The following is a 143,401-nucleotide window of genomic DNA, read 5'->3' as shown; positions in this document are numbered from 1 at the left end:
CAGTTCTTCAGGACGTGTTCTCTGGTGTGTGGCCAGCCCAGCAAGGCCCAGGCCTCTGGAATACCCAGGGCCCCGAGGCAAGACGGATTGGGATTGGGTGGGGTGCCCTTTAATTAAAATCTCTTGATGTGAATGCACTATGAGGGGTCCCCAAGGGAGGGACCAGGGGCAGCCTCTGGAGACAGGGCAGCAAGTTGTAAACAGCTTAATGAGCTGTGCCAGGGCCAAGTGGTCCAGGGGAGTGGGGAGCTTGACCCCTGGGCCCTCAGCTAAACTGAGCTTCTGGCGATGGAGGAAGCAGCCACCCTGCAGAAGTGACACCCACACACTTCCTTCTGCTTCTCCTCTCTCGTGACCCTGGGGGATTCTGCCACAGTGGAGCCCAGCCCACCTTCCTTGTCCTCTTAGTCCAAAGGCCTCTGCAGCCTTCAGGCTCCAGCTCCGATGCCACCTCCCTCAGGAAGACTTCCCTGACCACACCAGCAGCACCGACCTGGCACCTCTTGAGTACCCATAACACTCAGATGTGGCACTTGTCATTCCACTGCCCTGGTCTCTCAAGTGGTTTAGTGGTTCAGCTGCTCCCACCCCTGCCCCCACTCTTTCTCCTCCTCATGGGGAGACGAGGCACGTAGTCAGTATTCAATAGTTGTATGTTAAGCACTCCGTTCAGACGCCCCAGCAGCAGCTCAACAGCAAAGCAGAGAGGGAGAGCTGAGGCTGAGATAACCAAATCTCTGACCCCTCCCCCCACCAGCCATCTGCCCCTGGGTTCAAAGCCCCCATTTCCTGTGCTCTCTGCCTTGGGAATCTCTATTTCAGGCTGTCCCCAGGGGCTAGGGCCCGCATTTCTCTCCCATATCCGGAAAGCCTGGCTTCTCTGTGTTTAATTCTCTGATCCTCCCAAGTTATCACCTCCACTAGAGAAAAAGAGTCTTCTCACTCAGAAAGCGTTGTATTTTAGGATATGGCAGGCTACTCGGGTTGCACAATGAACCTTAGGCAGTGCTCGTGCTATGTACCCCAGTGCCTGTGTTGCAGTCAAGGCCTTAGTTAGGCCTCTCCTGCTGCCTATTGGGACAGGAAGAGAGAATGTCTGGGCCTGGTTTCTCCACCTCTTTCTGGGAGATTCCCTTGGGCATATCTGTTCTCTCTCCACCCCAGACATAATCTGAACTAGGGTAACCTCAGCTGTCAGCTTTTGCTAGGCAGAGTTCTTGGCAAAACCACAAGTCAGACTCTGCTGGCCCTTCTGCGTTCCCTGTCTGTATCTTGATCCTTCTGTGCCTTCAGCATAGGCTAGGCCCCAGGAGTGGGCTGCCAAGCCTGGGGGCTGCTTTGGACAAAGGCTGAGTGCCCAGTGAGGCTGAAGAGCCGCGTCTCCTAAAGTGCCTTAGTGTGGGGTGTGCCCGTGGGTCTGAAATGTGTGTGTGTGTGGGCTGGCCTGGATTGGAGAAAGTGCCCCATTCCCTACTCCTCTGGTTCCAGGACAGATCCTCTCCTGCCTGCTGGCCCAAAGGGGTGTGTGTCTGCTTTGGAGGGAGGCCACGGAACTGCTGGGGAGTCCAGCCCTGGCTTTGCCCTTTCTCAGTGAGGGAATGGGGCGGGGTCCTCACTTCCTAAGCCTGCTTTTTTTTTTTTTTTTTTTTGAGATGGAGTCTGGCTTTGTCACCCAGGCTGGAGCACAGTGGCACTATCTCAGTTCACCACAACCTCCACCTCCCAGATTCAATCAACTCTCTGCCTCAGCCTCCCGAGTACTGGGATCACAGGCACCCGCCACCATGCCCAGCTAATTTTTTTTGTATTTTTAGTAGATACAAGGTTTCACCATCCTGGCCAGGCTGGTCTTGAACTCCTGACCTCGTGATCTACCCACCTTGGCCTCCCAAAGTGGTGGGACTACAGGCGTGAGCCATGGCGCCCGGCCACCTGCATTTTTTAAGTGAGGATTATGCCTCCTTCCAAGACTTGCTGTCAGGATTAATGAGAAAATGTTTCCCAAACCCAGGCTTGGCCCATCAGCTCTCCATCAGCGCAGGGGAGGTTTCTGTAGCTGTTACCAACAATGCTTGGTTTGTGCCCTCGTTTGCCCCTGAGCCTCTTCTCCCTCATCCTCCCACCCTATCTTTGGCAGGGTCATTTGGTTCTCCCTGGCTCTGAGCACATACCCACCTTCAGTCAGCCCCTGCCTGGGAGACCAAGGGACCCAAAGAGAGCTCCCTGGTCTGCTTCCATCCCCTTTTCCCTGGACATGCAATGAACAAAGGAAGTGAAGGGACACTGAAAAAGAGGCTGCAGTCACCTGAGCAAGCTTTTAGCTCAGGGGACGCCATGTCCCCTCGCCAGGTTCTGAAGTCAAACAGCCCAATGCAAACCCTGGCTTCACCACTTACTCCCACTGTGGCCTTAGTCCAATGCCTTGACCCCTCTGTGCCCAGTTTTTGCCCCTCTAAAGTGGGGTAATAAAAGTACTTGTGCAGGGTGCAGTTTCTCATGCCTATTATCTCAGCACTTTGAGAGGCTGAAATGGGAGGATCTCTTGAGCCCAGGAGTTCAAGACCAGCCTGGGCAACATGGCAAAAGCCCATCTCTACCAAAAATACAAAAATTATCTGGGCATGTTGGCACATGTCTGTAGTCCCAGCTACTCAGGAGACTGAGGTGGGAGGATTGCTTGAGCCCAAGAGGTCAAGGCTGCAGTGAGGCCGAGCATAGTGGCTCACGCTTGTAATCCTAGCACTTTGGGAGGCTAAGGTGGGCAGATCACTTGAGGCCAGGAGTTCGAGACCAGCCTGAGCCTCTCTACCAAAAATACAAAAATTAGCCAGGCATGGTGGTGCATGCCTGTAATCCCAGCTACTCGGGAGGCTAAGACAGGAAAATCACTTGAACCCAGGGGGGCAGAGGTTACAGTGAGCTGAGATCATGCCACTGCACTGCAGCCTGGACAACAGAGGGAGACTCTGTCTCTAAATAAATAAATTAATTTTTTTTTAGAAAAGGCTGCAGTGAGCCTTGGTCACATCAGTGCACTCCAGCCTGGTTGACAAAGGAGACCCTGTCTCAAAAAAAAAAAAGCTTGTTCTACAGGATTTTTGTGAGCATTAACTGGGACGATCTTGGTGCCATTGACTGGCACTTAGCAAGGTGCCTGACACAGAGGAAGCTCTCAGAAACTGTTACCTAGTGTTCCCACTACATCCCATAGTCAGTGTTCCCCATGCTGTGACTCGGTGGGATAGTGTTCGTCACCTAAGACCGGTTCCCCAGCTCTGAGGATGCAGGGAGGGGGTCAGGATGCCTCTGACTCCCCACAGCTCACACCTCCCACTGCCCTTCTGGTTTTGCAGCTGAGCTGTTCATGGAGCAGAAGCACCTCAAGGAAGCAGGTTTCTGCATCCAGGAGGCAGCAGGCCTCTTCCCCACTTCTCACTCAGTACTATATATGCGGGGCCGGCTGGCCGAGGTGAAGGGCAGCCTGGAGGAGGCCAAGCAGCTGTACAAGGAGGCGCTCACGGTGAACCCAGATGGCGTGCGCATCATGCACAGCCTGGTGAGTCAGACCCCGCCCCCCTCCATCCACACTCCCGCCACCTCCTCCCACAGCCTCAGGGCCCTTATCCCCCTTTGTCCCTCCTTGTCCCCATACTCCACTGCCTGCCTGTGCCTTGCTACTGCTGTTCCCTGGTGTCTGGAGGAGGGGACTTCCCTCCTGCTGTGTTGGAAGAGACAGTTCTTGGGATACTGGTAGCCTTCTCTGGTAGACACAGGCCATTTCCCTTCAATCAGGGTCTGTGTTGATGACATAATCTAGAAGGTTTGGTTGATACTCTTTGTGACTTCCTTTTGCTGTAAGTTTCTACAAAGGGATCTAGCCCCAAAAGGCTGTCATTGTTACTCACCAGACCCTTGCCCTGAAGGCTAATCCAGAATCTAGGGGCGGTTACCAAAATGCTTTTCTTTCTGGGAGTCCCCAGACCCTCCCTGCCTTCTCCATTTCCAAGGAGTTCCACATATCTTTGGTGGGATTCAGGGGGTTTTCTGGGGTGGGTTGTCATGTCAGACCTGACTCAAGCACACATTGAGAATGGTCCCTGGGGTGCTAAGAGGATCCAGTAGTCCCTGGTCCTCGTTCATAGGCTCAGGACTTGGGTGTCCAGGGCACAGTGGCCTCCCTGTGGGAAGCAAAGAGGCTGGGGAGCAGGATGCTGATACTCTTGTCCTCTACCTGGTGATCATGGGTAAGTCAGCCACCTTCTCTGACCCTTAGTTTTAATCATCTGTTTGGTGGGTATCCTCTGGTCCAGGCAACATTTATTGAGCACCAGCTCTGACAGGTGATATTCCAGACCCTATAGATTATCATTTTTTCCCTGCTTTCCTTTGCTGCTTCCAGAGAACAGGTGTCCAGATAAATGTAGTGATCTGGAAGCTTGCAAGCCTGCATCTGTACAAGTGATTTTTGAAGGATAATCTAGGAGCCCACAGTTAGCAACAATCTTTCCCTCTTAGGGTCTGGGTTCCACCTTAGATATCTCCATGTGAGAGCGCGCTGAGGGGAACAGCCATTAGGGTATCCCTGACGTCGGGCACAGAGAGAGCGCAGAGGCATCAGGAGCATGGCTCCAGATGGCTGAAGGGTTGGCATTGCCAAAAGGGGGCTGATTTGTCTGTGAGTAGAAGCTACAGGCAGGGAGTTAGATTTCAGCCATGTCAGGGAAAACATTATAACTCTTAGCATAGTCTAGGCACATACTCAGTAATCATCTGGTGAGAGTGTTGCCAAGAGAATGCAGCATCACATGGGGGGGAGCCAGACCAGGCCATCTTCATAAGGTCCTTTCCAACCTGACAGTCCTTGAAAAGGAAATAGAACAGGAATTCCCAGCTCAGCTATTATTCCCGCTGCCTGATTTCTGTAGATTTCTAACTTAGGTCTGTGTGAATGTTCAGCCTCGGATGAAGAAAGCTCGTGCAGTCACCATACACCCTTGTCCATGTTCCCTCCCACATGGCTGCATTGCCTTCCAGTCAACTCAACAAATGTTTGCCTTCTGCAAGAGGCTTCCTCCTTCCTCCCTCAATTTAGACATCAGCTTCTCTGATAAATGCCTCGCCAGAGGTCACATCCAGAAACTTGATTAGGGCAGTGGGAGGGAGGGTGTGGGCTATATCATTAGGCCTGCAGCCAGGCAGCGATGTCTGCCTTCCACTGTGTTCACGGATATGAGCCTGCAGGCTCAGCCCTGAAAACCCAACAAAATCCAATAACAAGTACAATTTTGAAGTAACAGTGTACCATTTTTCATTTATGCTTATTATTGTTTGTAGCTATTTTCCTGAAATTGAAGCAGTTTCCAAGGGTAGGTTTCCATGGTAACTGAATAGCCATCCAGAGTGGCTCCCTGCAGATGTTTCTGAAGTGGTCCCTTTTTCCTTCCTGGGGTGCCTTGCTGATTTGATGAAATTGGAGCAAGTTGGAGCCAGGCCTGCCCTCTTTTAAAGTTACAAGCAACCAGAGGGGCATTCGGCTTCTGCGTGGGCAGCCCATCCCGTCTACAGGCTCTGTTCCTGCCAGCATCCCACACATACGCATAAAGAATAGCAAATGTTCAGCCTGGGGAAGATTTGCTAAGCACTCATTTTCTAAAGACATTTGAACGCTTTAGTGAGTCGATCTCAAGTGTTCCCAGATCTAAGTGTCTTCCCTGTGCTGGCCTGAGACTCAGGACATCTGGGGTCTAATCCTGGCTCTGGCCCTGATCCACTTGGGGGACTTAGGAAAAGACACGCTTAACTTGCATGCTCCTGGTGTCCCCTTTTGTAGATAACGATCCTCGTTGTTCCTGGGCCATAGTGTTGTTCTAATCATAATGAGGTGATGCATGTGAAAGTGTAAACGTCTGCAGTGCAATCCCAGAGACAGCAAAGCATAGCGCGGAAGATCCCACTCCCCTTCAGTCCCTCACCAGTGTCAGATATTGCTAAGCAATCACAGCACCTTTTTCCCACCGAGCAAAGATGTGATCTTGGAATCTTTTTCAATGTGATACAACATGATAGGAACGACTAGCTGTCATTCTAAGTCAGTTTCACATTTTTGTAAGGGATTCATTGTAAAAATAGTAGAGGAAAGAGACACATCAGTCATCTGAGCCTTTGTGAACTCTGGAGGTTGGTACAGCCTTGGAGAATTACCAAGAGAGGAATGTGGAAGGGAGGTGGTATCCCTGCTGTGGAGTCAGACCAGGCTTCCAGGGAGGACGCTCTGGCCTTACCATGCCACTGTGACTTTATGAGGACGTTGGCCTCTGATCAGTACAAGGAGGAGAGCCTCCCCTCCCCTAAGGGCACAGCCACCCACAGGCCTGGGCTAGAGGAGCTTAGGGCCCCCAGCGAGCCCTCTGAGGTCGTGGTGGGTCCTGCTCCCTGAGGTCTGGAAAGTGGTCGGTGAAGATATTCTTACTGTGCTGTGTGGGTGCTGGGTTTGGCCCTCTAGTCCTTAGAATGGGGTTGGCAAGTGCCAAGAGGCTAAAGAAAGCCCAGTGGGAGTTGAAGACTTTGCTCTTAGGGGCCAGGGGCCCCATGTCTCTAAGAATATAGGCTTTGGCCAAGAGTGGATTCTCTACTCTCCCTGTCCCCCTGTCCCTGCCCTAGATGCAATAAGAGATGTTTCTGTGGTTCTAGCCCTGCTCTGGGTTCAGCTCAGGGTTTTCTACCCAGACCAGGCAGGAAGGAGATGCCACCTTGGCAGTTCTCTGCTGGGCAAGAGAACCAGCACAGTTTGTCCCGAGTTTGTCCATCAGGCTCTGGTCCTGCTGGCTGCTGTCTGCACCGGGCTCAAGGATGGCCAGGGCCCTCCGGGAAACTGGCAAGTATAGAAAGAAAAAGAAGTGTGCTCTCTGCAGTGGAAATCAAATCACAGGAGCAGGTCCTGACAGTCTGCCAGCGTGGTCCCAGACTTCTCTCCAGGTAGCTGGAAATCCCACTCGGCTGGGGTATTCAGAACCGAATTCACTGGCAGAAAATTCTAGCCAAGAAGGGGAAGGCTGAACTTTGCCTGCCTGCCTGAAACGTGAGAAGGCAGGCAGAGGCCTCCCAGGATTACTGCTCTTCAGAGAGAGCTTCAAGGCTTGGCCAGGAAGGGACCCCCAGCAGCCTGCACTTCTCTTGGAGCTTATCTCTGCCCTGCCACCTCCCCGGATCCCCTCTGCACCAGGCACTTCCAAGGGCAGAATAGGTACCTGAGGAAACCAGGGAGCTCCAACAGTGACTGGTAGACTGGTTGGGTCATTAAGAGCCCTCCCAGGAGGGGGTTCCTTTGAGGTCACCTGACTTTCGTGATGGGAGGGTCATTGGTTGGTCATGAAGCTGAGATTAGAGCACCTCATAGAATGAGTGGCTTGACTTGGTTTCCCAGTGTAGGGAAGGAAAAAACCATTTTCTCTCTACCTTTCTGAGTTCTTAGCTCGGACCCTGGTAACAGAAGACAGATTAACAAGGAAAAACAAACAGAATTTTATTAACATGTATAAAATGTTCTCATGGGAGATCCTCAGGAAAAATGAGAAAAGCTTAAAGAGGTAGCTTAGAGGTCTGGCACGGTGGCTCACACCTGTAATCCCAGCACTTTGGGAGGCTGATCACAAGGTCAGGAGATCTAGACCATCCTGTGAAACCCTATCTCTACTAAAAATACAAACAATTAGCCAGGTGAGGTAGCGGGCACCTGTAGTCCCAGCTACTTAGGAGGCTAAGGCAGGAGAATGACGTGAACCCGGGAGGCAGAGCTTGCAGTGAGCCGAGATCACGCCACTGCACTCCAGCCTGGGCGACAGAGCGAGAGTCTGTCTCAAAAACAAACAAACAAACAAAAGAGGTAGCTTAGAACTCTGGCTTACATAGCATTTTCAACCAAGAGCATACAATTTAAAAGAAGCAAGAGACAAAGAAAAAGGACTTGGAGTCTCTGGGGATGGAAAATTGTGGGAAGACAAATCAATGGGAAACTAATGGTAGATAAAGGCTAGTTAGCAGAGCTTGTTATGTAGATTCCTTTGTGCCGTCTCCAGGCTGATAAGGTTTTAACACTGTCTTCTGTGATCAGCCTTTGTCCTTCCTGGTTGAGGGGAGGAGGGACACGCTTATAAATGTATATATCCAGCTTTTAGGCAAATAGGGGGAGGGCAGAGAGCTTTTCTTGTCTCTGCTTCTTCTCAGTTGCCTTCAGCTCAAAACAGTCCTTATGCCCAAGTGACATATTTTGGGGTGGCGTGTTCTGCTACCCTTCAGCAGCCCCTGAAGAAGGTCCTAGCCCTAGCCACAGAGCCACCAACTCTCCCTGCCCTCAGCTTGGCTAAGGAGAGTGTGGACACTTTGGTGCAGTTTGTCTGCACTGCAAGAGACAACTTGACACCCGCAGGCATGAGTGGGCAGGCAAGGTGTCTGCGTGGCACTCTGCCCTCTTCTCCCAGGGGCAGACTCTGGAGAGGAGGAGCTTCCTGGTCCCTCCCGTACCCCAGCCCCTCCCCTCCTCGTGCTTTCTTCTTGGTGAGGGAGTTCCAGGCTCTCCAGAACCTCTCCCTGTCAGGCACCCCTGCAGGAGTGGGGAGATGGCTCTGCATGAGCTTTGGCTCTAGTAATGTAATTCCTGGGATGCAGTTTCTGAAGCATTCCTGGCATGTGACCCAGCTTCTTCTCTCTCCAAATGCCCCTGGAGAGACAGGAAGACAGCGTTGTTATCTGCAGTCCTCTTGATGACAGAGTGACGATGAATGATTTTCCTTAATTGGTTCCCTCTTGCTGCCAGTGTATAGCAGGCCACCTCATTCTTTAAGTGGGTTTGCGGGATCAAGAGCGTGGGGATGGCCTCAGAGCCTCTCATCTCCCACCCCAGGCTGTGGCATGAGGGGGCACATCTTTTTTTTTTTTTTTTTTTTTTTTTTTTGAGACGGAGTCTTGCTCTGTAGCCCGGGCTGGAGTGCAGTGGCCAGATCTCAGTTCACTGCAAGCTCCGCCTCCCGGGTTTAGGCCATTCTCCTGCCTCAGCCTCCAGAGTAGCTGGGACTACAGGCGCCCGCCACCTCGCCCGGCTAGTTTTTTCTATTTTTTTAGTAGAGACGGGGTTTCACGGTGTTAGCCAGGATGGTCTCGATCTCCTGACCTCGTGATCCGCCCGTCTCGGCCTCCCAAAGTGCTGGGATTACAGGCTTGAGCCACCGCGCCCGGCCGAGGGGGCACATCTTAAGTCCCCAGAAGCCCCCTACCACTACCCCTGGTACCTCCCAAGGGGGAACCTGAGTCACTGAGGTTCAGAGCTCTGCCTATCCAAGCCCTGAGGCTCTGGGCTGGGCCTTTTTAGGTGCTCTGGGACTCCATCAAGAAGGCTCTGGTCTCTAAGGCCAAAAGGATGAACTGTGGCCGCACAGAGCTTCATCCGTCACTCCCTCCCGCTGCTGGCTGGCCCCTCCCCCATCATGGAGGGTTGGACCAGACACGAGAGGTGACAAACCTAAGACAACCCGCCCTGCGTTATGGGGGTGCCTGAGGGTTACTTTCCTCGCCAGGTGTCTCAGTCCATTTTGTGTTGCTGTAACAGAATACCTGAGACTGGGTAATTTATTATTATTTTATTTTGTTTCTATTTTTTGTAGAGACAAGGTCTCACTATGTTGCCCAAGTTAGTCTTGAACTCCTGGGCTCAAGGAATCCTCCCACCTCAACCTCCAAAAGTTCTGGGATTATAGGCATGAGCCACCATGCGTGGCCTTTTTAAAAATATATTTTTTAATAGTAATTTACAATAAGCAGAAACTTATTTGCTCACAATTCCGGAGGCTGAGAAGTTGAAGATCGACGGCCACATCTGGTGAGGGCCTTCTTGCTGCCTCATCCCATGGCAGAAGGTGGAGGGGCAAGAGAGTGTGAGAGAAGGGGAAGCTGAACTCATCCTTTTGTCAGGAACCCGCTCCCGAGATAACAGCATCAGTCCATTCAGGAGGGCAAAGCCCGCCAGACCTCATCACTTCTGGAAGGTCTCACACTTCAATTCTGCTGATTGAGGCTTCAGTTTCTAACACATGAATTTTGGGGGACACATTTAAACCATAGCACTTGGTCAGTTTTTTCTCCTGTCAAATTGGGATGATAATTTAGACTCTCTTGTGACTTCAAGGAGTAGTTTTAGAGCTCAGGTGAACTGAAAGCTGTGAAAAGATAAGTCAACATTGGGCATTTTTATCACTATATTCACATAGATGACTTGGTGGCATGTGGCCGTGGCCTGAGCCCCCCCTTGGCTGGTTTCTGTGGGACCATACTTACTGTGGGATGAGGGTCTTTGGCCCAGATTTCCTTGTGATGCCAGCAGGGTGCTGAGAAGACAGGGAGGGAGTGCCTGGCAGGGACAGGGACCTCCAAGCTGCCTTTGAGGTTCTCCTAGGGTTGGTTGGCTGGGATGATTTTTAAAATGAGTATCAGAGCTGGCTCTGGAGGAGGCACCTGCAGGTTGGAGCAGGGCCTTCAAGTTCATCTGACCTGGACCTGAGTCCCACTTTGCCTTCACTCACTGACCAAGTTCCATAGCCTCTCAGAACTTCAGTATTCTCATCTGTAAAATGAGCCTTGCTATACCAAGCACCTAGGGAATTTAGAATTAGGCACCTTTAGAGTTAGGTTAAATAATTCCATAAGTTAATGGTCCAGTCATTAGGGTTATTTTTACATTTTTCACTTTGAAGCACAGCTGCCAGGCCATGTTCAGATGCTCTTGGTTCTCGGTGGGGAGCGGAAACCTGGTGCCAAGCCCCAGAGACTCATTGCAATAAAGCCACCCCATCCCCACTGAGTCCACAGGGGAGTCTGGCCAAGGTGACAGACCCTAGCTGCCCTGTGGATAGGACAAGAGTGCACACAGTGCAAGGCCCAGGCTGACCTTAGCTACGGGGAGGGCAGCCTGCTTTGTGGGGAAGAATGAGTTGAGGGACGAGGGAGAGACCTTGGGTAATCTGCACCCGTTGGGGCGGAGGCTTTGCCGTGGCAGGCTCAGGGAAGGCCCTGGCCTACCGTCACGCCAGTTCAGCATCTGGTTCAGCATCTGTTTTCTGAGTTGAAGGAGGAAGGATGTTCTGAGCAGCTGAGGAGTGACACTCAGTGCCTAGCATTTTGGAGGCGCCCTGACACTGGGTGGGGCTCAGTGCATAAACAGCAGGGTCCCGGGTTCCTGGGGACAGTGGCCTCTGCCGCCTATGCCCCATGTCTCAGGGTCCAGGACGCACCACCAGCTCTAGGCTTCTTTCTCCAAGTTCATTTCCTGAGCTGTGGCAGGCGGCTTAGAGGTGTCTAGGCCATGAAAGGACATGGAATCTTGCTTCTTCTGGGCAGGGAAGTTCAATAGGAGCATCTTGGCTGTGTGACCTCTGATGAGGTGATTTTATTGTGAGTGCTCTCTTCACCCCTCACCACTAGTGCCTGAGGTCACACTACCTGATGGGAAAGTGGAAGAGATGAAAGTAAAGGGTTCTGCAGGCCCACGGTGTAGGGGGTGCGAGGGTGTGTCTCCCAGCACCTGCTCAATGGGGATCAGAGGCCCCTCCATACCCACCTTATCCCTGGGCTGGCACAACCCCCCACACACACCCTGAGCCCTGGATCAGGACTTTGGGAAAACCTTAAGCTGATGTAGGCTCCTGAAGTCCATCACCAACCCTGATGAAGAGCCTGTCATAGATTCAGATCTGAATGATACTTGAGCACTGCTGGCTTCATTAAGCTCCAGAATCCATTTTTTCAGAAAGAGTTAGAAAGACTCACCCTACATGGAAAGAGAAGGTGACGTGGTCCTTTTTCCCTGTCCAGCAGCCCCTTCCCCAAACTGACCTTCACTGTGCCTTAGGCTGTACCTCCTGCCCAGAGAGGGGAGCTTCTGTGACTGGGCCCCTTCTCACTCCCCATCACGGGGACTCACTTCTAGAACCAGGGATCCAGAAGCCTAGCCACAGCCTCTTGACTGACCTGGAGGGCTGGGCCAGGCAGTGCTCCAGGATGGGCAAAGGCCCTTATAGACCTAGAACCTGATACCAGCCCAGGAAGGGGAGGAGAAAAGGCCCAGCCCCTGCCCAGAGGAGATGGCTGACAAGGAAGTCAATTTCCTGGTGGCTTGTCAGGCTCCAGAGTCCCCCAGGGTGTGACCCATCTGGCCTCTGGCCGCTGGCCCCTGCCCCTCTGAAAACAGACAACCCTTAGCCCCAGCTGAAGAGGCCTGCTGGTGTTCTTCAACATCTCACTTGTAAAGGACCCAAAAGAGAAAGGGACGGGCACCCCCTACCCCAGGAGACCCCACCTAGGTTGGGCTCCATGTGAGTCTGGGCTCTTCTCAGCAGGAGCCTCTTCCTTTGAGGCCCAGGGGGCTCTGGGGTGAACACATCCCACCCCAGCACTGGGTGGAGCTGGAAGGGTTTGCCCCCCTTCCCACATCAGGGAAGTGGGACCCTGTGGCTTTGGAGCTGCCCTGGCTCCAGGAAGGCGGTGGTGATGGGAGTGGGAGGTTCTCAGCCTGGAGAGGTGCCTCCCTCCTTCCCGTTCCAGGTCTGGTTGGACAGGTTGAGGCTGACACACCTGAGAGAACCCGGAACGCCAGAGAGCCCGGAGCTGGGCTGGAATGCGGGCCTCCCTGGAAGGGTGTGTCCATGTTCCAGGGTGGCGAGAGGGAGGGCCCTTCCTGTACAGCAGGCTCCTCCCAGCAGCCCTGGTGTCCCCAAAGGCAGGCTCCAGGGACCAGAAGGCTCCTGCAGCTTCCAGCTGATTCCTGGCTTCCCAGCTGGAAAGGCTGTTACAGAATCCCAGGAATGTGCCTTGAGCTCAGAGAGAAAATTCCCAAAATAACTTCTATAAATACTTGAGGGCAGGGGTGGGGAGGGAGGGCTCAGCCTGGCCCACAGCTGGCCTAGCGCCAAGGCTGCTTCCCAGGGCAGGCCCCCCTCAAAAGAAGAAGAGGCATGCGCACCCCTAGACCTCTGTACTGCTCCGCCCTTGGAGGGCATCATCAGGCACTGAACTTACGGGGTGGGATGGTGTGCGGTGGATTCTGAAAAGGCAAGGCCCTTTCCCTCATCCACTCCCAGGCCACAGCCCCTGGCCACACACTGCCTCTGCAAAGGACCTGGGTCCCACAGGGAGGCTCCCCGCTGAGTGTGAGCCCAGACCAGCGAGACCCTGGGCCCCTTAGGTTCTGCGCCTTCGTGGCCGTAAGAGGCAAGGCTTGCCAAGCTCCACGTGGGCAGCATCCCTGGTCGGAGGCCCACATCTGTAAGTGTGGGGTGCCTCTGGGTTCCCTGGCTCTGTGTTTGGGCTACATCCTGAGCTCTGAGCCCTGTTGAGCTGCTGTCCTTTGGGGAATAACAAAGCAGGCAGGAGGCTGGGGCTCTATCCCTCTCAGCCTCGGGAGGGGCAGGACAGGGATCGCATCCATGAGCTCCACAGTAACTAAGCATGACGTGGAGGCGGTTGTGTGGTCAGGAGGAACTCCGTCCTCAGGGAAGGCTTCCTGGGAGAGCAGGGTCTCGAGCACTTGAGATGTGGCCACACATCCCCACTCCCTGAGATCAGGAAGGGAGAGAAGGAGGAGGGTCCTGAGGTGGGAATTTCTGGGGACTTCCCCCAGAGCCCTGCACCTCCCTGGAACCATGTTTGTGGCTATAACCAGCCCAAAGCGCCCCCTTGGAGTTATGGTGTCTGATCACCATAAACAACTTTCAAATCCCTGTGGGCTGCCAGCACAGCTGTGGCATCTCCCAAGGGAAGGTCAAAACTGGGAGCCTCTCAGCAGATCTGATCTCCTCTCTCAGCGTGGGGCACCCCCTCACCAGGATGGGGGATGGGGGATTCACTTGGGACATTTGGATGCAATTGAGATGCCAGTTCTTGTTGCCACCATCTCTCTGGAGGCCTGTTCTCTGGGAGGGTCAGGGTGCCAGGAGGATTGTCTGCAGGCCCTAGATGCAGCGCTGGGCTCAGGGCAGAGTCGGTGAGACCTCGCATCTTCCTGGGGCTGTCTTGCCCAGTTGTCAGGCAGCAAACAGCGCTGAGTTGCTACCAAACATGAACTGGGCTGGTGTCAGGGGCAGGTGGCAGAAGATCCTGTTACAGGCCCTGGGCCTCTGGGCCCCAGCCTGACCCCAGCCCGGTGTCTCCTTTCAGGCTCTAAGGTCAACACCCCAGGGTGGGGGGACATGAGCCAACCCACCCTAGCCTACAGTCCTCCCCCACAGAGAGCCATGCCCTCTCCCAGCTTCTAGAGAGATCAGCCATCCACCTGCTCCCCGCCCAGAAGGACCCTCTGCTCATCTTGGAGGTGCTGCTGTTTGCTGTCTGCCCCTGCGGTGATTTTTCCAATTCATCATTGCAGACTCCTCACAAGAGCCCCACGAGGAGGGACAGTTCATTGCTTGGTTTACAGATGAGGAAACCACAACTCAGAGAAAGCTGGCCATTTGTCCACGGTCACAGCGCTTGTCAGTGGCAGAGCTGGGATTCCAACCTGGCCAGGGCTTCCGGCCACCAAGCCCTGGGCTTTAAACTCTCTACAGACACACAGAGGAAGTTACTGCAAACCTCCCAAACTGAGAATAAAATACACACACACACACCAGCCTGCAGACACATCTGGCCCCTTCCCAGACACCCACATACTTCTTGATATCAGGGGTTTTCAAACTTGTTTTTAGCAGTTGAGCCCTTTTTTCAAACAAAATCCCATGTGGAAGCTTAATACAGAAAACTTAACGTGTGGAAGCCACTCCGGGCCTGCCCCTCCCTGAGAGGCCTTGCCGGCCTTTCCCTTCTGTCCTGTGTTGCTCCCTCCTGGGCAGAACTCACAGGGCTCAAACCCTTCATTTTTGGTGCTCAATTTTGTGTCTGGCAGCCGTCGGCTGGCCTTCCTTCCCTCCTCCCTGTGGGCTCTGTTCCATTGTGAGCTGCTGGGGTCTGGCCCTTGGGCCGTGTGGGCAGAACAGCTAGGCCTCGTGCCCTGCTGGCCAGCCTGGCCACTACCCTTGGTCCCAGGCAGCCCTGAGTCAGCACCACTCCCATCTGGCGAGAGCGGAAGACCCTGCCTGAGGCTCCACCCCGCCCGCAGCCACCCTGTCCTCCCCTGGCCTCTGCACGCCTCATCCATGTGTGTGGTTCCTTGGTACAGCGTTGCCCGGGGCTAACAGAGGCTCTGTGAGGACAGCCTCTTCCTCCCCCGCCCCCTGGCCACAAGATCTCCAGCCAGCACCTATGGAGAGGGAGAGGCTTTTCCTAGGGCTTCCTGAGCGCCATCTTTCACTCCCGCCGAATTGGTTGTGTTCCAAGCTCTCTGAGGACTTGATGAAACCAGGCATGCGCATCTTCCCCAGCACGTCTCCATAGCAACAGAGGGCCTAACTCTGGGGAGCTCGCTGAGGAGGAAAATGTTCCAGCTAAAAATGTACATGGCCATCAGTGGGCGGGCACTGGAGAGGGGGCTCCAGGCACATAGAACGCAGCTCCCCACCCCGACTGCGGCCCCCGCCTGTCCAGGAAGTCAGTGGTGGGTTTTACCTCCCGTCTTTTAACAAGAGAAGGGTCCCCCCGAGGGACCATCTCATGCCACCCTCAGGGCTGAAACAGGGATCAGTGGGACGGCGCAGAGCAGCCTTTCTGCTGAAAGGGGGCCCTGCCCCTCTGCCTCTGCTCACTACCCTGTCCTCGCTACCCACTTCCCAGCGTGGGTAAAAGAGGATGTAGAGGGGACAGGGTGCCAGTTTCACTTCCCAGCCTCTTATGACGATTCCTGTTAGTTCCTCTATCTCTTTGGTAACAGGGTTGTTTGAGCCAAACAGCAGGGCCAAGCTTCCCTGCGCCTGACCCAGACCCCCAGGGCCTTTCATCTTTCAGCCAATCCAGCCTGTTCACCCAGCACCCCATTCACCCAGCACCCTGTCCCCTGCCATCTGACTCTCCTCCTGTGACCCTTTCCTGAGGAGCCACCGCACACGCACACATGCTTGAGCTTTTCCTCCCCGGTGACAGTGATGAAGCCTCGTAATGCGTCCTCCTCAGTCTTTCTGCATCCCTGGGGTGAAGGGCAGCTCCGGGCCGCAGGAAGGACTGAGAGGCATGGTCCCACTGAGTGACAACACACTCCTGCCAGACACTTCTCAGAGCTTTACACCTCCTGACTCCTTTCAGCCTCACCCCGCCCTCCAGAGAGATGCTGTGATTTTCCCATTTACAGATGAGGAAACTGAGGGCCAGAGAGCTGGGATTTGCCCAGGATCCCCCAAACAAGGTGACACAGCCAGGTCTGGTGACTTGAAAGCCAATTCCTCGGGACCGGCAGGAACAGAGCTCCTGCAGTGGGTTTCCCAGGAGGCTGGGGTTAAAGCACGGGTTGGGCAGGGACAGGTAGGATTTACATGGGGAAAGGCACAGTCACTTGACAGTGCCCAAGCCAGAGACGCAGGAGCCTCTCGAGCTGATGGCTGCTGCCACCCGTGCACCTGTACTTGGCCCAGTTGCCAAGATGCCTGTGCCATGCCAAGACCCCTACTCACCCTGCCCTGTGCTTGGTCCACAGGGTCTGATGCTGAGTCGGCTTGGCCACAAGAGCCTGGCCCAGAAGGTGCTTCGAGATGCCGTGGAGAGGCAGAGCACGTGCCACGAGGCGTGGCAGGGCCTGGGCGAGGTGCTGCAGGCCCAGGGCCAGAACGAGGCCGCCGTCGACTGCTTCCTCACTGCCCTGGAGCTGGAGGCCAGCAGCCCTGTGCTGCCCTTCTCCATCATCCCCAGAGAGCTGTGACGACACTGCAGCCACAGGGAGGGAGGGCCGGCCAGAGGGAGAGGCAGCGGTCAGTGTGGGGCGACAGTGGCATCAGGTGTGGGGCCTCAGGGAAATCCATCTTTAGTGAACGCCTCCGCAGCTGCAGCCCTCGTTCTCCTGGCTCGGCCAAGAGGGTCTTCCTGGATTTCTTTGTTGGTGCCTTGGGAAACAGTCTGACTTGAACCCTAAGTGCCTTTTTGCAGAGTTTTGTGGTGACCAGACTTGCACCCCAAGAGCTGGGCAGGGGGGAGCCTCACAATTGTCCTTCACCCTCACCCATGCCTCTGGTTGGGGGTCTGGGGATCTCACTCCCCACTCTCAGCACAGCACAGACTTCTGGATCCCTCTCAGGTCTTGCCCAGGGCAGTCACGACGTGAAGAAACTGGGCAAGTGGGAAGACGATGGGATTTCTGGGTTCCCTTCCCAGACTTGGAGTTAGCAGATGATGCCCACGTTGCCCCTCTTTGCCCCCTGAGGCCAGCTGGGCCCCACTGTGCTCTTTCCCTCTGCTACCAAGTGCCTTTGGGGCCTCTGGGGTCTAGCCAGGGGGTACTGAGCACTGGCCCTTATGCTTCTATTTCCACCCACCCCATCTCCCTGGAAATGTGTTCCAGCCCAAGCAGCCTCCGTCGGCTTTAGATCCTGTGGTTGCTAGATCCAGTCCTTTCTAATACCCTGAGTCAACACATTACTCCTGCAGGTCTTACGCTACAATGCAGGTCCCTCGAGGGCCAATAACATGGAGGTGGGCAATTTCTAGGACTGTCCCCAGTACATCTCACCACCCACAGCCCTTTTTTGCCTTGATTTGAGCCTCACCCTAGCCTTTTGGGTTGCCCTGCCTGAGGCAGACCTGAGGAGGGGACAGAGCCCAGCCTTTCTCCTGTGACTGAGCAGGCCTCTGTGTCCATGACACCTTTTTCCGGGCCTGGGGGCTGTGGGTGTATGTCCTCCCTGCTGGCTCCCCTGGCCCCTGCTGCATGACGCTCTTGGAACTCTTCCCCAAGGAGTCAGTCCCCCAGGCTTATCAGGGAATCCTTTTGTATCTGCACTTTGGGTTTTAGTTTCAAAACTCCATCAGGTACAGCTTACATTTCAGGATGTGTAGAAAGCTCAGGTGAGGGCTGCCCTGGTTTGTCATAGCTCCACCTTCCTCGGAGGGAGAGGGCTGTTGGAGACCCCCCATCCATGGCACACTAGCTCAGCACTGCATGTCCCGAGATGATTCCCAAGACAGCTGGTGCCTCCTGGCTTTCCTGCGGCAGGCCAAGGGGCACCCCAGAGGACGCTGGATCCTTCATGGTTGAAGGATCTCTATGTATGTGTGTATATAAATATAGTTTTTATATATATATATAAAAAATAGAGATCTATTTTTTTCTGGAATTATGTTAGAAAAGTAAAGAAAAAGCAAATGCTGTTGATTTATCTCAGGGTGCCCAAAGAGTTGTAGTCAATTTTTGGTACTAGGAAAGGCACCCAATGCATTTCCTGACTTAAGCAGTTCCTTGTTGGAAGCAGCAGAGGGCCAAGCCAAGTTGCTGACAGTGACTTTACAGGTTAAATAAAGAGACCCTCGGAGGGGAAGCAGGCTTGTCTGAAGCAGCATGTTTATTCACTGGGCATGTCGCTCCCGCACCAGCCTTGAGCCAGGCCCTGGAGAGGAGGGGCTGTTGCAGGAGGAGGGAGGCCAGAGAAGTCATCGAAGCCAAGACCTAGGCCCAGCTGAGGAGGGATGTGGGGAAGGAAGGACGAGAGGGAGGACCCTCTGGGAAAATGTGGGTTTGAGCTGGTGAGAATGTTGCCAGTTGAGGCTGGGCTAAAGCCTGGAGGGGGTAGGAGGAAGCAAGAGGGGTCCAGGCAGGGCTGATCCTGGCCTTTGACTTGTCCAGGGGGCCACCCCGGAAGCCCCTGCTGCCTCTGGGCATTGCTGGGAGAGGCCAAGGCAGTACTCGTATCTGAACAGAGAGCCCCTCAGGTATTGCTGATGGGCCACCTTCAGCTGCAGGGAAGAAGACTAGGAGAGGAGGCATGGGAGAGACCTGGGCCTTGTTCAGATTGGCCACCTCTGCTGAGAAGTCCATACCAGTACACCCCTAATAAGTTATGCCACATACCAATGTACTGTGGATGTTATAACCTGCATCAACATAATTCTAAACAATGCTGCTCATTTACACAGAAGCTCTGTTTCTTCATGTACTCCAGGGAACCACCATGGCACCCCCAAGGCTGCAGCCACCTCCTTTTGAAGACAGCTGTCCTGAAGCTTCCCCTTAAACCCAGGGCTGTTCTCGGCCATCTGGACTCCTCTCTTGCCACTCCTCCCTGTGGCCTGGCCTCCCCCAATGCCCACCCTCCACGCCACGCTCAGCCAGACATTGCTGTCCCCATAGGGAAGGGCTTTGCTTGCAGCCTTTGGGTGCCCAGCTTCTCTTGCCGTGGCCTTATTTTAAGGTAACACATTTACAGACTTGAGTGATTGAACACTTGGTATCAAATTACTTGTCATGTACCCTAACCCCCAGCTCATGGCCTCCTTGGGCGAGAAGTACAGGCCACCTTAGGTGGCAGGGGGTGTCTGCCAGCCTGGGGGAAGAGGCTTAGAAACTCATCCTGCAGGGAGGGGAATAGAGGGAATGTGGAAGGAGGGAAGGCTCTGTCATCCTCTTCTGATGGGAACAGGGTTTCCCAAGCTGACCTTAAATTGGTCGAATGTTGGAGAGTCACGCAGCGGTGGAGACCTGCTGAGGGCCGCAGGCACTGCCTTACCCCAGTTGCCCATCTGCAGACCCTGTGCTTGCACAGGAACCCTCACTGGAGAGAGAGGCACCTGGCTCCTGTGTCTAAACCCATCATGCTGGGACCAGGGTTAGAGTCTGGGGACAGACCTCAGACTGCCTGTCACCCCCTCGGACTTCCACCCACGTGCCACTTTCCAGGACACAGCTCCCACTTGTGTACTTTCATATTAATAGTGCTTCCTGCAGGCACAAATATGAATGGCATTTCAGCCGCCACCACCCAGACTCCTTTCTGGTACCAAAGTGCTCATTGTTGCATCCTATCCCCCACCCAGCACTCAGATGTCGTCACTGTGCAAATATTTCTTGGGCTTGGGAAGCCTCTGACTAAGCAAACCTCCCCATCCGCCTAGACTTTGATGATGACCCACGGGCAGGGAACCTCCTGCCTAAGTGACCTGTGAAACCGACCCATGAGGTACTGATCCAAAGGGTCCTGAGAGGTCAGGGAGGTCCTGATTTGAAAAGATCACGCCATCCCCTGCCAGAAACTGAATTTTCATCAAGCTCTTTCAGTTGCAAAGAACAGAGACACCCTGAAGGTAACTCCAGAGACAAAAGGGAGCTCGCTGGAACCCTAGGGCAGGAACTGCAGTGCCCAGGCCTGGGGCCAAAGCAGCCACACACCGTGAAGGAGGCAGCAGGGTGACACTGCAGTCACCAGTCTGAGCTTCAAGGGGCAGCTCTACCACTACAAGCTGTGTGGCCTTCAGCAAGTTTCTTCATCTCTCTATAGCCGTTCCTTCATCTGTACAATAAGAATGGTGGAATAGTGCCTGCTCTGTGGATTACGATTAAGTGATCCTAGAATAGTGCCTGGCCCATAGTAATCAATACACGCGAGCAATTATCATCATCTCTGCCTTTGCCTGCTCCGCCCTCCTCTCCCCGCTACTGACAGTTCACGGAGAGGTGCTGCTCCCCTAGAACTATATTCAGCACTGCCCTGGCCCTCCAGCCCCACCCCTGACTGACCACCTGCAGCACTGTGACCACTCCCCTCCTAATGGCTGAATCTTGAACGAGAGGATCTAATTAGTCCCACTCATTTTTCCATGGGTCAGTAGGCAGCCCGTAGACTGATTTTCCCTGGATAGGCGCCTTCTCTTGATCCAATCGGCTATGACCAGGAGGCATGGGCCTCAGGACACATACAGCTGCTTTTGCAGCTGGAGTGCTAAGTGGGCAATGCCCTGGGCCCTTCCGGTCCCCTGTGTCAGCCCATCACGCCATGCCGTGTCCTTTCTGGGAACGGGTACAATGCAGGTCCCTCTAGAGAGGGCAGACAACAGAACACACCCGCTTAAACACCCTCCTTTCTTCTTTGCATCATCATCACCTGAGGGTCCATCCATGGAGGGGCTCCTGTCCTGGTTGTGGTCTTGGAATGAAGATGACAATGGGAATACTGACGTGCCTCCTGCACTGTACTGCTAATACGATGCTTCACTTATCAGTGAACTCTCTCCCAGTCACTCCTTTGATTGGGAACCTCTCCAATCAACAACCTTGGGAGGTGGGTTTTGTTCCCAAGAAAGGTGAAGAGATCACGGGGCCTCCACTCTCAGTGACTTGGCACAGGGCGGGGCCTGGGAGCGCAAGGCCTTGCCCTCGGAAGACACTGCGTAGTGCCGGCTCGCCCATTCTGGGCAGAGGCAGGAGCCTCCCCGAATCGCCGCAGCAGCAGGACCCTCTGGATCCATGGAAACTCGCATGACCAGGAGTCCTCTACAGGAGTGCCCAGGGGCGGAAGATACATGGGTCGAGGGGCCTCTTGGGTGCCCAGAACCCCCATTTGCCAGCCTCGCCCCACCACCAGCTTCGCCCCACTGGCTGCAGAGGAATGCCAGTGCTCTGTGATGCCTGCCACCCCAGCTCCTCTGCAGCAAGAGTAGAGGCCCCTTAAGCAGCGGTCACAAGAGGCCGGACATTGCCCCAGATAGAGTGTTCAGAAGATGCCCGAAAGCATGGGCAGCCACGGGAACTGCGTTGGGTCGTGGGACTCCACAATCCTGACCACTCACTGACGGCATCGTGGCTGGGTTCCAGAGCCAGTGTGTTCCCCATGGGCTGGCCCACAGCTCAGAGATGCCGACACACCAATGTAGTGGTCCCCAACACAGGTGGGGGCTGTCATTGTTCTCTTGTTCTTGTTCCCGCTCACCCTCAGTCTCTCACTCTCTTAACTGTCTCTGGAATTTGGCAAGAAGTCCTTGTGGACTTCTTTAAAAACATGTATCATTGTTTCTTGAACCATTTGATAACAGGTTGCATAAATGGTGCCCCATTCCCCTTAATACTTAAGTATGTGTTTACCAAGAACAAAGGTCATCCCTGTATCTAACCACAGCGGAGTTAACAAATAGGACATTCAACACTGCCGCTGTGCTCTTATCTAATCCACCGCCCCATTTCAGGTTAGGCACTAGTTTTCCTTAGAGTATTCTTCTCCAGCCCAGGATCACACCCTCCACTTTACAGCCAGCTCCTTCGCTCCTCTAATCTGGAAGAGCTCCTCCTCTCCCTTTGCCTTTTGTGATGCTGGCATTGCTGAAGGCTGTAGCGGCCTGGCCTCTGCAGGTAGGCAGAAGAAAGCAGGAGGCAGGGCGGGGGTGGCCAGGGGGAGCAGAGGCTAGAAAGCAGCCGAAGCCAAGGGGCTGAGAGAATGGAGAACCGTTGATTGGTAGAAGCTGGAAGATAAAAGCAAAACTGAAGGGCAGGTGAATCTCTGTGCAGGCAGAGCTTTGGAAACAAAAGAAATGGCCACCTACTTGCAAGGCGCATGGAGATGATGGAAGCACTGGAGCTCCATTCCGTCCTGAATGAGCTTTCCAACACCTGCAGCCTAACTGCAGGCAAGAGTCCCACCTGCCTCCTGTCCTTACACCGTGGCCCCCATGAAGACTTGAGGGACCCTGAGTGTGTGTGTGTTCCTGGCAGCCCTGCACATCCCCCGAGAGAGGCTCACTCTGCTTCCCTGCACCATCAGACAAGCAGAAGCAGGACATGTTCCAGAACTTCACCCATTGCTTTTGTCTGTGGCACCCACGCCCACTCAGAGAGCACATGTGCCAAGCTGGGGATGGCGCAAGCATGGAAGACTTCCTGAAGAGCAGCAGCTCTGACCCCTGAGGTGGGGCCCATCCCCACATAAAGGTCAGGAGCACAGACGGTCTCCCCCAGGGTGCACACAGCTGGGCAGTCTCCCGCCACCCTGACTGATCTCTCATTTCAGCCTGGGCCCAGAAGGAAGAGGCCACTGCAAGCTTCCTCTCTCCTGTCTGGGCCCGGCCTGAGCCATCTCAGGAGCCCTCAGCTCACTCCCCAGCCCCCACGCAAGGCCCAGGGCTCAGTGGCTACGGTGGTGGCATCCTGCCCAGCACACACTCTGCACCCCTGAGAACACCCACGCCAAGGGTATGGGGCCCTTACACAGCCTGGCCTGGTGCAATCTGGGCTGAGGCCACAGAGGCCCGTGTCCTGGGGAAAGTAGGGGAAGCTGGGTGCTCTCCCCCATGCAGAGAACTTTCTGAGCTGGGAGCCCCACCCTCCTAAGTGCTTGTCTTCTTTCCTTTCTCCTCTTCCTTCTTTTCTTTCCTTTTTCTTTCCTTCTCTTTCTTTCTTTCTTTCTTTCTTTCTTTCTTTCTTTCTTTCTTTCTTTCTTTCTTTCTTTTCTTCCTTCCTTCCTTCTTTCTTTTCTTTCCTTCTTTTTTCTTTTCTCTATCTCTCTCTCTTTTTCTTTCTTTTTTTTTTTTTTTTTTTGAGACAGAGCCCAGGCTGGAGTGCAGTGGCGCGATCTCGGCTCACTGCAACCTCCACCTCCCAGGTTCAAGTGATTCTCCTGCCTCCGACTCCCAAGTAGCTGGGAGCCACCAGCCACCATGCCTGGCTAATTTTTTATATTTTTAGTAGAGACAGGGTTTCGCTGTATTGACCAGGCTGGTCTTGAACTCCTGACCTCAAGTGACCCGCCCACCTCGGCCTCCCAAAGTGCTGAGATTACAGGCATGAGCCATCACGCCCAGCCTCTCCTCTTTTCTTTTCCGGTCCATCAGGCCTCCTGTGGCCTCAAAGAGCCATGCCTCCCATGCCCACCCCACACCCTGCAAAATGCCTTTCCAGAATGCCCACGGAGACTCACTCCTTGTTTGTGCCTTGTCCTTTAAGATCCTTCCCACGCCTTCTAGAAGTCCCGTGCCAACTACCTCCCACCTTACAGGGCCCTTGTGCTTTGGCAGAACACCCAGGCTAGACAGTCCTGTGGGTTCTGCTTCTTGAGTCGGACCCCCACATTCCACATACCCGGGCTCAGCCACACCTGTGGGTGCCCCCATGAATGGAACACCAAGTTGGGTCCAGGGAGGTGCCCCTGCGGCTGGAAGGCTTGCGGTACAAATGTGGAGTGAGGCCGCCATGTCCCCACCCACAGGCTAACCTTGGCCTTCTCTCTCTGGGCAGATGGACTTGCCCAAGCCATGCACCATCCCAGCTCTGTGCCCTGGTGGTGACTTTGCACAGGCACAGCCCTCCTGAGTCTATTGTGGCTGCTCAAAGCCCTGTAATTGGTCCCAAAGCCGTTACATTTTCTTAATGAAGTTACACATATGTTTAATCCTATTCTATAAATTAAATTACTTTAGAAATATGTATCTTTACATTAGGATCTTCTGGGACACACGGGCCATTGAACACAATTTTCAGAACCTTCATATTCATGTCTATGAAGGTATTTCAGATAAAGCACTTTACAAATCCTTGAATAATGTGGCCACCAGAGATTTGATCTGGAGCCATAAATACCATTTGTAAAACATTAGGAGAGTTCTTCCCATCTCTGACCCCATTCTCCATAATGCAACTTTTAACTAGATTGCTTTTTAAGTGATCTACAGAGAGCTTGTTGATAACATCTATCACGAGCAACCATAAAATCAAAACTCTGGGGATGATTTCTAAATCAGTTCTAAATTTCTTTACTACTTTTTTTAAAAAAATTATTTCATCAGATGATTTCCATCAGCATCCAACACCAGCAATGACTGAGGTTATTCAGGCCAAGAGATCTTCCCTAAATTGTATTTTGTGACTCAAAATAATCCAAGGAGGCTCCCCACACTTCAAGGTGACTTTCTACAAGGCTTCTATTTCCTGATAGATCATTGTGAGGGGGGACGCCCTCACTTTATCTTGGAGCATATATAGTATTCATTGAGCATATACTATATGCTGGTGTGTTAAGCACTGGGAAACTTACAAATGCCCCAGTAGGTCCCAACTCGATGATCAGGGAACCTACAATCCATCACTGGCCTCAGGCAAGTCTGTGAGCTGGAGCACTTAGGCACCAACCAGCCTGGGAAGACACGAAGGATGCTTGGAGGGAGCACACGAAGGGCCAGGGATGCAGGTGAGTATTTCAGGCAAAGGGTACCTCGATCCCCAGCCCAGAGAAAGGTTAGAAAGGTGGTGTGGTAGGCTGAAATGTCCCCCAAAAAGTGTCCATGTTCTAATCCCCAGAACCTGTTAACTATGTTACCTTACAGGGTAAAAGAGATTTGAAAATGTGATTGAATTAAGAATCTTGAGATGAGGCCGGGCACGGTGGCTCATGCCTGTAATCCCAGCACTTTGGAAGGCCGAGGTGGGCGGATCACTTGAGGTCAGGCGTTCAAGACCAGCCTGGCCAACATGGTGAAACCCCGTCTCTACTAAAAATACAAAAAATCAGCTGGGCGTGGTGGTGCCCACCTGTAATCCCAGCTATTCAGGAAGCTGAGGCAGGAGAATCACTTGAACCTGGGAGGCAGAGGTTGCAGTGAGCCGAGATCATGCCACTGCACTCCAGCCTGGGTGACAAGAGCGAGACTCCATCTCCTAAATAAACAAATAAATAAGAATCTTGAGATGAAGAGGTTATCCTGGATTATCCAGTGGGCCCAATATAAGTACAACAGTCCTTATATAAGGCAGGCAGGAGAGTCAGAGTCAACAGGAGGAGATGTGATGATGGAAACCAGAGTGGAGTGATCGGAGGAAGGGCTGCGAGGAGAGAAACGCAAGTGATCTGTAGAAGCAGAAGAAGACAAGGAAGCCAACTCTCAGAGCTTCCAGAAGGAACTAGCCCTGTCAAAACCCTCGCTTTGGCCAAATAAGAATGATTTTGGATTTCTGACCTCTAGACCTGTAAGGTAATAAAATTGTGTTGTTTTGAGCAACAAAGTCTGTGGTCATTTGTTACAGCAGTCACAAGAAATTCATACAGAGAGTTGAGTGAATGAGCTACCCCAGCACAGATGGGCACAAGGGCTCAGGGAGGCTTTTGTGAACCTGCACTTTGGGGTATTCTGCAGTCCAGCTCCCACGCGCACAGCCCAGGAGGGGCTGAGGATTAGAAGCCTGAATAGGCGTGATCCTGCTTGGTATATTTCCAAGTGTCTACTCTGATGCTGTTGAATTGGGAAAGCTCTAGCAACTTCCCTCCTTCTTGATGGCCCTCAGCGACCAAGCAGGGCCTTGGAGCCCTGGAACTTCAGAGCAGGGATGAGGGGCCAGTGGCCAGCCTTCATCAAGCCCTGCACTCCACCTGTGACCGGCACGGCTCCCAGCACATTGCCTTGCTGTCCCCCACTGCCTTCTCCCAGGCTGCTAGGCTGCAGTGGGGTGAGGTGAATAGAATGCTTGTCAGTGCCTGCCTCTGCCCCAACCCAGCCCACTCTGGTGACCAAAGATGCAGTGTCATAGCCTGAGCTACCTTCCTGCAGTCACCCTGTCTGCCTACAGTTTTCAGGAACTAAAGCACACTCCCACCAAAGCAGTCACGACGCTACCTTGCTCCCATGCTAGTTAGACCCCTTGGAGCCCCTACAACTGTCTAGAAGGATGGCACCTTTTTCTGGGCTCAAATATGGGCAAGAGTGTTGTTAACAAGACAATGAGGGGCATGTGCTGGGAGGCCTCCCCCTACACGTCCACCCCCAGGAGCCCCTTCTCTTGCCACTCCGTCCTTCCTCCTCCGGTCACCCATCTCCTGCTCCTTCCTTACTCACGCCCCCACCACCTCTCAGCCTCCCATGGTTCCAGCCGTGGCCCCTCCTGCTCTCCAGAGTTGCCTTTTCTCTGAGGAGGCTGCAAATAAGCCCAGCCAGGGTCTGGGGCTTGGGCACTGGCCCCCAAAGCTCACCCAGCCCTGCTAAGAGGGTGGGATGGGCAGGCCATGAGGCCCTGAATCTAGAGCCCAACCCCTTCCCTTTGAGTGTGGCAGTTCTACGTGCCTGCAGCCCTGCCCTTGGCCAAAACCAAGGGGTCTGTAGGGACCCCAGCCAAGAATCAGGCCAGCAAAAGTGCATGGGTTCAGGCCCTTCCTTGTCCTTCTCCCCAGAACAACTGTGGCTTGGTCATGGTCAGGCATTAGCTTTCCCCAGAAAATCACATAGGAGTGCAGCATGGCCAGCACCCCAGGGATCAGGAGGCTGAGATCAGCAGAGGAGAAGGAGGAAGGTCAGGGACAAGGAACCCTATCTGGGCAAAGCCCAGAGCAGGAAGAAACATCTGCTGGGGGAAACAGAGGCAGCCCAGACAGATGGCCCTGCAGAATCTTCTCCATTGGTTCTACCTCCAGGGGAAGTCTCTGCAGGCCCCCACCCCCTTCCTGCAAGCTTGTGTAAATGCTCTCCCCTTACGATTCCGACAGGGTACTCATACTCTCCTGGGATGCCAGGGAGCTGCCCTCCACCCCAATTACACGCACCTCACATGGGCCCCCACAGCCATGCCTGCAGCAAAGGTCTGGGCCCTTCTGACCACAGCTTGTGGCCCAGGCGCAGACCCCTGACCCAAGGTGGCCAACTGGATTCTCTCTCCTAGGAATTGGAGACTTAAACCAAAGAGGTGCCTGTTCTATTCTTTTAGAATGTTGACTCAGAAAATGATATGAGGTTGCCACATTCGATCCTCTACACATAAAGAGGCAGTGAAAGCCAGCCTCCAAAGGGAGAAAAAAGCAGGCCCAAGAGAGGCAGAGGGGAGACCATGAGGCCTGAGAGAGGCGGAGGGGAGACCATGAGGCCTGAGAGAGGTGAGGGGAGACCATGAGGCCTGAGAGAGGTGAGGGGAGACCATGAGGCCTGAGAGAGAGGTGGAGGGGAGACCATGAGGCCTGAGAGAGGCAGAGGGGAGACCATGAGGCCTGAGAGAGGTGAGGGGAGACCATGAGGCCTGAGAGAGAGGTAGAGGGGAGGCCATGAGGCCTGAGAGAGAGGTGGAGGGGAGACCATGAGGCCTGAGAGAGGTGAGGGGAGACCATGAGGCCTGAGAGAGAGGTGGAGGGGAGACCATGAGGCCTGAGAGAGGCAGAGGGGAGGCCATGAGGCCTGAGAGAGAGGCAGCGGGGAGGCCATGAGGCCTGAGAGAGGTGAGGGAAGACCATGAGGCCTAAGAGAGGTGAGAGGAGAACATGAGGCCTGAAAGAGAGGTAAGGGGAGAACATGAGGCCTGAGAGAGAGGTGGAGGGGAGACCATGAGGCCTGAGAGAGGAGGAGGGGAGACCATGAGGCCTGAGAGAGGTGGAGGGGAGACCATGAGGCCTGAGAGAGGTAGAGGGGAGACCATGAGGCCTGAGAGAGAGGCGAAGGGGAGACCATGAGGCCTGAGAGAGGCAGAGGGGAGGCCATGAGGCCTGAGAGAGGTACAGGGGAGACCATGAGGCCTGAGAGAGGCAGAGGGGAGACTATGAGGCCTGAGAGAGAGGCAGAGGGGAGGCCATGAGGCCTGAGAGAGGGAAGGGGAGACCATGAGGCCTAAGAGAGGTGAGGGGAGAACATGAGGCCTGAAAGAGAGGTAAGGGGAGAACATGAGGCCTGAGAGAGGAGGAGGGGAGACCATGAGGCCTGAGAGAGAGGCGGAGGGGAGACCATGAGGCCTGAGAGAGGCAGAGGGGAGGCCATGAGGCCTGAGAGAAAGGCAGAGGGGAGGCCATGAGGCCTGAGAGAGAGGCGGAGGGGAGACCATGAGGCCTGAGAGAGGCAGAGGGGAGGCCATGAGGCCTGAGAGAAAGGCAGAGGGGAGGCCATGAGGCCTGAGAGAGAGGCGAAGGGGAGACCATGAGGCCTGAGAGAGGCAGAGGGGAGGCCACGAGGCCTGAGAGAGGTAGAGGGGAGACCATGAGGCCTGAGAGAGAGGCGAAGGGGAGACCATGAGGCCTGAGAGAGGCAGAGGGGAGGCCATGAGGCCTGAGAGAGGTAGAGGGGAGACCATAGGCCTGAGAGAGAGGCGGAGGGGAGACCATGAGGCCTGAGAGAGGCGGAGGGCAGACCATGAGGCCTGAGAGAGAGGTGGAGGGCAGACCATGAGGCCTGAGAGGGTGAGTGAGAGCAAGAACACACACACACACACACACACAGAGAGAGAGAGAGAGAGAGAGAGAGAGAAAGAGAGAGACAGAGAGAGAGAGAGAGAGAGAGAGAGACCTGAGAGAGGCAGAGGGGAGACCATGAGGCCTGAGATATCAGAGGGAGACCATGAGGCCTGAGAGAGGTGGAGGAGGGACCATGAGGCCTGAGAAACATGGAGGGCAGATCATGAGGCCTGAGAGAGGCGGAGGAGGGACCACGAGGCCTGAGAAACATGGAGGGCAGATCATGAGGCCTGAGAGAGGCGGAGGAGGGACCACGAGGCCTGAGAGAGAGGAGGGTAGACCATGAGCCCTGAGAGAGGAGGGGAGACCATGAGGCCTGAAAGGGTGAGAAAGTGAGAGCAAGAACACACACACACACACAGAGACAGAAAGGGGGGTAGGTGGCCTGAGAGAGGTAGAGGGGAGACCATGATGCCTGAGAGAGAGGCAGAGGGGAGACCAAGAGGCCTGAGAGACAGGAGGGAGACCATGAGGCCTGAGAGAGTGAGAGCAAGACACACACACACACACACACACACACACACACAGTGAGAGTGAGAGAGAGATAAAGAGAGAGAGAGAAAGATGGCTCTTGCCAGACCCTGGTTTACACTTTTGTCGATGAGATGCCTCTAAGTCCTTACAATCTGACCCCCTTCTTCCCCTTGCTAGTTTGAGGGGTTTCTCTAACCTTTCCATCACTGAGCCTTGGCTAAGACACACACAGCCATCTCCCGCCTCTATCTCATTCTAGAACGGCATCTGAGTGCCAGATGCTGCCTGAGATGCTGCTTCGTAGAGAAAACACCCTCCATCAGAATGACCAGCCATTACTTTCTGATCATGCAGGGGACTTTAGCCCACTTGGAGAATAAAATTGGAAACTATCTTCCCTGCAGCCATCTTCTCATCAAAGTGGGACAAGAGACACTATCCTGAGACATCAGTCTGATCTTCCAAGTGTCTGTTTTCTGCTCCAAAGGAATGTAATGCAGGGCGTTTATTCCACAAATGTGAACACATTCCAGGAGATGATGGCCTCCCTTTTCGCCCCTCAACAACCATTTTACAAGGGTCTCTAAGTCTAGGGCTTTGCTGCAGCCAAGAAGAGACATTCCCTTTGGTTGGAGCCCAATTCAGAGGGCAGTTGTGGAAGGCAGGTAATGTGTGTGTGGGAGGAACAGAGGGATTCTCAGGGGAACCAAAGCAGGGATCTAGAGAAGCCAGCATCATAGCAGTTAATGGGGAGGGGCTGGGCTATTGACTAAACTATAACAAAATGTAAGCATTGTATTAGCTCCTCACTGTATTAGCTTTTTTAAAAGACCCTTGCAATTATTTATTAACCACTCTGGAATCTCCCTAGCCTTTGCTGAGACACCACTGTCATGCATAGGATCCGACTGGCTAGAGCCCCTTGGGCAGAAAGCATGTGGTCCCAGCCTCCTGAGGACCCTCCTCCCCTCCCACACCCTCACTTGCACCCTCCACTGTCATTGGTCCAGGCTGCCTCCGTTCCCCTCCTGCAAATGTTTATTCCTGCCCTGAGCCTTTGCCCAGATAGGCTTCCTCGCTCCTCACTCTTTCCTCTCCTGATCACAGCCTCCTGATCCCTGGGGTGCCAGCCAATCTATCCTCCGCCGTGCGGGCCACCCCTCACCTCCCAGGCTCAGGCCACACTGCCTTCTCCTTCCTCTGAATGCCTGCGGCCTTCCTTGTCACAATGGCTCCTCTGTGCACCTGGTGCAATGATTTGGCAGCGTCCTGAAACTACAGCTCGTCTTCCTGTTGGAATTGCCATCCGCATGAGGGCAGCCCCTGAGCTTCAAACACAGGGCAACTGGCAGGAAAGTCTTGGCACGACGTGTACGGCCCTCTTCCAACCGGCACTACCCCACACTCCATTTCCGGCACAACCCTCCCCGAACTCAGTCACATGCCTCATTCATCTTTGTTTCAAGACTCCACTCTCCAACCCCAGCTCAGCACCTTGCACATAGCAGATACTCAAAATGTTGTTGACTTGAAAACACAAATATTCATCAGGTGGAATCAATATTGTTCTTTTCAGGGGGTTCGAAGAGAGAAAGAACCAGCTTTTGGGATGCTGGGACGCTCAGCTTGGCCTCTGTTTAATACTGAACACCCACGGAAGTCTTCAAGGGGCCATGAGGCCTTATAACCGTGATGCAGTTGAGTTCCAGCTAGAGAGAACACGGCCACACAGAGCAGAGACCAGACATCTCAGGGCCTGTCCGAGAGCAGCTCGGGGCACAGTTTGTCCGAATCTGCTCTTTGGTAATAAGCACAGTGAACATATAATTTATCGCTCAGACCAGGACACTTTTGAGAGAGAACTGGTAATTATGCTGGGACTATCCCAGATAAGCAAGCAGGACGGTCACCTCAAGCAATCAATCATGTTCTGTGGCCAAACCCCTCCAAGGAAAAGACAAAATACAGTTTTCTAAACATAAGAATGTGCTAAACCTCAAAGTAGAGCTTGGTGCCAAGATTGCTTTATTTTAAAAGCCAATTGTGTTGTTGAAGAAAAGGCTATGTTCTCGGCCCATTTTGGCTATGGTCGGAGACTGCTTAGGGAATTGTCTTAAAGTTGTATATGCTCCCGGGCCTGGGGTTTTCTGAAAACAGAGCAGAAAACAGGGACTGATGAGACAGTGAAACCAAAACCCTGAGGCTCCTGTGCCTGGCTGCTGGCTTGGATGTGGTGGACAAATTCCCCAAGGATGAAGACCAGAGCCACACCAGCCTGGGCTGAAACCTGGCAGACCCTCTAATTGGAACATGTCCTTGGAGCAGAGGCTGCTCCTGTTAGGGGCTCACCATGAGGCTGGAGGGGGGCTGAGAGGCCAGGCCAAGCCAGGGGCCACCTAGAACCTGCTGGGAGAGGTGGGGTCACATGCCACCTGCACCTCAAGGCACACCTTCTCCCAAAGAGCACTTGGCCCAGGCAACTCCTATCCCAAAGAATGCCATCATCCTTCCCCCGGTGACCTCGGCCTGGCAAGAAGTGAGTGAAGAGAATGAGTTCTGAACCTGGTTAGTCTAACTCAAAAGCCCAAACTGCCTCTCAAACTCGGGTTGTGTCTTAGTTATTGACCCAGAGTTATTAAAGTAAGGTACTTCTCAACCAGGGTCCACGGACCCCAGGGTCAGAAGTATTCTCAAGGGATCCACAAGTTCTAATTTTTGAAAGTCATGTTTTTGGTTTTATAAAATGCTTGAACAAATATTATTATTTATTCATTATTATTATTTTTTTGAGAGAGTCTCGCTCTCACCAGGCTGGACTATAGTGGGCGTGATCTCAGCTTACTACAATCTCTGCCTCCCAGTTTCAAGCTATTCTCCTGCCTCAGCCTCCCAAGTAGCTGGGATTACAGGTGCCACCACCACCACACCCAGCTAATCTTTTTTGTATTTTTAGTAGAGACGGGGTTTCACCACGTTGTCCAGGTTGGTCTCAGTCTCCTCACCTTGTGATCCACCCACCTCCGCCTCCCAAAGTGTTGGGATTACAGGCATGAGCGACCACACCCGGCCGGGTTTTTGTTTGTTTGTTTGTTTGTTTGTTTGTTTGTTTGAGATAGGGTCTCACTCTGTCACCCAGTCTGCAGTGCAGTGGCACAATCTCAGCTCACTGCAACCTCCACCTCCTGGGCTTAAGCAATTCTCATGCCTCAGCCTCCCGAGCAGCTGGGATTACAGGGGTGTACCACCACACCTGGCCCTATTTTGCCAATTATTTAAACAAAGCTTCTCTTCTGTAGTGATAAAATACAAATAAATGCCATTTTCACAGACTAAGACTTCAATTTCTTTTTTTTTTTTTTTTTTTTTTTTTTGAGACAGAGTCTCGCTCAGTTGCCCAGGTTGGAGTGCAGTGGAACAATCTCAGCTCACTGAAAGCTCCGCCTCCTGGGTTCACGCCATTCTCCTGCCTCAGCCTCCCAAGTAGCTGGGACTACAGGCGCCCGCCACCACGCCCAGCTAATTTTTTGCATTTTTAGTAGAGACGGGGTTTCACCGCGTTAGCCAGGATGGTCTCAATCTCCTGATCTCGTGATCTGCCCACCTCGGCCTCCCAAAGTGCTGGGATTACAGGCATGAGCCACCGCGCCTGGCCTAAGACTTCAATTTCTTAGGTCGATGTCTCCCATGCTGGGGGCACATGCACATATTCTTGAAGGCATTTGAGACACCAGTGTAATGATTAAGATCAAGGGTTTTAGAGCCCAACAAGCCTGAGTTCCAGTCCTAGTCCCACCACCAACGGCTCAGTGGGACCCTGGGCATGGGCTTCCCACACCTTGCCCATCAAACGGCATAGAGTACCTGCCTCTAAGGGGCTATGAGGCTCACTGGCGCCTCTCTAAGACAAAGAGACTTGGACAGGCCAGCAGTTAGCTACCACCACTATTATTCTCTACTATTACCACCTACTTATCATTTCTACCCTGCCCTGCAGTTTCTTATCTCTTCAGGAGACAGTGAGAGTGGAGCAGAGCAGTCAGTCCAGAGCACATGAGATCAGCTGCCTGCAGAAACCGCTTTAAATGACAGGATGTTTCCCTTGCCAAAAGCAGAGGAGCAGCCTGGAAATCTAATCAAGTCCTGGCCAAACGTCAAAGGAAGCTGAAGCCTTTATTAGTGCTATTAATGAGGGTGCAACGTGCACGTGGAGCCCTGGGAGGCCAGGGCAGAGAACAGAAGGTTCAGGGGGCCTGCACCCCCACAAGGCCACCTCTTGGGAGGCTGTTGGTTGGGGTTCAGCCACCTTGAGAACATCAAGCTCAGTTCCCCTCCCCTGATTTCACTGCCACCAACAACCTTCTGGTTGTCTTCAGCTTCCATGAAAATTTTCTATAAGGGAGAGACTCCACCAATCAGTGCTCTAGTCACCAGGCCCGTATGGTGAATGCTTAGAAGTTAACACCACCTCTTCTGGCTTCTTGCTCAGTTGCCTGGGAGTTTGGTTAGCATGACTCAGTGTTCCTGAGAATGCCCGATCCCGTGGGCTCTGACAAACATGTTTCTGGATCATGGTGATGCCACTAAGGTGTGTGGATCCCCCAGCCTCCTGCTGTCGGTCTGTCTACAATTTCACTGGCAGGGCCTCCCCATTATCAATCTAGATAAAGGCTGTGCTACCTTACTCTGCTGCCCAGCAGCTCTGGGGCAGAGATTCTGAAGGCCATGGCCTGGGACATGGGCTAGGTAGGGCTAGAGGAGGTGATTTGCAGCCCAGGCAGTGGCAGCACTAGTCCTCTCCTACCCACCACTCCAACTTCTCCTCCTAGTCCCTTGATTCCCCCTGGGTGGGCCCGTTTTCTTACAGGCAGAATTTGTATTTCTGTCTCCCCAGCCACCTCAAATGAGTCTATATACCAGCAAGTCTTGGGGACTTTCAGACTGAGTTGCAGACTGAAAGCAACAAAGCTATGGGAATTAAAACTCTTTTGACATTTAAAAAAAAAAAATCCACTGTTGGTAAACTTCACATTACGCTTTTATAATCTTTCCTGGTCTTCTCTAGGTTTGGAGTCGTCCTGCATGCTCCCAGGATCCACGTTCTTTGTATCTCTCCATGGACCTGAGCCTCTTCCCTGTCTGTCCTGAGTCTCTGGGGATTGGGTGATCACTAATGCCTTAATGGTCCCATTCGGTTCAATAAAAATGTTTCTGCTTCAAATTTTGCTTCCTTGGGCTCCCAGAAGCCACACACACACAGAATAGCCATTCTGGCTGGCAGGAGGCAGCCACTGCAGGCACCCCCAACAAAGTATCTAGTTGGTAACATTGATGGCTGATTAATGTGCTGCTTCCAAGTGGCCCCATAATTCAGCCACAGATTTGGGGCCTGGAGTCACTCTGAATCTGAAGTTGGTTGAAAATGTCCAGGTATTTGAGCATTTCACTTCTGATTGCCTTGACAGGCAACTGTATGTACCAGAACTGTATACACATGATCATTCCCTCATCTCACCACCAGCCCACACCTCCCACACACACAGGAACAGAAAACCTACCACCATAACCATGCCCCTGGGGGCAGGGGGTGGTCTGTCTTTCCGAATACTTACTGAACGGCTGGGCAAGAATCGAGGGACTCTGGATTGAAAACAAGAAGTGATAGAGCTTGTTGGAGGTATTTTCACATTATAATCACCTGGACCAGGGCCTTCATGCTATTGAACATTTAAAAAATTGCTTCATTATTATTATACTAATATTTGATATATTTTAATGCTTTATTTGCCTTCTACAAATAAACATATGAATCAATATGATATAGTAGAAAAATCCCATGTTTGGTCTCAAGAGATCTCATTCAGGGTATGAGCTGGGACAAGTCGCTGTGAAGCGGGAGTAACTCCTGCCTCACCTCCCTTGTGTACGACGGTGAGGAGTGAAGGAGGGTTAGGTGAGCAGCACCTGCCTCCCTTGTCCCTGCCAGCATCCCTGATGCCCCTGGGCTCCCAGCCCACACTCAGGTCCCCCCGTCCCCTCACAGCAGCATGCATGCCTCATGCCCTACTTGTCCCTCTGACTGTTAAAGGTGACTTGCTGCTCTAAGCTGTTAGCTTTATAACAATGCTCATTCTTTCATATAAATGTCATATATGTTATCTTAGTCCAAAAAAGATTCATAGCAATTCACTGATATAAGCACAATGCTCTGAGATTAACATAAATAGGTGAACACAATTTTAAAAAGACAATCACTCCAGTAGCAAAGTTAGCAACAGCCAATTCATACAGAGGATATACAAACATTTAATGAGCAAACTTCGAGGAAGGAGGGCTTTCACCTCATTTATAACCACATACATTCTAATTTAAAAAACAAACTTCCTTTTTTTTCCCCCACAGAGTGAGGAGAAGGGGTTCTAAAAATTAAAAAAAGGTTAACAAAGAAGAGAGAGAGAGGAAGGAAGAAAGGGAGAAAGAAAAGGAAGGGAAGAAGGAAGGGAAGGGAGGGAGGGAGGAAGGAAGGCGAGAGGGAAAGAAGGAAGCCAGAGCTTTAACAACCAGCACGAGCACTCCTTATATGATGCTGGCAGAAGCATGAATTCGCTCAGCCTTTCCAGAGTGCAATCTGGGAAGATATGAAACAGCTTAAAAACATATACGCCTATCTAGAGAGAGAGAAAGAAGACAGGAGAATGGTTATTGGTTGTTGCAGGAAACCAGGGAGACAAATGATGAGTCTTGAGTCTAGAATGTGGCAGGGAGGTTCCGGTTGCAGAGTTGAGTGTCCTGAGAGGTCAGATTGAATTCAGACATGGCCCATGGACATGGACATGAACATGGACACCATAAAATGGAACTTCCAGATTATAGACAATGGAAGATAGAAGGGACACCATTAGAAGATATCCAGAAGAAGCTGGCTGCAAAAGGGCTAAGGGATCCATGGGGCCGCAATGAAGCTTGGAGATACATGGGCGGCTTTGCAAAGAGTGTTTCCTTTTTTGATGTATTCTTTAAAGGATTCAAATGGGGATTTGCTGCATTTGTGGTAGCTGTAGGAGCTGAATATTACCTGAATTCCCTGAATAAAGATAAGAAGCATCACTGAAGATAATACCTGGAAGTATCATAGTGGTTTCTTAACTCTCCAAAATAAGATTTCTTCACTATAACCTACTCGTCTGGTTTGTCCCTTACAGAATATTAGTAAGATTTAATAAAGTAAAATAAAATATATATATGCCAAAAAAAAAAAAAAAAAAGAATGTGGCAGGGAAAATGGGAATAGCCCAAACACTACACTGGATAATGCTAACATGATGTTCATCTTTTTTTCCCCCTAGTAATTCACTTTTTTTCCCCCTCCATTTTCAAATAGCTAATGTTCCTTGCCTCCGGGGTGGGACAGGGCAAAAAAACAGAAATAAGTGTTTTTCTAGCATGATGTCTTGGATCTGTTTCTAAATAATGCAGGAGTTAGGGGAAGCAGGTGGGAGTAGTAGCCCAAAACACTGGCCTAAAGCTGAACATTGTGGAATTGTTGACTAGGTATATGAGGTTTCAATACAGTATTCTAAGTTATATATATTTTTCAAGTTTTCACAAAATGGAGTTTAAGACAACGTATATTTATTATTTTGACCCAGCAATTCCAGTTGTAGGCATTCACCCTAAGAAAACAATTGAGAATGCGTGCAAATATTTAGCCACAAAGACTGTAACATTGTTTCCAAAAGTGAAAACTGGGAAATAAACTAAATCATGGATGATATGTGCCTGGTTAAATAAATTACAATGCTTCCATCCAGCAGTCCAATGTTGATGAGTTTTTATAGACATAACAACTACTCCCAAATGTCATTAAGTCAAAAATGCAAGCTGAACAAATGTGCATAAAAATACTTGGAATGAAATTATCTCAGAATGTTCATAAACAGTAGCTTTCTTGGGGTAGTGGTGTGTTGAACAAAAAGGAAACAAAAATCTTTTTTTGCTTATATGCATTTTCTAATTTTTCTACAATGAACACAAGTACTCCTGAAACAAGAAAAAAAGACAACGTACAGATAAATGACTATGGAAATTAGGTAAAGAAAAAAAGAGGCCAGGCATGGTGGCTCATGCCTACAATCCCAGCACTTTGGGAGGCCAAGGCTGGTGGATCACTTGAGGTCAGGAGTTCAAGACCAGCCTGGGCAACATGGTGAGACTTTGTCTGTAAAAAATATAAAAATTAGCCAGTCGTGGTGGTGTGTTCCTGTGGTCCCAGCTACTTGGAAGGCTGAGGTGAGAGGGTCACCTGAGCCGCAGAGGTCAAGGCTGTAGTGAGCCATGATCACGCCACTGCACTCCAGCCTGGGAAACAGAATGAGGCCCAAGAAAAGAAAAAAGAAAAGAAAGAAAGAAAAGGGGAGGGGAAGGAGGAGGGGAGGGGATAGGGGAAGGGAAGGGAGGGGAGAGGAGAGGAGAGAGCCAGCAGTAAGGTCATAACAGGGACATGTATCTGTAAGATCCTTATAACAGGTAAGGTTGGCCACGAATGAGCGCCTCAGATTTTGCAGAATAAGCACGGCGCTGCAGACCCTCCACAGTTGGTTTTTTTTTTTTTTTTTTTTTTGAGACAGTCTCACTCTGTCACCCAGGCTGGAGTGCAGTCATGCCATCTCAGCTCACTGCAAGCTCCGCTTCCCGGGTTCAAGCGATTCTTCTGCATCAGCCTCTCAGGTAGCTGGGACTACAGGTGCGCGCCACCAAGCCTGGCTAATGTTTATATTTTTAGTAGAGACGGGGTTTCACCATATTGGCCAGGCTGGTCTCAAACTCCTGACCTCATGATCTGCCCACCTCAGCCTCTCAAAGTTCTGGGATTACAGGCGTGAGCCACTGCACCCGGCCCTTCCACAGGATTTAAAGCAAGACTTTCCCATTCTTTCTGGCAGGTGGCACAGCCATGTAATCAGGGCTGCCATTCTCAATTACTCCACCATGAACGGAGTCTGTTATTATCAGCCAAGCACACATCTGATCATCAAGGGATAGATGCACCTCATCATTTTACAACTCATGGCAGAGAGATGACAACAGTCGTATTTTCAAACTGATGTATATACGTGTGACAGAGGTTGCTGTCAGGGTGAGGCTCTCTGTTTGGTGTGAATTCTGCACTCACATTGAATAAATCTAAGCCGTAAGAAACACAAAGAAGCAAAATGCCAAGAATATCTGCACAGGAACAGTTTGTGCAGGAGCCTCTCAGTTTGGCTATAATAACACAGTGCTCTGAAGCCAGATGAGTAGCTGGGGCAAGAGATGATGCTGGGTGTGCTACCACTGATTCCACACCTATGGCGGCCATCTGCAGAATGGCTAAGAAAGGAGCGACCTGCCCGTTTTCCCCAGGCCTAATGCGGCTTTGCTTTCTAAAGCTTCCTAGTCTCAAGCTGCCTGGGAGTCCAGGCATGAATCCTGATGAAGCGTGATGCATTGCCATCCCATCCAGCAGTTTCCTTGCGTGGACTTGGCCATCTGAATCAAAGGGACTAAGATGTGTTGCAGAAAGAAGTTACTGAACGCTATTCCACATGTGGCAGATGGGATCTTTAAGAGGGAGCATTAGGGAAGTGGATCTAAGCCCAAGTTCATATTCCAAAGCCACAGGCATGTTGCGGCAAAGCCGTGACTATTCTGAGACTGCTCATGGCTGGGTCCTGCAATGGCCAGGAAACAACTCTAGCCGAGTCCCCACTGCTGCCCCATCTGAGGACAGCTTGAGTGGATAGATGGTTCGGGATGTGCCATTTCTGAACCCAGTTCAATGGGAGGGTGTTTAAAACAAGAGGGACATTTGAACCACATCCTCTTCCTTAAAGCTGAGCACTCTGCTGTCTCCTTTACTGGGGATCCTCAAGTGTGATCTAGACCTTGGGTCTCACATTGTGTATGATACGTGTGCAAAGGGGGGCCTCGGGTTCACCAAGCAGCACTAAGCACCTCTTCCACAAATCAAATGGGCCGTTTCTTAAACCTTGCTTTTGTCAGGGTCATGCTTTGGCAACTGTGGGTTTCCCAAAGCTAAACCTTTCGAATACCACTGACAAAAACTCTGTCTCCACGGGAGAGCAGAATAGTCACCTTCCTAGAGTCCTAGAACTCGATGTCAAAAGAAACAACAGGGAAGCTTTATAGTATCTATTCCTCAGCTCTGGTGCACGATTACATCTCAAGCCTCCTGATGAGAATATCATTCTCTTCCCTTAGAAAATGCCCTGTTTAATTGTGCTTTTACTTGAGGGCCACTTTAACCAATGGGAGCTGCAAGGATTATTACACAGATGAATAAAATACTCTCTTTGGCCTCAGAGGAGTTTGGAGTCCAGTGAGGGATACAGGCAGAACCAAACAGAAACACCACAAAAGAACAAATGGAGGTAGGAGGGGCTGGAGTGGTACTGAGCAAGAGCTGAGCTATCTGCCTGGCTTTCAGACACCAAACCAGGCTCTGGTGTAACGGGGCTGTCTTGTTAAGTGTGATCCCAGTGGGTTGCGAGATGTCGCCAAGGCCAGGAGCTTTCATCTCGCTGCAGAAGACTCAGACTTTCCTGGAGAGCTCTTGGGTCTCTGTCACACCACGAAGAAGCCTGGCTTATTCAGTTCCAACTTCTGATGGATCATCGTGCTGTGGAACATTCCAGGCCTTTGGTAAGCCTGACATGCCCTGCCTGCACACACTCCTCCCCAGGGCTGAGAGGCTGGGACTGGGAAATCTATATAATCACTACACTCCTCTGGAGTGAAGACATGTGTCACTCTGGGGCAGCCCAGAACAGCCAAATGCCAGATGCCTCCTAGAGAATGTGAGAGTAGATGAAACTGTCCCAAGTTGTTAGGTATTGAATTCTATACCCCCCAATCATAAGCCCTGTGAATTTCCATTGTGTTGATGTGGCTTCCATGCTGAATGCTGTCTCTCCCCAGTTTTTAAGGACTTATGAATTTGGAATTCCCAGTACCTCAGCATGTGACCTGATTTGGAAATAGGGTTGTTGCAGATGTAATTATTTAAGCTGAAGTCATTAGGGTGGGGCCTCATCCAGTATGGCTGGTGTCCTTTATTAAAAGGGGAAATTTGGATACAGAGACAGGCTCACAGGGAAAACACTATGTGAAAACAAAGGCATGGAACTCTAAACCCAGGAAGACCAAGGAATGCCAGGAAGCCACCACGAGCTGTGAATGAGGCATGAACAGATTGTCCCTCACAGCACTCACACTGCCAACACCTTGGGCTGGGACTTCCAGTCTCCAGAACTGTGAGACAACACATTTCTGTTGTACTGGGCACAACAAATACCCAGTTTGTGGCACTTTGTTACGGCAGCCCTAGCACATGAATACATCAGTGTTCAGCTCATGTCTTTATTCAGCCAATATACATTGCTCCAGGCCGTAGGCTGAAAGCTGGGAATACAGTGGTATGTGACTGTCTCCTAATAGCTGTTCTCTCCTTATTGCTTAGTGTTAGAACAATTTTTAACTGGGCTCGTGTCTACTCAGAATAAGGATTCACTTTCCCAGCCTCCCTGGCAGCTAGGTGTGGCCGCATGACCAATCTTGGGGATATAGGATGGAGGTGGAAAAGGTGCATGCAAATTCCAAGGGGAAGTCTTCAGGAGAGCGCATATTGTGTTTCTTCCCCACACTCCTTCCTGCCTGCTGGGCCCCTGTTCCCTACTCTCTGGGACCACGAGGATGGAAGCCATGCTCAGCAGAACAGCCCATAGGAGGAGTCTGATGCAGTGGAGTTGCCACACCAGCCCTAAACTGCCTACTGCAGAGACTGTATACAAGAGAGAAATCAATTCCTATCTTGCTCATAACATTGTTATTTAGGGTCTCTGTTACTGGCAGCAGAACTTAGTCCTTATCGACCAGGTAGGCGTGGATTTCCTATGCTCATGAGGCTCACAGTCGAGCAAGGAAGGCACACCTTACCAAAAATAAATAAACAAATCACAAACGTGGGGAGTATCACACAAAGGGATGTACAGGATGCTACGGAGAGTACACCAGAGAGTAAACCCATCTGGTTCAAGGGGTCCGAGGAACTCCTCAAGGAAGTACCTGTGAGGATGGTGGAAAGGTGTGTGGGAAGCTGGGTTGAGAAAGCTAGGTCAAAATGGGCAGGGCCTTGAGGACAAGCCTAGAGAGAAGGATGTTATTCATTTTAACCTTGCTGGGACAAATTCACTGCACTGCAAAAACAAAATAAAAAGTGTTAACTGGACTGTGCTGATTTAATTAGTAGAAAAGACCAAAGAACAGATGATTAGTGGTCGCCGGGATATCTTAATCCGTGTGCAAGTTAACAGTAGGAATTCTCTTCCGTTCAACTTTCTGAACCGTGAATGTCTCAGGCGGTTAGGGACTGCCGCTGGGTTGAATGTGGCAAACCTCATTAAAACAAAGCTTAAAAAGTCAAATCCACACATATTCACTGAAACCTGCTGTGTGCAAGGTATATTTAGGCCAGGGATTCTGGCAGATGTTAAAGACATTTTGTCTAGGATCATTGACTTCAGGGTGCCTGCAATCTAGTTGTGAAGACAAGGACAAAAATCTAGTGAAAATCACAATATACACATTAAGGAACCACCATTACCACAAAAAAAAAAAAAAGCAAACTGTCGCAGAATAGATTTAAATATGAAATGAGTGAGTATACTAACTTGGAGGGCTTATGATGAGGGGAGGCCACAGGGAGAGGCAAGTGGTATGAGGAAGCTCCAGGAACAGGGGTCTGGAGTAACACCTTGAAGATAGGGAGGACACAGGTGGACAGGGAGGGAGAGAGATGAGGGCAAGGGAACGGGGCAAGCAGGTAGAGACCGGTGGAGTGCACTCAGATTCATGTGCAAAAGGGATTTTTAATCATTAGTATGTTACAAAATTTGATCTTAACTTGTTAAGACAAAGGAGATCATGTAAACTCATGAGGAAAATAAACCATGGAGCAAATCCTTTAATATGAGATGTATGACTCAACCTGACTCCACAGTAACCAACTTGAATTTGCTAAACTTACTTTTAAAAAATCATCTTTCTCCAGAAAGCACACACATTCTGTTTGCCAGGTGAAGAATCTCTGAGCACTGCTATGGTCTGGATGTTGATGTCCCCCCAAAATTCATATGTTGGAACCTAATGGCGCCTGTGATAGTGTTAAGATGTGGGGCCTTTGCGAGGTGATTAGGTCATTAGGGCTTCTTCCTCATGAATGGGACTCCTGTGCTTATAAAAGAGGCCTGAGGAAGCTTGTCTGCCTTCCTCAGACAGGAAGGATGCTGCTTTCTAGCTGCGTCCTCTTACGGCGCAAGCTTCTGCCCTTCGCCACGTGTGGATGCAGCTAGAAGTGCCATCTATGAGGAAGGGGGCCCTCATCAGACACCAACCTTGATCTTGGACTTCCTGGCCTCCAGAACTGTGAACAATAAATTTCTATGGTCTATAAATTACCCAGTCTAAGGTATTTTGTTATAGCAGCAGGAATGGACTAAGTGGACCAAGAAACATGAGGTGTGTATTCATAGATGCCTGTATAGGTTCCTGTCAAAAAATGCACGGAGGGGCTGGATGCGGTGGCTCACGCCTGTAATGCCAACATTTTTGGTGGCCCAGGTGGGTAGATCTCTTGAGGCCAGGAGTTTGAGACCAGCCTGGCCAACATGGTGAAACCCCATTTCTAAAACAAACAAAAAAAATGCACCCAGGGACTTGAAATTCAACTTTCTCAAGTTAAACCTTTTTGCTTTTCACGTGTATGAACATGAGAATGGTTTTTACAGTTTGATGGCAGATGTAAACATCTAAATGTCACCATGTATTTCCAGTTTCTGCAAGCCTTCATTCTGAATTCTCGTTTACAGACCGGGGCAGGTTAAAGCCCTTTGGGTGCTGGTCTTCCAGGCCTCCTCTCTACCCTGACCCAAAATGGGTTCAGCAGGCAGGCTTCACTGCTGCTCAGTGACAGCTCCCCACAGACCAGAGAGCCAGAGGGCTGCCCCTCCCTGCGGCCATCTCTACTTCACAGCATTCTTTCACACACCTACTTTCATTTAATCCTCATGCCAGCCTGATGCAGGAGGTGCTAATATCTCTATTTAACAGTTGAGAAAGTGAGGCTCAGCGGGGTTAGAAACCAGTGATTTAGCGTTTCAGCTGTGGGAGCCAGAGCCGGTTACTGGCCTTGCTTCTCAGTGCTGGAAAGTATCAGTACTTAGTTCCAAGCTGTTTTTCTTTAAAATCTCAAAGCTAAAGGGAATCTAGAAAGAGCACATAATCCACTCCCATTTATCTTAGCACAAACAACTTTCAGTTGATATACTGAAAAGAGAACGGGTCAGAAAACAATGATGACCCTAAATATCTATATATATCCATGCATTAAAATACAACTAATAAGCAGCATAAACTGAAATTACTACATGGGGTGGTAAAAATGATCTCCCCAAATTTGGTGTGTGTGATAGGTGGGAATACACTGCTCAAAAAAGAAAAGAAAAAGCCCCTCAGCAAGGAGGACAGAAAATCCTGTGTCGAGGTAGGTACAGAGAAAAACTACAGCCACCTCTCTGAAGCACTCAAGAGGAGGTGTGTGGCAGGGCCTATGCAACTCAGGAAATTCTAGAATTCTGTAAACACTGGTCTACAGGTTCCCAAGAGAAGGGGGACATACACGCTGGTGGATGGGGTAGAAGCAAACCTGTTAGGGGCCAAAACTTATTCACATTTGCAAAATTAGTAATTGACGATACCTCTGAAGTCTACCTTGGTACTGTTTATTTCTGCAAAGAGAGAAAATGTGACGGTCTGGGTTTCTAGTTAGGCTGCCGCACGGGAGGGGTAACACCAAGTGATCACAAACCCGCCCCACCTCAAGGTGCAGCTTTCACAGAAACACACACGCCAAGGACGCCCAGGTAATTCAGACTGGCTGTAGGTGTTCACTGCCTCATCCTCTGTTTTCTTAGGAGGCCACAGGAGCAGAAGGCAACCCACAGTGGTTTGAAATCTGAGGCAGTTCTGACCTCAAACTTGGACAGGGCTGGCAACTGCCCTGAACCCTCTCCTCCCACTTCCCCAGGCTGCTGCCCCAGGTGTGAGAGCTGCCCCGACAACGCAAACGGCTAAAGCCTCAGCACCGGCAGGAGCAGGACTGGAAAGTTCTTCTCTTACATCTCCCAGGTGCTTTGCTAACAGTAGGAGAAGCAACTTCAGACAAGTGAAGCACCAAAGGAATGAAGAGCATTGAGAAGAATGGAAATCTGGAAGGCCACCTTTCTATTTTCATGCCTCTGGCTCCTGGAGATTCCTTTCACTCAAGATAGCAAGAGCACCCTCTTTTTGCAGTCCAGGTAGTAGGTAGGTGTTGCCCCGCTTCCTGACATTCTTTCTCTAGTCTCTGGATAACTAAGGTCACTCCCTCAGCGTGGGCAGGGCAGAGCACCTCACGCCACACATAGAGATGGGTAGGGGACCTAGACGTACCAGGGGATCCCCTGTTCTTGATCACAGTGATTGGCCCAGGGGCAGGCACATGACCCTAACTGGCCAATCAGAGGAGCCTGCCTTTTCACATTCCTTGCTAAACCGGCAGGGTGTGGCCCTGAGGCGGCCATCTTGCCTAGCTCAAGGGATAGCTTGTGCAAAAGTAGGAGAGAGATTAAGATAAAACAGTACCTAACGTGCCAAGGTTATAGGCACCAGTATATTCTACCCCACCTTTATGTTTTTATTTTTTGCTTAAGCTAATTTGTAAGGTTTCTGTCAATTACAACTGAAAAAATTCTAACCAATACATTCACCCTCCTGTTCCCAGTCAAGACATTGTTATAAGAAAGTGCAGGAAATTCTTCACTCTCACAACTGGACGGCGATATATGACTTGGCTGATGTTAACGCTGTTGGAAAAGCAGCACGGATTTTTTAAGAAGAAAAATTGCCAGGATAAACATCATTTTCTTAGAAATTCTAGCACAGGCCAGGCACGATGGCTCACGCTTGTAATCCCAGCACTTCGGGAGGCAGAGGTGAGCAGATCACCTGAACTCAGGAGTTCGAGACCAGACTGGCCAACATGGTGAAAACCCGTCTCTATTAAAAATACAAAAATTAGCTGGGCATGGTGGCGGGCACCTGTAATCCCAGCTACTGGGGAGGCTGAATCAGGAGAATCGCTTGAACCTGGGAAGGGGAGATTGCAGTGAGCCGAGATCCTGCCACTCAAATCCAGCCTGGGTGATAAGAGTGAGACTCTGTATCAAAAAAAAAAAAAAAAAAATCTAGCACATCTATAAGCTATATTTGAAATGTTATATTTTTCCCAAAATGTTACCCACAAGTAAAACTTTGAGGAAGTTGAGACTGGGACCTACTTTAATCATCTTGGCTTCCAAATTCCATTCAAGAAGAAATCAATTTTCTGGTTTACTCAACCAGACTGTGTTTATTAATTCTTTTTCTGCTCCCCTAGGAATTTCAAACTATCAGCTTAGTTTTTAATTGAACTAATTCCTTAAATGCTAAAACAGTTGGAATGATTCCAGTGTTTCACAATGCTGGTTTGAGGGCATAGTCTATGCCACAGGTCTGATACTTTCGAACTTTTAAAGGTGACTGAAACAGGCAGATCATGTAACAATCATTTGTATCTGTACAGACTCCTGTTTGTCTAATCCTTTCCTTATTCTTTATAGGCCTGTCAGGTTTTAAGAAATACAGAAACGACCGGGCGCAGTGGCTCACACCTGTAATCCCACCACTTGGAGAGGCCAAGGTGGGTGGATCACAAGGTCAGGAGATCGAGACCATCCTGCCTAACACGGTGAAACCCTGTCTCTACTAAAAATACAAAAAAATTAGCCGGGCATGGTGGTGGGCGCCTGTAGTCCCAGCTACTCAGGAGGCTGAGGCAGGAGAATGGTGTGAACCCAGGAGGCAGAGCTTGCAGTAAGCCAAGATGTCGCCACTGCATTCCAGCCTGGGCAACACAGTGAGACTCCATCTCAAAAAAAAAAAAAGAAGGAAATACATAAATACCCCAAAATATTTCTGATATCAAAGAAACCCACTTTTTTTGTTCCCACTATCAGGAAAGATATGTGTGTCTCATTTTTTCACTATATATACAACTAAGAGAAACAATAACTGCAAAGAATCTGCTTAGTAAATCACTACAGACCCCAAACATACGAATGACTGAGTCCCCAAACATCATACGAATGACTGAGTCCTAATTAAGTAGCAGAAAGTGGGACTATTTTTATTTAATAACAAAGTGTTTTCATCTTAACCATATTGATGGCTCTTTTCCTCAAACATTGCCTGTTTTCCGCTTTTAAAAATTATATATTGGGCTGGGCACGGTGGCTCATGCCTATAATCCCAGTACTTTGGGAGGCCAAGGCAGGCGGATCACTTGAGGTCAGGAGTTTGAGACCAGCCTGGCCAACATGGCAAAATCCTGTCTCCACTAAACATACAAAAATTAGCCAGGCCTGGTGGCGGGCAACTGTAATCCCAGCTACTTGGGAGGCTGAGGCAGAAGAATTGCTTGAACCCGGGATGCAGAGATTGCAGTGAGCCGAGATCACACCACTGCACTCTAGCCTGGGCAACACTGTGAGATTCCATCACAAACAAACAAAATTATATTTTGAAATACTGTGAAACCAATTGAAGAGAAAGAAATATAAGCAATCACCCTTAGTCACTGTGTCTCAGCATAGCTGTTAAAAGAATTTAATGCATTTCCTATTTTTCATACACATGATTTTTCTGACGTTAATCATAATACACATCGCAATTTGATCCTGCATTTTTCACTACACATTAGATCATAAAGATTTCTGGTGTATTTTAATAATTTTCACAATCATTGTTTAAATGGCTGCCAAATATTTTTTGAGTGGATACATAATATTCTTTTAAAATGATTTCCCCTCTGCTATTAAATTGTTGCTACTGTTATCTTGCTATTACAAATTATACCTTTTAAAAAATTAAAACTCATAACCACATTTGAACAAATTATCCCTTGATCATATTTTTGTATAGATGAATATTTCTGTATTTAAGATAATTAGTTTTGGAGGGTTTTCTCAAAGTAGAATTTGTGAGTGAAAAGGCAGTTTTTTATACCTTAATACGTACTACCAAACTCCTTTCAAAGAGTTGTATGAATGTATACTCCCACCAGCAATAGACAAGAAAAGCACTGAGTCTCTATAGTCTCAATGCCGAGTAGATGGTGGTGGTGGTGGGGAGGGATGGTCTTTAGAGAAATAAAATCTTCCTCACTCTTCTTTATTCTAATAGGATTAATAAGTAGTCATCAAAAAGTAGCCCCTGTATGTTCAAAGAAGTAGTGCAGAATATCTGATATCCTTAATGCCCACATTTTGAAACACATTCACGAGGAAATAAAATCATGCAGTTTTTGGTAGATCAAGAGACTTACTTAGGTCACTTACGAAAGCAGTAAAATCAATTAAAGGGGAGGAGTGAGGGGAGGAGAAACTACAAATGAAAGTTTTCTTTTGTCCAGTTCTCTTGGATGAAAATGATTAGGATTTGTTGCTCTTAAAACCATGCTGGTGTGAGTGAACCGCACATTTTGGTCTTGGGATTTGTGAGGCTTGGTCCTTACCAAGGAGCTAAAAGTGAATGGTGTCTGGTAGAAGTTTTCAACACAATGTTTTTCTGTTGGTAAAAAAGTGGCCCTAATTTTTACTTATGGTAGAACATGTCCTCTGGCATCTACCCCAAAAGGCACATGTAGATACTCTCCTCATAGACTTTCCCACGGACAGAAAAATGATGCTCATCCATCACCAATGATTCAGTTATTTCGAAAATAACTGAAATCACCAATAAGTATACAACTTTACACTGGTAATGTGAAGATTAAAAATCATTTTCCAACCAAATTCCTTACCAGTTGTTTCTCCTGATAGCCGCCTACACTTGGGGACAAAATGTAATTCACCTGAATCCCTGACACAAAGAAGGCTGCATGTTTTGTGTGGTTTTTTTTTTTTTTTTTTTTGAGACGGAGTCTCGCTCTGTCGCCCAGGCTGGAGTGCAATGGCCGGATCTCAGCTCACTGCAAGCTCCGCCTCCTGGGTTTACGCCATTCTCCTGCCTCAGCCTCCCAAGTAGCTGGGACTACAGGTGCCCGCCACTTCGCCCGGCTATTTTTTGTATTTTTTAGTAGAGACGGGGTTTCACTGTGTTCGCCAGGATGGTCTCGATCTCCTGACCTCGTGATCCACCCGTCTCGGCCTCCCAAAGTGCTGGGATTACAGGCTTGAGCCACCGCGCCCGGCATTTGTTTTGTTTTTAACAAGTGAGAATAGCTCCTCTATATCAAGTGGACTTTGGGCACATAAGATCCTAGAGCATTTTTAAATTCAAGCTTAATGTACTTTTGATAACTAAAAAACTAAGTAGTAATCTGCTATGCCTTCATATTGTCATTATTCATTTTTTCATAGGTTAACCTTTGAGATTTTGTTGTTGTTGTTTTGTGGTTTGATTTTGAGACGGAGTCTTGCTCTGTCACCCAGGCTGGAGTGCAGTGGCATGATCTCCGCTCACTGCAACCTCTGCCTCTCAATCAAGCTATTCTTGGGCTTCAGCCTCCCAAGTAGCTGGGATTATGGGTGTGTACCACCAAGTCCAGCTAATTTTTTTATTTTTAGTAGAGATGTGGTTTCACCACGTTGGCCAAGATGGTCTCAAACTCCTGACCTCAAGTTAGCTGCCCACCTCGGCCTCCCAAAGGGCTGGGATTACAGACATGAGCCACTGTGCCTGGCCTAACCTTTGAGATTGTAGGTATAACTGACGAAAATATTTCAGTGAGCTCATTTTCACTGATCATGTTAAAAAAGGAAAGATGGGTGCCTGTATGTATCTTTTATAACTAGCCTTATTCTCAAAAGCATTTGAAAAGACTAGGTAAATGTCTATAGGTCTCTACTATATTGCACCAGATCTACAGGTCAGATTTCTGGAGATTGTAGGTTTCATACATCTCAACGATGAGGCAGCCTATCCTAAGTCAACAGGGCTCAAATGACACCACAACCTTAGAATGCAAAACACATTTCAGAAGAATTAGAGAGTTAAAACTTTTTTGCAAATCAAAAGTACCAGCCTGGACAACATAGTGAGATCCTGTCTCTACCAAAAAAATTAGCCAGGCATGTTGACACACACCTGTTAGTTACTCAGGAGGCTGAGGAGGGAGGATTGCTTGAGCCCGGGAGGTGGAGCCTGCAGTGAGCCGAGATTGTGTCACTGCACTCCAGCCTGGGCCACAGAGCAAGACTATCTCAAAAAAAAAAAAAAAGAAAAAAAATCAATAGTAAAAATTAGAAGAAATTAAAGTGAATATGTCTCTGGAGGGAATTTTTTAAGTAGTGGAAGAAATAAATAAGGGAAAGATACATAGATCTCATTCATTAATTCAACACATTTTTTCAGCACTATATGAGGTAGTGGGCATTGATAAATAAGGCAGACACAGTCCCTTCTTTCATGGGACTTACATTCCAGAAGATGATGACAAACTACCTAATTTGATGACACAGACATTTTACATTTTAAACTTCTGTATAAATAAAATACAAGCAAAAGGAAAAATCCCTGAAAAACTTCAACAAATGTAAGTGCTAATATCTCTTAACTATATAGAGTTTATACAAATCAACAGAAACAAATACTAAAACTCTCCCCAATAGATAACTGGGCAAAGACCATAACCAGAGTATACAGGAAGGGCCACAAGTAGCTAGTTAATAAACACTAATTAGAATGCATAGCCATAAATCAATCAAACATATTAAATTAAAACAACTGGATACCATCTTAAACTATCAAATTAATGAATATTTTAAAAATAACAATAAACGAGACATACAAATTTGGTGAAATGAGTATGCTCTTGATTGCTGAAGGTCTGTCAAAATTTATCAACAACATGTATATAATCTCTAGTAAATCCCATTTGTGACAATCCATAGAAAGTAATGCCCAAATTTAGAAAAGTCTATGCATTGAGCTGAGTGTAGTGGCTCATGCCTGTAATCCTAGCACTTAGGGAGGCAGAGGCAGGAGGATAGCTTAAGTCCAGGAGTTCAAGACCTGTTTGGACAACATAGCAAGACCCCATTTTCAAAAATAAAAATAAAAATATGCCAGGTGTGGTGGCTCATACCTGTAATCCCAGCACTTTGGGAGGCTGAGGTGGGCAGATCACTTGAGGTCCGGAGTTCGAGACCAGCCTGGCCAGCATGGTGAAATCCCATCCCTACTGAAAATACAAAAAATTAGCCAGGCATGGTGGTAGGCACCTATAAAATCCCAGCTACTCGGGAGGTTGAGGCAAGAGAGTAACTTGAATGCAGGAGGCAGAGGTTGCAGTGAGCCGAGATCACATGACGGCACTCCAGCCTGGGTGACAGAGCAAGACTCTGTCTCAAAAATAAAATAAAATAAAATAAAATAAAATAATAAAAATAAAAGACTGTGCATCATCTTATTACAGCATTTGTTTTTTATCTGAGTATTGAGTACCAATGTTCTTGCATGACAAAGTTGTATATGTAATCAAAAGTTATCATAACACAAATTATCCAATGAACTGACCACTTATAAAATTACATGCTATTCAAATATCCCTCCCTGCAGACAGGTTCATGCCTTTGTGAGTCAGTATCACTCCCTCATTCTTTTTTTTTTTTTTTTGAGATGGATTCTTGCTGTGTCGCCCAGGCTGGAGTGCAGTGGCGCGATCTCGGTTCACTGCAAGCTCCGCCTCCCGGGTTGACGCCATTCTCCTGCCTCAGCCTCCTAGTAGCTGGGACTACAGGCGCCCGCCACCATGCCCGGCTAGTTTTTTGTATTTTTAGTAGAGATGGGGTTTCACCATGTTAGCCAGGATTGTCTCGATCTCCTGACCTCGTGATCCACCCGCCTCGGCCTCCCAAAGTGCTGGGATTACAGGCTTGAGCCACCGCGCCCGGCCACACTCCCTCATTCTTAAACAATCATCCAACAATACAAAATTTTTTTTTTTTTTTTTGACAGAGTCTTGCTTTGTCACCCAGGCTGGAGTGCAGTGGTACGATCTTGGCTCACTGAAACTTCCACCTTCTGGGTTCAAGCGATTCTCCTACCTCAGCATCCTAAGTAGTTGGGACTACAGGCATGCTCCACCATGCCCAGCTAATTTTGGCATTTTTAGTAGAGACAGGGTCTCTCCATGTTGCCCAGGCTGGTCTTGAACTCCTGACCTCAAGTGATCTGCCTGCCTTGGCCTCCCAAAGTGCTGGGATTACAAGCATAAGCCACCATGCCTGGCCTATTTCTTATCTTGTACAGCTTTTTGTTTTACCTGGAGTCAATTAGTGCCTCATTTTTTTTCACTTGCACATTTTGCTACATATATTTTCTTCATTTTTCCCTGTCATATCAGCTGTTCTTGTGCCACTTTTTCTTTTGAAACATTCTTTCTTGAGTTTCCTATTTTCTTTTCCTATTATATTGATTGGTTTCTCTCTCAGCTTGCTGTACAGTGGTCAACCTGGGACATTTCTTCACTACTCCTCTCCCAGATCATATCTATTTTCTCCTGGGTCCCATGCCTTCCTCTTTCTGGATCTGCTCCTTTGTTTTACTGTATTTATCACCAGCAACATCTTTTAAAATGGTATTTGGGAGGTAATTTTTATGAGTTTTTGCATGTTGAGTCTTTGTTTTCACAATTCATTGTTAGTTTGGCTAAATATAGAATCCCAAGTTGAAAATAATGTTCCTGTTCTCATCTTTCTGAGGATGCTAATTGTATTTTTTAAAAGTCTTCCCCTTCTATTCCCAGAGTTCTATTTTCAACCGGGTTTCCATCCTTCTGTCTATCTCCATCTCTTGTTCACATTAAAAGCTTTTCTTTTTTTTTTTTTTTTTTTTTTTTTTTGAGACGGAGTCTTGCTGTGTCGCCCAGGCTGGAGTACAATGATGCAATCTTGGCTCACTCAACCTCCGCCTCCTGGGTTCAAGCGATTCTCCTGTCTCAGCCTCCCTAGTTGCTCGGATTACAGGTGCACGCCGCCACACTGGACTAATTTTTTGTATTTTTAGTAGAGACGGGGTTTCACCGTGTTTCCCAGACTAGTCTCAAACTCCTGAGCTCAGGCAATCCACCTGCTTCGGGCTCCCAAATTGCTAGGATTACAGGCGTGAGCCACCACATCCGACCTAAAGGCTTTTCTTACTTGCATGGTGGAAACTCTGGGTATGTGGCTAGGATATGTTGAGATCAGACAAGTGAATGGCAAATCCAGTCTTTTTCCTAGGGTTCCCTAAGTGTTAGGATATAGTGTTCTTTCCTCTGGGTTCATTGAGTTTTTCCAGAGGATAAACTCCACCAATCTTTTGCCCAAGGGGCCCATGCCCAGGGGCTGGCCTATGCTATGGTTTGAATGTGTCCCCTCCAAAATTCAGGCATTGTCAACGTGATAGTATTCAGAGGTGTGGGCTGTAAGAGGTGATTAGGCCCCTAGGGCTCCCTGCAGATCTAAGGAATAGAAGGATATTCAAATTGCACAAAATAGGTTTATCCCACATAAGCAGGAACTCCACTTATTTAATATTCATTGTTGTAGAGCTTCTCTGAAACTATTCTATTTCACATTTATGTCAAAATTGCTCATCTTATAAGAATCAACAGACTTATGTATTTTACAAGTTAAACATCTGTGAAAATTTCCAACACAGCAACTCTAAATTTTATTTTATTTTGTAGAAGGTTTTACGGAATTATCTTAAGGCTACTGTCTAAAAGCATAGCACACATGTTCCATGCACTGAAAGAACAGTTAATAATGACATAAGTGGGACACTTTCTCACATTTCTCCCTCTTTTCGATTCCTTTTCTTTCTCTCAGATACCCTAATTCTTGTCTCATTTATGTTCCTGGGAGCATGGCGGAGAAGGGGAGAGAATCTGATAGGTCACTAATGCCTTAGTATGAACTTGATCAGTATTTTCCTCCTTTTGGGAGCTTTTGCATTTAGAAGAGGACATGTGAAAAGACAAATCCTCCACAAAACATTTCTCAACAGTTAAATCAAGGTTGATACCTGTCCGCTCTTGGGCTCTCATGCCAAAATCCTTACCTGTGGGGTTTCAGGCATTGCTGCAGTGAGTAAGATATAAATACAAATTTTCCTTCCTGGGCCCGTCAACTAATGAATACCTTATGGAAAGGCTCTTTGACCCAAAAGCTGAGAGGACACCTAGCACTTTGGTTTATTTGATTTTTGCTTAGGATATGGGCTCCAAGAAATGGGTATGGGTGTCCCTTGCCTTAACCAAGCTTTCTCTTCACCCATGCCCTCTTCTCCTTCCTCTGCCTAGGGTCGGGCACTTGCTGGGAAGCTTATCAAGCAAATGCATTGGAAAGTTTTGGAGGTGGCTGTTGGAAGAAAGAAGATGCATGTGCTTCTATTAACAGATAATGTTTTTTGTTTTGTTTTGTTTTGAAAAGGACTTTTGCTCTTGTTGCCCAGGCCGGAGTGCAATGGCATGATCTCAGCTCACTGCAGCCTCCTCCTCCTGGGTTCAAGCGATTCTCCTGCCTCAGTCTCCCAAGTAGCTGGGATTACAGGCATGCGCCACCATGCCCAGCTAATTTTGTATTTTTAGTAGAGACAGGGTTTCTCCATGTTGGTCAGGCTGGTCGTGAACTCCTGACCTCAGGTGATGTGCCTGCCTCGGCCTCCTAAAGTGCTGGGATAACAGGCGTGAGCCACCACGCCTGGCCCAACAGATAATGTTAAATTGAGTCATCAGTGTCTAATTTGGGGCGCCATGTTTCAAGTTCTGCATGTTAACCCATGTGTTCCCACATTAGCCAGACACACGCCTTGTGAATCACAGACTCTCATTTAATATGTGTAAGTTTGTGTGTGCTTGCATGTATACACATTGGTTGGATAACTGACTTTAGACTATCCCTGCCCTGTTGAAGCACAAAGACAGCATTGATAAAATGTCTCACTTGCCTTTGTATCAACAATGCCTACTTGGCATAGGGTGTCACACACATAAGCATCCAAAATGATTTCTGCAATAGATGAAAGAACTTGCATATGAACTCATTCTACTGCAAAGGGGTCCAGTGGGGGAACCTGGCCTCATGACCAAGCCTCTGTTATCAGGGGGAAGTTGTCACTTTAGAGATAGCACAACATATATATTTATTTATTTAAAATAGAGATGAGGTCTTGCTATGTTGCCCAGGCTGGTCTTGAACTCCTGGTCTCAAGGGGTCCTCCTGCCTTGGCCTCCCAGCATGTTGGGATTACAGGGTTGAGCCACTGCACCTGGTCTGACAGCACAATATTGACTACTTGGCTTTAGGTTTTAAGTGAGTTGCTTAAGTCAGGGGTCCCCAACCCCCAGGCTTCATAGCAGGAGGTGAGGGGTGGGCAAGCAAGGGAGTGAAGCTTCATCTGTATTTACAGCCACTCCCCATCACTCACATTACTGCCTGAGCTCTGGCTCCTATCAGATCAGCGGCAGCATTAGATTCTCGTTGGAGGGGGAACCCTATTATGAACTGCACATGCAAGGGATCTAGGTTGTGCCTTCCTTATGATTATCTAATGCCTGATGATCTGTCACTGTCTCCCATCACCCCCAAATGCGACTGTCTAGTTGCAGGAAAACAAGCTCAGGGCTCCCACTGATTCTACATTATGGTGAGTTGTATAATTATTTCATTATATATTACAATGTAATAATAATAGAAATAAGGTGCACAATAATGTAATGCGCTTGAATCATCCCGAAACCATTCCCCACCCCAACCCCGGTCCATGGAAAAATTGTCTTCTGTGAAACCAGTCCCTGGTGCCAAAAAGGTTGCAGACTGCTGCACTAAGTGGTAAGACAGCTCAAAACTCAGGTTTTGAGGTCACCAAAAAACCAACTCTTTCTCTAACCCTGACTCTATCTCTTAATAATTGTGTGACTTTGAGCAATTAATGGCCACTCTATCAAATAGAGATGATAAATTAATACCATCTCCCCAAGTTATGAGGATTACACGAGACAATCTATGTCAGTCACTGAACATTGCACCTGGCACCAGAAGACACTAAATGGACAGTAGTCAAGATCATTATCAAAGTTCACCCTAATAGATGCTGTAGTTGATTTATAAAGTTTCTTCCAGTTCTAACAATCCTTCACACTTCCATAACTATGATGTTAATTTTTAGAACAATTAAACTGAACGACAAAATCAACCAAATGAGTTTTCGTATAAAAGCTGAATGGCACATTATGATGGCCTAAGTATTGAAGCATTTATCACAAGAAGGTTTGAGACATTGTTCTCTTGGCAAACATTGCTTCTTTACCACACCCACGCTGCACGCCACCATCTCCCACTGCTGGGATCAAAAGAGTTTCCTCTCTGCAGTTCACAAGTTTATGGATCTAAACCAGATCCACAAGTCGGCTCTGGGAATGCATGTTTAAGACAGACATGAATCACAGTCCTGGGCTGTTTCTTTGCCTTGGAACATTTTCCATAAAAGTAGTCTTTTTACTTTTTCAAAGGACAGGATGTTCCAAATCAGTGAATCACTTTTATTTATAAGATGGAATGGATGAGGTGATATCAGTAAAAGTGGCAGAGTAAGCATCTCACAAAATCTCCTCCATAAAAGCAATAGAACATTTGGCAGAAATCGTCAGAATCGACTACCTTCTGCTATTTCACATACCAAGTAGATTGTCCTGCCTGAATTATTTTTCAGTTGCTCTGTACTAACAGTAAACAAATCATTATTAACTCTCAGTCTTCATTTAAAGCATGCATTTCAAAAGAAATACAATATCATGCAGTGGAGAAAAAACTTGGTGTCCTAACTGCTCGCTGCCAAAGCCAACTGAACACAAGCATTTATCTCCATTCTTTTCCCATCAAATAAAAAAGACATAACTATTGTTATAGAACAGACTGGGGGCTGCTCACCCAGTGTAGTAAGACCAGATACCTCAAGTGAGGTTTGTAGTGGTAGAAAGGAAGGCATTTTTTTGCAGGGTACCAAGCAAGGAGGACCAGGCAACTAATGTTTAAGTCCTGACCTCTGCAGTGGCTTGCAGGTAAGAAGTTTTAAGGGTAGGGCTAAATGTGAGGAAAGGGTAGGGCTAAATGTTACAGGCAAAATTATAAATTATATATGGAGGTTATACATTGGTTTTATTTAGCCTAAAAGGGTGAGATTGCTTGAAGCAAGGGCTTACAGGTCATAGGTACATTTAAATATTTTCTGATTTGCAGTTGGATAAAAAAGAGAGGCTTGATTTAAAAATTTGGGGCCAGGCCAGGGGCAGTGGCTCATGCCTGTAATCCCAGCACTTTGGGAAGTTAAGGTGGGTGGATCACTTGAGGTCAGGAGGTCAAGATCAGCTTGGGCAATATGGTGAAACCCCTTCTCTACTAAAAATACAAAAATTAGCTGGGCGTGGTGGCCTACACCTGTAATCACAGCTACTAGGGAGGGTGAGGCAGTAGAATCGCTTGAACCCGGGAGGTGGAGGTTGCAGTGAGCCGAGATCGTGCCACTGCACTCCAACCTGGGCAACAGAGAGACTCTGTCTCAAAACAAAAAACAAACAAAAAAACTGGGGGCCAGCAGAAAAGAATGTTAGCTCTGGCTTGTGGGTGTGACTTTTTCCAGGTCACACCTGGAAGAAATTTAGAATAAGAATGTGGTTAGAGTTTAGTCCCAGTTCCCCCTTATTTGACATCTATGGACCAGGCATATTCATTTGGTGGGGGTCCAGGTTTCAGTCATACGTTAAGATGTCATCTTTATTTCCTATAGGGGTAGTAAACATCCTGTGATTTTAGTGTTCTTGGCTATGGTTTTTAGCTACTGTTATCTTTTTGTTATTGTTTATTTACTTCTCAGAGCTAGTTATTAATAGGTATCTGAAATTTTTTTGAAGGAATTTAAAATATAAAAAACATTTATGTTTGGGGGGCATCCAGGTCCCTAAGAGGGGGTTCCTGTTCTATCTCACCCTACCCTGCAACACACACCTATACATACACATACACAGAGAGCAAAGAGAAGACACAACAGTCAACATGAGATGATGACATATTTTTGGAAGATGTGAAGCAATTTGGAGGAATAGTAGCTGACCTGGCAGGGTAGAGAAGGCAGAAGCCTAAATCCTTGCAGAGGACTTGCCAAGGAGAAGCAAGCTGATTTGCTCCACAGAACACAAGAAAAGCTGGGGAATTTAAGGCAACCGGCACCTGTGAGTTGGGGGTGGGGGTAGATCTGAAAGCAGAAGGTCTGGTTGAATATTTTTACTTCAGGGCCCTGTCTCCCCTCACCCCTAGCTGTCAGGCAACCCCCCTTCCCACATCCCTACAGGAGACAGGGAGTTTAGTTCTGAGGAGACTGCAGCAGAGATCTGAACTCAGGCCCCAAGCACTGTGAGGATGTGGGCCTTTACTGAAAACTGTAATTAAGTGAACTTCTACATACTGAATGATGAGACCACCAGCCCCTCCCTCCACTCAGCTCCCAGAACGCTGATAACTGGCTTAAACCCCAGGCAGGAAGCTGATGAGTCGTTTTGAATCAACTGATGTATCCTAGAAAAAAGACCTACAGATACGGATATTTATGGGCTATCAAAGGAAAAGCCAGGTCCTTATCCCACCCATCCAGTATGAAACCCACCTGGAGATAATCCCCACCTGTATTCATTCACTATGGCTGCTATAACAAATTACTACAAATTTGGTGTCTTAAACAAACAGAAATTTATTCTCTCATAGTTCTAGGGTCTGAAGTCTGAATTAGTTTCACTGGGCTAAAATTACGTGTCAGCAGGGCCATGCTCCCTCCAGAGGCTCTGAGGGAGAAGCTGTTCTTTGCCTCTTTTAGCTTCTAGTGGCTGCCAGCATTTCTTGACTTGTGGCTGCACCACTGTAATCTTTGCTTCTATACGTATTACCCTCTCCTTGTGTGTGTGTGTGTGTGTGTGTGTGTGTAATCTCATTCTGCCCCCACCCTGGAGTACAGGATAATCTCCCCATCCCAAAATCCTTAACCACATCTGTAAAATCTCTGCCATATGAGGTAACATCCATAGATTCCAGGCATTAGGACATAGACATATTTTTGGGGGCTATAATTTAGCCTTCTGTACCACCCACGTACAGAGAGCTTTCAATCAGCCTTTTAGTCTCTCACACTTAAATGTTAGTGAGATCAAAAGATTTTTCACCTTTACTGGATATCTGAATTTCTTATTTATGAATTGTCTATTTATGTCCTTTATCTGTTTTACTTTTCTGTTGTTTTTCCTATAGATTGTTATAATTTTATAGATAATGCTATTAATCCTTTATCTGCTAGGGATGTTGAAAATACTTTTCCTAGATTACATTTGCCTATTAACTTTGTTTGCAGTTTGTTTTCTGATACACAAAAAGTTTTTAATGTTATATAATCAAATCTAGTATTTCTTTTCCTTTGAAATTTCTTGGCCGGGCGCGGTGGCTCAAGCCTGTAATCCCAGCACTTTGGGAGGCCGAGGCGGGCGGATCACAAGGTCAGGAGATCGAGACCACAGTGAAACCCCGTCTCTACTAAAAATACAAAAAATTAGCCGGGCGCGGTGGTGGGCGCCTGTAGTCCCAGCTACTCAGGAGGCTGAGGCAGGAGAATGGCGGGAACCCGGGAGGCGGAGCTTGCAGTGAGCTGAGATCGCGCCACTGCACTCCAGCCTGGGCAACAGCGTGAGACTCCGTCTCAAAAAAAAAAAAAAAAAAGAAATTTCTTCCATTGCTATTATCTCAGAAAGTTTGCTTATCCTTAGATATATACTAATATATTTTTCTCCTGGTTTAATGTCTTCAAAAGTATCTAATTCTTTAATCAACATGAAATTTATTTTAATGTGTGCTATGAAGTGAGAATCTAACACCTTTTCCAAGTTATTTAATAATAAGTTATCTAACATATCTTTTCCTTTCCCTACTGACTTGTCATACCATCTTTATCAAATGTAAAAATCTTATATTAATATATTCTAGGATCTGTTTCTGACCTCTGTTCAGTTATCTCAATTTTTTTTTGCAGATGTTTGCTATGTGGTCTTTTTTGATCCTGAGTTTGTAACTACAAATAAATAAATAATTATAGTGCATCAAACTATCCCAAAACAATTTTATATTTTCTTTCTGTTTTTTTTTTTTTGAGTCTGAGTCTCACTCTATTGCCCAGGCTGGAGTGCAGTGGTGTGATCTTGGCTCACTGCAACCTCTGCCTCCTGGGTTCAAGTGATTCTCCTGCCTCAGCCTTCTGAGTAGCTGGGATTACAGGCGGAAGCCACCATGCCCAGCTAATTTTTGTATTTTTAGTAGAGACGGGGTTTCACCATGTTGGCCAGGCTGGTCTCGAACTCCTGATCTCAAATGATCCACCTGCCTCAGCCTTCCAAAGTGCTGGGATTACAGGCGTGAGTCACTGTGCCTGGCCAATTTTATATTTTCTTATTCTTTCAGATGATTTATATAATTATTTATTTTTTTGACATCCTACTGACGAGCTACTTATCTAAAAGAGTTCATTTTTTTTAAATCATAACTCATGGTCATGCATTTGGAGATATTTAGAAATAGAAAAGCATTTTCATATCTTTAAAAGGAAAGAAAGAGGCCGGGCGCGGTGGCTCAAGCCTGTAATCCCAGCACTTTGGGAGGCCGAGACGGGCGGATCACGAGGTCAGGAGATCGAGACCATCCTGGCTAACATGGTGAAACCCCATCTCTACTAAAAAAATACAAAAAACTAGCCGGGCGAGGTGGCGGGCGCCTGTAGTCCTAGCTACTCGGGAGGCTGAGGCAGGAGAATGGCGTGAACCCAGGAGGCGGAGCTTGCAGTGAGCTGAGATCCGGCCACTGCACTCCAGCCGGGGCGACAGAGCCAGCCAGACTCCGTCTCAAAAAAAAAAAAAAAAAAAAAAAAAGGAAAGAAAGAGATATGCTTCCTGTTTGTTAATACCATGATCTATTGAATATCTCTAGCAATTTAATTAATTGATTCACCAAATACTATGTGCCAGTCACTTGCCTAGGTGCTAGGTAGACAGGAAAGAAATCCCTGCCTTCATAAGCTTACATTCTAGTGAGGGGGAAAGATAAAAACAGGGTAGATACATTTTAAAAGGTATTGTGTCTTGACAGTGATGAATGCTATGAAGTAAACAATAAACCAAGGAAGGGGACAGCAAGTTTGAATAGGTGACTTGGGAAGACCTTCCTGAGAAAGTGGTATTTTAGTCAAGACCTAAAGAAAGTAAAGGAGCCGCACATTTTCTTCTACAACTTGCCGCAAATTGGTTACTAATTTCTCGTATATCTTCAGATATACTTAATGTATATATTAAATCAATAGCATTAATCATTCAGAGCTTATCTACTATGATGAGCAAAATGTGAATCTTACTATAGCAAAAGGATTCATAGTATATTTTATTTTGAAAAAATTTTATGGCTACATAGTAGGTATATATATTTATGGAGTACATGAGACATTTTGATATAAGCATACAATGTGTAATAATCACATCAAGATAAATGGGGTATCCATCACCTCAAGCATTTATCATTTCTTTATGTTACAAACATGCCAATTATACTCTTATTTTTAATTAATTAATTTATTTTTTGAGATGGAGTCTCACTCTGTTGCCCAAGCTGGAGTGCAGTGGCACGATCTCAGCTCACTGCAACCTCTGCCTCCCAGGTTCAAGCGATTCTCCTGCCTCAGCCTCCTGAGTAGCTGGGATTACAGGTGCATGCCACCACACCTGGCTGATTTTTGTATTTTTAGTAGAGATAGGGTTTCACCATGTTGGCCAGGCTGGTAGGCTGGTCTTGAACTCCTGGCCTCAAGTGATCCACCTGCTTTGGCCTCCCAAAGTGCTGGGATTACAGGTACGAACCACCGTGCCCAGCCAATTTTTAAATGTACAATAAATTATTGTTGACTGTAATCACCCTGTTGTGCTATCAAATACTAGATCTCATTCAATCTAACTATATCTTTGTACCCATTAACCATCTCCACTTCCCCTTTCCCCTTCCTCCACTACCCTTCTTAGTCTCTGGTATCCATCCTTCTACTCTCTATCTGCATGAGTTTGACTCTTTTATTAATAATTTTTAGCTCCTACAAATACATGAGAACATGCAAAGTTTGCCTTTCTGTGCATGGCTTATTTCACTTAACATAATAACCTCCAGTTCTGTCCATGTTATTGCAAATAGCAGGACCTCATTATTTTTTATGGCTGTGTAGTATTTTGTTGTGTATATGTACCACATTTTCTTTATCCATTCATCTGCTAATATACACTAAGGTTGCTTCCAAATCTTGGTTATTGTGAACAGTGTCCTGCAGAAAACATGGGAGCGCAGATACCTCTTCAATATACTGATTTCTTTCCTTTAGGTATACACCCAGCAGTGAGATTGCTGGATCATATGGTAGCTCTATGTTTACTCTCTTGATGGATCTTTGTACTGTTCTTCATGGTGGCTTTACTAATTTACATTCCCACCAATAGTGTACAAGGGTTCCCTTTTCTCCACATCCTCGCCAGCATTCACTATTGCCTGTAATTTGGATATAAGTCATTTAAACTGGGATGCAATGATATCTCATTGTAGTTTTGATTTGCATTTCTCTGATGATTAATGATGTTGAGCACCATTTTATACACCTGTTGGTCATTTGTATGTCTTCTTTTGAGAAATGTCTATTCAGATCTTTTGCCTATTTTTTAAAACAGATTATCAGATGTTTTCCTATTAAGGTTGGGCACAATGGCTTATGCCTGTAATTCCACCACTTTGGGAGGCCAAGGTGGGCAGATCGCTTGAGCTCAGGAGTTCAAGACCAGCCTGGGCAACATGGCAAGACCCCATTTCTACAAAAAATACAAAAATTTGCTGGGTGCAGTGGCATGCACCTGTAATCCCAGCTACTTGGGGGACTGAGGGGAAGGATTGCTTGCTCCAGGGAGGTCGAGGCTGCAGTGAGCTGTGTTTGCATCACCGCACTTCAGCCTGGGTGAAAAAGCAAGACCTTGTCTCAAATAAAAAGACCTTTTTCCTATTGAGTTTTTTGAGCTCTTTATATATTCTGGTTATTAATCCTTTGTCAGATGGATAGTTTGCAAATATTGTCCCCCATTATGTGGGTCATCTCTTCACTTTGTTGACTGTTTCCTTGGTTGTGCAGAAACTTTTTAACTTGATGTGATCCCATTTATCCATTTTTGCTTTGGTTGCCTGTGCTTGTGGGGTGTAACTCAAGAAATCTTTGCCCAGACCAATGTCCTGGAGTTTCCTCAATGTTTTGTTTTGATAGTTTCATAGTTTGAGGTCTTAGATTTATGTTTTGTTTTTGTTTTTTTAAACTAGAGACAGGGTCTCCTATGTTGCCCAGGCTGGTCTCGAATTCCTGGGCTCAAGGGATCCTCCTGCCTTTGCCTCCCAAAGTGCTAGGATTATATGCATGAGCCACCACACCCAGCCAGATTTAAGTCTTTAATCCATTTTGATTTGATTTTTGTAAAATGGCAAGAGATAGGGTTCTAGTTTCATTCTTCTTCATATGGACATCCACATTTCCCTGCACCATTTATTGAAGAGACTGTCCTTTCCCCAATGTGTATTCTTGGCACCTGTGTCAAAAATGAATTCACTGTAGATATATGGATTTATTTCTGCGTTCTCTATTCTGTTCCATTGGTCTATGTGTCTGTTTTTATGCTACCATACTGTTTTTGCTACAATAGCTCTGCAGTATAATTTGAAGTCAGGTAATATGATTCTTTCAGTTTTGTTCATTTTGCTCAGGATGACTTTGGCTATTCTGGGTCTTTCGTGGTTCCATGTAAAGTTTTAGGTTTCTTTCTTCTTTCTTTCCTTCCTCTTCTTCCTCCTCCTCTTCTTCTTCCTCTTCTTCTTCTTCTTTCTTCTTTCTCTCCTTCTCCTTTTTCTTCTTCAGACACGGTCTTGTTCTGCTGCCCAGGCTGGGCTGCAGTGGCACACACATGGCTCACTGCAGCCTCAACCTCCTGGGCTCAAGTGATCTTCCCACCTCAGCCTACCTGAGTAGCTGGGACCACAGATGCATGTCATCATGCCCAGCTAATTTTTAAAATTTTTTGTAGAGATGGAGTCTCTGTATGTTGCCTAGGCTGGTCTTGAACTCCTGGACTCAAGCAATCCTCCTGCCTCAGTCTCCCAAAGTGCTGATATTGCAGGCATGAGCCACTGCACCTGCCCTCAGATTATTTCTTGTTGCTCATTAATGTCCTTTCCTTTCAGAATTTGAAGAACTCCCTTTAGTGTTTCTTGTAGGACAGGTCTGGTGTTGAAATGCCTTAGCTTTGGTTGTCTGGGAAAGTATCCTTCACATTTTAAGGATTTTTTACTGACTATACTATTCCAGGATGTTTTTTTCTTTCAGCACTTTAAATATGTCATGTCACTCACTCCTGGGCTGTAAGGTTTCCACTGAGAAGTCCGCTGCCAGATGTATAGGTGCTCCATTCTATGTTATTTTCTTCTTTCCTCTTGTGCTTTAGGATTCTTTCTTTGTCCTTGACTTTTGGGAGTTTATTAAATGTCTTGAGGTGGTCTTATTTGGGTTAAATATGCTTAGTGTTCTATAACCTTCTTGTACTTCAATATTTCTATCTTTCTCTAGGTTTGGAATGGTCCCTGTTATTATCCCTTTGAATAAACTTTCTACTTCAATCTCTCTTTAAGGCCAGTAACTCTTAGATTTGCCCTTTTGAGGCTATTTTATAGATTCTGTAAGCATTCTTCATTCTTTTTTCTTTTGTCTCCTCTGACTGTGTTTTCAAATAGCTTGTCTTCAAGCTCACTAATTCTTTTTGTTTTGTTTTGTTTTGTTTTTTTGAGACAGAGTCTCACTCTGTCGCCCAGGCTGGAGTGCAGTGGCACAATCTTGGCTCACTGCAACCTCCACCTCCCAGGTTCAAGCGATTCTCATACCTCAGCCTCTCAAGTAGCTGGGATTACAGGTGTGCACCACCACACCCAGATAATTTTTGTATTTTTAGTAGAGACGAGCTTTTGCCATGTTAGCCAGACTGTTCTTGAAGTCCTGGCCTCAAGCCATCTGTCGCCTCAGCCTCCCAAAGTGCTGGAATTACAGACATGAGCCACTGTACCCCATCCAAGCTCACAAATTTTTTCTTCTGTGTGATCAGTTCTGCTATTGGGAGACTTTGATGTATTCTTCAGTATGTCAATTGAATTTTTCAGCTCCAGAGTATCTGCTTGATTTTTTAAAATTATTTTGATTTGTTTGCTAAATTTATCTGATAGAATTCTGAATTCTTTCTCTGTGTCATCTTAAATTTTGTTGCACTTTGTCAAAACAGCTATTTTGAGGTCTCTGTCTGAAAGGTCACATATCTCCGTCACTCTGGGATTGGTCACTGGTGCTTTATTTAGTTCAACTGGTGAGGTTGTGTTTCACTAGATGGTCTTGATACTTGTATGCTTGCCAATGTCTGGGTATTGTAGAGTTAGGTGTTTATTGTAGTCTTCGCAGCTGGTCTTGTTTGTACCTGTCCTTCTTGGGAAGGCTTTCCAAGTATTCAAAGGGAATTAAGCACTGTAATCTGTCTTTGGTCACTGTAGCTGCATCTGCATTAGAGGGCACCCCAAGCCTAGTAATTGCTGTGATTCTGGTAGACTTGTAGAGGTACTGCCTTGGTTGTCTTGGATAAGATCTGAGAGAGTTCTCTGGATTACCAGGCAGAGACTCTGGTTCTCTTCCCTTCCCTTCCCCCAAACAAACGAAGTCTCTCTTTGTACTGAGATGGCTAAAGCTGAGGGAGGGGTGACACAAGCACCTCTATGGCTAATATCCCTGGGACTATGCTGGGTCAGAGCCAAAGCCAGCATGGTACTGGGTCTCACCCAAGGCCTGCAGTAACTATTGCCTAGCTACTGCCCATGTTCACTCAAGGCCCAAACAAAAGCTCTTCCCTTCAAGGCAGCATGCTGCCCCCTGGGCCCAGTGCAGACCAGAAATGCCATCTGGGAGCCAGGCCCTGGAGTCAGGAAACTTAGGAATTTGTTTGGTACTCTATTCTACTGCAGCTGAGCTGGCACCCAAGCCAGAAGACAAAGTTCTTCCCACTCTTCCCTCCCCTCTCCTCAAGCAGGAGTCTCTCTATGGACACAACCACCCAGGCCTGTAGCAAGTACTGGCTGGATACCACTAATGTTCACTCAAGGCTCTTCAGTCAGCTTGTGGGGAATGCTGCCAGGCCTAGGTCTCTCCCTTCAGGGCAATGGGCTCCCCTCTGGCCCAGTGGGAGTCCAGAAATGCCATCCAGGAGCCAAGGCCTGGAATTGGGAACCCCAGGAGCCTGCTTGGTGCTCTACTTCACTGTCTGGCTAAGGCCTGCAGTGAGTGTTGTCTGGCCACTGCTGGTGTTTATTCAAAGCCCAAGGGCTCTTTAGTCAGTAAGTTATGAATCTTGCCAGAACTGGGTCCTTCTCTTTAAGGCAGTGGATTCTCTTCTGGCCAGAGATGTGTCTAGAAATGTCTGGGAGCTAGGGCCTGGAATGGGGACCTCGGGACTCTGCCTGAGGTGCCCTGTTCTGCTGTGGCTGAGCTGGTATCCAGATTGCAAGACAAGTCCTCTTTACTCTCCCCTCTCCTCCTCTCAAGCAAAAGGAAGGCCTCTCTCTTGAAGCTGCAAGCTGTGCTGCCTGGGGCTGGGGGATGGCTGCTACAAGCACTCCCTTGGCTGCCCCAGCTGGTGTCTCACTAGGTCTTATGTACCTGAAGTCCACTGCCTCTGAGCCCAGCACAGCACCAGAACTTGCCCAGGAATTGCAGTCCTTGTGGCCTAGACTGCCTTTCAAGCTTATTTAGGACCTCAGAGCACTTCAGCCCACAGTGGTAGAGAGAGCTGGAACTTAGTATCAAATGGCTGGGATGGGCTAGGGCTGGTCTAAATGCTCCCTCCATGGGCACCAACTGAATTCTGTCCTGTGTTGCTTTCCCTGTGACAGCCAGCACTGTGTTCCTGTGCAAAGTCCCACCATCACAGCATTCCCTCTTCCCCAAGGGCAGGTTCTCTCTTCATGCCACATGGCTGCTGCCAGGGGATGGGGGAGGGTGGTGTTGGCAATTCAAGACTGTCTTTTCTACCCTACCCTCTTCAGTGCCTCTTTCCTTGACACAAAGTTAAAACCTGGTATTGCGATCCCACACCTGCTGTTTGGTTCTTATAGAGGTGTTTTCTTGTGTGAATAATTGTTCAGTTTAGTGTTCCTGCTAGGGGAAACGCTCACAGGAGGGTTCTATTTGGCCATCTTGCTCCACTCCAGAAAGCACAGCATATTTTAAACATCAAATTCATCATGAGTTAACTGTCTACATTATACTTACAGGAATAAAATAAGTTGTTGGGAATCTTTGAACTGTTGAGCGAAATACACAGCTCCTATATTAAAAAAAAAAAAAAGAAAAATGATTTTCTAAATCTATTTTTTAAAGATCTTTGTTAACTTATTCCCTATCTTTCATTAAATATTTTAAAATGTTAATCTGCATATGAGGTGCATAAATGAGGTTTAAAAGCCATGAGGATTGGCATGTAGGTATGTAAACAGAAAGGTGGCTTATTTAGTAAGTATATAATTACCTGGAAGCATATTTGGGAACCGGTGCAGGAAGCACATTGTATTGTCCCGGAGAAAGCTGAAGTGACTGCACAGAATGGACAAGGACACCAATAGATTAATAGAGGTTGTAAACTCACTTCACTATCTGTCATTCATAATCTTTTATTTTATGACTATACAACATTGAATAATTCCTTCTTTACTTTAATAGTGGAAAAGGAAAAGGTACATTTCCAAAGGTGGAGCTTCAAAACATTTAACATATATTCGGTCTTCATGGTGAATTTTATAGACAACATGCCTGAGATGCTGCATAGGAAAATGTCAAATTGATCACATTTTTTTCTTTTTATTTTTTTGAGATAGAGTCTCACTCTGTCACCCAGGCTGGAGTGCAGTGGCATGATTTCGGCTCACTGCAGCCTCTGCCTTCCCGGTTCAAGCAATTCTCTGCCTCATCCTCCCGAGTAGCTGGGATTACAGGTACACACCACCACGCCCAGCTAATTTTTATATTTTTAGTAGAGATGGGCTTTCACCATGTTGGCCAGGCTGGTCTTGAACTCCTGGTCTTGAGTGATCCACCTGCCTCAGCCTCCCAAAGTGCTGGGATTACAGGCATGAACCATGGTGCCCAGCCACATTTTTTTTTTTTTCTTTTTTTGAGGTAGGTTCTCTGTTATACAGGCTGGAGTGCAATGGCATGAACATAATTCACTGCAGCCTCAAACTCCTGGACTCAAGTGATCCTCCCACCTCCACATCCCAAGTAGCTGAGACTACAGGTGTGTGTCACTGCACCCAGCTACTTCTTTATTTTTTATAGAGACAGGATCTCACTATGTTGCCCAGGCTGGTCTTGAACTCCTGGGCTCAAGCAATCCTCCTGCGTCAGCCTCCCAAAGTGCTGGGATTACAGATGTGAGCCACTGTACCTGGCCTGATCACATCTTATTTTTATTTATTTATTTAGAGACAAAGTCTCGCTCTGTTGCCCAGAGTGGAGTGCAATGGCGTGATCACAGCTCACTGAAGCCTCGACGTCCCAGGCTCAAGTGATCCCCCCACCTCAGCCTCCCAAATAGCTGGGACCACAGATACGTACCACCATACCTGGCTAATTTTCTTGGTTTTAATAGAGATAAAGTCTCGCTATGTTGCCCAGGCTGGTCTCAAACGCCTGAGCTCAAGCAATCCACCCACTTTGGCCTCCCAAAGTGCTGGGATTACAGATGTGAGCCACTATGTCCAGCAGTGATCACATTTTAAATATTCTAGATTCAACAAATCAATTCAGCCATTTAGTGAGCCTGCTCTGGGGTAAAGCGCAGCACTAGTAGTAGGGAATACAGTGGTTAAGAGAGCTACGGTCCCTGACCAGCAGGAGTGAGAGGCACCTACAGATACAATCCTAACATAAACCACTGTCATCAGTGCTAAAAGACAGATAGAAGATATGGGAGTAGAAAGAGATTAAATCCAACTAGGTGACCTCAAGATGACAAACATGATGAGATTTGAGGGAGGCTTTTAAGAAGGGCAGGACTGGCCGGGCGCGGTGGCTCACGCCTGTAATCCCAGCACTTTGGGAGGCCGAGGCGGGCGGATCACAAGGTCAGGAGATCGAGACCACGGTGAAACCCCGTCTCTACTAAAAATACAAAAAATTAGCCGGGCGCGGTTGTGGGCGCCTGTAGTCCCAGCTACTCGGGAGGCTGAGGCAGGAGAATGGCGTGAACCCGGGAGGCGGAGCTTGCAGTGAGCCGAGATCGCGCCACTGCACTCCAGCCTGGGCGACAGAGCCAGACTCCGTCTCAAAAAAAAAAAAAGAAGGGCAGGACTTCCTCAAGGAGCTCAAGCAAGGGTCTTCCAAGAAAAAGGGGCCTCACATCTAACACTATTTCCATCAGGAAATTGTTGCAAACAACCTGGGTGGCTCCATTGCCCCTGGGTCTAGGGACATTAGCCCAAAGGTATGATACAAGAATGTCAGGAACTGGTTAAAATAGACAGGAGAGGTCGGGTGCAGTGGCTTAATGCCTGTAATCCCAACACTTTGGGAGGCCGAGGCAGGTGGATTGCTTGAGGTCAGAAGTTCAAGACCAGCCTGACCAACATGGCAAAACCCTGTCTCTACTAAAAATACAACAATTAGCCAGGGGTGGTGGTGGGTGCCTGTAACCCCAGCTACTCAGGAAGCTGAGGCACGAGAATCACCTGAACCCAGGAGGCGGGGGTTGCAGTGAGCCAAGATCGTGTCACTGGACTCCAGCCTGGGCAACAGAGCAAGACTCAGTCTAAAAAAGAAAAAAAAAAAAAAAAAAAAAAAAAAGGAAGTATGTGAAGGAAGGGAGGGAGAGAAAGAAGGAGAATGAGAAGCCAGGAGGAGATCACCCAGACCTCCAGAGCTGGCAGGGAGGAGGGGAGGAGTTATATTATAAAATCCTAGGACCTGAAGTGAATAATCCCCTCCACCCCCTATTATTTTTACATCAGATTTTAAGAAACAATACAGCTTTTGTTGAAAAGGCATCTACCTCCTAGCACTACCTGGCACATGGAAGTTCACTACTATATTTCGCTCCGCAGGTGTCTTTCCCATATTAGTATACAACTTTGATTGCAGAAGCAGCTTTTTGTGGGTAGAGTGATGATAACAAGTAAATACAAATTTTATGGTGAAATATATGCATTTTCCTGATGCACCTGTGCTTGTTGAGTGCTCACTTGACATCACAAACACCAAGGAAACAAGGGCATTCTTGTGTCATTCTTGTGTCTTATAGAAGCACAGAAACACAACTTAAATGGGGCATTCTTGGGAGCCAGCAATGTCCTATTTCCTGATTTTGATGACAATTACATGGATGTTTGCTTTCTGTTTTTAAAATGTACATACTTGCTTTATGCTTCTCTCTCTCTCTCTCTCTCACATACACAGATATAAACAGGAGGCAAAAAAAAAAAAAAAAGAAAACTGAAAAGGGGAAAAAAACTCTTAAAGCAGTCATTTATTTATCTATACTCAGCAATCCATGTAAGATTTCCATAATGAAGTGCTCATGGAAAAACTCTTAGCATTATTCTGGAAAGGAATATTGGTTACCTGTAACATATATATTTGTCCTACTATACTTGGCATTTACCATTCTTTGCTACTTAACATAGTTGAAAGGGGGCTTTTTTTTCATAGTCTTGATTAGTCAGTTGCTTTATGTAGGAGACTTTTCCTGTGTATTACTAAACTTGGTTCCATTTTCCTTGGGTCTAATGGTATATATATATTTCTAATTCCAACATATGCTTCTCAGTTTTTGGGTTTTTTTGTTTTTTTTTTTTTGGAGACAGGGTCTTGCTTTGTCACCCAGGCTGGAATGCAGTGGTGCAACCATAGCTCACTGTACTTCAACCTCCCAGGCTCAAGCCATCTTCCTGCCTCAGCCTTCTGACTACTTGAGACTATAGGCATGTGCAACCACACCTAGCTATTTTTAAAAATTACTGTAGAGTTGAGATCTCACTATGTTGCCAGGGCTGGTCTCAAACTCTTGGGCTCAAGCGACCCTCCCACCACAGCTTCCCTAAGTGCTGAGATTATAGGTGTGAGCCAATATGCCTGTCCAGGTCTTCATTTTTAAGGCTTAGAGAATCTAGACAAGATGCTGGTAAAAATATCTGATTCTCACTAATTAATGTTTCAATCCATGCTGATTAAGCACTCAAACCTTTTTTTTTTTTTTTTTTTTTTTTTTTGAGACTGAGTTTGGCTCTTGTTGCCCAGGCTGGAGTGCAATGGCATGATCTTGGCTCACTGCAACCTACGCCTCCCAGGTTCAAGTGATTCTCCTGCCTCAGCCTCCCGAGTAGCTGGGATTACAGGCATGCGCCACCATGCCCGACTAATTTTGTATTTTTAGTAGAGATGGGGCTTCTCCATGTTGGTCAGGCTGGTCTCAAACTCCAGACCTCAAGTGATCCACCTGCCTTGGCCTCCCAAAGTGCTGAGATTATAGACGTGAGACACTGCACCCGGCCAGGCACTCAAATCTTATAAGAGCTTGAATGTGGCAGGATGATATTAGTGTGGATATATAATTCAGTTATGTTGCACCAAACACCATCAACGTCAGAAAACTGAAATAATGTGAAAAAAGCCAACCCTACTTACTAGGCTCTTGGTGTGACTACATATACATATATATCTACATGTACATATACATATACATGACTTTATTTAGAACAGATTTAGGGTCATAGCAAAATTGCAAGGAAAAAGATTTCCATATACCCTTTGCTCCCACACATGCATAACCTCCATTATCATCATCCCACACTAAAAATGTACAGTTGTTACAACTGATGAACCTACACTGACACATCATTATCACTCAAAGTCCATATGTTACATTAGACCTCACTCTTGGTGTTGTACATTCAAGGGTTTTGGCGAATGTGCAATGACATGTATCCATTATTCTAGTATCACAGAGTGGTTTCACTGCCCTAAAAATCCTGTGTTCTCCCTATTTATCCCTCCCTCCCCTCAAGCCCTGGCAACCACTGATCTTTTTATAGTCTCCATAGTTTTGCCTTTTCCAGAATGTCATATAGGTGGAATCACACCATATGTAGCCTTTTCAGATTGGCTTCTTTCACTTAGTGATATGCATTTATGTTTCCTCCATGTCTTGTTATGGCTTCATAGCTCATTTCTTTTTAGTGCTGAATAATATTCCATTGTCTGGATGTACCACAGTTTATTTATCCATTCATCTACTGAGCAACATCTTGGTTGCTTCCAAAGGTGGGCAATTATGAATAAAGCTGCTCTAAACATCCATGTGCAGGCTTTTGTGTGGGTGTAAGCTTTCAAGTCCTGTGGCTAAATACTATGGAGCACAACTGCTGGATCTTATGTAAGAGTATGTTTAGTTTTTAAAAAAACGGCCAAACTGTCTTCCAAAGTGGCTATACCATTTTGCATTCTCACTAGCTATGAATGAGAGTTCCTGTTGCTCCACATCCTTGCCAGCTTTGATGTTGTCAGTGTTGTGCATTGGAGCCATTTCATATTTGTGTAGTATCTCATTGTCTTAATTTGCACTTCCCTGATGACATATGATGTGAAACAATTTTTCATATGCTTTTTTGACATCTGTATGTCTTCTTTGTATATTAAGGAGTTTGGCCAATTTTTTAATTGAGTTATTTTCTTATTGCTGGGTTTTCAGAGTTCTTTGTATATTTTGTTCTTTATCAGATATATCTTTTGCAAATATTTTCTCAGTCAGTGGCTTGTCTTTTCATTCTCTTCAGGCTGGTCTCAAACTCCTGACCTCAGGTGATGCACCCGCCTCAGCCTCCCAAAGTGTTGGGATTACAGACATGAGCCACTGCGCCCGGCCAAGTTCTTTGATTTCTTTCATCAGTTTGTTTTCCTCATATAGATCTTGTACATATTTTGTTAGATTTATAACTAAGTATGTCATCTTTCAACATCCTAATGTGAAGGCATTATATATGTGTGTTTGACCTTACCAGTAATATTTTATTTCATAATGCAAATAATCCTTCTATCATCATGAGTTCTGACACACGTAGTTTGAGAAGGAAGAGAAGTAAATTCATTTCATCTAATCTTACAATTTCTAGCCAAATGTTTGGTCAATGGAAGAGAGAGAAAGGCATGCTTTTTGAAAGGTACTGTGTTTTAAAATTCAAATCCCAGCCGGGCGCGGTGGCTCAAGCCTGTAATCCCAGCACTTTGGGAGGCCGAGACGGGCGGATCATGAGGTCAGGAGATCGAGACCATCCTGGCTAATACAGTGAAACCCCGTCTCTACTAAAAAATACAAAAAAAAAAAAAAAAAAAAACTAGCCGGGCGAGGTGGCGGGCGCCTGTAGTCCCAGCTACTCGGGAGGCTGAGGCAGGAGAATGGCATAAACCTGGGAGGCGGAGCTTGCAGTGAGCTGAGATCCAGCCACTGCACTCCAGCCTGGGTGACAGAGCAAGACTCCATCTCAAAAAAAAAAAAAAAATTCAAATCCCCTTTTTCATTGCTGGTATATAGGAAAGTAATCGACTTTTGTGTATTAACCTTTATCCTGCAAACGTGCTATAATTTGTTATTAGTTTCAGGAATTTTTTGTTGATTCTTTTGGATTTTCTATATAGGCAATCATGTTATCTGTGAACAAGGGCAGTTTTATTTCTTCCTTCCCAATCAGTATACCTTTTATTTCCTTCTGTTGTCTTGTTTTATTAGCTAGAACTTCCACTACAATGTTAAAAAGCAATGGTGAGAGAGGACATTCTTGCCATTTTCCTGATCTTAGTGGGAAAGCTTCTAGTTTCTCACCATTAAGTATGATGCTAGCTTAGGTTTTTTGTAGATACTCTTTATCAAATTGAGGAAGTTCCTCTGTATTTCTAGTTTACTGAGAATTATTTTCATAAATGCATGTTAAATATTCTCAAATGTTTTTTCTGCATCTATTGACATGATTATGTGACTTTTCTTTTTTAGCTGTTGATGTGATCAATTATTTGATTTTTAAAATATTGAGCCAGCATTGCATACCTGGGATAAATCTCACTTGGTTGCAGTGTTATAATTTTTAATACATTGTTAGACTTAATTTACTATCATTTTGTTGAGGATTTTTACACCTATGTTCATGAGACATATTGGTCTGTAGTTTTCGTTTCTTGTAATGTCTTTGGTTTTAATATTATGGTGATGCTGGCCTAATAGAATGAGTTAGGAGGTGTATCCTCTGCCCTCTATCTTCTGAAAGGGATTAGTAAAGAATTGGCATAATTCTTTCCTTAAATGTTTGATAGAATTCACATGTGAATGCATCTGGGCCTGGCAATGTCTATTTTGAAAGGTTATAATTACTGATTCAATTTAATAGATATAGGCCTATTGAGAGTCTATTTCTTTTCATGTGAGTTTTGGAAAATTCTATCTTTTAAGTAATTGGTTCATTTTATCTAGGTAATCAAATTTGTGAAATATGGTTATTCAGAATATTCCTTTACTATCCTTTTTAATGTCCATAGGATCTGTAGTGATGCCTCTCTTTTGTGTCTGATATTAGTCATTTGTGTTTTCTCTCTTTTTTGTTAGTTAGCCTAGATAGAGGCTTATCAATTTCATTATCTTTTCAAAGAACCAGTTTTGAGTTCCTTGATTTTCTCTATTGATTTTCTGTTTTCAATTTCAACAACTTCTGCTCTAATTTTTATTATTTCTTTTCTTTCACTTACTTTGGATTTAATTTACTCTTCTTTTTCTGGCTTCCTAAGGTGCAGACTTAGATGATTAATTTTCAGTCTTTCTTCTTTTCTAATACATGCATTAAATACTACAAATTTTCTTCTAAGCATTGCTTTTGCTACATCCCACAAATTTTGTTTTCACTTCCATTTAGTTCAAAGTATTTTAACATTTCTCTTCAGACTTTTTTCTAATAACACGGATCCATGTGTTATTTAGAGGTGTGTTGTTTAATCTCCACATATTTTGGGGTTTTCTAGTTATCTCTGTGTTACTGATTTGTAGTTTAATCCTATTGTGGTCTGAGAGCAGACATTGTATAATTTCTACTCCTTTAAATTTGTTAAGGTTTTTTTTTTTTTTTGGATATGGAGTCTTACTCTGTCACCCAGGCTGGAGTGCAGTGGTGTGATCTCGGCTCACTGCAACCTCCGCCTCCTGGGTTCAAGTGAGTCTCCTGCCTCAACCTCCCAAGTAGCTGAGATTACAAGCACTCGCCACCATGCCTGGCTAATTTGTTTTTTTAGATGGAGTCTTGCTCTGTTACCAGGCTGGAGTGTAGTGGCACGATCTCAGCTCACTGCAACCTCCGACTCCCTGGTTCAAGAGATTCTCCTGTCTTGGCCTCCCCAGTAGCTGGGATTATAGGCACGTGCCACCACACCTAGCTAATTTTTGTATTTTTAGTAGAGACAGGGTTTCCCTATGTTGGCCAGGATGGTCTCGATCTCCTGACCTGTGATCTGCCTGCCTAGGCTTCCCAAAGTGCTGGGATTACAGGTGTGAGCCACTGCACCTGGCCAATTATTTTGTATTTTTAGTAGAGATGGGGCTTCACCATGTTGACCATGCTGGTCTTAAACTCCTGACCTCAAGTGATTCACCTGCCTTGGCCTCCCAACCTGCTGGGATTACAGGCGTGAGCCACCGCTGCTAGCCCTGTTAGGCTTTATGGCTCAGAATGTGATCTCTCTTGGTGAATGTTCCATGTGAGCTTGAAGAAATGTGTATTTTGCTGTTTTTGGATGAGGCAGTCTATAGATATAAATTATATCCTGTTGATTAAATGGTGCTGTTGAGTTCAACTATGTACTGACTGATTTTCTGCCTGCTGCATTTGTCCATTTCTGACAGAGGGGTATTTATATTGAAGTCATCTATTTCTCCTTGCAGTTCTATCAGTTATCGCCTCACATATTTTGACGCTCTGTTGTTAGGCACATACACATTGCCAAATATAATTATATCTTCTTGTAGAGTTGACCCCTTTATTATGTAATGCCCCTTTTCATCCCTGATAACACTTCTTGCTTTGATGTCTGCTCTGTTTGAAACTAATATAGCTACTCCTGCTTTATTTTTTTTTTTCGATTTGAGAGCAGGTACTGTTTGTTTATTAACTGACCAGATTAGAAAAATAATCATGGTAGACACTTTCGTTCGTTCTTCTAATAAGCCTGTTGATCTGGTCCCCCCGTTGCCAGCATCTCCACTTCTACAAAATGGGTGGTCTTTTTCTTCATTCCGTCTCATGGAGAGGATAATTTGAAGGGTCACAAGAAGTTATTTGCTTCTTTGAAGAATTTTCCAACAGTATAGATCTCATGAATCAGATCCTCCATGCAGATGATGCCATGTTTACCAAGAGATTGAGCAATCAAAGCATTATCTGTTAAAGCAATTTGCTTCTTACTGATTTTGCTATAACCATGCTTGTAGATTAATTCATTTACTGACTTCAGATTTGGGTACTCCTATGTGATATATGGTTATACAATCCTCAGCATGTTAACTGAAGCCTTGTTGAGCTCCACAAATGTTCCATTGAAGATTTGATGAAGGCAAAGAAGCTGCAACACCTTTTGGACCTTTGGGCTCACATCATGGATACCTCTGATCCTGATGACAAACGCCAATTTGGGTTCTGCAAGTACACAGGGGTTACCAGCTTTTCTTGCCATTCTAACCATTTGAATTTCAGCTCTGTCCATCTGCCTATATTCCTTGTGATAGTGCTTTGCTTTTTCATAGATAAGCTTTCTCCTTGCCTTTAAAAGCATCTTTTGGGCAAACTTCTTTCTCAGGTGCTTGACCTTCAGCTCTGTGAAATTCCTTCACTTTTTCTTAAGGGTTTCTGGCACAGCAGGAAAATTCTTCTCTTTGACACCCTCCATGGTTCCAGTCAGAAAAGAGGCTCCTGCTTCTTTTGATTAGCATTTGCGTAGTATATCTTTCTCCACCCATTTACTTCTAATCTATATGTGTCTTTACTTTTTTTTTTTTTTTTTTAAATAGTGAATCACTCTGTTGCCCAGGCTGGAGTGCAGTGGTGCAATAGTGGCTCATTGCAGCCTCAAACTCCTGGGATCTAGCTATCCTCCCAGCTAAGTCTCCCGGGTAGCTGAGATTACAGGTGTGCCACCATGCCTGGCTAATTTTTAAGTATTTTGTGGAGACTGCATCTTACTATGTTGCCCAGGCTGGTCTTGAATGCCTGGCCTCAAGGGATCCTCCTGCCTCAGCTTTCTGAAGTGCTAGGATTACAAGCATGAACTACCTCATCTGGTCGCTATGTGTCTTTACATTTAAAGTGGGTTTCTTGTAGACAGCATACAAGATTATGCTCTGACAATTTTGATTAACTCTGACAATCTGTCTTTTAATTGGTGGTTAGAACAATTAGCATTTGTGTAGTGTATCTTTCTCTACCCATTTACTTCTAAATCGCAGCCCACTGCGTGCTCCGCGTCCCGGGTTCAAGCAATTCTCCTGCCTCAGACTCCTGAGTAGCTGGGACTACAGGCGCCCACCATCAAGCTAGGCTAATTTTTGTATTTTTAGTAGAGATGGGGTTTCACTATGTTGGCCAAGCTGATCTCAAACTCCTGACCCTGTGATCCGCTCGCCTTGGCCTCCCAAAATGCTGGGATTACAAGCGTGAGCCACACCGCACCCCGCTGTGGTATCAGTCTTTTTCATGTCTGTACCTCTCTCTGGTATAGACTCATGAAAATCTGTGACCATCTGTACTGTGAATTTCACAAGTTTTTCTCAGCTACCTCCTCACCCTTAGGTGGCACAGGATGACAAAAGTTGGCTGGAGTTGGGTATTGCCCTTCCCTCAGGTCAGTTAGGTCCTGACTGAATGAATAGTTTTTCCTGAGGGCAGGCCTTGTTAATAAGAGAGTACCTGACATATTTCAAAATGGTTCCTTTTCCTCTCCTCTGCCAGCAGCAGGGGCAGGATTTTTCTCTATAAGAACCTGGGAGAGCTCCTGCAGGTAAAACTCAAAACATGTGAGGGTCCCCCTATGATTAGGTCCTCCTGGAGCTTTTAACTCTCAGATTTGCTAACACTTAGCCTCCAGCAATTCATCAGCTGTAGTTCAGGTGTTCCTACCCCAGCCATGGTTGCTGCAGAAGTTGGTATATTCTGCCCTGGTAAATTGTAATTCTCTGTATCCTCCTGGCCATATTTCCAATTTTGGGGATAGTGTGCCCTGTGACCTCACTTCTCTTACAAGTCTAAAAGAATTGTTGAGTTTTCAGTTTGTTTAGCTTTTAAATTGCTGTTAGGATGGAACTGCAACTTCCAAGCTATTTACATGGAGAACTGGAAACTGGAAGTCAGCGTGACACCATTTTGAGAACCCAGACCCATAAATAGGTGAGTCAGAAGGCAACAGATTTTCTACATCTTTAGAATCCCTATTAGAATAATCATAAGGTAAATGCAGCCAGAGGGCTGGCAGGTACAATATTTCCAGGTCCTTCTTTTTTTTTTTTTTTTTTTTAAGGCAGGGTCTTACTCTATCAGGGAGTGTGGTAGCGTGATCTCGGCTCAGAGATATCCTCATCACAGCTATAAACACAGCTAACAAAGATCAGTGAGTTAACTGCCAGATTTTTCAACCTATCTCTCAACTAATTCAAGGATGTATTTTGAACATATTCAAATGGATCCTTTGATTCATTCTCTAATTTAATGGGGTACCTTTCTAGCCTGGCTACCTCTTTTTGACCAAAAACAGATATAGGGGCAGGGAGGGAATAGAATCGCCAAATTTGTTTCATTTTACATGAGCTTCATCTTCCAAGGCAATGCTAAAGCTAACCTGGACAGAAACTTCAGACAATTTCAAATTTCATTTGCTTAATTGTGATTTTCATTGAAATATTCCCAACCTAGGAAGTAAATAAGAGAATTTTTTTAAAATGGAACATTTTAAGAAAGAAAACAAGAGAACAAAAATGTTAGTTGGAAAAAATTTTGAGTTACTTACAAATGGGCATGATTGAAAGAGTATCATTTACACACTGAAAACAATATCAACAGAAAGAAAAAAATTAATAGTCTCCTTGCTCCCTATCTAACCTCTACTTTCCAAATGGAAACCACTGTTGGTGATTGTGAAAGTATTTCTCAGGGGAAAAAAATATGCATTTAACATCACATATATGTATATTTGTTTTCATTTATACAAACAGGATTATACTCTAAATATTGACTTGTACCTTCGTTTTTTTTTCATGTAGTAACAACTTAGAGATGCTTCCATATGAACACATATAGATTTACCTCATCTTCTTTTTTTTTTTTCCTGAGACAGAGTTTTGCTCTTGTTGCCCAGGCTGGAGTGCAATAGCACGATCTTGGCTCACTGCAACCTCCGCCTCCTGGGTTCAAACGATCTCCTGCCTTAGCCTCCTGGGTAGCTGGGATTACAGGCGCCTGCCACCACATGTGGCTAATTTTTTTATATTTTTAGTAGAGATGGGATTTCACTATTTTGGCCAGGCTGGTCTTAGGTGATCTACCTGCCTCAGCCTCCCAAAGTGCTGGGATTACAGGCATGAGCCACCATACCTGGCCAACCTCAACATTTTTAATGGTTGCACAGTATGTCATTTTTATGGGTGTATCATTATTTAACTGGCATTGCTGAGTTTAAGGCTATGTGCATTTAGAATGTTGCTAGGTTGCCAAATTGTCCTCTAAAATATTTGCACCAGTTTGTATTCATATAAACAATATATGAGAGTATCTGTTTCTGTATCCCCTTTGCCAATATTGGGTATCAACGTACAGTACTTATATAGTTGATCACCTGATAGGCGAAAATTGTGCCTCACTATTATTCCTCTGTAATTATTAGTTGAAGCCAAGCATTACTTTCTTTTTTAGTAACTGGTGTATCTCTTTGTGAATTGCCAGCTCATGCCCTTTGCTCATTTTTTGTTTGTTTGTTTGAGACGGAATCTCACATTGTCACCCAGGCTGGAGTGCAGTGGCGCGATCTTGGCTCACTGCAAGCTCTGCCTCCTGGATTCACGCCATTCTCCTGCATCAGCCTCCCGAACAGCTGGGACTACAGGCATGCGCCACCACGCCTGGCTAACTTGTTTTTGGATTTTTAGTAGAGTTGAGTTTTCACCGTGTTAGCCAAGATGGTCTTGATCTCATGACCTCATGATCTGCCCGCCTCGGCCTCCCAAAGTGCTGGGATTACATGCGTGAGCCACCATGCCTGACCACCCTTTGCTCATTTTTAACCAGAATATTTATTTTAATTGGATTGTAAAAGACCATGACTCATTTTCACCATTTGATGCAAGTGATAAAGCCAGTTAGTGATCAGCATTTTCTGGAAACTCCCTTGCATCTTCACAGTGGTAGTACTCTACATTTTTTTGCATTGACCGACCTTGTTCAGTAATGATTCACTGGCTACAGGCTGAGACAGCATCACCATCTTCTCCCTGTCCCATTCATTGTAGATAGATTCTGGAACCATGCTCTGACTGGCACAGTTTAAACTGACTTCAGGTTGTCCTGAAGTAACCCTAGCATGTTGATTTCAAGTTTATACTTTAAACTCCTCCATGTAAGTCATTAGATCCATGTTTCTAGTTGAAAATATAAATGATGCATTTCAAATGGTAATGGACTTCTACTCTGCAAAGTAGAGTTGCAGAATAGGACAACCTGTCTCTAGGACTTTGGGCAATGCATCTGGAAAGATACAGACTTCCATACATCCTTTCCTTAACAATTCCACTCTATGACTAGCCATAGGGGATGGTCGAATATATTAGGATATGTCCATATACAAGAACACTATGCAGCTATTAAAAATGATGTATAGACTGGACATGGTGGCTTACACTTGTCATCCCAGCACTTGGGGAAGCTGAGGCAGGAGGACTGCTTGAGTCCAGGAGTTTAAAACCAGCCTGGGTAACACAGTAAGACCCTGACTCTATAAAATAAATAAACAAATGTATAAATACATAAAAATAAATGATGTGTAAAGAATACATGATGGTATGAAAAAAATTCGTAATATATTTCTAAAAAGAAGAAATTCTGGTTTCTGCAAATGACATGCTAGGTTATTTATTTGGGTGATTAACCTTCCCACTGCTGCCAACTAGAAATGAAAGGTAAAATATTAAAAACAAACAAACAAAAGAGGTTTTTTGTTTTTTTGAGAGAGAGTCTCTCTCTGTCGCCCAGGCTGGAGTGTAGTGTCGTGATCTCGGCTCACTGCAAGCTCTGCCTCCCGGGTTCAAGTGATTCTCCTGCCCAGCCTTGTAGCTGGGACTACAAGCACCCGCCAACATGCCCGGCTAATTTTTTGTATTTTTATTAGAGACGGGGTTTCACTGTGTTAGCCAGGAAGGTCTTGATCTCTTGACCTCGTGATCCACCCGCCTTGGCCTCCCAAAGTGCTGGGATTACAGGCATGAGCCACCGTGCCTGGCTACAGAAGAGTTTTTAAAAAGATACGGAATTGCCAACAATATAGTAGGAAACTATATGATCCTAAACCAAAAGGCAACAAGAAGCCAAGAAGGTAAGTGGCCCAATTTTGTCTAGAGGATGTTTGCTGGTCCAGACTAAATTCAACAGAATGCAGCAGAGTTTAAAAGAACTTCAGAGCCCTGGAAGAATCCAGGGGTCAAAGCCTGGGCCTATTCATGATAAACAGAGGAAGGAGTCTAATGGGAGATACCCACTGGAATTTGAGACCCTAGAAGGGTAATTCCTGAAAGTAAACTCTCCCACTTCACTCCATTGCCAAGGGGACTGCAGAGAGTTGCCTTGGTACTAAGCAAGAATTGGGAAGGAGAAGAAACCCATCCCTGAGAGAGTATAACCATGGGCTGTCCCTTTCATGAATTCCAGCCCAAATTCACAATGCTAGGGTGATCCAAGAGGACATAAACACTGGATTTTGAGTTGTACCAGACTAGTAGCCCCCCTAAATATTAACAGAAGCAAAAGCAAACCTTAGGCCTTGGGGAATTCACAAAAATACATTTTCAAGAGTAATGAGCAATACACAGTTAAAGACAATCACATACCCATAAGAAAACAAAATGAGTAAGGCCCAGTCAGATTTCAGGTATTTGAATAATCATTAATTCATTCACAGATTCAACTAATATTAATCATCAGACACTGTTCTAGACAGTATAATAATGAGCAAAACAGATAAATATTCATGTACTCATAAAACTTCATTCATGGGAGAAGGCAGGTTAACAAATAATCAATGTAAAGTGCAAGTAAATTATATAGTACACTTGACAGCTATAGATGCCAAGAAAAAAATATAAGAGCCACACAGGGAAGATCTGAAGCATTGAATAGTAAATTTAAATGAGGCTCGTTGAGAACATGACACTTGAACAAAGACTTGAAGAAGGACAGAGAGTAGGCCATCCAGATATCTTGGATAAGAGTATCCCAGAAAAAGGGTACAGTGAAAATACCTTGAGGTTGGAGCGTGAGTGGTAAGTTCAAGATACAGCCAGAAGGACAAGTGGGTCAGGAAGAGAGTGACAGGGAGTAGTAAGACAAAGTCAAGAATGAAGACAGGCCCGGCGCGGTGGCTCAAGCCTGTAATTCCAGCACTTTGGGAGGCCGAGACAGGCGGATCATGAGGTCAGGAGATCGAGACCATCCTGGCTAAAACGGCGAAACCCCGTCTCTACTAAAAAATACAAAAAACTAGCCGGGCGCGGTGGCGGGCGCCTGTAGTCCCAGCTACTCGGGAGGCTGAGGCAGGAGAATGGCATGAACCCGGGAGGCGGAGCTTGCAGTGAAGCTGAGATCCGGCCACTGCACTCCAGCCTGGGCGACAGAGCGAGACTCCGTCTCAAAAAAAAAAAAAAAAAAAAGAATGAAGACAGTTCACAATATCCCTGCTGGCCTTGAGAAAAACCACTCAGAGATCACACTCACTATCATATTGCTTTAACCTAGTGGTTCTGAACCAGGAGCATGGCAATGTCTAGAGACATTTTTGGTTGTTACAAGTGGAAGAGTAGATTGCTAATGATACTTAATGAGTAGAGGCCAGGTGCTACAATGCACAAAACAGCACCCCCCACCACCCAATCACAACAAAGATTTATCCTGCCTAAAATGTCAGCAGTGCCAAGCTTCACAAACCCAGGATTAAACATACCGATGGATAAATCAAAAAGGGAATTGACCACAGTGGCTCACTCCTGTCATCTCAGCACTTTGGGAGGCCAAGGCAGGAGGACTGCTTGAGCCCAGGAGTTTGAGACCAGCCTGGGCAACATAGTGGGACCCCATCTCTACAGGAAAAAAAAAAAAAAAGAATTGGATATACAAGTTTGAAATTCAAGAAAAAAATCTAGGTGGCAGATATAAATTTGGTAATCACCAACAAATAGATGGTGTTCATAACCTTGACTGAGACTGGATGAGATCACCATTCAGGGAATGAGCAGAGATGGAGCAGAGGTTTGAGTGCCTGGGGCACTCCAAGATGGAGATGAGGGAAGAGCAGAGATGGCAAAAAATGGCTGAGAAGAAAAACCAAAAATGAGGATGGGGGGAGGAAGCATAGGAGGTTTGAAAAGAGGGGAGAGTGGCTGGGTGCGTGACACATGCCTGTAATCCCAGCACTTTGCGGGGATGAGGCGGGAGGATCACTGGAGCTCAGGAGTTTGAGACCAGCCTGGGCAACAAAATGAGACCGCCTCTTCTAAAAATTTAAAAAATTATCCAGGCATGGTGGCTGGTGCGTGCCTGTAGTCCCAGCTATTCAGGAAGCTGAGGGGGAGGATAGCTTGAGCCTGGGGAATTGAGGCTGCAGTGAGCTATGATTGTGCCACTATACTGTAGCCTTGGTGACAGTGTTATAAATAAATAAATAAATAAATAGGATATACAAGATAAAACCACCCAAGAGAATGGAAAAGTAAACGGACTAGAGAAGTCCATTCAGTGCCCATTAGAGGTGAAGAATTTAGCATGAGACCAGTCATGCAGCTACATGGATGCAGGTACTAATACAAAGAGAGACGTAACCAGGGTTGTGGCTTTGCCAAACAAGTAAAAGATGAGCAGTTAGAGGCAAGGGAATTGACAGTGTATGCAGGGAATAACTATAATGATTAACTATGGGATTGGAGCTTTGCAAGGAAGAAGGGGGTTGAGACGTAGTGAAAAGGTGGGAGAATCAATAGATTAGGATTGTAGCCTGCGGGGAATGGAGAAATTGTTAGGATTGGTATATTAGAGAGTGGGATTCATGTACAGATTGTAGAGTTGAAATTCTTGGTCTTGAAAAACATCTAAGGAGTGAGTGGCTGAGGTAGCGGAAAGTTCAAGAAACTGAGAAGCCAGGTTGTTGAAAGATCATCTATGTGTGTGTTGAAATTATTATATGAGTAGTGAAAAGAGTGATAGCGAGGGAAGGGGGCTAGTATCAAGGAATAAGGGGAGTAACCCAGGGGTCAGTGGAGGACTACAACACTAGTGGGAAAAGCAGGTCATAAAACTGTACATATGGAGAAGGTGGTCCCGTTTGTGTACATATATTCTACAATGTGAATATATTATTTATCTGTTAAGATAAAGGTTATTAGAAAAATTACGGAGCCACCTCGAATCTTCTTTGAAAAGGGCCAAATATAGATAAGTATATGCATGTACACACACACATTCAAATACCTATATATTCCTTTTTTTTTTTTGAGACAGGGTCTTGCTCTGTTGCGCAGGCTGGAGGGCAGTGGCACAATCTCAATTCACTGTACCCTCCACCTCCCGGGTTCAAGCAATTCTCGTGCCTCGGCCTCCCAAGTAGCTAGGATTACAGGCCTGTGCCACACTGCCCAGCTAATTTTTAAATTTTTCTTATAGTAGAGATGGGGTTTCACCCTGCTGGCCAGGCTAGTCTCGAACTCCTGGCCTCAAGTGATCCACCTGTCTTGGCCTCCCAAAGTGCTGGGATTATAGGTGTGAGCCACTGCACATAGCCCATATATATATATATATATATATATGCTTAATAAGACTCTTTAGTAGGGGTGACAGGGTTGAAAAACTAACTATTTGGTACTAATAGTTAGCCACTCAGCACTTGGGTGATGGGATCAATCGTACCCCAAACCTCAACATCATGGAATACACACGGGTAACAAACCTGCACATTCAAACCTGAATCTCAAATAGATTCAAACCTGAATCTAAAATAAAAGTTGAAAAAAAAAATAGAAAGGGTCTTCAGTGTAGATTCTCGAGTTGAGTTACATGCCTCTGAATAAAGATACTAAAAATAGTGAAAACTTTATTGCAAATAAAAAGCAGCCACTGAAAGATATAAAATGAATATTCTGTGAAAAATCATAACATTTGAGAATGCTGTTCTAGCTTAATGAATAATAATATATACTATATCTACCCCAAATTCAAATTATTCTGAGTTCTGCTACTAAAATATTAGAATTTTGAATTTTACTGGTGAGTAAACAATGTTTATCTTTCTCCTTGTGAACATATATATCTTTGAAATAGAAAATTAGAAAAACACTGAATCTTTCCAGTTTCTAGAGTTTAAACCTTTGTAGAAGGTGGAGAGGAAAGAAGAAAGTAACAGAAAAACTATGTTTTCAGGGGGTTTTATCCATCCTCCTAAGTAAGCCAAATTCTTTTGGTCTTTTAAAATTTTTAGTTTTGAGTAACTCCAACCTTGTATGTTTTCTCCTTTCAACACTGGGCCTTTAGCTGATTTTCAGGGACTTGTAAAAGCGAGAAGAGAGGAAGCAGAAAAGAAAATGTCAGAAGAGAATAAGAAAGAAAGACTCTGCATTTGAGATAACCAGAACAATTTCACATGTAGCCTGGTTACCTGGTAGCAAGCCATAAAGGTGCTAGTATAATTTACAGTTTGTATGCAACCACTGAAGCAAACAGGATAAGATATACCCAATGAACACTTATCATTCTGTTCTGTTTCAAAGCTATAGTTTGCAAAGTAGTAGAAAGGTTTGATTTGACATGTGTTCATCCTGCTGAAAATTTCGTATCCACTTTAGTAATTACAACCCCTTGTACTTAATTCAACCTCTGGCTGTAATACATTTCTCTCAGGTTATCACAATAATATTCTGATGAAGTTACGAAGATTGATACTATTATTCGCTTCTTTATAAATGGGAAATATTAATGCACAGAGAACTGAGACAAGTACCCAAAGTCCCAAGTTAACGAAGTCCAAGTCACAACTCTATCCCTTGAACAGACCGTGTTCCTGACATTTCCATGCCTTCAACAATGCTATACTCCTCCCTTGAAATACCTCCTTTGGATTCCATCTACCCAAACCCTGCCCCTCATTCAAGGTGAGGGGCACATGGTAGACTGGAAAGAGGACTAAATTTTGTCCTAAAGAGGACTGCATAAATTTTGGTGCAGAAGCCCTCAGTAAAAAGTGCTGCTTCACCTACTTAAGTATTAGCAATGTGCCTTTGGACAAGTTACTTAGTCTCTACTCACCTTAGTTTTCTTGCATGTAAAATGAAGTTAATATCTGTTCTACCTATTTCAGAATGCTTAAGAAGGAAGCAATTAAGATAATATACATGGAAGCCCGTAGTAAACCATTAAGAGCCATGTATTATACATGGCTCTTCACTAATACATTAAAGACATATATTAGTGAAGGTCCAGTTAAGTTCTACTTAAGCCATGGAGCTTTCCAGCCTTTTAATCCAGCCTTCTTTGGCACTTGAACTCTCCTTTGGCATTTTCAGCTCCACTATTCATCTGCGCACTTGATAAACGATAAACTTTGTCCTGTATTGTTGCTTAAACACCTCCGGGTCAGGAACATCTTCCTTCCACAGAGCCTAGTGCAGGGCTGTGAGCTCAGTAGTGCTCTTTATTATCAATGCTACGAACAAACTGGTGGAGCTTAGAAGCTGACCCTCCTGGGACCACGTGCTCACTACTTTTCTTTTTTTTTTTTAATTAAAAAAAATATTTTTAGAGACAGCATGTCACTCTGTCACCCAGGCTGGGGTACAGTCGCATAATCATAGCTCACTGCAGCCTCAAACTCCCAGGCTCAAGGGATCCTCCTGCCCTGACTTCCCAAGTAGCTCAATTTTTTTTTTTTTTTAAAGAGTTGAGGTCTTGTTATATTGCCCAGGCTGATCTACAACTCCTGGGCTCAAGTGATCCTCCTAACTCAGCTTCCATAGTAGTTGGGACCACAGGCATGCGCTACTACACCTGGCTATTTTTCTTTATTTTTTGTAGAGATGGGTCATTTCTAAGTTTTTAAAAGCTTCCCTGTAGAGTGTAGTTATATTTATGCTCTAATAAGGATACGTCCAGAGGGGCAGGGTTTTCTCTTTAAAAGAAGAGGGTTCACCACATATACTGCTTGAAGAGATCAGAGCATAGCCCAGTGACAGATAAGATCCTAGGGGCTCTCCAGGCTAGGGGAATCCCACCAAGAGTTGCCCAAGAGGGAAACATTTCTCCCCATGTATTCCCCTTAGATTAAGAAGACATTACAGGGAAAAATCTTGCTGGAAACATTTGCAAATCAGGCAGTCCTTGTTTGATTTCTATAGGAAATAAGACATCTTAAAAGTTTTCCATTTCTCCTGGGGGAAGATATACTCTATGTATAAAAATACTTTCCTCAGGCCGGGCGCGGTGGCTCAAGCCTGTAATCCCAGCACTTTGGGAGGCCGAGATGGGCGGATCACGAGGTCAGGAGATCGAGACCATCCTGGCTGACACGGTGAAACCCCATCTCTACTAAAAAATACAAAAAACTAGCCGGGCGAGGTGGCGGGCGCCTGTAATCCCAGCTACTCGGGAGGCTGAGGCAGGAGAATGGCGTGAACCCGGGAGGCGGAGCTTGCAGTGAGCTGAGATCCGGCCACTGCACTCCAGCCTGGGCGGCAGAGCGAGACTCCGTCTCAAAAAAAAAAAAAAAAAAAAAAAAAAAAAAAAAAAAAAAATACTTTCCTCAGGGGCTCTTAGTAGCTTTCCCACACAAAGCAATCTGCTAGTAGTGCTTTACCTGATCTTTGTCAACTAGTGTGCTGGGGCTTGGCCGTGGTTTGTCTTTGAATGAGTAAGTAGCCGCTTGCTTCTTTAACAGGTCCAGGAAGCCAGGAGGCATATACTGCGGAAGATCATTTAGGACTGGATTGTTCCTTTGCACAAGAGGTGGTTTTTTCCTTCCTTCGTTTTTAAAATTGTAGGTTGCTATCACTGGATTTAACAGGGATTCTTCAATAAAAGTTTTCAAGTGGTAAGTGCCAGGTATAGGAGTATTCTGTGGAAAATTGACATCAGTTTTAAGATTGTATAAACACGTAACTTCTCCTAAAACACCATTCTTGGATGGGAAGCCCCCAAGTAACATTTCTCTTTGTTTTCAAGTTTAATGAAATTGTATCAAATACAGTAAACACTCTTGACAGAAGAGTATTTCAAAATCATGATTATTTCCTTTCTGAAATAATTGCTGAATTATAGCAAATGGGTTAGAGTTGAAATTTAACTTTTTTTTAAATATATATTTTTAGTAGAGACAGGGTTTCACCATGTTAGCTAGGATGGTCTAGATCTCCTGACCTCGTGATCTGCCCGCATTGGCCTCCCAAAGTGCTGGGATTACAAGCATGAGCCACCGTGCCCGGCCAAAATTTAACTTTTTAGAAGGCAACTTTGGTGATTCAACTTTGGGATTCAACCTTGACTATGAATCTCAGACCTCTAGTGAGACCACTCAGGATAGTTTCTTGGCTAACTAGAAACTATCCTACATCTGTTTAGCCAATACTGTGTTTCTCTCTAGCCCTCAAGTGGGAAGCTAAAGGATAATGACATGAGACCAGGATAAACTGGCAGAGCATATGGCCTAGTTAGTCCAATAAGAGGTTTGGTACTTTCAAATTACAACCAGTGTGGCTGAATGGCCAGAAATGAACGTTTAGTCACTGCTGCTTTTGTGGCCATCTTTCCACTAAGCACTCAGCTCAGTTCTGCCATTAAAATTACTGCAATTCCAAGAAGACTTTGACCCATGAAGTTCCTCTATTATTGAAGGGCATTGACAGAAAATATATCTGTAATATAGAAATTCTCTGGAGAGGGGGATCTTCTGGTCATTTTTCTTCCATATATTACCATTTTGCTTTCACATCATATTGACCATATTAAGGACCATTTGCATAAGGTCTATACCATATAAAATAAAAACTGAAACCAAAACACCTTTCCAGAATGCATGCTTTTTTTGTTTTGCAATCTCACCCAGATCATAAGATCATAGGTTAGCCTTATCTAGATGTTCTGTAAAGCACCTAGATTTCTAGAATTGTTTAACTTTTCCAAGCTTCTATTGCATTCAAAATTAAGTTAGTTTCTCATTCATATGCTGACACTAAAATTTTAAGTATGAAATGAGGTCCATGCAGAGCTGAACAATTACTGTTTTCTTCAATTAAGTGTTAGTCTTAAAAGGTATAACGGATTAAAATATTAATGGAATAGGAATAATGTGAATAGGAAAGACTGAACAATGTACATACTGTTAATGCTATTCTCCACCATCCTTCTCTTTCAAAAGAGGAAGTCTTTCGGGCTGGTTTCTATTAACAAACACAAAGTATGCTTATTCATTTGAGAGGTGATCCCTTGAAATTAAATATAAGTTATAAAACATTTGTTTGAAGAAATTCACACCCATACCCAACTGACAAGGCTTCATTAAAATAAAAGCTACATAATAATAAATTTGCCCATTTTCCTTAAATTGTTATTTTATGATCTTAAGTCCTTTCAAATAACTAAATTCTCTTTGATAAAATTAGAGTAATAAACATTCGCATCTCACAGAGATGTTGTACATATATTAAATGTGATGAAATGTGGTGTTCTTAGGAAGAAAAGAGGGGCTTGAAGCCAGACTTAGGTTGGAACTCAGCTCTGCCACTTACCGCTAGGTGCACTGGGTAAGTTACTCAACTCTCATGCTTCCTCACAGTAGTATAAAAATAAGGCACTACCAGAGTTGCCATGAGAATAAAGCATTGTATGCCAGACGTGGTGGCTCACACCTGTAATCCCAGCACTTTGGGAGGCCAACTTGGGTGGATCACTTGAGGCCAGGAGTTTAAGACCAGCCTGGCCAACATGGTAAAACCCTGTCTGTACTAAAAATACAAAAAAATTAGCTGGGCGTGCTGGCACATGCCTGTAATCCCTACTCAGGAGGCTGAGGCACGAGAATCACTTGAACTTGGGAGGCGGAGGTTGCAGTGGGCTGAGATCATGTCACTGCAACTCCAGCCTGGGCGACAAAGCGAGAAGCCACCTCAGGGGAAAAAAAAAAGAGTAAGGCATTGTACATATAAAGACTTGCATCTACAATCAGTGCTCAATAAATGTAGCTTTAATTTTTAACATCTCATCTGCCAAGTTAAGAAGCAGATTATTTTGGTATTCCTCAGTTTCCAAGGAAGCTGTTGTCTTCATATTTAGTACTCTATACCCATTCATCCATTATTATTTCATATTTATTTCAGCCCACTGTCCACAGAACACAACCGTTTAGTATATTCCTTTTGTGCTGTTTGTCCTAGGTAAAATCATTATGTTGAGTTCCCCTTTCATTTATAATGCCTTTATTACTATAAAATATAGGTCGTCAAGCAAGACTGCATTAAAAGTAATAATCTAATCAGTAAAACTGATATAATTCATTCTTCCTGTCTAGTAACTTAAATCTACTGTACTTATGAGTACCACTGGGTTTTATTTTATTATGATATATGTGAATTTCTCTAAAAAACATTGTCTCATGCACACTGCTAAAGCTGAGCTTCTTCCTTGATACTTCTTCGTGAGATTTATGTTGAATCTTCTCTGTGGCACTTTTATAGTCACAGAAATTAAACTTTCTCAGGCAGGTCAAGACAGGTCTCCCACCCCTACCCCAGAATAAGGAAAATGAGATGGGAAGGAGAGGGAAAAAAACATGATCAATCTAATGGAAGACAATTGGCAGCTGCTGTTTTGTTTTGCCCAAGACAGGTGATCTAAATTCCACTTATCTACCATTTTAAATTCACTCTAAGGGGAAAGATAAAAGATTAGGTTAAACAACCCTCACCCACATTTATTTAAAAACGTAACAAAGGCCAGGCATGGCGGTGCACGCCTGTAAGCCCAGCTACGCGGGAGGTTGAGGCAGGAGAATCCCTTGAACCCGGGAGGTGGAGGTTGCAGTCAGCCGAGATCACACCGCTGCACTCCTGCCTGGGTGACAGATCGAGACTCCAAAAGAAAAATGTAGCAAAGGTAGCTTCAAATATTTTTATACATACTAAAGTAGGAGGCGGAGCAAAACATGTCTAGTAAGACCACAGAAGGAAAAACCCAGTCTTCCAGCAGATGGAGCGGAGAGGGAAAGAAATCCAATCACCATACTAAACCAGTTGTCCAGTTTAATTAGTAGTGGGAAGAAGGGAAAAATACAGAAAACAAAGGGCGAAGAAGAAAAAAGGAAGAAGCAAGGCGAAAAGAAAGAAAACAAAGGAAATGTCCAATAAAGACCAGGAAGGAAGGTCCGCAGGTGGAGACGTACGTGAGGGCAGGGAGAGAAGGGTAGGAAGAGGGAACCAGAAGGGCACGAAGGCCTGGGATTAGAGAGCGGTGGGAAAAGGGCAGCGGGCCTGGTGAGGGGAGCAGGAGCCAGGCCGGCAAGGGGCAAACGATCTTACCGAGGCTGTGATGAACGATTCTCCACGCACCAGGTCCTCCCTTAGTGTGGTGGAGGCGGTGGCGACGGCTGGCTGGTCCATGGTGGCCTCCTCTCTCCTTAGGCTGAGCCTGGCGTCCGGTTGCTAGGAGGCGGGTGTGGCCCGCGGGCTCCGCGCGCGCGCACTGGGACCGCCAGATTTATCTTTAGTGCTGGGGGAAGGGAAGCGGGCACGCACTTTGAGGTCCCGCGCGAAGACCTGCGCAGAGGAAAACCCTAGAAAAGAGACGGTTAAGAACGCATGTGAGAAGAAAATCTAGAGGGCTCTGGAGTTGCCAGAGAGCCCTCGGGTAAGGATCTGCGAAAAGGGAGGCTTGTTAAGGGCTTGAGCGTACCCACAATCTTCATCAGTTCCGTTCCAGTCCACCCCCAATCACACACCCGACAGGGAGGCAGTGTGCTTGGTAGGCATACTTACAGAAATCTGCCTTAGCATCCACTTTCTAAGGTTGTTTCTAAGCTCCTCCAAATAGAAACTCTGGGGCTGACTTCTCTTGTCTCTGACTTGCAGAGTGGAGTGAGCACAAGACACAGCGGGTTTCAATAGCTGTGAAACCACAGACCACCCCATTCTTCTCAGTATAGACCCTTTTTATTGTCAGCCTCTCTAATCTGTACCTTCTTTTTAACCTAGGAACATTCTCACCTTTAAAAACACACCCTCCACAACCTTAATTTCATTTTATACAGTACCTACTGTATTCCCGGGACTTCACACACGTTATTTAATCTTCACACCAACCCTACAAAGTAGGTATTAGTCCCATTTTCTGGATGAGGAAACACAGGTTTCCTTGGACGTTTAGCACAGTTCACTCAGCATCACACACAAATGGCAGAACCAGAATTAAAATCCAAACCTGACTCTAGAGCTCCACTGCCCTATACCACGAAGTTTCTGCTTCCCTTTACAAACTTTCAAGACTAATATGGACTCTTTTCTCACTTCCCATACTTTCCTAAAAACATCTTAATCTGGCCTGCACACAACTTTTAATTAAAATTGCACTTCAACTCACCAGTGATCCAAGTGCCAAATCCAATGGGGATTTTCAGCTCTTATGAAACTTGGCCTTCAATTTTCATTGCTGCACTGATTATTCCCTCATTCTTGAATCACTCTCCTCCCTTGACTACCAGGACTTGGATGCTGGTTGCACATGCTGACTTATTCTGTGCTTGTTTCCTTGTCTATAGAGAAGGGGTTAATAAAATTGGTACCTATCCACATAGGTTATAAAGAAGATTAACTTGAAATGTTTACAGCCATGTCTGGCAAATGCAGTCAGTAAATGTGAGTTGTCATTACCTTTAGGACAAAAGCAACATTTACAATCCAATCTCTCACTTTTCTCTTTTCTTTTTTTTTTTTTTTTGAAACGAAGTCTCACTGTGTTGCCCAGGCTGGAGTGCAGTGGCACAATCTCAGCTCACTGCAACCTCGGCTTCCAGAGTAGCTGGGACTACAGGAGCCCGCCACCACACCCAGCAAATTTTTGTATTTTTAGTAGAGACAGGGTTTCACCATATTGGTCAGGCTGGTCTTGAACTCCTGACCTCGCGATCCACCCACCTCGGCCCCCCAAATTATTGAGATTACAGGCATCAGCCACCACGCCCGGCCACTTCTCTCCCTTATTAGGATGGCATGCTCTGCTGTATCATGCTTGCAAAAACCCCAAACATGCCATCTTCACATTTCTATTTGTCTCCACATATGCTAGCTCTTCTGCATGAAATGCTATTCCTTTCTTTGACCACCTGGAAAATCTCAAGAGTCAACTCCTCTGAGTAGACCTCTAAGCCTAATCCACCAAGTCCCAAAGGACCCCGTGACTATCATTGTTGGAAGATTCCTTTCATGACAAATCGTTTCTCCTCTAATTTTAAACACCCAAAACACGGGGTTGTTTTTTAATTGACCCCTTTGAACACAAGGACTAAAATATTTGTTGAATAAACCACTGACTGGTTTTCCCCTCTAAGTAAACCAAAGACTAGATTACAGCAATGCTTTTCAAAAATGGATATGCATACAAAATATCTGATGATCTTGTTTAAAAAGCAGATTGATTCCAATTCTGAGGCAGGACCTAAGATTCTGCTTTTCCAACAAGCTCCTGGGTGATTCTATGGGTGACTTTTTGAGGAGCAAGAGACTAGAGGACTTCTAGTTTCTTAAAATACTGGGATTCTAAATTCATTTAAGATAGCCTTAACAGGCACTAGGTTTAAAATGAACAACTGAAATTAGAAAGCGAAGAGGCAATACCAAAGTTCTCACAAATGTTAAGAGATTAATCAAGTCCATTCCCTGTGCCTCATTTCATTTTCTTATTTTGGCTGAGCCTGTAAAACTGGCTCAGCAGACTAGGGACTGGTACCCTCGAGACTAAAAGAATATGAAAGGTACAGAGAAGTCCAGAAACCCAAACAAGGTGTGACATTAGAGATGGGAACATCTAGATGAGAAAATAGTTTAAGTATCTCAAAAATAGAAACAGCATGGGTCAATGACTTCAAGGACTATCAAAAAGCAGATTAAGCACATAGGATAAACAAAATGTTCCTTTAAGAAAACATTGTCTTATATAGTATCACTAAGATTTATTTCCAGATTATCCTAAGTTTCAGAAAGGGGGAGAGACATTTCTCTTGAGAATACAAATCTGTAAGAGCTCAACAGTGCCTGTTATGTATCAGATCTTTAAAATTGTTGCCGTCTTCTAAAAATTTTAGGAAAATACGTTACACCAAGGGTCATATTTAACTGCAATAGTGATGGTTTATTGGGAGAATCATCTAAGAGCAAACATGCCAGACAGTATTATGGTTGGTACAATAGCACAATCCTATTAATATAACACTAATAGTATGGTTAAACTTGAAGGTGGAGCTGGGCGCAGTGGCTCACACCTGTAATCCCAGCACTTTGGGAGGCCAAGGTGGGCGGATCACAAGGTCAGGACTTCGAGACCAGCCTGGCTAACATAGTAAAACCCCGTCTCTTCTGAAAATACAAAAAATTAACCGGGTGTACTGGCAGGCGCCTGTAATCCCAGCTACTCGGGAGGCTGACGCAGAATTGCTTGAACCCGGGAGGAGGAAGCTGCAGTGGGCTGAGATTGTGCCACTGCACTCCAGCCCAGACAACAGTGCGGGAGTCCATCTCAAAAAAAAAAAAACTTGAAGGTGATATCACAGTCCTTGTCTATAGAGAAGGGGTTAATAAAATTGGATTACAATAGGATTATGTTGTAGGAAGCACTGGAACTGAGATTTGAACCCAGCTCATTATGACCACAGCTAAATTATACAATCATTCTACACTTGTTTCCTGTAAAATCAAGATGCCAAGACTTCATGACTTTTGTAAAGATTTCAACAATAGAAGTGACCAATTATGACATACAAGAGCCCAAAAAATGTTTCTCCTACATTTGTTGTCCTTGTTATATATACCTTGATATCAATTTATATAAACCTCATTGTTGATACTGGAAAAACACCAATTGACTGCCCAAGTCCCTCATTTTTCAGGGTCATAACTGGTTTAATAGCATACTTAATGGAACACTTAATGCAAATGCCAAGGACAATGCTAAGTGCCTTTCATTATTTCACTTAACTTTTTAAAAAGCCCCACTCATAATCCAAGCACTTTGGATGAGGTGGGAGGATCACTTGAGCCCAGGAGTTCAAGACCAACCTGGGCAACATAATGAGTCCCTGTCTCTACAAAAAAAAACCTTGTTTGGATTTCCTTTCGGCAAAACTTACTACATCCAATTAAGGGGAGTAGAGTACACATCTAAAATCTTCCTATTTAACTGATTACCTGAGTTTCATGTGATACTATCAGGACTATCAGTGCCTGTAACTTCCCTTGCTCTAAAACACACTAATAGTAGTATTAAAATAGTCAATGGGGCAGTAACCCGCCAAATAATGAATTACCCCTGGGAAATTAAAGACCTTATGGCTATAATAACCAGGTAACAATTACACTCAATGTTTTAATCTTGGCTCTGGTTTGCTATGGAATCTTTCATTAAGCATTTAAAAGGTAGTTTTAAAAAATAAAAACCCTGATAACCACCTTTGGAGTAGCTCAGATTATAGAGAAAGCAATGATAGAGGCCAGCAAAAACTAAAACAGGTATAGTCATTGCCAATTTACTCCTAAAGACATCTTTTTTGTAAAATGTTACAGATGGGCAAGCTGAAAATTCTCATCTTATAGAATTAAAAAGCATAATGAATAAAATATTAGCTAATAGAATAAAATATTAGCTAATAGAAGTAAAAACTATAAGGATGCTCACCCCAACTAGATTTGGTGTTTTGTTTTTTTTTTAACATGCAAACATTTAAAACATCATTGCACAGCTTAAGTCAACGTGGACAAATGCCAAAGTTGAAAAATATAAAGGTAGGAAGCAGTAAATACCTTCTTTATGCCAATTCCCATGCTAGGTACACTTAAGTTTTTGAGTCTTTCATTTGAGCCTTTTGAAGTTGTCAAATACAATCTGGATAAAGAAACAAAACAAAAAACTTGCCCCTCTTTTCCCGTGACTGCCACCATCTTAATCTGTGGGCACAGAGGGGACCCACAGGTGTTGTGGGCCTAACACAGTAGCACAATATGACAGGTATGGTGGTGGAGGAATGGGCATGCATGATGGCGGCCCCTAAAAAGTGACCACACTAAGCCAGCCCCACAGATCCCCATCTTTTCGGTCTTCCTCCTCGATCTCTCCTTAGTTACACACTCCTTATTTTGTTCCTCTTATTTTCTGTGCTACCCTCCCTCTTTTCTCACTTTTCCAATCCTTTTCTCCTTCCCTTCCCACCTTCACTATTTCTGCCACCCATCTCCATACACTTCCCCACACGAGAAAAAATTATCTAGATTATACCAAGGAGAAACCAATGCCATATTTTATTTTCAAAATTATTAGACTTTAACAGTTAAATGACTCAGATGTAGAGCAACCATTGGGTAAATTGTAATTTTTTTATTGGAAAACAAATATACAACTTGGAATGGATTTTGAGGCAAATTGTGCCATAAGCAGATTTTAAGTGGCTAAACAAAGTTTAAAAAGCAAGTAACAATAAAAGAAAATGTTTCTGGTACAGGACCAGCAGTACAAAAAAATAGTGTACGAGTACCTGGATAATACACCCGTTTTGCAATAGTGCAACTTTTAAGTACATATTGTTGACTGTCCATAGTCCACGCAGAGTTACAACTCCACACTTCAACAACAACATGCTGACAGTTCCTAAAGAAAACTACTTTAAAAAAAGGCATAACCCAGATGTTCCCTCATTTGACCAACTCCATCTAACTTCAGATGTGCAGAAGGGCTTAGATATATCCAGAGTAAGCCACATGCAACATGTTACTTGATCAATTTTCTAAAATAAGGTTTCAGGACAATGACAGTAAGATAAGGGAAGAAAACATGGAGGAATGAAGTCCTAATTACTATACATGCATATTTTTTTGACAGTAGGGAGAAACCTTTTACAGATAAGTTACAAACAAAGAAAAGGCAAATAAACAATTTTGTACAAGAAATTTAACACATTCTGTACAAGGTCTTCACTTTGCTGTCATCATTTGTACAAACTCTGAAAAAGAAGAAGTACACAAAAAAATTGAGTCAATAGCAAAAGACAAAAAAAAAAAAAAAAAATCACATTTACTCAATCACTGAGTACTCTTTCCATTCCTCTCTTTCCTCAGAATTACCATTAAGTACAGAGGGAAGCGAGTTTATTCCCCAGGTTGGAACTTCATTAACCGTAACTATTCAGGATTATTAGTAAGAGCCAAATTAATGCTTTAGATAAGCTAATATAAAAAGAGCATTCTTGGCTTTATCTTTAGACTTGAATTTTAAGTCTGCTGGAATACAAGACAATGTAAATTCAGTGCTATGAGCTAGGTTTAATTTTTATAACATTAAGTTTTATGCTCTTTTCTAAGCAGTTACATCATGAAAAAAATACAAAGTTTTACTGAAAATCCTTCAATTTCTATTTGCCTTGCTTCATGATATGGCCATCTCAAAGTTAATACATACGATACTTCTGAAGCACATGTAAACTTCAGTTTCAGACTAAAGCCAATTAAAGAAAAAAGATAATACAGTGCGGGGAAACCTAAGTCACATTAATTTCATTTTAGGAAACTCAGAGTAAGTTTGCTTTTCATTGTTCCACAATCCAACACAAACACTGTACAGTGTTTCTCAAACTTTACATATGAATCAACCAAGAATCTGGTTAAAATGCTGATTCCAGGTGTAGGAGTAGAACCTGATAGTAAATATTTGTAAATTAAGTTCTCAGGTCAGAGCAATGTTGTCTAGTCTGAAGACAACACTCTGAATTTTAAAAAGGTTAAATATAAGTAGCTGTTTTAGCATCCTAATTTGGGGGGAAGGGTCACTAACTTTGATAGTTACCTAACAAGCACCTCTTATCTTAAAAATCAAAGTAAAGAATGAGGTGGTGAGACTGAAAGATTTACCTTCATAGTTTACTTGACCATCACCATCAATATCTGCTTCCCTGATCATTTCATCAACTTCTTCATCTGTTAACTTCTCTCCAAGGTTTGTCATCACATGGCGAAGTTCTGCAGCACTAATATAGCCATTGCCATCCTAGCAAAAAATTTAGTATAGTTTCTGAGTAAAATTACAGACTTGAGAGTTGGAATGGAAATTTATTAAGTTTACTACTAAATTTTGCATTGGGGGAAAAACATATTTTAGAAATGCATACAAATCTACACACATAGTTGACCTACAAATGTCATTAAGAACCAAGCAAAATGTCCTATATTGAAATCACTATTTCCTAAGTCCCAAAGTCAAGTGACACCTCCTTTGACAAGATTAATGCAATACATGTTTTAGAAAATCTATACAGAATTCTTAAAAAGCTTTTGCTTGATAATTAAAATATATTGGTAAATCATCAAAACAAACAAACAAAAAGTCTTCATAATGAGTCTTGGTATCTTCATTTCATCCTCAAAATTTAACGTATCCAGTCCTTGACCTACCTTATCAAACACACGGAATGCTTCTCTAATTTCTTCTTCACTGTCTGTGTCTTTCATTTTTCTTGCCATCATTGTCAGAAATTCAGGGAAGTCAATTGTGCCATTACCTGAAATGGTTTAGTTGAAACATCAAATAGAATTATAAATATCATTTCTTCAACCCCTCCCACCCCCCAAAATTAAAGACTTACCATCAGCATCTACTTCATTAATCATGTCCTGTAACTCTGCTTCTGTGGGATTCTGCCCAAGAGACCTCATTACAGTTCCCAATTCCTTTGTTGTTATAGTTCCATCACCATCTTTGTCAAATAGTGAAAAAGCTTCTTTGAATTCTGTTTGAAAGAAAGACCACAATCCAAATACAGAGATTAGCAATAAAATGTAACCTAAATGAAAAGTATTAACTCTTAAAGCCTACTCAGTGGTGGGATTGTGCCAGTGAACAGCCACTGCACTTCAGCCTGGCCAAACTGTAAGACCCCATGTCTCAGAAAAACCCAAAAAACTTTTAAAGGAAAAATACCAATGGAGGTAGCATCTGAAATGTGACTTTGATTCCTAAAGATTACCTAATCTTTATGATACCTTATGATAATATTTCAAATATATCTTTGGCCAATCATACGACTGCACTTTTATGCTGATCTAAGTAAAATTATCCTAGGTTTACAGAGGAAAAGAACTAAATCCCCAAATGACTGGTTCCTCTATTTGTCATTGAAGCTGCTCTGCGGAACATAATTCAAAATTACAGACCTAACCTAACAAAACAAAAATAAGACTATTAGTACCCAAATATGTATTTCTACAGAGTAATTAGACTGTTTCTGTATACTATGTTTAGTTAGAGTCAGCCACTAAGTCTAAATCAATCACTTACTAAATTAAAACAGGCTACTTTCCCTTTCTAATAAGGCAGGAGAAGGGACTATATAAACAGTCTGTAACAATGGGCAATCAAGATATCAATGTCCAGTTTTAGCTAAATGTATGTCACTGAGAACAACGATCATTTTGAGCTTTCTCTGGAATATTAAAACCCCAACCTTATACAGTGAAACAGATTATTCCTTAAGATCTTGTTGTGATAGTCTGTTCCTTCTTGTTGTTTTTTGGTTTTTTTTTTGAGACGAAGTTTCGCTCTTGTTGCCCAAGCTGGAGTGCAATGGTGCAATCTCGGCCCACCGCAACCTCTTCCTCCCAGGATCAAGCAATTCTCCTGCCTCAGTCTCCCAAGTAGCTGGGATTACAGGCGTGCACCACCACGCCCAGCTAATTTTGTATTTTTAGCAGAGACTGGGTTTCTCCATGTTGGTCAGGCTGGTCTCAAACTCCTGACCTCAGGTGATCCACCCGCCGCCTCAGCCTCCCAAAGTGCTGGGATTACAGGGCATGAGCCACTGTGCCCAGCTATATGTTCCTTCTAGTACATCACTACATTACATGGTAACCTGCTGGTGCAACACTCCAGACTACCTGGCTTCATTCACCATTTACAGATTAACAGGCCAGGTGCAGGGGCTCACACCTGTAATCCTAGCACTTTGCGAGGCCGAGGTGGGTGGACTGCCTGTGCTCAGGAGAAGTTTGAGACCAGCCTGAGCCAACATGGTGAAACCCCATCTCTACTAAAACACACACACACACACACACACACAATTAGCTGGGTGTGGCGGCGTGCACCTGTAGTCCCAGCTACTTGGGAGGCTGCAGCAGAATTGCTTGAACCCAAGAGGTAGAAGCTGCAGTGAGCAGAGATCTTGCCACTGCACTCCAGGTTGAGCAACAAAGCGAGACTCATCTCAAAAAAAAAAAAAGGAAGAAACTAAAACAGACTAACTTTGATACTGCAAAGTTCTACCAATGAGTAAATAATACAGCTAGTATTTTCCAAGTAAGTCGTTTTCCAGAAGATATTAGACCCTATCAGCAAACGAATACAAACGAATACAAAAAGTTTCCAAGTTCATGGGGCTATTAAGCTTTCCCAACATAGCCATACATTTGAAAATGTGTATGTGACACATGTTTAAGAAATGGTGTACCTTCTTTTCAGTCTAAGGCCAATTTATTCCCTGCCTGTTTATCCCTACTCCAATTCGCATACACCTTCCAGTTTCATTCCATATTACCTCTTCTGTGGACTCAACTATTCTTCCACTCATTTGCCCATTACCACATAAATATCTTCACATCGCTTAGCGTAAAACTAAACTGAAACCTTAGTTAAAAAGTGTTTGCCCTTATCCCTAAATTTTGGAAGGCACTACTACTCATACCAATTTCCTCTCTCCTAACAATCCACTATTTTAAAATGACATTCAGCTCCAACTCATCACCTGAAAATGCTGAGTTTACCAATGACCACTAGTCCGTCACCCAATCCATCAAGTATGTTTCAGTGTGAAGCCATGCGGTATAAAAACTAAAATGAGACTTTGTAACTTGACTACTGGGTTAGAATTTCCTAGCTCTGTTCCTTCTTCTGGCAATGCAATCTGAACAAGTTACTAAACCTTTTCTGCCTCAGCTTCCTCATTTCTGTGAAATGGCATTAATGTGCCCAGTATGTGCAGCAACACAGTATACCACACCCACAAGGGGTGTTCACCTGGTCATCCCTCATAAAAAAATTAGTATGTGTGAAACACGTACAACTATGTCCAACAAACAAATACTTAATAAATGTCAAGATAAAGATGATCTCATTTCTTGCAGCATCCAAAACTGCATGGAAAACCTCTCAAAACTTCTCTTAGCCTTCGTAACAGTACTTTATGATTTTCCTCCTACCACATACTGCCAAAGGCTCTTACTCCTGTCTCTTATGTCTAGATATGACCAATTTTATCCTTTTTTTCCCACTCCTTGGCCATTTCATCTATACTCACTTACAACGAAGATATCTTTAGTCTACTCATCTTGCTCAATAAATATCTTTATTTCTGGCTGTCTACAGGATATATCTCCCCTGGCTGATCACAAGCAAAACATATGAAGATGAATTCTATACTCAAAGTAACCCTAAAGATACTAGCAAACGCCCAAGAGCCACTTTTAACTCTTTCCATCTGAAATCTGCCAACAAGTCTCGAATTCTACCATTTAAATACTGCCTAATTTTTCCTCCATCTCTACAATCAGTATTTTGGTTCAAGGCTCCATCATCCTTTGCCAGGGCTACTACAATTGCCTCCTAACTGCATTCTTTCTTATTTAAATATTACTGGTTTGTAGAAGAACTCATCTAATACCTATCAGAAGGTTCGTACCACACTAACTGATTTTATGAAAATAGTATACAGCGCTAACCTAGATCAACCTAATGACAAAAATAGATCAGGGAGTCTCCACCTACAAATAGCACAATTGATAAAGACATTTCAATTTTACTGTTTTTAAACAGAATGTGGAAATATCTAGAAATACATATATCAGCGTTCAGACACATTGCATCTTTCACCTAATATAGGTTACAAGAAAATTAAAGGACTGTGAGATATGTATTTGTTTATATTACATTCTCTGCTATGGGTATCTTTTAACACCACCATTAGGTGCATAAATTCCCAATGTTTAATTAGCAGTAGTCACCTTTCTATTATACGATTTAACAAAAAGCTGAATACTGGAAGATGCATAGTGTAAGATTATCTATGTATAACTTTCAAGAAATTTAAAAATCTAATAGCACTTAAAATGTTTGCTAGAAGTAAAATGCAGAAAAGAAAACCGTATCTATGCTAATACTATCTGTTATTCATTCAAGAAAGGAACAAATAACATTTCTTTTAAAGGTCAAGGTTTATTCCAAATTTCTACTTGTATTTTTATACTCAAGAGTAAAAATTACCTGTAAAACCTCAAAATAATCCCCAAAGTAAAATTTTAATTCACCTGCCTTTACAGTTTACCTGTACTTCAAAACTAGCATAATCTTTATGTACAGAAGCATATAATTCTAAACAGTAACTCCCAGGAATGACTTGAAATATAAATCCAAGAGTCAAAACCTAAACATACAATAAAGAGAACAGGTCCCAAATGCCACAGAATAGCTATCTTCTACATAACTGATAGGTGGTAAGGAACCTACCAAAATCCATTTTAGCTATGATCAAATTGAAACTTTCGGAAAAATCTATTACTCAAGTTTTATTTGTTCATTAGCAACCCCAGGGCCCTTCCCTAATTAGTTTATTACCTAAACATATAATTTCATTAAAATAACATGTTTTTAAAATTTTATTAAAATAGGTTATCACAAGACAATTACGAATCAAATGACTGTTTATTAACTTCTATTTCTTCACAAAATTCTGAACTTAATAATCCCTTAAAGATCAGGTATTGGAACTCTTTTGGCACTTCATGCAATTGTTGCTATACATTAAGTAACATTAATATTTTTCTCAAACAAATTTGGACCTTGAAAATTTAATGAAAGTTTAGGTACAGATTTCTTAAGGAAAAATTACTGTACATTTTTCCTATCAGTCTTCCAAAAGTCAAACACCAACAACTAATGACATCATGGCAGAGTTATCAATAAAATGAACTTGTTAGTGAAGTCATACTAGACGGAGGTTGTGCCACTGCACTCCAGCCTAGGCAACAAGAGTGAAACTGTCTCAAAAAAAAAAATTAAAAAATAAAAATGCTATCATTCTCATATTCAATAGACAGAAACTTTTTTTTTTTTTTTTGAGACGAAGTCTCGCTTTGTCGCCCAGGCCGGAGTGCGGGGGCACAATCTCACCTCACTGCAACCTCCGCCTCCCGGGTTCAAGTGATTCTCCTGCCTCAGGCTCCTGAGTAGCTGGGATTCCAGAAGCACACCACCACGCCTGGCTAATTTTTGTATTTTTAGGAGAGACGGGGTTTCGCCACGTTGCCCAGGTTGGTCACGAACTCCTGACCTCAAGTGATCCACCTCGGCCTCCCAAAGTGCTGGAATTACAGGCGTGAGCCACTGTGCCCAGCCAACAAACTTTCTTTTTAAAGAGTTGTGTGTTTAGGAGAGCAGAAATGACCATCAACTATGCAATAGGCACACTGATTAATACATTTTCTACCCTAAAGTGAACATGTTGTACTGTGTACAGTACGTACCACTACCTGACTGGGAATATTGAGAAATGAAAGGCAAGTGTATTAGAGAAGGTCAGAGTTTAAGACTGAAAGTATTAGATAGCCTAAGATAGTTTGGGAAGAAGATAGTATATTTATAAAAAAACTACTTCAGAAAAACATTTTGATGATACATTTACTTTGTAGAGATGAGGTCTCACTATGTTGCCCAGGCTGGTCTCAAACTCCTGGGCTCAAGTGAACCTGCTGCCTCAGCCTCCCAAAGTGGTAAGATTACCAGCCATTAGGCGCAGTCTGTTTTTTTTGAGGAGACATGAGATCAAATTGGTGATACCTTTAAAACAGTGTAACTCAACAAAAAAAATTATACCCAAAACTGTTTGCTTTTTGTTCATAACATTCAATACATGTAATTTACCAACCTCAGAAAGTAAACACTAAGTCAAACTACACAATAAATAAAAATAAAACCTGCTTAAATTTGTCTTTAATACTAATAGCTTTCTACCTACAGTCCTATCAAATAGTATTTGTGATGAATATTTGAGGTGACTCGTGTAATTCTGGTATCCCGAAAATTTCTATATGCTTATGGAAGTGAGGAGCTTGCTTTAAATGGGCTATATAGTTCCAATTGCGCTTCTCACAGTTTTCTCCAGCATTAGAAAAAGTGCTCAAGTGCTTTTGAGCTCTTATCAAACCCTTCCTGGTTACTGTGAAAACTGTGGCAGATAAACTGCTTGGTGCTCATGCTAATAAAAGTCTCTAATGAAAACAAAGGAATAGTTTGCAAAGCATTTCAACACTACAATTAAAAAAAAAAAAACAACTCCAGCAAGGGGGGGAAAAAGTTTCCCCAACATTGACATTAACCAGCCATCTCAAAGTACAAGGATAAATCGAAAGTATTAATGTTCTATGGCATGGCATAAAAAGAACATGACATCAGGTTTTATGTAATAATTTCGCATACTTCCATAGCAAACTAAAGGGGATAATATTTAAGCAGCTTCATTTCAACAGCTGCCACTGCTTTTTAAAAGAAAAATCCATATTGCTACAGTGACATTTATAAAATAGAATGCCAACTTCTTAAATTTTTTCACTTGAGAAATGATTATTCTGATTGATTATATATGCAATTCTTAGGTTAAAATATTAGCTAATTTGAACAAGGGTAAATTCAATATTCCTTTTTTGATTCTCCATTTCAAGCTGCTTTAGTTACTTCTTAGCTCTCTTTTCTTGTGGAGACTGATTTGAAGTTAGAGTGTTAGCTAGCCCAGAATTCCTGAATACTAAGGTAGTCTTCAGAAAACAAAACAAAGACCACCACTACACCACCAGGCTCCAAAGTATATCCACGCAGACTAAAATACATGTCTTTAATTACAATTAGCCCTGCACATCTTCCACCGGCAAGTTTACAATCCCACTTGCCAAAGCAGTTTGAATTACTGTATTATATTATACCCTTATGTTAGTATACATGACATATACCAAAGTCAATTATTTCACACAAGTCTCTTATTCTGATGTTGGCTATTCAATAAATAATAATCTAATGGGTACAATCTAGCTGAGTATTTCTCACCTGCAATCTGCTCTTCGGTCAGTTGGTCAGCCTACAAAGAGATCAAAGAGATAGGTTAGTGACTTGAGTATATAGATTAGCAGTTACAGAAACAAGTTTAAAACGTTTCAAGGGTTTTAAACTGTTTCATTTACTGTTTCATTTAGTTCCAGCAACAAACACATCTGGGTAGAAAAGGCACACATCTGGTTTTCTTATCTTCAAAGCTAAGCTGTCTTAACTCCAAGTTTAAGATATACAAATACTTCAGAATATTTTTGAAAGTATAATTTAGAATCCAATAGAAACACTGCTTCCTTCTTCAACGTTAGAATCGCTAAACTTAAGCTCACTTCTATGCCAGATATAAATCACCAGAAATTCCCACTGAATCAAAATGCTTCAGGATCACAAAATGAAAATTACTCCCACAAATGGTTAAACACATCGTTTTGAAATTAAAGTGATCTAAAGAAAAAGGCACAACAAGCTTTTATTCCTTCTCACCCAGCAGACAAAATGCAAAGAATCCAGAGCTCCGAACTATAATACTTATCAAATGTTTAAAAGTTCAGCCATCCATTTTCTCTTGGTTTTTAAAATCCCAAAATAAGCCTAAGGCTTGTGATGTTTTTTAATAGCACTTGGTTTTCTTCAGAAAATATTTTCTGCCATTTGCTAAAACCCATTATAAATTTTATCCTTATTCAATCTTAATAATAACCTTATAATCTTATTATCCCCTATCTTACAGATAAGGAATGAGGCTAGGGTTAAGTGGGAGTGGGGCAGGCAAAATTAGTAGAACCAAGATAAAGCACTAAGGTGTCAGACATACCCAGTAACTTTTAGTTTTTAATTCAGAGCACCATAATATATAAAGATGATTGCAAAATATCCATACTCCTTGTTGTATTCTTTGAACATACACTTTCTTTCACTGCTTATTAGTATATACATCCATGAAGCAACTCCTTATGGGGTATTGAGAAGCACAGCCAAGAAATAGCTTCCTATCTAAAATCCCACCAACATGGGAGTCAAGTATACAATGATTAATCCATTCATTTATTTGTAGGAAAAGAAAAATAAACATTGCCTGGCTTTATTCTTTTTAAATGAACACATCCCTGGGAAAAGTAACACCTTAATGTGGAATGCCTTCACATTTTCTCTAGGGCACAGCATGAGAAAATTCAAGAAGGAATCCAGAAAGTAGTTTATTTTCCCTGCTCCGCAATTTTTATTTGACCACGATGTAAATCAAATTAATTAAAAAAAAAAAAAAAAGCTAGTAACTTCAAATTGAAGAGCCAATAATTAAGTTCAAATACAGAGTTTGTAAAATAAAAAAATGTATCTACTTTTATCCCTAAAGTCCAAATCTTCCACCAACAAATATTTGGTGTTAAGTCAGTCACAGATTGTTTACCCAAGGAATAAGGTTTAAAATCCAGTAAATCTACTGAATTATTTACTTTGTTATAATAGAAGCTACGTTACTTCAGTTTATTGCATTTTGCAGGACTTCCATCATTTCTGAAAGGAAGGGCAACCTGGCATGTATGGCGTGGGGGGGGGGAAGCATCAAGTTCTGAGTCACAGGCTAGTATCCCAGCTCTGCCATTTAATAGCTGTGTGACCTTGGACGTGGTACTCAACCTCTCAGTCAACTTCATTTGTAACACAAGAACAACAATACTTACCTTGCAGGGTTGTTGTGCAAAGTGAGATGCTATGTACAAAGCTAACCTAAAGAGTTAAATGGTAACCATTATTTTATATAAATTAACTAAACTAAGAACCTACGATGTTAAATATCAACCTGAGGAGCTCAATTTCCACACAGAATGTAGGCATGCATGGCATTTATTAAGCCATCTATTCAATGTTAACTTTGTTTAAGCTGAGAAAATTTATGCAAACTAAATCCACAAGGTGCAACCCAGGGACAAATGCAGCAGGTGACATCACTTCAAAACTTAAAGTTGAGCTAAGTGTGTGGCAGACACTGTAACCTGTGTGAAAGTTGAAGGATCCCATACTCTGTACCGGAAGGGAGACAGGTTTGTTCTCTCTACATGGTGGGGGCGGGGCGGGGGGAATGGGATTTTGGGAAGGCTACCGTATATGAAACATGAGCGGCCTTAGGAAGAAACGAGGATGTTAGCAAAAGGAACCACTGTCCAGTTTTGCTTGGAAAGTCAAAATTTAGGGACCTCATATCATGTTGTCTAACTCCCTACCTCCGAGCAAATGCAATCTTGGAAGAGATCACAAAAATCAGCTCAAGGAATGAACTATGCACCCAAGAGACTAAATTACTCACATAACCTGAAAGCTCTCAATTTTGCTTGGAAGGTTGACAAGCTTTTTGTATTTACTACTTATCCAGAGTTCAGGTTTTAGAATAAACTTTTACCAGCAATATCCAGAATAAAGCCTACTATAAATCAAGGAGACTTCCTAGCACTAACTTTCCCAACTGCTACAAAGGGGAATAAATTTGGTTCTTCCCTCTGTTTCCATGGAGTGCCATTTTCTTAGAAGAACCAGAAGAATTCTACTTTTGGGAAAACTCAAGTTCATTAACATTTATGTTTATCTCAGTAAAGTGAATAATAATTCACTAGAGAGACGACTTGTTCTTACTTACTCCCTTATTTCTGTAGCTATTGATATAATTCTTCCCACTGCTCTTGCCACTCCAGAGAAAGTTCTAGGCATTAGTATACACTCAGGTTCCTCCCTAGACCTCCTGTATTAGAATGTTCATTTTGGAGAACCATAGGTGATCTGTCAACATGAAGAAGCACGAACCTGTATTACATTAGTGACCTGAAGTAAATACATTAAGTACCTATCAAACATTTCCTACATGCCATTCAAAAGTATGCATGAATACTGTAGGAGTTTATCTAGTGAAAGGTGGTTTAAAACAAAAACAAAAACAAAACCCAAGTTCTTATCTGAATAAATGTGTGAGCCCATAGGCTTGAAATGGAACACGAACTGCTATCCTTCATCCATTCCTGTCTGTTCATTCCCATCAAGTGCTACTTTGATACAACAAAGGATTCCTATGTGAAGTTTTTTCTACAATTACGGAAGTCAGGATATTTGTTTTACCTATATCAAAAGCAATCTAAATTATTTCGTTAGGGTAAAAAGACAGCTGATTTTGAAGAATAGTACTTACATAGCATCTCTCACCAAAAGATCACTGGAACAAAATGGCTTCATAAAAATTAGGGCTATTACTAAAGGCCTAAATTCTAACTGAAGCTAGAGCTTTCTATATTTTAAAAGAGCCAACTCCTTTGATCTTCTAAGCCTAACAGAAACAGGCCTTGGCACTTATCGGAAAAATTATTTAGAGTCAAGTGACAAAAATTTCCTACCTTTTTACATCTTTTACTTACCTAATCACCCTGGCCTCAAAGTCCTCTTGAAGCAATCCCGTTTTCACTGAGCATATGCTGACTACATGTAAACTCAAGAATTATATGAGCAATCTTACTTAACTTCCATATAAAATTTTTTACACTTTAACTTGGGGTCCTAATTTTTTTATTTTTTGAGAGACAAGGTCTCACTCTGTTGCCCAGGGAGTGCACTGGTGTGATCATAGCTCACTACAGTCTCCAACTCCCGGGCCCAAGATGATCCTCCTGCCTCAGCCTATTGAGTAGCCAGGACTACACGCACAGGCCACTATGCCCGGCTAATTTTTTTTTTTTAATTGAAGTCCTAATTTAAAATCTCAGTCCTCAATTATGAAGTTATCTGAAGGCAATTTTCAAATTTACTCATGGGATCTGTCAATTTGTATTGTTTTTTTCGACTTTGTCTCTTCTCGTAAGAACTGCCAATTTAACTGAAAACCCCCAAAGCACCAGTGACGCAAACAGTAACTACAAAAGCTTAACACTGGGCAACGGACCACAAAAGTGTGGATACCAACTCCACCAAGAAAAATCTATTCTAATTACTAATTATCAAAACTAATTAAAGAAAACTTTACCCTTCATTTATTTTTAAAAATAGCTTACTCCACAACTTGTAATGTTTATTACATATGCCTATAACTACATCTTAAAGAAAGTAAATGTAACCAGCACATTCAAATTCAGAGTATTTAAAATATCAAGATAAAGCGAATCCATCAAACTTCAATGAACGCTAGTTTTATTTAAGGTGAACTCCTCTCCCCACACCCATACAGGCTGGAGGTTTCAGTTGGCAAGGATCCCCAACTCCTGTTTAAGATGTCACCTTGCCTCCTGGACACACCCAGCGCTGTAACCACTTGGCAGAAGGAACCACAAAGTAAGTATCGCAGATGACCACCCTCATTAGGGTTTTTTTTTTTTTTTTTTTTTTTTTTTTTCAGGAAAGAACATGATCTCCAGTCTGAGGTGACCGGAAAATGCTTAAAAAAATTCCCTGCTCCTCCCCCCGCATACACTCTTCCATCCCAGTATTTGACAGACAGACATCATACAAACGAAGTGAACGTTAAGACGACCTGGCAACTTCTACATGGAATTTAGGGGTCGTTTTCGAAGCAGCAGAAGGGGAGCAATGTTTTTATGTGGTCGTGGTTCTTTAACATTAGGACTGCACACTGTTCTCAAGAAAAGGACAGAGACAGGGGCTCTTCAAAGGCATCCGTCCAATTGTTTTTACAAGACCGACTTTCAGAAGGCAGTCACTCCGGAGCTTGCTTTCCTCAGGCGGTGAACAGGAAACGCCTTGTAGAACCCTAGCTGGAGTCGAACACTTTCCATAACAGGATGTATATTGCGAGGATGCGCCCCTGACTTCAGGGATAAAGCTAATTTCTTTCAACGACACTTTAAAAAGCAATTTTTTTTAAAGCATCCGGCCTGGACGGTGGAAGACGCCCCAGGGCCCAGATGGAGCAGGAAGATTAGGGTTGCCAGAGGCGGATGGGAAACCTTCGAGGCCCCCCCTCCCCCGCCCATCCCCGCCAACGGCCCCGCAGCGCCGCGGAAATCTCCGCAGTTCTGCAGGTGCCAGCACAGCAGCTGGAGCTCCAGCGGGGCCGAGCGGGGCGGCGGCTTCGGGTCCCGCGCGGCGCTCGCCCGCCCCGCCCCCACCGGCCGCTCCCTGCGCCGCGCGGGCTCGGCCCACACAGCGCGCCGCCCGCCCGCCCGCGCGCCCCCTGGATCCCGGCACGCGGAGGACGCGGGCTGACTGCGGCGCCGGCGCTCGCCCCAGGGCCCCGCGCGCTCCTCCCGCCCCCTGGGCGCATGGCGGCCGCAAGCGAACAAAGGCGCTTCCTGGCGCCCGCACTAACCGTCCGTTGGGGGGTTTGAATCCGGCCCCAGTTTGACCTTTCTAGACGTCAGACAGAAAGCTCTCTGCGCTCCCTCTCTCCCTTCCTTCACTTTCTCGCCTTCCTGTGCACTGGGCTGTCGCTCATCCCGGACCCAACCTCCTCCAGCCAAGCCCCCGAGGAGCTCCTCCACCTCGGGAACTGTGCGTCCGGCCCTCAACTCACTAGAGGAAGCCCCCCTGAGGAGAATGGGGGTGGGGGAGCACCTGCGACACAACCGTCGCGGGCATCCCTGGCCTCTTTCGCGCCATCCCTCAGGCAGAAACCACTCCTTGAAGGTGTAAGGGAGGCGAGTTTCCTTTCTTTAGTCAATTCGCTCCAGTTTCTCCCCTCCACAGGCCCAGCGGCGGCAGCTCAGCGATGCACTCACCATGCTGCAAGCGCTACCGGTTTCCGAGACGCGACCACACAACCAGTCAGCTCGCTCGCTCCACTCGGACTAATTCTCCTCCTCCGCCCCCAGCGCCTCATAAACACCTCCCTCCAACAGATCCCTCCGCCGCATCCAGATAACGGAACATCGCAAACGAGTCCCGGCCAACCCCCTCCCCTCAAACTCTTCGCGGGACCCCTTTCTTCACAGTTATTTGGTCGATGAGGCAAGAAATCAAGGAAAGTGGACGAACGGATGACGTAAGTGGGTTTTATTTCCCAGCGAGCCGTTAAAAGGCCGGTGGAGCGGCTCCTGAGGGGCGCTACTTTGCGGCGCGGAAGAGCATCGTGGCGGCGATGCGTATCCCGATGGTCGTTGAGCCGGCCTCTGATTGGCTGGTTTGTACCTGCAATGCGTCACTCGAGCTCGCAGCCGCCGCCGGGACGGTGCGGCTTCTGGCGTTGCTGCTCCGGCCGCGCTGTCCTGGTAACTGCGCCAGGCGGAGAGTCGCTGGATTTGCGCTTGGCTGGAGAACTTTCCTCTTCCACCTATCCTTCCCTGCCACACTCATGCACTTTCCCGCCCCTTATTGAGGGGTAGACGAAAACACCTTAAGCCGATAAAGAATGAAGCTGAAAGATTCCGATAAACACGAACCCTGAACAGCTTTTTAGCCTAGTGTTTTGGCCTCATGGAAGCCGCACGTTTTTCATTTCACCCACTCACAAAACCCATGTAAATCTGGATACAGGCAAATGTAGCTGTTCAGCTGACAGGCTAATCTCAAAGGGTCTTCCGTTTATACTTCCTCTTCGCGTTCTTTGCCGGGGGTAATTTACCAGAAAAGAAAAGTCACTCAAAAGTCCCAGTATCCGAGATTCAGTGGGATTAGTCTCTCGAAATGGCCCATTGTTATCGTGGGGTAAAAGGGTTCTGGGTTGGACAGAGCTGGGCATGAGTTAGCTGGGTCCCTCTCTCGGATGCATAACCTTGGATGAGTCGTTTAATTTTTAGCCTCACTTGTAAAATACAGGCTGTAAGATCTATCTCGAAAGAATATTGTGGAAATTAGAATTATGCAAAGATTAGAATTAATGTAAAGTGTTAAAGTAACTGGCACAGGACAGAACTCCAACAATTGGTCACTATAATATGCCTTCCCCTTCATAGGAAATTTGCCCTTTTGGGTTTCTAACTCCACAGATTTAAATGAATATTTGAAAAACCACATAAAAACTAGCTTCTTGGTCCCATCCAAAATAAACAAAGGTGTCCGTACCTGAAATATTTAACAGGTGGATAGTGAACACCTACTGTGTGAACTCGATTTGAATATAATTGTAACTATAGAGGGGCTTATGAGATGCAGAGGTGAGGACCTTAGCCCACTATAGAGGTTCCAGAAAGGGTTCCTAGAGAAGATAACTCCTAAATTGTCTAATGTTATAAAATGGGCTAGGAAAAAGCAGGGAGGAAAGAAGGGAGCAAGTTCTGGGTGAAGTAAGTGACGGCAAAGGCCGGGAGGAGAGCCGTTGCGTGGTATGATGGAGGAGTTGCAAGAGGATAGGCATTACTAAAGCCCCAGGTAGACTGCCAGCCCCGTTAGGCCGAGAGGACGCTGGGAAATTAAAGAAGAGTAAGGTTTAAAGCTCAAAATGCAGTTCCTTAAGAAGACTGTTGGTAGAATTCAACTCGGAAAAAAAAAAAAAAAAAAAAAAGGTCATCACAGGCCATATCAAGGTCTGAGAATTTTCCAGTAGAAAGCACAAGCATATGGACCTTTAAAACCCAGTGAAAAGCATTTTTTGCAAGCCATGGTGAAATTTTGCCTACTGAAGACAGCTCCCTACAGAACACTGCCCTGCCCAGCAAGACCATTTCTGATGCTGACAGTTATCTGCACCCACTTGGAAGGCTTCAGTGGAATTTGACCTCCTTTAGCCAAGTTAGACATTTTCTCACACCATCAAAAGTCTTTCCTTTGCCAGGCCAGAGGTGGGTCCTCTTTTTTTCAGTCATGCAAACCAGGCATTAAATGCTCTTCCAATTAGCGTTGGCAACCCTGTGACCTTCCTTTCAGATGAATGACCAGTCAGTGCAAACTCAGGACCCTGTGCTTCTGTTGTCCTTGCTAATGTGGTGACGTCATGATGGTGGGGGGAAAGGAGATTTAATGAACTTTATCCTGTGAATGAAATACCACTGAGACAGAATGTTACTTAAAAGCGGGCACCTCTGCTTCAGAATCTGAGCTGAAAAGGGAGCCCTAAGGCCTCCATTTCATTACTCTGCATTCTGGTAGCTTCTAGGTCTTTCCAAGGTATTCTTCAGAAATTTGTCTCTGATTCCTCCTCAAATCCTCAGATGGAAGAGCCATCAATGATCTTTTCTTTCAACTTAGTCACTAAAAATACTCTCTTTACACAGTACCCCATTAGTATGCAGTGATTTTACTGCATGAAATTTTTAATGATGGGAAATTGAATGACAAAATGAATAATCACCTCCTCTAGAAAATGAATTTTTAAAAGGATTGATGTATAGCATATAAGAAGTGCATCGTTCAGTCTGAAATACAGGTGCATGATCGGAGATGTATGTATCCATCTCTGGAGTTTAAAGGCTCCAGGAGCTTTAAAACAAGTATTTAGGAGTGAAATACGTTTGTTACAGCAGATACATAAAAGTCCACCCAGGTTTCTTAGGTTGAATTTCCATAAAGCCTCTCTTGCAGAACTTTCCTTGCTGACCTCTCTTAGAAGAGAAAGAAAATGAGAAAAAAGTCAAGAGTTACATTTAAAGCCATTGTGGTTTATGTGTATTTGAGACCGTTTCAAGTCAATTTATTTCTAGAGCATTTGTCTTCCACAACATGACATACAGTGCTGCCTGACTTTGGCAGTTGCCACTGAGAAAGTTGGTGATGACCAACATGTCAAGCCCTAGGAGGTGGTTGTCTTTGAATTTTCCTGTCCTGACTGGTAAGACCTTACAGCTCTCTGCCTTTGCCCATGCTGGGAAAGTGAGAATGTACTTCCTCTCCACACCTCTTCCTCAATTTGCAGGTCAGAGATAACACAAGCCCTATCCTTTGACACTTCCTTCCCATAGCTTCCCTCTTCCAGCCATCTGTGCTAATGACCAAGGTCAGGGTCAGAGGGACAATCACAGTACCTTTTTTTTTTTTTTTTTTAAAGACAGGGTCTCACCGTCACCCAGGCTGGAGTACAGTGGCGTAATCATAACTTGCTATGGCCTCACTCTTAGGCTCAAGTTATCCTCCCGCCTCAGCTTCCTAAGTAGCTGGGACTGCAAGCACATACCGCTGCGCCCAGCTAAATTTTTTTTTGAGATGGAGTCTCGCTCTGTCGCCCAGGCTGGAGTGCAGTGGCACAATCTTGGCTCACTGCAAGCTCTGCCTTCTGGGTTCATGCCATTCTCCTGCCTCAGCCTCCTGAGTAGCTAGGACTACAGGCACCTGCCACCAAGCCAGTCTAATTTTTTGTACTTTTTAGTAGAGACGGGGTTTCACCGTGTTAGCCAGGATGGTCTCCATCACCTGACTTCGTGATCTGCCCACCTCGGCCTCCCAAAGTGCGCCCAGCTAATTTTTAAAAATTTCTGTAGAGACAGAATCTTGCTTTGTTTCACAGGATGGTCTTAAACTCCTGGCTTCAAGTGATCCCCCCTCCTCAGCCTCCCAAACTGCTGAGATTAGAGGCGTAAACCACTGTGTCTGGTCCCCAGTAGCATTCTTGATTTTAGGGCCTATGTGACCTCCAACAGATAAAAGAAATAAACCCTAGATATCCCAAGGCATCAAATTACATAATGAATCAACTTCTATGCGTCTAGAGTGGTACTAGTTATGTACCAGTCTTGAGAGAATAGTACTGAAATCAATTTCTTGTTCTGTGGTTCAGATAAAGAGCCCTGGTTCAGAAAGTTAAACTATCCTTCCTCCAGGATTATTGGGGAAAATGGAGCTGGGTCAGGAATCCAGCCAGGTCATGTTTTGCTGAGATGAGAGTTGAAGAGTACAGAGAAGGAAATGATCCCCTGGATACCTTGAATGGGTTTCTGCTCACATACACACCGGAAAAATTGGGCGCCTTCAGCTTTGATATTAACATTCATTTATTTGCTCACTCAAAAAACTTCGGATATCAGTTTAAGAGTGATCAGTCTCCTGGATTTGCCTAGGACTGGAGATTTTCCTGGAATGCTAGATTTTCAGTGCTAAAACCAGACAGTTCCAAGCAAACCAGGGTGGCTGGTGGGTCACTTTAGAAACCATGACCACTCATTCTATAAATGCCGGTAGCCTATGAGGTGCTAGAATTGTGCTGTGCTAAAGATGAACATGGGAGACCATGGAAGCACCTGATGGACAAGCTAATGGGTAAGTGGGGAGCTTCCTAGAGAATGTGATCCGTAGAAGTTTGGGTAGAGGTGGAGAAAGAGGAAAAGGGTGTTTGAGACAGAGAAAAGAAACACAAAGGAACAGAGTCGTCATCATTACCATCTCCATTGTCAACATCATCCTCAGGTCCACTCTCCACACTACACCTCCTCCACGGTCCCTGGAAGCAGGCTCTGGGCTGTTTGAACAAGGAATTCTGTGGTCCTGGGGATCTGGTGTAACCTAGAAGGGGTAGCAGTGTGTGGGCTCTGGGTGAGGAAGTCCCCTTGGCCTGTGTGCAGAGTACCCCTGGAGGAAGGACAGAACAGGGCCCTCTAAAGAAAGGCTAAGGGAGCTTCTCTCTTACCCAAGTCTGTAGGTGGTCCTGAAAATGCCTCTAGGAGCTGGCAACACCTCCTAGAGGCCCCCGGCATCACATCCAAAACTGAACACATGGTCTTTTCACCCAGACATCCTCTCCTCTATTCTGGTCTCGTTAAAAAGTGCCTCCCTCACTCTGTCACCAAAGCTACACTGAACCACTCCCAGGTACCTGGATGTGCTGTGCACTTTCCCACTCCCATGTCTTTGCGTGTGCTGCTCCCTCTGCCTGGAAATTCTTTTCCTCCTTTTCCACTGCCTGCTGAACATCTGGTTATACTTGACCCAAGCATCATATCCCCTGTGAAGTCTTCCTAACTCCACCAGCACCTCTCCTTGTGACTCAAAGTGAAATAATCATTATCTCTCAAAATATCCTTAAAACTTGATGGTACTATTTTCTTACAGGTTGGTTGCCCCAACGAGGCTGAGCTCCTTGAGGGACTTTATTTATGTCTGTACCCTTACCACCTGGCATGATGCTGGGACAGTCGATGCTAAATACATTTTGTTGAATGGATAGGTAGATGAATTAACAAAAATATTATCATTTTTGTACATGCCTTTTTCACATGGCTTTTAATATTCAGATGGTGGTTTACAAAGCATAGGTTGTCTTAAAAATGATGAAAAAAATTTTTATCAGAGAAAGTAGCCAGCAGGGCAATTCTAATCTTCTTATGGAAGTTATTATTTAAATCAATTTGAAAATGGTAAATATGCCAGGCGCCATGGCTCACACCTGTAATCCCAGCACTTTGGGAGGCCAAGGCTGGTGGATCACGAGGTCAGGAGTTCAAGACCAGCCTGGCCAAGATGGTGAAACACCGTCTCTACTAAAAATACAGAAATTAGCTGAGTGTGGTGGCGCACGCCTGTAGCCCCAGCTATTTGGGAGGCTGAAGCAGAGAACTGCTTGAACCCAGGAGGTGGATGTTGCAGTGAGCTGAGATCGTGCCTCTGCACTCCAGCCTAGGCAATAGAGCTGGACTCTGTCTCAAAAAAAAAAAAAGAAAAAAGAAACAGAAAATGCTAAATACATACTTGTTCAAATATAGCTTTCATCTTTGGGTTTTTATATTTTACAATAATTCTGTATACAATTTTTAAATTGTGGTTTTTCTCATCTTATTTAGAGAATTTATGGTTCAGACCATATTAGCTTCATGACATTATGAATTAAAGCAATTAACCACCAAATAATTAAGCTGTAAAAATGTTGTACTTTCACTCTGAATGGTTTCACAGAAACGAGGGGATTGATGTTTTGCTGTATTGTTGGCAGCATGGAAGGTTATATGGAGGTGTGAATTTTTGCAAAGGTACCTCAAAGTGTAACTTCATTTTCTTCATATTGGCTTGCTTTTTAAGTATCTTTTGGCTAGTTTGACAGGTAGAAATTGGGATGCCCATTCTCAAGGCTGGGAATATGGCATTGCTGAGTACCTCTCTGTCCTTTTTCACACTGTCTTCCATTCCCATTTAACTAGCTAGTCAATATTTCTAGGCTCTGCTTGTGGAACTTGGAGTAAACCATTGTCTGCTTTGAAAGATTTTTTGAATGTTCTAAATGAACTACCTACCCATCTTCTTTCTCTTCTTCATATTTCAATATTCTTTGTTCTGTGCTCAGGATCACGTTATCTATCATATCTCCTATGGAACTGTTGGTAACAATGTCAGTTTGGAAGCTCATCTGCCATTTTTGCTCTCTGTTTGAGATGCACTGACCTCTCTTCTGAAGGGAAACCAGGAACCAGGGGCCAGACAGTCTGAGAAGGCAGCTGTCACCGTGATGAGGGCATGGGATCAGATGTGTACCCTGTTAAGGCTGGATTGGAAGGGTGTGGATTAATTCCTGAACATGACAAATCCCTCATGTTATTCGTTTTTATTTTTGATGCTCTGAACTCACGTCAGTACAAGAAAGAGAGTATATGTGCTGGGGAATTTTCCCCTCCTGTGGCTTCAGAATATCTGCAGAGAGCCTTTCCTGGAAGGAAAGAGCTTAGTTTCCTCTCTGTATGAGGAAATAGGAGTCACTTAGGGAATATATCTTTCTTCTTTACAATAACAGGATTGATTAGGAATGAAAGGAATGAAAGAGCTTGTGTTTTGCTAGGGGTAAGCTTTTTTATTATTATTATTATTTTTTTTTTTTTGACGGGGTTTAACCATGTTGGCCAGGCTGGTATTGAGCTCCTGACCTCAAGTGATTTATCCATCTTGGCCTCCCAAAGTGCTGGGATTACAGGTGTGAGCCACTGCACCCGGCCAGGGGTAAGTTTTTTATTTTTTATTTATTTATTTTTTTTGAGACATGGTTTCACTCTGTTGCTCAGGCTACAGTGCAGTTGTACAATCTCAGCTCACTGCAACCTCTCCCTTCTGTGTTCAAGCAATTCTCATTCCTCAGCCTCCCAAGTAGGTGGGATTACAGGCACACACCACCATGCCTGGCTAATTTTTGTATTATTAGTAGTGATGGGATTTTACCATGTTGGCCAGGTTGGTCCCAAACTCCTAACCTTAAGTAATCTGCCCACCTTGGCCTCCCAAAGTGCTGGGATAATAGGCATGAGCCTCCACGCCCGGCCAAGCGGTAAGCTTTTTAATGACAAAATATTTCCTTAGAAATTTTATTTTTCAATTTAATTTGAAAGATTTCAAATGTACAAAAAGTTGAAAAATAGTGTCTTAACCAATCATATACTATCCACTTAAGTTCAACAATGGCTGATGTTTGCTCCATTTGCTTTACTTTCTCTGTTTCTGTCTCTCCCTTTCTCTATACACACATAAACATATACACCACCTAGAGACATGCAGATTTTTTTTAAGTGAATCATTTTAAAGTTGTAGGCATCATACATCAGCCCCAAATTCCAGCATATTTCTCCTAAGAACGAGGATATTCTCCTGTAAAACCGTAACACCATTATCAAACTGTTTAAAAAATTGCGTATCAGCTGGGCACAGCGGCTCATGCCTATAATCCCAGCACTTTGGGAGGCCAAGGCTGATGGATCGCTTGAGCCTAGGAGTTTAAGACCAGCCTGGGCAACATGGTGAAACCCCATCTCTACTAAAAATACAAAAATTACCTAGGCATGGTGGCGTATACCTATAGTTCCAGCTACTTGGGAGGCTGAGATGGGAAGATCACCTGAGCCTAGGAGGCAGAGGTTGCAGTGACTATGATCGCACCACTGCAGTCCAGCCTGGGCAACAGAGTGAGACCTTGCTTCAAAAAATTAAATAAATTCCACATCATCTTAGATCTCATCTATATTTAAGTTTCCCCAATTGTTCCCCAAATGCTTTTATAGCTGTTTTATTTTCTCTAACTCAGATCCAACAAGAGCCATACTTTGCAAAGTAATATCTCTTTAGACTTTTTATTTATTTATTTATTTATTTATTTATTTATTTATTTATTTACTTATTTATTTATGAGACAGCCTTGCTCTGTTGCTCAGGCTGGAGTGCGATGTGGCGTGATCCTAGCTTACTGTAGCCTCGAACTCCTGGGCTCAAGTGACTTTCCTGCCTCAGCCTCCCAAGTAGGTGGGTCTACAGGCATATGCCACCACACCTAGCTAATAGACTCTTTTTTTTTTTTTTTTTTTTAGATGGCGTCTCTCTGTGTCATCCAGGCTGGAATGCAGTGGCATGATCTCAGGTCAGTGCAACCTCCACCTTCCAGGTTCAAGCAATTTTCCTGCCTCAGCCTCCCAAGTAGCTGGGATTACAGACATCCACCATGACGCCCGGCTTATTTTTGTATTTTTAGTAGAGATGGGATTTCACCATGTTAGCCAGGCTGATTTTGAACTCCTGATCTCAAGTGATCCACTCACCTCAGCCTCCCAAAGTGCTGAGATTACAGGTGTGAGTCACCGTGCCCTGCCTAGACTCTTTATTCCTTTAATCTAGATCAGTTCTCCCACCTTTGCTTGTTTATTCATGACATTGATATTTTTGAAGACTCAGGACAATTTTCTTTTAAAATATTTACATTTTAGATTTGTCTAATTGTTTCCTCATGGTGTCATTTAACTTGTACCTCTATCTCTGCATTTCCTCTAAACTAGAATTTAGTCTAAAGGCTTAACAAGATTCAGGTTGAAGACTTTTGGCAAAAATACTTCACAGGTAATATTTGTGTATTTCACGCTGCATAATCTCAAGAGCATCTAATAGCAATTGTTTCACTATTAGTGATGATACATTTGATCACTTAGTTATGATGACATTTACCAGACATCACCATTGTAAAGATACATTTCCCACTTTAAGTCATCTGTGGGGCAAAGCTCTGTCTTTGTATGAATATTCTGTTTCCCCAAATCTTTACCTAGTGATTTTATCACCCATTGATGATCCTTGTCTAAATCAATAATTACATTGTAGGTTGAAAAATTATGGTTTTTCTATTCTGTAACCCCTTCTACATGTACTAGCTAGCATTCTTTTTGTAAAGAAGTATTTTCTTTTCCCTTTCTCTCTTGTTGTAAGCATTACTATTGACTGGAAGTTTTTTTTCAATTCAGTGTATTATAATCAGTTACATTCACATTAAGTTTTGGTGCACAAGTTGTCTCAAATTTGGCCAGTATGAGCTGTTCAAGCAGCTCCTGTGTCCTTTTGTCTTTTTGTTATGTCTCCATCCATTTTTGGGTATTTTCTTGCTTTCTGGCACAAAATGTTCCAGACTCACCTTGTGCTTCCTCTGCTTGGACCCACGATCAGCATTTTATTCAAGGATTCTCAGAGACTTTTAATACATCCTTTTTTTTTTTTCATTCTAAACTTTTAAAAAGTCACCATTTTATATATTTTGCACTCATCCTGTCCATAAACACTTCGATGGCTCTCCCTAGGTCTTCAGAAACTTTTCTTCTCAATACAGCCTTTATTCTGAACCCTTGCTCTCAGCACTCAATTCTTCATGCCATCTCCGTGTAGCTCCTTCAGTTCTTCCTGAAGGTGTCATATTTGGGAGTGTAAAAAGTGAGCACTGGATCACACTGGAATATGGATAATATCATAAAGCCCACTGGGAAGCAGCAGGTGAAAGGTTGAGATAGGCAGAGCCTGGACAAGAGAAAGCATGTACCCTCAGCCAGCAGGATGCAATTATAACTGCCTTTGGCAGAGAGGCCATATCTTCCCACAGCCTCTACTCTCATCTTCACACTTGCTGCTGCTGCTGCTGCTGCTGCTGGTGTTGCTGCTGCTTTGTGGCACTTTCCTGGGAGGCAGAGAAGCCTTGGAAAGAACAGGAGCTTTGCTTTATTCTAAGAGTTCAATTCTTGGTCTCCTTAGGGAGACCCCAAGGTCAGGAGAGAAAAAGAGTGACAGCTATTGCCCCAGTTCCCCATTCCAATATTCATACAAACCCATAAGACTTTTATTTTGACTATTTTTATAGGAATCAGCCATGTTAATTTTCTCTTATGTTCAAGTTTCTTTATTTGAGTATATTTTGTCTTATATACAGCCATACCACCCTGAATGCACCCAATCTTGTCTGAATGTATTTGGTCTAGATTTACTGTGTCTCTTAGTAGTAAAAAAAAAACGAATAATTTTACTTGCCAGTGATTCTTAGTTAACTTTATCATATTAAAACTTTTGGCCGGGCGCAGTGGCTCAAGCCTGTAATCCCAGCACTTTGGGAGGCCGAGACGGGCGGATCATGAGGTCAGGAGTTCGAGACCATCCTGGCTAACACGGTGAAACCCCGTCTCTACTAAAAAATACAAAAAACTAGCCGGGCGAGGTGGCGGGCGCCTGTAGTCCCGGCTACTCGGGAGGCTGAGGCAGGAGAATGGCGTAAAAACCCGGGAGGCAGAGCTTGCAGTGAGCTGAGATCCGGCCACTGCACTCCAGCCTGGGCGACACAGCGAGACTCCGTCTCAAAAAAAAAAAAAAAAACTTTTAGTTGTGAACAAAAGGTCTCCTTCAGCAGTGTCCTTCTGTGTCTAGTGAAGTTATCTCCAGCAAGCCCCGCGTTCTGTTTCCCCTCCCCAGCAAGCACCTCATGGGCTATGCTCTCTTCTGTCTCCGAGTCATTTGACATTGTATAGGGGACCCCACACTGCACAGGGACTACTCAGGAAGTAGAGATTTGCATCCACATCACCACCAACTAGCTCTGTCATCTGGAATAAGTCGCATAGCCTCTCTGGGCCTCAGATGGCAAGTCTGTCACATTATCTCTTGATCTAAAGGAGATTAGTAAAGTCCCTTTGGATAGTAAGAACCAGCATAATATTAACTTTTCTTGCTGTCACTTAACAATATGAATTGGTTTCGTGTAAGAACCAGGTGCTCGTTGGATTAAATTTAGAAAATTAGCCTGCCTGCAGTCTCTCTCTCTGCCTTTCTCTCTCTCACCCTCACTAAAAGCAGCACATGCACGCTGCTAGGAATCCTTTCCCTCAAATTATAGATTGTTTGAGTGGGAAGAGATTTCAGAGGTCATTTAGTGCAACCCTCTAATGAGGAAATTCAGACCCTAAAGTTGGGGTGATTTGCACAAGATCCTGCATAGTTGGAGAAAGAGTCAGATCTAGAACCCATTTCCCTGGCTCCAATCTGTCTCCTGTATCATATCCATGACTGACTCCCATTACTACCCTCTTTAAAATTCTGCTGATTCTCTAACCCAGCCATAGCAATTGCAGTAACCCCCATATTCCACATTTATCACATCTTCATGGGTGTTTTTATTATTTTGTTGTTGTTGTTGTTTCTTGAGACAGGGTCTCACTTCAGTTGCCCAGGCTAGAGTGCAATGGCATAATCTTAGATCTTGGTTCACTGTATCCTTGACCTCCTGGGCTCAGATGATTCTCCCACCTCAGCCTCCTGAGTAGCTGGGACTACAGGAGTGCAATACCACATCTGGCTAATTTTTTGTATTTTTAGTAGAGATGATGTTTTGCCATGTTGTACAGGCTGATCTCAAACTTCTGGGTTCAAGCGATCTGCCTCTGCCTCCTAAAATGCTGGGATTACAGGCATAAGCCACCATGCCCAGGCTATGTGCGTTTTTAATCACTTCTCATTATGCTAAGAGTAACTAACTTTTTCAAACACTATATCCACTATGTTGTAGGAACTGTGCTAAGCATTTTACATTTAGTGTCACATTGAATCCCCATGTGACTTATAGGGTCAGTTCTGCAACCACTCAAGTTTACAGATGGAGTAACTAAGACATAAAGGATTTACATAATTTGCCCAAAGTCACACAGCTAGTAGTCTCAGATTTCTAACTCATTTCTGCCTGAATCCCAGACTCAAAACAGTGTGCTTTTCTGCTTGGGAGTACTTGTTTTCATTCACTCATTCATTAATCACATAGGTTCTTCAGTACCTGCTAGTGCCCAACACTGGACTAGGCACTAGGAGAACAAAGAAAGAAACAGAGGCCAGGCGCAGTGGCTAACACCTGTAATCGCAGCACTTTGGGAGGCTGAGGCAGGTGGATCACTTGAGGTCAGGAATTCAAAACCAGCCTGCCCAATATGGTGAAACCCTGTCTCTGCTAAAAATACAAAAATTAGCCGGATGTGGTGGTGTGCAGTTATAATTGCATCCTGCTGGCTGAGGGTCCATGCTTTTCTCTTGTTCAGACCCTGCCTGTCTCAACCTTTCATCTGACGCTTCCCAGCTACTTGGGAGGCTGAGACGCGAGAATCACTTGAACCCTGGAGGAGGAGGTTGCAGTGAGCCGAGATCGCGCCACTGCACTCCGGCCTGGGCGACAGAGTAAGACTCTGTCTCAAAATAAATAAATAAATAAATATCCTTTCTAACTGGAGATACAAAAATCCATAAAGTAGCTAGAATACAATTCAAGGCAACATGTGTGATACAGAAATTCCAAGTAGTTCTTTTTGATGTCTAAAACTTTTATGACTAACAACCTTTCTGAAGGCAAGATTTAAACCTGTGGTTTCTAGGCCAGGCGCGGTGGCTCATGTCTGTAATTCCGCCACTTTGGGAGGCTGAGGCGGGCGGATCACCTGAGGTCAGGAGTTCAAGACCAGTGTGGCCAACATGGTGAAACCCTGTCTCTACTGAAAATACAAAAAATTAGCCAGGCATGGTGGCCCATGCCTGTAATCCCAGCTACTTGGGAGACTAAAGCAGGAGAATCACTTGAACCCAGGAGGTGGAGGTTGCAGTCAGCCGAGATTGCACCACTGCACTCCCGCCTGGATGACAGAGTGAGACTTTGTCTCAAAAAAAATAAATAAATACAAATTAAAAATCTGTGGTTTCTAGAATATAATGGGCTGCAGACAGAAGTAATTCTTGTCAGACAGAAAATAGAGATTGGAGTTGAGAAAGCAGGTTTACTGCTGAGAGGCAAACTAAAGTCATGGGTTCATATGGAATTTACAGATCCCACTAAAATTGTGTTAACAAACCATCAGCAATAAGAAAAGTTGAATACCTACTATATGCTAGGTACCATGATGGGTGCCTGGAAGATAGAAAGACAAGGTAGACAACCAGAACATTCAGCCCAGTCAGAAGTAAAGCCAGGTTTGGGTGCGTATAATACCTTATTGTGGATGTGATCACAAGTGACTGAGATTTAGGATTGTCTGAAGCATCTTGGAAAAGAGAATTATTTTCCACTGGGAGGTAGAAAATGACAAACTGAGATATTCTAGGAGTTTAAGAAGAGGAGACACAGTTTAGGGTTTGAAGTGAGGACGTGAAAGTAGGCCTGGCAGCCCTCCAGTCTTTTCTTTGTCCTCTACGTCAAGGGGCAGGTTCCCTTAAGATTGGAGTTTGATTTACTTTAATTGTACTAGTCTAGACCAACTCATTCCTGAGGTTGCTACACACTTATGAGTGAATCGTTTAACTATTTGTATTTCCTTGCTAGACTTTGGAATTATTGAGTCAACTTAAAAGCTTAAAAACAATACATTTGGTCAGTTTGGCCTGTGGCGCAGTTTAGTTTGAACAGAGATATCTGAATCTCTTCATTGGAGACTGCTTCACAGTTATTGAATTATGGAGTAAACATAATACTGTCATTAACAGTACAAAATCATTTCTTCCAATAATGATGTTGGCTAATGACTTCCTCTCCACTAAAACTTTGCATCCTTCATTCTGGAGTTTTATGATGCAGTAAAATAAAAGAAACAGTAACAACAACAAACGGAGTTTTCTGAGGAGAGATATTAATTCTTCAGACAGCTTTTCTAGCTCTTTAGACATTAGTTTTAATACATTAAAATATGCCAACTAGCCTTGAGGGAGGTAAAATAAATGGCCTCCCAAGGTTCTTCCCAGCCCCAGCATTCTGAGATACTTCACCTAGGCACTGATCCCTTTTTCAGTGATTTCACTTGTGCAGTGTGCATTTATTCCAGTAAGCACTGGGCTGTGAAAGTTACACAATCCTTTTGCAAAAGGGTTGAAGTTGAACAGGTTTTTACAATATGGCAGGCTCCTGAAGGGCTATCTTCCTGGAGGTTCCAGCCCAACCGACAAGCTGCCTCCTTTTACACAGGTCTGTGCTGTGTAGTTTTATAAATTGAAAATGGAAAATTTCCCCCCTGACTTTGAGGGCAGTATATTTGTAGTTCTGTGGTATGTGATGATCTAATACCCTGAAAGCCTGTTACCATGCGACAAAAGCTGAGGTCAATTATGATTCCCCATCAGTGACCCACAGCATCTCTCATGCTTTTCTCTGCAGTCTATTTTGAAGAGCAGACACTGTAACATTTTTAAAGGGAACAAGAATTATTATTCCAATGATAAACTGCTACACAGGCAGACATTCTTTTATGATTCATTGAAGTGCAGGTCTTAAGAGGTTATGCATTCTGTCTCAGTGTTTATTAAAGAGAGTGAAGACAAATAGATCAGAGAACAAATCAAATGTTGCACATCATAGATGCCAAGCACAACAGAATAATCCTCCAATGTTAATATATAGGCTACATAACCCCACTGGGCAAAAACATGTTTTATTCAGGAAAACAACAAATCAAGTAATCTCTCTATAGAAAGCCATTTACAACTCATTTGGAAATTGAATTCAAAATCTTTAATAAAGCCTGTTTATACCAAAGATGAAGGAGTTTCAAATAAATAAAATAAAAAGCAATGATAAATTAGCTTCCTAGCCTTTATATGTTTATTACATTGTAATCATTCAAACCCCCTGAAGTCAAATTTGTTTTACCAGTTTCCTAAATTCAATCCAATGAGCTCCTGGTTCTTACACAAAACCAATTTATATTGTTAAGTGACAGCAAGAAAAATTAATATTGTGCTGGTTCTTAATATCCAAAGGGACTTTACTAAATGTAAATAATAGGATTTTACCATCCAGAAATCTATTATTCAAATGTAAATTCTTAGCACATATTCTGATACCCTTAAAATGGCAATGAAATAAAAAGCTGACCCTGGGGAACATGTCATACCCAACATGTTAAATAGGATGCCTAGGGCCTTGGTTAGAAAATAAAGAGCCATGCTAGAATTGTATTGAAAAATCATGATGACAAAGCCGTTTCCATTTAAAAATCACAGTTCATCAACATCATCTAATCAATGGCTGGAAATGAATGGAGAGGTGGTCTCATTCTGCTCTCTGCTTGGCACCCAGCTTTGGATAATGCATTCGCATCACTAGCTACAAATCAGGCCAAGAGACTCTGCTCAGCAAATTCCCTAGGACAGCAGGGTTTCTCCTCGGCAGAGGCCCAAGCTGGGCTGAAACCTCCCTGCTGCTGCCTGCTGCCTGCTGCAGACCTTCCTCCCCCGATCCCCTCTCAGCCTCTGGGATGCCAGCTTTCCCAGGAAATCCAAAATGCTTTCCCTTGTAGGAGCCTGAACACACACAATCTTTCTCAACACTGGGACTGCAAAGGCCTTAAAACATTTACTCCTCCCAAGTCTGCCTTATTAAACGATGTGAGATATTTTTCTTAACTGGGATTCTCTGACGGAGGTTGCTGTTTGAAAGGAGACCTGTGGCCATGTGGGGCAGGTCTGAGATAGGCTCTATTTAAGCCAGGCACTTCAGGTCATTCCACTCTGCCTTGTTTTCAGTCGAGGGAAGGGAGGGATGATGATTCCTCTCGGGGGAATGTGGGAGGAAAGGTAAACAGTGCACGTGAACTGCCAAGAGCTGCCTAGAACCAAGAAAGGCACATTCTCTCCTTCCCATTCATGGGGCAAATATTTACTGAGCCAGGACTCTGCATAGCGTTGCATGTGACTGGGTAATGGCTTCACAGGACCCAGAGTTTTAGGACTATCGAGGTTCCCTGTTTTCACCTAGCTAAGCTTGTATGGGGAATGGGGAAAAAAGTATTTCATAGACAGGCAGACCTGGTTTAAATCCTATGGCACCACTTAATAGCTGTTGCCTTTGAGGGAGTCACTTGGCCTCTCTGAGCTTCGGTTTCCTCGCTTGTACCATGCAGGATAACAGCATTTATCTTGGAGCGTTGCTGTGAGAATGAGAGTTAGTGCATGTCAAGTGTCTAGCTCAGGGCCTGGCACTGAGTCAACACATTTTCTACCATCCTGCCCTCACTGTCTGCCCCCTCCCCTCCTAGACCCCTTATCGAAGGGTCTGGATGCATCCAGCAGTGCAGCCCTTGGGCAAGCCTTACTTCCATGTCAGAGTTGCCAGGTCTATGAGAACGGGAGCTGTATGCTGCTCAGCTCTGCATTCGCCCCAGGACCAGCCGCAGCTCCATGGTGGGCGGTGCTGGCAAGCCTTCTTGCTTGAGAAATGGAGGAGAAGCCAGTCTCTCTCTCACTCTTTCTTCCTCTCTCTTTCCTTCTCTGTTGCCTTCTCTGCTGCAGTCAGGCCTGCAGCCAGAAAAAGCCCAGATCTCCTGCCATTGTTTCCTGCAGCCTCCACACTCCTGAGCAGCTGAGGAGGGGAGAAGACCAAGGCTGTTAACAAGGGGTGCTTCTTTAGCTTCCTGAGCCGGCCCACATTCCGGGAGGGGAAGCTTTTGGGGGAATGAGGGAAGGGGAGAGGCTATATATCCAGGAGTTCTGAGAGAGTGCCAAGCCACTCCTGAGTCTGTTTCCTCCCCCAACATTAAATCAACACAGTGTCCCCAAATTCACAGCACCCCTCCTCCTTCTGGGTGAGATTAAGAGAGTTAAGTACCTTTACTGAGCACTACTGTAGCCTAGGCACTATGCATAAGGATTTACAGTTCGGCTTAGTTCATCCTCAAAACATAGGGTATAGAGTACATCTTATTAGCTCTGTTTTACAAATGAGGAAACCGAGACTAAGAGAGCTTGAATTGCTCCCCCAAGCCACAGCCAGAAAGTACCTTGTCTGGGGTTTGAGGGCCCCAGGCTGTCTGACTCTAGAGCCCACCCCCTCAGCTTCAGCAGGCTGCCTCCCTCTCCGCCACCTGCTAAGGAGGCAGCTGACTCATGGCTTTTAATTCATTCAGTTCTCTTTTCTGCATTAACATTGCTTCAGCCTAATGAACAAATATTGCATTATGCATTTCTCACTTTGCAAACATCTACATGAGGCTGCTTGCCTGCAAGCCCAAAAAGTCACTGCATTTTCAGGTGACATCTTGAAAGGCTGGCTTGTGGGTAGGTTAAAAAAGAATCATAGAATGTTAGAGCCCTTAGAGGTGGTCCTAAATCAGAGATTCTTAGGCTAGGGTTCAAAGGCAAACCTCAGGGGAGTCTCCAAAGCCCTGAATTTGTACATGCATGTATTTTTCCTAGGATAAAGGTTCAGTAGTTTCATCAGATTCTCAGAAGGGTTTGAAGTCCCAAGGGATAAAAGCTGTCCACAGTTTATCCGAGCAAGCGCCTTACATTCCCAGGCATGCTGCTGCCATTGTTGCATGAGCCAGCACAATTTGCGATAGAGAAAACCCTGAGTTCAACGCCAGAAGCAGAATCTGAGCTCTGAATCTTCTGGCAAACATTTTAAAGACTCATGAATTATTAAAATGGTTAATTAAGTCAACCTTCACCAGAGAATATTTGCTTTTCCCCCTCATCATTGAGCTCACTGTGAAACTTCACTTCACTCCATGGTTTGCTTAAGCACAGGGTCAATTCCTTTCGTTCCTTCTTTGCTGGTCTCAGAAGGAGAGCTTTGAGTGGCCTGCTGTGTTGTACAGTAGCAGCCTGCCGTACCTCAGTGTACATAGTTGGGAGGCTCTGAACCCTTTTTGTTTTCTCTGCCATCTGTGATTTGGCTCCATGCAGCCTATCGCCCACCTTAGGCCCACACTCTTTATTCTGCCAAGTCACTGTCCTCAGTGGTTCACATCCACCATGCCTGTTCCTACAGCTTCCCCTCCTACCAGGATCACCCTCCCCTCTAGCATGCTGTAATTGGCCTTGAACCAAAACATATACCACGATCATCAAGTCAGCCTAGCCCTATATTTTGCAGTACATTAACCAGGTCTCTTTTTCCCCCTTCCCTCCACAACTAAATCCTACTTTCAAGACCCCTCTTCCATTCTGCCTCCTTTGTGAAATCTCATTGTTTCATCTATTTTGATTTCATCTATTTTCAACTAGATTATAAGCCCCTCAAGGGCAAGAACTTATTTTCCATTCTTCTAATGTGTTTACCAATAGCTTAGGTACCAAGCTAGATGTCATACAAAAATTGTATTAATCAAGTAGTAGGCTTTTCTCCACCCTGCCTCATCCCTAATCTTTGAAATTGACCACTTGCCAAGAGGTCCATTGCAAAATGAAAATTTAAGGCCCTAGCTGGGGCAAGAAACTCAATCTCCTCCTTCCCATAGGCCCACTGTCCCAACCCGGGGTCAATAGATGATTCCTCAAGAGTCTATAGCTTCCATGCCAGGATGCCGCAGGTACTTGAATAAGGGATGGGTGGAGGGCTCCGTCAAGTCACCAGCCAAATACACTGTGGCACTGCCAGTCCAGGACAGGGACCGCTGCTAACTTGCTCTACCCCGACATGTCAGAGGGTGCATACCCAACCTTCCCCGTGCCTGTGCCCAGGCCCCTGCCAGGAGTAGAGGACAACAGCGGAACACAGGCACCCCCCACTAATGCAGCCTGGCTGTTACCCCAGGTGGAGAGTGACAGCAATCACAGGGCTAGGGTAGGGAAGGGGAGGCCGGTGGGGAAGGGGTGACTGGGTGCGGCCTGATACGTCAGGAAACAGAGGGCAGACTCTCAGTAACCCATCCTGGGGAGATGAGAAGTCCTAGGAAACCAGGATGGCAGGATTGTCAAGGTTTCAAGTCCCCAGGCACATGCTTCATTGTTCCATTGAGCTTCACTTACTGAACACAAACTCAAAGATAAAATTACTAAGAATTTGAAGATAGCAATGCAGAGCACTAAATGCCAAGTGTTGCATCAGTGGGGATTAGCCTGTGTTCCACTATTGCCCTCTGTGGACCCCTTTTTAGTGTGGAGCCCTGTGTGACTACATTGGTCACAGGCCCATGAAGCTGGCCCTGCTTCCCAATCTGTTCCTGAAGTCTTTGGCATAACTCTACCTATAAAAATACAGAAGAATAGTGAGTAATTCACTTAGGGAATCACAGAGCTACCCTAATTGCTATGAGTATCACTGTTTGTCTCTTCTACACTTATATGTACACAAGAACTCATGACTTGGAAATATACCTGTAAGAGGATGAATAAAATTGGCCAGCAATATTAATATTGTAATAATAATATTATTTAATATTCAACAATCAGATATACAGCTTTGGTAGAAAATTCTGTGTTTTTTTTTTTTTTAAAGTTAGCCACACCTACCTCTCCTATCCCCACCTAAGTCATTCTCCTTCTTGTCTTCCACAAAACTCAAGAATCTTTAATGTTTGTCAGAATAGAAATGGTTAAAACAAATTTACTCAATTCCTATTAGGCCTCAACCAGAAGATTAATGCAGCATCACACTTTGGTTTTAAACCCAGTGTTAACCACTGTAAGCTATGTACTATTTTTCCCTCCCTCACATCTTTAATTCATGACTATAGCTGTATATTTATCCTAAAACGATTTTTAAAAGGTTGATCGATCCAACTGGCACTGGCCTGGATTAGATCCCATGGTGGATAATTTTTTTTTTTTTTTTAACACAAGTAAGTAGTCCCTTTCCTCAACAGCTGAAGTCTTGATAGAGTGAAGCAGCCTTCAAGAGCTGAATTTCTGATCATGGCTGGGGCAAGCCCTGCTTCCTGTTTGCACTGATGACATCTGGGGAAGAGAACTGGATGCTCAGTTGACTCTGAATTTCTCTTTTTTCTTTTAAACATCCTCAGACTTTGGCTGGATATGTGTGCCTTGTATAGCACCCAGCTGCTAGGTTAACATCTGTGCTAGGTTAACATCTGTGCACTGCTAATTAGTTGGGGAGTTTTGTAGCCCACAGGAGTGAGCTGCACTGTCCAATAAATGTAACAGAACAAGAGTCTAAGAATGGAAATGAGCTGCTGGGGATGTTGGATGGTTTTGCATATTGGTGTCCGGATCCTGGGAACAAGGTCCTTCATGGTTGCTAGTTCCTACTCATCTGCAAGCATTTCCAGGGACAGAGCTGGTTTTATTTATCTCTTGGTGTCTACTACATAGTTGGCACTCAATAAATACTTAATGAATTGATACATCTCCGCCTTCCTTCTTTGTCTCCATCTCACCTCCAAACTCTTCCCCTGGAATTAATATTACTATCACTGGCTAAGTCTTTGTTAGGAATTTTTCCTAAGTTTAGTTACCTGGTCTGGTGAAGCAACAACACTTTTTTTGGCATGCTTTCTGGACCAATGAGATTCCAATGGATTGCTTCTTTTCTAGACTTCCATACCACAGAAGCAACTTTGAACCCAGAGTTCCCTGGAGAAATGACAGATGACTCCTTTCCTTACTTGCTCAAGAGATCACTGATAGGATCCATTAAACTTTTTCTGTGGGTTGTTTCTCTAGAGGTGAGGAATTAAATTACAGACCCAAACCCTCATTAAGCCAATATTCATTTTCCTCTTTTTTCATGGAAAGCAGTAATAAATCTTGATTTGCCTCCTTACTCAGTCCCTCAGCTAATAAAATCAAGGTGTTTCCTGAAATTAGATTAAATAATTTGACTCTCTTCTTCCTAGAGGTTTTAGAGCTCTCACTGACCTTTCTTGAAGAACCAGAAATTATCTTATTTTTTCTTTCAGTGGCCTGTGAATACCCTGTCATTCAAAAAGCAAAAGTAAGAAGAAGGGGTAAGATAAAAAAGGGAGGAAAACTGAGAGTTTCCATTAACTAGTGGTGTGGTTCCAGACTCTTTTGGAGCCTCAGTTTCCTTTTTGTGAAATTCAGGACTCAGATGAAAAAGCTTTCTTTAAATGTCCCTTTTTGGCTCTGAAAGTCTAGGTATCTCAGTGGGATGCAGGCTCCATAGATAGACTGTAATTCACCAGGTTTAAGGAAATTGTTTTCTTTGTGATAGAGCAATTTTTTTCTCTTCTTCCTCTTTTTCTTTTTCTTTAATAGAACAGAACAAAATGAGCTCAGATCATAAGTTCGGCTGATTTCTTTCTAAACCGCAGGATTCATTTTCTGAAATTGCTATCTTTTCCTTCAAAAGCCTTCCTCAGCCTTGTCAGTCAGCTCTATCACTTTTATATTAGATCTCTGTGAAATAAGGAAGCCTTTTAGAGTAGGTTTGGAATGTGCAACAACAGGGCACAGGTGTGGCTGAAAAGGGCCTCTGTATGAACCCCCAGGAAGCTAAATTGGCTTCCCCTCCATCATTTCCTAATATCTAGAACCCTATCCAGAATCTGAATGCACAAAATGCTGCTTGTCAATCAACCCATAGATAATTATTTTTCAAGTGACTATTAAGTACATGAAACTCTTGATCCCTTATATTTTATAACCCAATAATTATACAGGCCTCACTTTTCAAAATCAGAGAAACCTTTGCTATTGACATTGAAAGACAACATTTTCCTAAAAGGAGATCATCAGGCCGGGCGCGGTGGCTCAAGCCTGTAATCCCAGCACTTTGGGAGGCCGAGACGGGTGGATCACGAGGTCAGGAGATCGAGACCATCCTGGCTAACACGGTGAAACCCCGTCTCTACTAAGAAATACAAAAAACTAGCCGGGCGAGGTGGCGGGCGCCTGTAGTCCCAGCTACTCGGGAGGCTGAGGCCGGAGAATGGCGTGAACCCGGGAGGCGGAGCTTGCAGTGAGCTGAGATCCGGCCACTGCACTCCAGCCTGGGCTACAGAGCGAGACTCCGTCTCAAAAAAAAAAAAAAAAAAAAAAAAGGAGATCATCTCAGAAAACTGTAGAGATTAAGACTTTTCAGTAGTCAGATTAGGTCTGAGTTCTAGCCCTTCCATTTACTAGAGGAGTAAGCTTTCAATTCCCTAGGCTTCAGTTCCTCCTATGTAAAATGGAGATAATAAATAATACCCCCCTCATAAGGTAGGGCAAGGAGTCACTAAAATTAATTATGAATAGGGCTTAGCATAGTGTCCAGCATGTAGTAAGAGTGCTCAATAGGTTCAGTTATTATTCATCATGATATGGCATTAATAATACATAAGATAAGAGACCTTTGTTGGACTCAATCTGTGGCCTCAGGTATCATATGCCTTTGTGGATTTATCCTGGGCCCCTAAAGCAAAAGTAAAGTGGGAAAATGCTAGTATGTTCCAGTCATTTAAAGTAATGGTCAGGCACAGAAAGACAAACTTCATATGTTCTCACATATTTATGGGAGCTACAAACTAAAATAATTGAACTCATGGAGGTAGAGAGCAGAAGCATGGTTACCAGAGGCTGGGAGGGGTAGTTGGGGGTCAGGGGGAAGTGGAGATGATTAACGGGTACAAAATAGAAAGAATGAATAAAGATCTACTGTTTGCTAGCACAACAGGTTGACTACAGTCAAAAATAATTTAATTGTACATTTTAAAATCACCAAAAGATTATAATCGGATTGTCTGTAACACCAAGGATAAATGCTTGAGGGGTTGGATACCCTGCTTACCCTGATGTGATTATTACATATTGCATGCCTGTATCAAAGTATCTCATGTACCCTGTAAATACATACATCTACTGTGTACCCACCAAAATAAAAAATAAAAATTTAAAGAAGGTAATGGTAAATTTCTTTGAAATACCTCAAAATATATTTTTACATAAAAATTGCTTTCTTCAGGGAAAGAGAGAGAGAATAAAATAGCTTAAACAACTAAAAGAATTAAGAAGTTCTTAAAAAGAGAGAGAGGGGGAATGATTTTTGGCCCTTTGTTGATAGCACAGGTGAGTTGGAACTCTCACCCTTGGTTGTGATTGGTGCTCTGGCTCTAGCCAATCGGGGAGGGAGTGAATGACAAAGAGAGGAGAGGAGAGGGAATGAGGACTGTCATGGGGCCATGGCACCATATGGCCTGAAACAGCCCAGGACTCAGTAATGTTTGTTGAACTGAAAGCCTCTATTCTTCTATCATTCCCACCCCCTTTCCAGTCCCTGGAAATCAGATAGTGTTATAAACCTGGAGGGCCAAGGCAGATGATAGACAGTGACACATTGCGTGTAGGGAGGATGGTCTGGGTGAAACAGCAGTCCTAGTTTTTACTTAGGAATTCAGACCCATGTTGAGATGAAGCTCACACAATCCCCTAGGGCAGGGGGTGGCTCAAAAGACCCAAAGGAATGCGTGCTCAGGTTTGAATCTGCCCTAGCTCCTGACTGAAGCCAATGTGGGGTCAACCACGTCATCCATGGACCTCTAAGAGGGTTCACTTATATTACCACATCAACAGCAGATTTCCTCTGGCCCCAGTCAGCCAGGAATGGATAAACAACAGAAGAGCAGAATGGCTTTACCAAGTCTAGCTCCAAATTGTGAGATGTCTCAGTGTAAGGTGTAGCCCAAGCAACCCTTGGGACAAGCTGGCCGACCTGGCTGGCCAGATCCTGAAGGTGGAGATGACCTAAGTGAAGAAAGGAAAATTTTGCCCAAACAGAAATGAAGATAGCAATTAGACCCAGCCAGCCACTCAGGTACAGCGAGAGGCCATTTGAATTGGAAAAGAAAAAAAAAAAAAGAGGTATGCAAATCATAACTAAGTTGTTGGTGGGAAGACACAGAAGAACAGGAAATGTGCATGCAAATAAGCGAAGCCTCCATTAATGGCTTCACTGCATTTATCAAAAGGGATTTCAATTAAAGTGATGAAGACCAAGGCAATCGCAGTAGGAAGAAAAGATGAATTTAGGATTAATCTCCTCTGTTGTTTCCTTACAGCAATTTAAAAGGCAAATGCTTCAGGTGAGAGCCTAGTTGGGAATTAACCCAAAGATGATGAGAATCAGATCTGTTAACAAGGAGAGGAACTCTAAAGACAGTGACTCCCAAACTTGGCTATACATTTGAACCAGTTAGGGAGCTTTTAAAACTTCCAAAGGCCATGGCCTAGACCAATTACATCACAATCTCCAGGGGTGGGACACAGGCATCAGAATTTTCTAAGCTCTTCACTGTGCAGACAAATTCGCAAACCACTGTTAATGAGAAATATGCATGATGGAGACGTGTTAGGAAATAGCATGTGAGGTTACAGGGAAATAAATACAGTCATTAAGAAATGGCAACAGGCCCGGCACGATGGCTCATGCCTGTGATCTCAGCACTTTGGGAGGCCGAGGTGGGCAGATGGATTGAGCCCAGGAGTTTGAGACCAGCTTGGCCAACATGGCCAAACCCCGTCTTTACTAAAAATAAAAAAATTAGCCAGGCGTGGTGGCGCACACCTGTAATCCCAGCCACTCAAGAGGCTGAGGCAGGAGAATCTCTTGAACCTGGGAAGTGGAGGCTGCTTTGAGCCAAGATTGCACCACTGCACTCTTGCCTGAGTGATAGAGCAAGACTCTGTCTCAAAAAAAAAAGAAAAAGAAATGGCACGAAATTCACTTGCCTTAGAACAGAACAGGATCTGTGTCTCTTGTTTTCTTTTTTTGTAATTTAAAAAAGTGTTCATCAGTGTTCAAGAAAAATGGATGAAGAGACAGGGTCCCCCCCCTCCTTTTTTTTTAATCAACTGGAGTTAAATTCAAGTAATTTTTGAGTGAGGCCCTTGAACTTGATGTCTGGGAGTGGGATAGAAAACAAAGGAGTTCGTTGCCATTATGGATAAAGCAATTTATATATTTTTGCTTCATAGAATGTTCATATCCATGACCTAATTTTAACTTGCATCTCTGTGAAGTAGGCAGAGAAAGTATTATTTTTCTCTCCCACTTCCACAGATGGGAAAACAGATAGAGTCTCATGATTTACTCAGCATTACAGAGCAAAGCTAGTGGCAGGAACAGGAGCAGAATTTGGTCCTTCAGAAATTCCAGTTTAATGTCCTTCCTCTAAACTGTGTTGCCTTCCTGCCCTTGAAGAGCTCTGTAAGAGTGGGAAAATTTACAGTGATAACTGAAACAAGAAAACATGACACTTGGTGAGCCAAATGAAAGAGTTCTGCTATTAGGGGAAAAAAATCTAGAACAGATGCCAAGAGACACATCAAGGTGGTGGCAAAGTGCTGACCACCCTGCCCTTGAGGATGCCTCATGAATATTGGATGATATTAAAACACTGAATTTGCCTCCAAATTACACTGGGTTGGTGGGCAGAGGCCAGGCCGGTGAGGTCACAAGAAATAATTTTTAGAGCCAAAAAATGAAAGCATCCTTATAGTTCTTGTGCTTTGACCAACAGTTTCCGGGCCTTCTTAAGTAGGTTGTGAGTAGCAATGAGTTGTTGCCCTGGGTTCTATTATTTTCAAGAAACAGAAATTCCCTGGCATTGACTTAGCCACAACAGGGTAAAAGGGCAAGTTATAGGCCCTAAAACAAGAATGCAGTCAGGCTTAAGAAAGGACTAGAACTGGGAATTTGCAAACTGTCAGAACTCAGGGGGATATGTACTCTGTCCATCTTTCATTTCCTTTTCTCTCTTGAGTATTTGTGTTTGTCTTTTTCCTGAGGAGTTCCCTCTGCTGATCTGTTCCCCTGAGGGAGCAAAGATGCTTACCCATAGCTCCCAAGTTCATATTTTAGCCATACGAACCAGGTCTATCCCCCACACCCCTACTCAAATACAGACTCCCGTGGAAAAAAATATTTGACCCAAATTGGCTCAGGAATCCATCCATGATCCAGTCAACTATGACCAGAGGTCAGCGTCACATTGTGTGTAAATAACTGTGGGAGCCACCTTCTACAGATGGTAGTAAGGCACTTACAGAGAGGAGTCATTTAAACTAAGCATATGCCTCAAATATATCTACCACTCATACTGACTAGGGTGGTTATACTAAAAAAAAAAAAAGAAAAAAGAAGAAGATGACAAATGTTAGCAAGAATGTAGAGAGGTTGAAACCCTTATGTAATGTATATGGTAATATAAGTGTAAAATGGTGCAGCCACTGTAGAAAACAGTGTGGCAGTTCCTTGATAAATTAAATATAGAACTACCATATGACCCAACAATTCTACTCCTGGATATATACCCAAAAGAATTGAAAATAGGTGTTTAAATGGACACTTGTACACAAGTGTTGATAGCAGCACTATTTAACAGCCAAAAAGTGGAAACAAATTAAATGTCCATCAGTTGATGAACGAATAAACAAAATGTGGTAGAGCCATCCAATGGAATATTATTTAGTCATAAAAAGAAGTGCTTGATCACAAAAAATAATAAAGAGAGAAAAAGTAAAACAGTGTCTAGTGATCGTGGGCAAAAGTAAATAGGCCAGGTGTGGTGGCTCATGCCTGTAATCCCAGCACTTTGGGAAGTCGAAGTGGGCAGATCACTTGAGGCCAAGAGTTCAAAACCAGCCTGGCCAACATGGCAAAACCCTGTCTCTGCTAAAAACACAAAAATCAGCTGGGCATGGTGGTGCATGCCTGTAGTCCCAGCTACTGGGGAGGCTGAGGCAAGATGGCTTGAGCCCAGGAGGCGGAGGTTGCAGTGAGCTGAGATCACACCACTGCACTCCAGCCTGGGTGACAGAGGGAGACTCTATGTCAAATATATATATAAAAATAAATAAATAGAAGAAAGAGTACTGAGACATGCTAAAACACGGATAAACCTTGAAAACATTATGCTAAGTGAAAGAAACCATACACTACAGGTCACATATATGACTCCATTTATATGAAAAATCTGGAATAGGCAAATCTATAGGGACAGAAAGCAGATCAGTAATTGCCAGGGGATGGAGGAATGGAGCATGACTGCTTAATGGGTATAGGGATAAAAATGTCCTGGACATAGAAAGTGGTGGTGGTTGCACAACATTCTGAAGGTACTAAATGTCACTGGATTTATATTTTAAAATGATTACAATGGTAAATTTTGCATTACATGTGTTTTAATCACAATAAGAAAATATATCTACCACATAAAAATGCTCTGAGAAGACTGATCACATTCATTGCCCAGGAGTAGCCACGCTGGGAACAATAACAAAATACAGTTGTTCCTCTGTGTCTGTGGGTTCCACGTTTGTGGATTCAACCACAAATGGGTTGAAAATATTTGGAAGAAAACATGGATAGTTTCATTCTGTACTGAACATGTACAGATTTTTCTTCTTGTCACTGTTCCCTAAACAATGCAGTATAATAACTATTTTCCTAGCATTTACATTGTATTAGGTATTATAAGTAATCTGGAAATGATATAAAGTAAACAGGAAGATTACATAGGTTATATGCAAATACTACCCATCTTATATAAAGAACTCAAGCATCTGTGATTTTGGTGTTAGTGGGGGGTCCTGGAACCAATCCCCCACCTATACTGAAGGACAACTGAACATTGACTCATTCATTCAATGAGTAAACATGGATTGAGCATTTAATTGCATGCCAAGCTTTGCCAGGCATTGAGCGTGGCTGACAGACTAGTGGAGCACACACAGGTAAATAGATCATTTCTATTTAATGTGATAAGTGCTAAGACCAAGACACTCTCAGGGTGTTTTGGAAATTCAGATGAGGCATTATTATTATTATTACTATTATTATTAGAGGATGAGGCAACACCTGAGCTGATCACTAAAGATGAATAGGAGTTCTCCCAGTGAGGTGGCAGAGAGGCACAAAGGGCATTCCAAGCAGAGTAAAGAAATGCACAAAGTCACGGAGATGAGAGAGGATATAGCCAGTGGAGAAGGAGGGTAAATCATGTGGATAAGCCAAATGGCAGAGGCCCTTGTCTGCTGTCCGAAGGAACCTGGATTTCACCCAGGAGGTGGAGGCCAGTGCCTGAAGGAGCCTCAGCAGGAGAGTGCCAGGGAGAAGAGGCAAAGGCTATGATTGGAATACAGAGGGGGAGCAGGAGAACAGAGTGTCATCATAGGGGTCAAGAGAGGGGAGAGAATCAAGATGAGAACAGGGTCAAGAGCATCATTTCTTAGCTAGATGCTACGGCTCACACCTATAATCTTAGTACTTTGGGAGACCTAGGTGGAAAGATCACTTGAGGCCAGGAGTTTGAGACCAGCCTGGGCAATGAAATGAGACTCCATCTTTACAAAAAATTTAGAAAATCAGCCAGATTTGGTGGTGTACTCCTGTAGTCTTAGCTACTCAGCAGGCTAAGGCAAGAGAATCACTTGAGCCCAGGAATTTGAGGCTACAGTGAGCTGTGATTGTGCCACTGCACTCTAGCCTGGGCAACAGAATGATACCTTGTCTCAAAAAAAGGGTGTCCTAAGTAAGGCAGGAGCTGAAAGTGGCCACAGACTGGACAATGAGAGGGTCACTCTTGTCCTTTGTGCATTTTACTGTCATAGCAGGCTGTGCCTCACCAAACTTGCTCTACCATCACATTTGGCTGGTGATATGGTTTGGCTGTGTCCCCATGCAGAATCTCATCTTGAGTTGTAATCCCTATAATCCCCACATGTCAAGGGAGAGATCAGGTGGAGGTAGCTGAGTCATGGGGCTGGTTCCTCCATGCTGTTCTTGTGATAATGAGTGAATTCTCACGATATCCGATGGTTTTTATAAGGGGCTCTTCTACTTTCGTTTGTTCACTCTTCTCCTTCCTGCTGCCTTGTGAAGAAGGTGCCTCACTTCCCTTTCACCTTCCGCCATAATTGTAAGTTTCCTGAGGCTTCTCCAGCAATGCCGAGCTGTGAGTCAATTAAACCTCCTTCCTTTATAAATTACCAAGTCTCGGGCAGTTCTTTACAGCAGTGTGAAAATGGACTAATAGAGCTGGGAAGGAGAAGAGGCACAGGATGGTAGAGAGGGAAGGTTTACTTGCTCAGGAGAAAGATCAGATGAACTAGAGAGAGATGGAAGGTAGAGGAGAGTGAGAGGAGAATACATGAAGCCAAGCTGCCAAGGCTGCAGAGCTTTCAGGAGGGGGCTGCCTTTGGACAGGTAGGAGGTAGCACGGCCTCTCAGCTTGGAGGAAGGTAGGAACGCTGGAGGGAAGCATATGTTTCTTGGTGGGGCAGAGAAGTGGGTGCATATAAACAAGGGAATTCCTACCTGATGGCCTCTATTTTCTCAGCAAAGCTCAAAGGGTGGGAAACACTTAGAAGGGCCATAGTGGAGAAGGGGGAGGTTTGCTGACACGGACACTAAGAAGTGTTTCCAGGCTGTTCAGCAGCCCACTAGGCTGTGCAGATGATGACTTTGTAGTAGCGCCAATCTGCGTGGGCTGTGATTTTCTCCAGCAGAGCTCAGGAGCCCAGGAGCCCAGATGTCAGAATGTAGGAAGAGCTGCCTGATAAGGCTGGGCTGCAGCCAGACCGGAGCAGTAGCAGGGCAAGGGCGGAGGCGAGGGAGGGCTTAGGCAAAGGAGAGTGATGAGATGGCCCAGGAAGCATAGGTGAAGTAGAGAAGGAAATGAAGAAGTGGGGGGAAGGTTCTGATGCAGTGACAGAAAAATGGCAGGGGAAAGAGACTACAGGTTTTGAGGAGGTTGAAAATCTAGCACACTGGGAGTTAGGAGTGGGCGGGCTGGAAGGTGGGAGGCTCTGATCTGAGTGGGCTGGGGAACAATTCAAAGCAATATGTAATCAAGTGCTAAATAGGCTGGTATGAAATGTAAGTGGGCATAAGTGCTAGGGAGGAGGGTGCCGCTTGGGAGGGAGTGCTCAGTGTGGATGGAGGAGCAACCCGGTGCAATTTGCTGCGTTCACATCTACAGCCTGTGCAGCAACCCCAGTGGGGAATTCAAGGTGACAGTGTAACAAATGGTATCTTGACGCTCAGAAAACCCTGGGTGGATCAAACCTTTCAGAGGACACAGTTTCTTTGGCCTCAATAAGGTCAGAAAGTGAACAATAGGAGAGAACATGAAGATTTTCCTAATCCTACCTATAAAATATTGCAGTGCTCTGTCATTTGTGCTCCTCCTCCTGCCTTGCCCATTCACTTCCTGCTTCAAATCGCTCTTCCTCTGATCTCAACATTTCAAGAAGTCTCATGCATATTGTACATTTCTACAGGATAAAGCCATGAATTAATGTGTTTATTGGGGAAGAGAGGGAGGTGAGTGGGAGGTGAGTGGGAGAAATCATCAAAGTGGTCCTTGGTGAAGACAAGGTTTGCAGCTTTTACTCTGGTCCACTATGAGCCCAAGGCCAGAGAAGTTAAGCCGCTGGCCTGAAGTAGCACAGGTAGTGAGCAGCAGAGCTCAGACCAAATGCATGACCCTCCGGGCCAGGACTCTTTTCTCAACACAGCTCAGGGGAAGACAGATGATTTCCTCCCCTGTCTACCTTGTGATTGATCAAAACTTGAGCCTCTGTTTCTTTTATCTCTTAAGCTCTAAACTGGAATGAAGTCTAAACATCTGCGGGTTTTGCCTGTCTAACACCCACTGGCCCTCTTTCTTTTGATCCCAGTTTGCCTATAGGAAGCATTACTCCCCTATCTGGGTGGCTCCATTCAGCAATGACCACTGATGATGTGGCCTAAGGTAGGCCTGCTGGTTGCTGTTGTAGTAAGATCCCACATTATCATTTCCAAGCCAAGTCTTAAAACTGCTTTTCCTTCTTGTCTGAGATATCGCATGTCCTTCCAGAGAAATCCCCATTTCTAACTTTGTGTGAGCAGGGTCTGATACTTGATGCCAAAAAAACCCTGGAGGTCCCATATTTGCCATCACATGAAAACACTGTACACTAGGTCAGGATCTGGAAGCACTGCACATCCTGTCTGTCAGCAAATCTTACCAGCACCATCTTGAAAAAATGTCCAGGACTCAAACTACACTTCTCATCACTCCCACTGCCACAGCCCTGGTCCAAATCAACATCACCTTTGGCCCAGACTTTTTTTTTTTAATAGAGATGAGGTCTCCCTCTGTCACCCAGGCTGGAGTACAGTGATCCAACCACAGCTCACTGCAGCCTTGAATTTCTGGGCTCAAGTGATCCTCCCACCTCAGCCTCCTGAGTAGCTAGGACTACAGGCATGCACCACTGTGTCCAGTCAGACTATTGCAGCAGCCTCCTTGAAGGTCCTGTTTCCACTTGTGCCCTTCACATAGCAACCAGGGGCATTCTGTTATAATGTAGGTGGGACCATGCCTCTCTTCTGTTCACATTCTCCTAGTAGCTTCCCCACCTCACTCAGAGTAAAGACAAAACCCTGACTATGACCTTCGTGGCTCACATGGTCTGACCCTGTCACTCCCTGACCTTCTCTCCTGCTGCTCTCTCTGTCTGACCCTCTGCCCCAGCCACACACTCTTGCTGCTCCTCCAGCACTCCAGGCACGTTCACACTTCTGAGCCTCTGCCCATGCTTCCCCCAACTAGAAAGTAAGCTCCATGAGGGCAGGGAGTTTCGTCTGTTTTGCTCGTTGCTATATCCCCAGCATCCAGCAGAGTGTGTGGCACAAAATGGGTGCTCACAGCTGGGCACAGTGGCTCATGCCTATAGTCCTAGTACTTTGGGAGACTGAGGCAGGAAGATTGCTCAAGCCCAGGAGTTCAAGACCAGCTTGGGCAACATAGGGAGACCCTGTGTCTACAAAAAAAAATTTTTAATTAGCCAGGCATGGTGGTCCATGCCTATAGTCCTAGCTACTTGAAAAGGCTGAGATGGGAGGATGGCTTGAGCCCGGGAAGTCAAGGCTTCATTGAGCCATGATTGCACCACTGTACGTGAAAGAGTGAGACCCTGTCTCAAAAAAAAAAAAAAAATTAATCAATTGAGATTTGATGAATGAATGGATGAATGAATGAGCAACCAAATATGAACTGAGCAGCCTGGCACTTTATCCTGCTTTCCATCATG

The 143,401-nt window shown here is 44.8% G+C and overlaps 4 protein-coding genes across 25 annotated transcripts in view; 2 read left to right on the top strand and 2 right to left on the bottom strand.

Moving 5' to 3' along the window:
* Nucleotides 1–18,435, top strand: part of TTC7A (tetratricopeptide repeat domain 7A) — a 156,944-nt gene extending 138,509 nt beyond the window's left edge. For 12 of the 14 annotated variants that reach the window (XM_074011844.1, XM_045369378.3, XM_065527627.1 and 9 more), the window contains 2 exons: nt 3,354–3,556; nt 16,601–18,435. In XM_074011844.1, the coding sequence (XP_073867945.1) occupies nt 3,354–3,556; nt 16,601–16,822 (425 nt within the window). In that variant the 3' untranslated portion in view covers nt 16,823–18,435. The remainder of the gene's footprint in view (nt 1–3,353; nt 3,557–16,600) is intronic. The other 2 variants (XM_074011841.1, XM_045369374.3) reach the window with 1 other exon arrangement.
* A 13,107-nt stretch (nt 18,436–31,542) lies between these two features.
* On the bottom strand, nt 31,543–91,890 carry STPG4 (sperm-tail PG-rich repeat containing 4). Of its 5 annotated transcripts, none has more exons than XM_065527631.2 (7): nt 91,753–91,890; nt 89,560–89,619; nt 88,041–88,298; nt 67,411–67,475; nt 67,155–67,209; nt 35,144–35,248; nt 31,543–31,681 (listed from the first exon to the last, which is right to left on the bottom strand). In XM_065527631.2, exons 1-7 carry the CDS (start codon nt 91,831–91,833, stop codon nt 31,565–31,567), a joined length of 741 nt encoding a protein of 246 aa, XP_065383703.1. In that variant the 5' UTR covers nt 91,834–91,890; the 3' UTR covers nt 31,543–31,564. The 5 variants fall into 5 exon arrangements, 3 of the variants coding, with proteins under 3 accessions (XP_065383703.1, XP_065383704.1, XP_015289178.1); XM_065527632.2 differs by having other exon boundaries at nt 35,144–35,171; XM_015433692.4 differs by lacking the exon at nt 35,144–35,248.
* Nucleotides 36,296–36,799, top strand: LOC123568388 (NADH dehydrogenase [ubiquinone] 1 beta subcomplex subunit 3). The gene has a single exon (XM_045369373.2). The coding sequence runs from the start codon at nt 36,346–36,348 to the stop codon at nt 36,640–36,642; it is 297 nt and encodes a 98-aa protein (XP_045225308.2). The 5' UTR covers nt 36,296–36,345; the 3' UTR covers nt 36,643–36,799.
* Nucleotides 91,891–96,791: 4,901 nt separating the features above from the next.
* CALM2 (calmodulin 2) lies at nt 96,792–111,347 on the bottom strand. 5 transcript variants are annotated; one of them, XM_065527635.1, is made up of 7 exons: nt 111,277–111,347; nt 108,201–108,340; nt 105,566–105,596; nt 99,069–99,212; nt 98,878–98,984; nt 98,338–98,473; nt 96,792–97,433 (listed from the first exon to the last, which is right to left on the bottom strand). In XM_065527635.1, the coding sequence occupies exons 4-7, from the start codon at nt 99,136–99,138 to the stop codon at nt 97,405–97,407; spliced, it is 342 nt and encodes a 113-aa protein (XP_065383707.1). In that variant the 5' UTR covers nt 99,139–99,212; nt 105,566–105,596; nt 108,201–108,340; nt 111,277–111,347; the 3' UTR covers nt 96,792–97,404. The 5 variants fall into 5 exon arrangements, with proteins under 5 accessions (XP_065383707.1, XP_065383706.1, XP_065383708.1 ...); XM_065527634.1 differs by lacking the exon at nt 108,201–108,340 and having other exon boundaries at nt 110,868–111,347; XM_065527636.2 differs by lacking the exon at nt 108,201–108,340 and having other exon boundaries at nt 111,072–111,347.
* Nucleotides 111,348–143,401: the final 32,054 nt, after the last annotated feature.

This window comes from Macaca fascicularis, chromosome 13 (genome assembly GCF_037993035.2).
Source record: "Macaca fascicularis isolate 582-1 chromosome 13, T2T-MFA8v1.1".
In the NCBI taxonomy this organism is placed as follows: Eukaryota; Metazoa; Chordata; class Mammalia; order Primates; family Cercopithecidae; genus Macaca; species Macaca fascicularis.
The sequence above is the reverse complement of the archived record's forward strand: the minus strand, read 5'-3'. Positions and strand labels throughout refer to the sequence as shown.

Excerpts from the sequence above, each read along its gene's own strand:
- LOC123568388 (XM_045369373.2), top strand. The coding sequence starts at position 36,346 with ATGGCCCATGGACATGGACATGAACATGGACACCATAAAATGGAACTT.
- STPG4 (XM_065527631.2), bottom strand. The coding sequence starts at position 91,833 with ATGGACCAGCCAGCCGTCGCCACCGCCTCCACCACACTAAGGGAGGAC. Across the intron at positions 89,620-91,752 it reads AATCGTTCATCACAGCCTCG|AAACCAGCCCGAAAGACTTC; the intron begins GTAAGATCGTTT and ends GTTTGTTAATAG. Across the intron at positions 67,476-88,040 it reads CACTAGTTGACAAAGATCAG|TCACTTCAGCTTTCTCCGGG; the intron begins GTAAAGCACTAC and ends CATTCTGTGCAG.
- CALM2 (XM_065527633.1), bottom strand. The coding sequence starts at position 111,157 with ATGGCGCGAAAGAGGCCAGGGATGCCCGCGACGGTTGTGTCGCAG. Across the intron at positions 98,474-98,877 it reads CATTCCGTGTGTTTGATAAG|GATGGCAATGGCTATATTAG; the intron begins GTAGGTCAAGGA and ends ATTTTTTGCTAG. Across the intron at positions 97,434-98,337 it reads TGGTCAAGTAAACTATGAAG|AGTTTGTACAAATGATGACA; the intron begins GTAAATCTTTCA and ends CTTCTTTTTCAG.